This window comes from Bubalus kerabau, chromosome X (genome assembly GCF_029407905.1).
Source record: "Bubalus kerabau isolate K-KA32 ecotype Philippines breed swamp buffalo chromosome X, PCC_UOA_SB_1v2, whole genome shotgun sequence".
NCBI lineage: Eukaryota > Metazoa > Chordata > Mammalia > Artiodactyla > Bovidae > Bubalus > Bubalus kerabau.
The window spans coordinates 8,186,933-8,296,438 of record NC_073647.1 but is presented as its reverse complement, the minus strand read 5'-3'; the positions used below and the strand labels follow the sequence as shown (position 1 = coordinate 8,296,438).

General features: G+C 41.7%; 2 protein-coding genes across 5 annotated transcripts; both read right to left on the bottom strand.

Moving 5' to 3' along the window:
- Positions 1 to 9,558: 9,558 nt before the first annotated feature.
- On the bottom strand, positions 9,559 to 82,507 carry LOC129638957 (fibrous sheath-interacting protein 2-like). 4 transcript variants are annotated; one of them, XM_055563735.1, is made up of 21 exons: positions 82,339 to 82,507; positions 81,836 to 81,961; positions 79,863 to 80,024; positions 79,077 to 79,166; positions 78,734 to 78,873; positions 77,516 to 77,657; positions 72,930 to 73,040; positions 72,368 to 72,515; positions 51,481 to 51,549; positions 47,397 to 47,497; positions 45,356 to 45,401; positions 44,178 to 44,263; positions 42,392 to 42,452; positions 37,792 to 37,828; positions 33,061 to 33,094; positions 20,328 to 20,816; positions 17,783 to 17,883; positions 16,325 to 16,371; positions 14,205 to 14,248; positions 12,081 to 12,147; positions 9,559 to 9,767 (listed from the first exon to the last, which is right to left on the bottom strand). In XM_055563735.1, exons 1-21 carry the CDS (start codon positions 82,435 to 82,437, stop codon positions 9,730 to 9,732), a joined length of 2,238 nt encoding a protein of 745 aa, XP_055419710.1. In that variant the 5' UTR covers positions 82,438 to 82,507; the 3' UTR covers positions 9,559 to 9,729. The 4 variants fall into 4 exon arrangements, with proteins under 4 accessions (XP_055419710.1, XP_055419713.1, XP_055419711.1 ...); XM_055563738.1 differs by lacking the exon at positions 20,328 to 20,816; XM_055563736.1 differs by lacking the exon at positions 51,481 to 51,549.
- Positions 69,470 to 70,025, bottom strand: LOC129638958 (adenosine 5'-monophosphoramidase HINT1). Its single transcript, XM_055563739.1, has one exon. It carries the CDS (start codon positions 69,997 to 69,999, stop codon positions 69,619 to 69,621), a length of 381 nt encoding a protein of 126 aa, XP_055419714.1. The 5' UTR covers positions 70,000 to 70,025; the 3' UTR covers positions 69,470 to 69,618.
- Positions 82,508 to 109,506: the final 26,999 nt, after the last annotated feature.

The following is a 109,506-nucleotide window of genomic DNA, read 5'->3' as shown; positions in this document are numbered from 1 at the left end:
CCTCCCTCTGGGTCGTCCCAAACTGGAGTTTATTTTTTAATTTAAGGATAATTGCTTTACAGAATTCTGTTTTCTGTCAAACATCAGCATGAATCAGCCATAGGTGTACATATGTTCCCTCCCTCTTGAGCCTCCCATCTCCCTCTCCATCCCAACCCTCTAGGTTGATACAGAGCCCCTGTTGGAGTTCCCTGAGACATAACAGTAAATTCCCATTGGCTATCTATTTTCCATATGTTATTGAAAGTTTCCATGTTACTCTCCGTACATCTCACCCTCTCCTCCCCTCTCGCTGTGTCCATAGCCTGTTTTCTATGTTTCTCCATGTCTGCCTTGCAAATTCGTCAGTACCATCTTTCTAGATTTCGTATATATGTGTTAGTATACGATATTTATCTTGAGATTAACCATTTTAAAGGGGATATTCAGTGCAGTTGGGTACATTGACAGTGTTATAAAACCACCAACCCTATCTAGTTCCAATATATTTTCATCACCCCAAAATGAAACCCTGTATACCCTTGAAGCAGCTCCTCCCCATCCCCTCCTCCTCTTTGTCCCTGGCAACTACCAGTCTGCTTTCAGTTCCTGTAGATTTACCTATTCTGGGCATTTCATGTAAGTGGAATTGTACATGTGGCCTTTTGTGTTTGGGGCCTTTCACTTAGTATAATAGTTTTGAGGTGCATCCATATTGTATCAGTGAAAATGTTACGCAATCGTGTTCAACTCTTTGTGATCCCATGGACTGTAGCCTTCCAGGCTCTTCTGTCCATGGAATTCTCCAGGCAAGAATATCGGAGTGGGTAGCCATTCCCTTCTCCAGACACCTCATTCGTTTTTGTGGATAATGTCCCATTGTATAGATATTCCATGTTTTGTTTGCCACTCCTGAATGGATAGACATGTGGGTTGTTTCCACCTTTTGGCTAGCCAGGTATACCAACCTGCTTCTGTGCTTAGTCTGCTTTTCGAGTAGCTGCTCTTGGTGAGGTGGGAACACTTTGTCAGCTCCATTGCATATCTGTCTGGTCTGCTGGGTAGTTCTTTCTCATTTTGAGATTTCTTTTTATTTATTTATTTTATTCTACTTATTTATTTAATCAATCCTTTATGAATTTGATAGGAACAGTCCACAAAACCTTAATACCTCTGCTGAATTATTAAAATGGAATTTCTGACACTGTAAAGCAGAGGACTAGAGCTTTAATAGTGAATGTGCTAAGTTAAATCAACTGGTGTGTTTGTATGGGTCCTAGATGAGATGTGCACCTAGACTGGTGGTTGGGATGTCCATGAAGGAGAGTGGGGAGGGAGCTGGCGGAGATTGGGAAAGCCGTCAGACTATGACGTATGTCTAACTTGTGGAGAAGAAAGGGAGGGAAAGAAGGAAGTTACATAGGAAAAGTCTTAAGACTGCAGTGGAGTTCTAAGACTATTTCAGCAAGACCAGTGGTGAGCCCTTGATCAAGAGTCACCTGTCAGAGGAGTCCCAGGAGATGAGCCTTGGTAAACAGGCGTCCTTGCTGCTGGACTTCCGTCAGCCATCGTGACCACTCTGCTCGTGTCCATCATGCCAGTTGTGTAGTAACTAACGAAGGCCCCTGCACCTGGCTGAGTCGTTGTGTCTGCCTGGTGGTTCAGTGCCTCTTCCATAAGAGATGTTTTCTGGTGGTGGTTAACATATGATGCAGAAATCTTCACACTTTGCATGCTCCCATGTGTCAGTCCACGGCCTTTGCATCAGATCGCCTTGTCTCTGATCTTCCAGCCCTTTTCCTTCCAGGCTTCCAATTGGATGGTCAAGCCATTGGCCACTTCCTAGAGTCTTATGTATTCAATAAACGGTCTCACTTTGGGCCACTTTTTCCACACCAAGTCAAGTGCCCTGCTTGTTCCATCCACTGGAAAAATGTTCCTTCTCCCCCGTGAATGTATCTGCTGTTATATAGATACCACCCATCTTCGTTTTGTACTTAGATATTGAGTGCTGACCCATCTGTAAACCAGGCTCAAGCTGTTTCCTCCTTCAGCTGGTCATACAGGAATCCCCATATGGCCATAGGTGCAGAGTTACCATAGAGCCTACCACTGTCTGCATCATTCAGGTGTTTAAAAGCAGTGCTGATCTACTGCATCTCCATGGAATATGTATTTGATTTATGTATCAATTAGGGTTTTTCCAGAGAAACAGGGTATACATATATGAATGTGTGTGTGTGTGTGTGTGTGTGTGTGTGTGTGTGTATATATATATATATATATATACACATACACCATATATATCTTGCATCCAGTATTCAAATGTCTGGCTATTCTTGCCCCAGTGTACATACAGCGTTAGTGCTGGGAGAAGCATTACATGGCATTGTCCTTCCTTCTAGGGGCCCAGCTACTTCTTCTAGATCTGAGGATGGGCTGATGTCTGGAAATTGAGCAAGTAATTTGGACTTTTTATTGGGGAGAACCTCCCTCGGCCCCCTGTTTCTCCACTTTTGCCTTTTTCAGCTTGTAGATCTTGAGTGATAACCCTTGGTGGCTCTCTGTATTGCTTCTAGGGACACCATGGTCCGTTTGCGCTATTTCCATGAGTCCATGTGGGTGAAGCCCGCTTGGTTGCCCTTCTGACCTTGAGGTTCACTTTAGTATTTGTGTCTTCCTGGCTTCTGGGGATAAGCACCACTCAGTTCAGTTCAATTACTCAGTCATGTCCGACTCTTTGCAACCCCGTGGACTGAAGCACACCAGGCTTCCCTATCACCAACTGGAGCTTGCTCAAACTCATGTCCATGGAGTCAGTGATGCCATCCAACCATCTCATCCTCTGTTGCCCCCTTCTCTTCCTGCCATCAATCTTTCCCAGCGTCAAGGGGCTTTTCTAATGAGTCAGCTCTTTGCATCAGGTGGCCACAGTGTTGGAGCCTCAGCTTCAGCATCAGTCCTTCCAGTACTATTCAGAATTGATTTCCTTTAGGATTGACTGGTTTGATCTCCTTGCAGTCCAGGGGACTCTCAAGAGTCTTCACCACCACAGTTCAAAAGTATCAATTCTTCGGCACTTCCTAGGTTTTTATTACTGTGGGGCCCCAGCTCTGTGATGATCTCTTACTGCCATCCCTGGCCTGCAGAGGAGGCCACCTCTGAACCTAATGAGCCTCTGAGTGGGATATCCTCTGGACCCTGCTATGGAATACTACCCTCTGGTGAGGTTTCTTACCTCATGCAATCTCTCCAGGATACCTACTCCCCTTGGCCTCGTCATTCCTTCCTTGGTCCTTTGCCAGGACAGCTCAGGTGTTTCTACTTTGCCTGGTGGTGGCCAGCACTTTCTCCAGTCCTCTGTGAGCCACCTCAGTGGAAGCTGCTCACCCCCTGCAGTTCTTGCCTGGGGGTTAAATTCTGTATGTATGTGTGTGCATGTGTTCAGTCGCTACAGTCGTGTCTGAGTCTGCAACCCTATAGACTGTAGCCCACCAGGCTCCTCTGACAGTGGACTTCTCCAGGCAAGAATACTGGAGCGGGTTGCTGTGCCCTCCTCCAGGGGATCTTCCCCACCCAGGGATTGAACCTGCATCTCCTATGCCTCCTGCATTGCAGCCGGATTCTTGTACCACTGAGCCACTTGGGAAGCCCTCTAAATCCTATATGCTGAGTTCTAAGTCTGAATTCCTGCTTTTCTGATTCTTGATACAGCACCCTTGAAAACCAAACCCAGTGTTCCCATGGCTCCTGCCAGTTAATTCTTGCAGCTTTTTGGTAGGCCCAGCACTTCCCTAGCCAGGTAATGCTGGAATTTAATCCTAGATAGCAGTTTGGTAACCAGGAAAGAGGCTGGACACAGCTCCTGGGTCGGGGAGGAGGCGGGGGGGGGGGGGTCCGGCGGGGCACTGCGTGTCTGGTGAGGGGAGCAGCCTCTAGCATCTTCCAGCACAGGGTGTGCAAGCCCTTGTTTGGAAAGAATGGCCCCCTTTGCATACTGAGAGCTGGGTAGGGGTGTCTCCAGAGCCACCACCTTCAGGAAAGTCTAACCAGATGTTCCTATCCCACGTTTCAGGGTCCCAAGGATTTTCCAACCATATGAAGTCATGTGGCCCTGACTGCAGCAAAGCCGACCTGCCATATGTTAGATATTGAGTATTTAATCTCCCTGGAGTTATGCAACTCTTATGGCTTCTTTGTTGCTCTGCTGCATCCACTCCTCCACTGCAGGAACTGAGGGGCTCTTGGGAAGCTCGCTGGAGGCCCTCTGGCTCTCACACATACTCTTTACTTAACGGTCATCCATTTCTCATTACCCTGCTGCAGGGCATCAGTATACTTAACAGTATCCAGCCATTTCCACTGTCTTTGTAGGCCTTCCTTATTCCTCCATTTTCAAAAGTCTGAATCACCACATCTGGCAGCCTGTTTTCTCAGTTTTCCCACATCATCTCCAGAGAAATCTGTAGCAGTTGGGTCCTCAAGGCCTAGGACTATCCGTGCCCCACATCCCCTCAGGACAGTGTCCATTCTGCCCACCAGGCAGTGACTGAAGCAGTCCCAGGCCCCATCTTACACAGCCTGTTCTCTTGGACCACTGATGGCACCATCTGTGATAATTCGGGTTCTCTGAGAAGCAGGGGCCAAGGTGGGATCAAACACATAAGAGATTTATCAGGGTAAAGGCCTATGAGGGAGAGTGGGGAGGGAGTCAGGGGAGAGCTGTGGGACTAGATGCGGGTCTCTAACCCCGGTGGAGAGAGGGAAGGAAGGAAGGGTGGAGAGGAAAATTCTTAACCAGGTGGTGCAATTCTAAGGACATTTTGCGAAGCAAATGCGTCTTTCAGGACAGGCAGTCCACCATGGGCCCTGAGCATCTGCACATTCTTGCTGAGGTTCTTGAAAGCACAGTTTACCTGCTTCTTGATGCTGAACCATTTCTGTGTAGGGCAAAGTGACCATAGTATGACTACTGTTTAACCACTCGCTTCCCAGGGGAAGGAGCACTGGTTTGTTTGTTCATTGCTCAGAAGGTCCTGGGCCCTTGACCCTGGGTTCCTCGGCAGTGATGCAACCCGCCACATAGGTAGCATGTCTCTGAGCCCATTGCATTGCCCTTGGGGGACTGGCAGAACTCCACTGATACCCATGCTGTTTGCTGATAAAGTATTACTATCTTGTTCTGCCCCATGAAGTCTGTCTACTTTGCATCTGTAATGTGGGATCAGGTCGACCTGCCATCCTTTGTGAGGATGGGCTTCTTCCCTGACAGCATCCCTGCCCAGTCACCTGTGGGGGAAGTCCTGTGTCTTGCAGGAATAACCAATCTTAGCATCTCTGCTACACTCTGCCATTGGCCGAGAGTAGCCCATGAGAAATTTGGCCTTGGTGAAAATGCAGCGGTGATGGAAAGTGCAGCAGCACTGCATTTCAGAGCTCAATAGCTGTGGCAGTCAGTCACTTATGCTCCCTGGAGTCAGAGATCTGAGAGGGGCAAATACACCCTGCACTACGCCCAGCTGAGAACAGCCAGCTAGCTATTGGTTTTACTTGATCTTTGGCAACAACGAATGCTTACTGGTTTCTTTCATGGGTTCACTTCACAGAAGAGTTGCAATTCATTGGTGGACAAACTCGCAGTGACCTCAAAGCTGAACAGCCAGTGAATAAAGTGCTCATTAAGAACAATTTTTACTTCTTGGCATATCAGTATTTCTTTCATGTGGCCTGATTAACACCCTAGTCTGTCTCTTTCCTTCCTCTAACCTACTGGAATGTGTACCTCATAAGTATCTATCTTGGCCGTTTATGGACTCAGTGAACCCTAAATTGGAAGTGATCCTTATCTAGTACAGATGTTCTGTAAACAGGTTTTAAAGCTTTTTGAAAGGAGTAGCCTGGTCATTGTCTAAATGGTAGTCCAGTGAAGTATAAAGTGCTGTGCACTATGCTGTTGAGACCAAACAATAGTCAAACATTTGCTGATATCTTTCATCTGAAAAGTTAAGCTTAGAAGACATGTTTGGGTGTGACTATTTGCACTGAAAGGATTTAACCTAGTATCTTTCCTTTACTAAATAGGTGGCCCGTGATTTCTGCAAGTGTTACTGGGAACTCCATCATAAAATGAATGATAAGAACAGATCAGTTTTTCCAGTTGGAAATAATAATTATATCTGTGATAAGCATTTGTTATTCTTTAAGTATGGGCTTCCCTGGTGGCTCAGTGGTACAGAGTCCGCCTGCAGTGTACGAGGTGCAAGTTTGATCCCTGTATCAGGAAGATGCCCTGGATGAGGGCATGGAAACCCACTCCTGTATTCTTGCCTAGAGAATTCCATGGACAGAGGAGCCTAGCAGGCTACAGTCCATTGGGTTGTAAAGAGTTGGACACAAATGAAGCAACTTAGCATGCATGCAAACTAAGTATGACCAATAGCGTGTCATCAAAGACACATTGGTCCCTAGATGAATCATTAAAAATACTGAAATTATGTGCTGGGTCCTAAAAAGGGGCAAAACCATATGACACAAGTTACTCTAAAATATATGCTTGTCACCTAGCTATATAGCTATTGTATATTTGATGCCAATATACTTTCTATAATGAACATCAGTCAAAAATTTGGTTACCTTTTGTCAGCTTAGAATTTAGAAGAGCACCTTGGGGTTGACTGAAGATGACCTACTATCTTTACAGAAGTTGTTCGAAAAAATCTGAACTAATGCTTTGTTTTTCTACGCCTCATAAGAAACTCAGGCATTTGGTATTATCCACCTTAGGCTAGGTTTAGAATTGGCATAAGAACTGATGTTGGAGATGGTTGTGATGATGTTTCCTCAAGAGAAAGGCATTTGTTAGCAAGCAGCTAACAGCAGCCAAAAAAAAAAAAAAGTCCTTCATGATTATTTAGATCTCTTAAGTTCCTTGAATTTTTATTAGTATATTATATGGTTGCCAAATCATAAAGTATACTGTGTAATTGTTATCAGTGTGACATCTTTTTTTTTTTCCTCTAGCCTTCCCTGGTGGTTGTGGGAAACCCCGGGGTCTCCTTGGGTCTGTGGCCGCATTCTGGCCCTTCCGGTTCATGTCCTGCTTGCTTGGCAGGCCCGGTTGGGCCCCTTGGAACACGTCCACAGCACGAGGGGAGGGGAGGGGCACTGACGCCTCCCCTCCCAGCGCCCCTGTGTGGGGAGGCCCGAACAGGGCCTTATTCTGTGCTCACATCTTATCTGTGTGCTGGTTTTACTTATTTCATATCTGCATTTCTTTGTGTGTATATTTTCACTAGCATTCTTTCCTGATAATACACCACACCAGTGTCCCACTAGGATTGTTTTAATTTGTCTTCATAATTAATAGTAATGCTATGTACATTTTCATATAGTCTTTTACATTTGTTTTCACTTTATATTATTCCCTTGGACCAAATTTACCTAAATGCAGTTACCAGGTCCAAAAGTACAGCTGGAACCATAACCCATCTTATTGTTAGACTGCTTTTCAGAAAGATCAGATTTGTGGGATTGCCACCACTGTAGAGTTGAAATGTAATTCCCCACATCTGGGCAACACTGGATTTTTATCATTTTATTCCTGTTTTCTTCTCTGAAAGGTATATTGTGATACATTTGCGTTATTCTAATTTGCATTTTATTTCATGGCATTGTTACTTTTAGTGCTTTCGTTTTTAAAAAATATTTAAATGGTTCTCTCTCTAAGGACTGTAGTTACCAGCTCATACATTCTTAATGTATTTTGGCCAGCAGACTTGGAAGAGCTATGGTAAGCACCTTTCCTCCCATTCTGGCGCTCACCTTTTGACATTTAATTCATTAGACAAAAGAGCATTTGAAAAAATGACTGACTTTGAGACTACGAATGCAGTGATATTAGGACATAGTAGCCGTCAGATAGCGTGCACGCATTCTCTCCTTCCATTCTCACCTCCCTCTTCCTCTCTGTTTTCTGCCTTTTTTGAGGGAGGATATTAGACTTCTTGCTAAAGTCATATGAAAATACACTTGTTATCCAAAGCCTATCTCTGAGAAGGATACTGGTCCCATTGGTAATAGAGATTGCTTTGGGAGAGGTGAACCAGGCCAACAGCTGGGAGAGGAGAGGGAAACTTTTCACTGTAGCTTTCATACCTTTTGATTTCCAAACTGGATTGCTATTACTTTAAAAAAGTTTTATTTTTTGGTATTACTTTTTAATAAAAACAAAGGCTTATGTAATATCAGTGCTTGCCATTATTGTAGATCTTTCAAAGCTAACTTTAAACTTATGCTGCTGCGTGCGATGAACTTCAGTATGTAAGGGCAGAAATGAGATGAAGGCAGTGCAATTTAGGTATATGTGATATTTGGGCAGAACTGCCTGCCATTCTATTTACTAAACGTCACTTAACATTTCTGGACTATAGGTACAGCATAAAGGAAATTTACTTTCATAGAAATAGTTCCCTTGGGCATTAGTATAAGGCTGAGACCTTCCACTGACCTAAATTCCTGGATAAAGCTGGGGTATGAGAATGACTAGTGAGTGATCATCTTCATGTGTTGCTGTCTCCTGGAAGCCGTTTCTAGCCAAGCACTGCTTGAGGCCAGCTGGCAGATGCAGGTTCCAATTTTCTGTTTGTGATTCCCTGACTTTGGTGTTCTCCATGGGGCTTATCCTTTCTCCATCAATTGAGTTTTGACAAGTGCAGCGGCACAAATATGGCTGGAAACCATGAGCTCCTCTCTGGCCACACTGGTGGTTCATGTCTCTTAAAGGGACCAAGAGGATGCCTGGAGGCTTCAAAGCCCCCCTGAGGAGTTAGATCTCTACACGTCTTTGTTTGAGGATAGACTTTGGAAATGAACTTTCAGGGAATCCTTCAACCTAATTGGAATTGGCTGCTGTCCCTGAGGCCTTGTACCGATTAGACTAGTGCTGTCTGATAAGGCAACCACTAGCTACATGTGGCTATTTAAACTGAAATAAAATGGAAAGACTGGGTTCCTCAGTCACGCTAGTGACAATAGCCACGTGGGGCTGGTGCCTCCTGTACCAAACTGAGCAGATACAGACCATTTCCATCATCGTAGAATGTCCTATGGGCCAGAGCTAAATTGTTCAGGCGTGGCGGCAGTGTATGCAGGTGTGTGACCTGAGGGGATAGCCTTCCCGGTGCCGTCAAGGCCTCCCTAATCCGAACGGTCCTTTGAGGATTGTCTGAATTCCAGTTCCTCCAGCAAATGTATCCTGACCACTCCAGCCCACAGCGATGACTCCCTTCTTTGAACACCTAGGGTGCCTGAAAGATGTGATGACACGTTGTTTTACTGGTATCACACGTTTGCTTTGAAGTTAGTTCTCATCTTCCCGGCAAGGCTGCAGGGCCCTCAAGAGCAGAGCTTCAACCCCACACTGCCTGCTAGATGGATCTCTATGTGACACAGAGCTGCTCTTTTCATCCCAAAATGCTTGTCAGAAGCATTTATCAAAACCCTCCTTTTCTCCAACTGCCTGTTTATGCTTTCTTTGCTCTTATTTTCAATATAAGAATCAGTGTGTAGGACACAATGTCAGCTTTAACAACCGTTTATTTTTTGAGGAAGGTCAACATGCTTACTGTTATTGGGTATTACAGTCTCAGTTTCTGTTTTGGTGAGGGGGTGAGGGTGAGGAAGGTTTCGGAACACTGGTGTTAGATTCTTGAAAACACTTGGGAGGAAGTTGATGATATCTTCCTCATCATTTCAGACCCATCTAGAGGAAGTATGGGGCTTTTCAAAGTCTGTGAACAACCAAAAGAGAAATGTGATCAGTTACCAGGCTTTCCAATTGCTGTCAGGCCCCGGGGAGTGATCATTTAGGATTCAGAAATAAGTAGTTATATCATAGCTTTTGTTTTTAAAAGTGCTTTCACAAAGAGTATTTTGCTCCTTCTGACAGCCTTGGGAAGAAAGCAGGAGAAACCCAGTGAAGTCAGATGCCTTGGCTAAGGTCACATGGGTAGCCTGATGAGCTAATTCCACACAAGAAGGTAACTTTCAACTCTCAACAGTACCGGTGTCCATTTCAAAATGTCCAGGCAAAAGCAGCTGCGCACTACAAAAGGCTAGCATTTCTCTCAGTCTGGGAACATTTTCAGTTGTCTGACCTCAAGTGATCTGTTTGTTGTGTGAGCTATACAGGACTTGTGTGGCCAATAAAAGTCTCCATTTGGACTCATTGTTCTATACCACTTGTCTTGTGCAAAGGGCTCTTAAAGCGTCTAATAGTTTATGTTAACAAAATGATTGTTGTATCTGTAAGGACAGAAATGAGCATTTACCTTTGTTGCTGATGAACTGTGACAAGATGTCATAAAAAGACACAGGGCAGTAAAGAACATACCTTCTTATTTCTAGTAAAAGACAGGGTTCTCCTAGACCTCTTGCAAATCCTCAGCTTTTCTCATTAGCAATATAACCTTAGGAACCTCAAGGATCTATGATTAAAACTAAGGTAGCAGATAGCAAATTTAACCGCAAATAAAGTGGGGGGTGGGAATAGTTTAGCTCTTCAGATCAATAATGCAGTACTGGAATGTGCTGATAGCTCAAACAAAATAAGAACAACCAAGAAATTAATAAGGAAAAAGCCAAAATTTGCAAAGGCAAAGGTAAAGGCTTGAATGGAGAGATCTCTTCTGAAAAAGTAAGACAAAGACAGTTACAGAATTCAAGCATATACTGCAAGGCCACATTCTGAAAATCTTGAGGGGAAAAATAAAGCTTTGTTTTTGCAATTTGCGGGTCTTGTTAAAAATGTAGATGCCTGGCCACCATTTCCAGGTCTCCTTCAAGACACCCTGCTGCTGCTTTGATCTGCTTTGTGGGCAGCACCATGGACTTCACTTGGTTGGTACTGGTCACTCTCAAGAGAGAAATGTACCTGGGTGTTTATGGCCATGACACATGCCAAGGGCTAGGGAATGACACGTCGTACCATGAACTGATTTTGATTCCCCCAAAATCCTATTCGTGAAAAATAAGCTGTAATGAGCCTGTGTTGGTCCAGAAGTCCCCTCTTTTGGGGTGGGTTTTCCTAAGCAGGTATCATTGTAATTTCAAATTCAATGTAAATTCTCCTCTGTGGGGAGCTTTACTACTTTGAGCACCTTAGCACAGGGTGAGCCATTTCTGCATTTCTTCCTCCAAAAGCCCTTATCAGAGCAAAAATAGGTTATCTGAACTGCTTCTCAGTGAACTCCTCTAATGTGTGGAATGTAGGGGTTGGGAGGAGGCGTCCCCATCAAACTGAAGTCACAGAAGAATGGGATTTTACTCTTTGACTGGACATGCTACTTGGAAACCTAGATGGGATCTTTTCTACTTATCACTAAACTCTGCAGGAAGTTCCTGGTCACCGCTTAGTTCTGAGATGTGACCCCTGTTTGGCAGGAAAAAGAATATGGGAGAGAGCCTCAAGACCTGTGATGTTAGAGCCCTGGCTCAGCCACCTGCTGGCTGTGCCACCTCAGGCAGGTCATTTGCCTCCATTTTCTCCTCTCTGAGAGAGAGCTTCAAGACTTGCAAGGAAGCATGGTATGATAAGCTTTAGTGACTGTTACCTTGTCGATATAATGGAAATGATGCTTCACAGGGTGGATGTGAGAAAAGCACTTAGCAGAATGCCTGGTACATGGCCGGTCCCTAATAAATGTTACTCCCATGACCAGGAACTGCCTGCAGGTTTAAGTCAGAGAACTGCATAATAACCTGCAAATTGCAATCTACATACATACTAAGGGAGAAGGAAATGGCCACCCACTCCAGTATCCTTGCCTGGAGAATCCCATGGACAAAGGAGCCTGGAGGGCTACAGTCCATGGAGTCGCAAAGAGTCAGACACAACTGAGCGACTCACATACACACACACACACACACACACACACATACATACTAAGTCATATTATCTCATCCTCATATTGGTGGTGGGTGGGTGTGCTGCAAGGCAAGGCCCATTCAATGTGATGGGCAAGGGGGGGTGAATGATCAAAACTCCTCTATGTTCAAAATGACATAATTGAGAGCTTCATTCTAAAATGATAAATTTGTTGTACCTGAAGTGCCATCGTTTGAGGAATATTGGCTGGTCCGGTCACTTCTGCATTGATAGAGGGTGAGAAACTGCCAAGACAAAGGTGAAATACTAGCTTAAGCCTCTGCCCTTTGATGGACAGCGAACACTAGAAACCCTGAAGGGAGCACAACCATGGTGGCATCATACATAGTAATCTCAGGGCCCCTCAGTCTCAAAGAATTATCTTCTGGGACTTTGGTTATTCCTAGGCATGACTTCTCATAATTCTTGCTAATTAGGACACCCAGGATTGGCGCCAGACTCAGACAAGGGCTGCCCCTGGCGGATAATTTCAAGGGCTCACGTGTCCCAGGTCACAGAACAATGTCAGCCATGCTGCCCTTCCCCTCCGGGAACTTGGAACAAATAAAACATTTTCGATCCTTCTCTGAGCAAAGCTAATGATAGTGGAGGTCTTAAGGGAAGGAGGAGGCAAGGGGAGGTCCATTTTACTACCCCAATCTTCTTTGAAATAATTCTTAACCATTGTGAGGTCTGGAGCAAGAAAGTGGTAGTGTGAGGTTGCAGCAGCCTGGAGGGGGCAGGGCGGAGATGGTGGCTCAGGTGCTGGCTTTGCTCTGTGGACCTTCCTCACCCCCTGGAATGCAGAAGCAGCAGGGTCCCAGAAGGGCCTGCAGTAGGCTGGGGGAGGTGGCTGGGCTAGGTGTGCCATGGTGAGGGCGGTTAAAAAGGATGGGGCAAATCAATGAAGGCAAGATGAGAGAAGCATGAGAGATGAGAGAACTCTCCACACCAACACCTACCATTGGTATGGAGAGCAGAGTATTATGGTGAAATTTTGGATTTGAGGCAGTTTATGGATTAAGATATGGAGGATAGGATATATAAAGGGATAAACTGGGACAGAACAATCTAAGGGACTGGTTCTCAACGTTGGCTGCACAACACAACCATCTGGAGAAATATTACAAATAGGCATGCTTGGACCCCGCCCCAAATGAACAGGAATCCTTGAGGCTGGGGCAAGCATTGTTCTCTTTTCTAAGTTGCCTAGGTGACTCTAGCATGAAGTCAGGTTGAGAATTCCCTATCTAAAGGAAGGAGGGGAAGGGGCAGATGCTACTAAATGGCCAGACACAAGTCCGCTAACTCAGTGGTTCTCAACACTGCCTGTTCGTCAGCATCACCCAGGGCCCAGGCTGCAACCCAGACCAACTGAATCCGAATCTCTGGGGATGGAACGCTGGGCGTCCGTTGTTAAAGTTGATTCCAGGCTGCAGCCAGGGTTGAGAACCTCTGCTCTGTGTAACAGTTCCCACACAGGGCTGTCCATCAGCTTCATGGGGGTAGGAGTTGAGGCCCTCCTGACGTGGTTGAAATTTGACTCTGATGGTGCTAAGGCAGTTATTCTGACAAGACAAGCCCTTGCTGTCATGAAGCTTATACTCAAGTGAATCCTGTGCCAGAGGATGAGGGCAGGAATATTTGACAGCTTTGTTTACTTCTGAATCTCTAGCCCTTGGCACATAGTAGGCACTTGATAAATGTTGAATAAATGACTAAATGGTGACCTAAGTGGTGTGAAGAAAATAACGCAGGATAAGGGGGATGGTTTGTGTTTATGTGTGTGTACACGCATGCTGGGGGATGGTTAAAGTGAACCAAGAGTAAAGCAAAAGTAATACAAAACAGAGAGGAGGATCTAGGAGGAGCTGTAGTTTCAGTCTCCTCAGAGACTTCCTAAGAGGGCTTTAGGTGGAGGGAATTTCTTGGGATCACACTAAGGAGTGGGCCAGATTTTTGGAAAGCTGCCTAGGAAGGGTACCCTGCAAAGCAGATGGAGCCAGCGTTCACTTCCCTCAGCCAGCGCCCCTTCCTCTTCGAAGCATCTGTTCCCTCGCTGCCCCCACCGGGCCCTCCAGTTCCAGGGCCTCACTCCTTGCGTGCCATTGTTCTCAGGTGCTAAGGGGCTTACCCTATGCGCTTAACTCGGGGACAATAACTTCAACCAGAGGTTGGTCCCAACTGGGAGTGCTTCCTGAGGCAACCTCAAGGCATGCCACACCCTTACTTTAAGGCACTCCCTCATTTTTGTCAGGGTTCCACTGGCTCACAATGAGGGGACCCAGTGAAAAATATTTACCTCAAGACTGCTCAAATTCTCCAGACATGGACATTCAAGACTTTCTGTGATCAAAACACAATATTGGAAAATAGTTATTTCTGAGACATATACACATTTTAGCACAAAAATAACCTCAATAATTTCATCAGAGAATCGCAGAAACTAGGCAAGCAGAAGAAACCAAAAGAGGTGAGATCCTCAAATTCAGGGCACAGGTTGTGGGGAAGATGCCTCTAACATGCCAAACTCATCCCATCTAGGGTCCGTTGCACTTACTGAACTCTGTGTGTGGGACCCTCTGCTTCCAGATCTTCTTGTGGTCACTTCCGTCTCATTATTAAGATCTGATGTTTCTAGACTTCTTGGACCAAACTAATCTAGCCAGTCATTCTATATCACTTGGGCTCTTCTTTATTTTTTTTTTTTTCATATTCATTCATGAATTTCACAAATACGTACTGAGTATCTACTCTGTGCTTCTTTTGTAGACATGTGGGGATACAGTGAACAGAGAAAAATCCCTGCCCTCATGGAACTAACATTCTAGGGAAGGGAGAGAGTCAATAAACAATTTTTTAAAAAAAGCTTTCAGATGGTACAAATGCTAGGGATAAAATTAAAGCAGGGAGTGCTGGGGTGGCATTGGGGTTTCAGTTTTAAAGAAAAGTGTTCAGGGAATTTTTGACTTCGAATATAATATTTCAGCAAAGATCTGAAGAAGATAAATGTTCATGTGGCGGGAGTGGAGGGATTAAGAGGGATCATAAAGAGAGGTGGTCAAGACAGGTCACCAGGAGGGGAGAATGGAATCCAGACCATGTGTGGCCTTGTAAGCCATTGTAAAGACCCCGGCCTTTATCCTGGGTGAAATGGGAAGTACTTATTCCTATCTAGAATTATTGTGTTTATGTGCTGTACTCAGTCACTCAGTCCTGGCCAACTCTTCACCACCCCAGAGGAAGCCCTATTGTGTTGATATCCCCTTCCCAATTAGAAGGAGGTGAAGACTTTGTCTCTCATTCGCAGCTCTATCTCCACAACTTAGAACAGTGTCCAGCCCGAAGAAAGTGCCCAGTGACTCTGTTGAATGTGAATGAATGCATGAACTGGACAGGTGCAATATTAAATATTACCACAGGATACCTATATCTAAGCGTGACTCACTGCAGTGAAGTTGAAGAAAACAATGACATTGAGTTCAGATTTAGGAGACGTGGGATCTATATTCTGACTGACAGTATGACCTTGGACAAGTCACTTCCCTACCCTGAACCTCAGTCTCTTCAGCTGTAAAATAAGGTTATACCAGCTACTTTCTGGCTCTGACAGCCTATGATTCCATAATACAGGAAACACGCCAGTGACGTATCATCCTCTGACGATGACCTATTTATGGGATTCTGGCAACTTACCTCCATTCTATGATTCATCTTTTAATAAATGTTATTCCCACTCTCAAATGGAGAGGATATATTTCTTGAGTAACTTCTTGAGTGGGTGCAGGCTTGAAACAACCAAGGCCAACTCCAGCTCTGTAGTTGGAGTTTTCAGGCCATCTTTACCGTAAACATGATACCCCTACCTCAGTGCTGTCCCACTGTTAGAGCCACATTGATCCTTTGAGCTTTAAAAGAATAGAGGACCAAACCCAACTCATAAATAAGGAGTCAGTTTTAACAGAGACAGAATTAAAGTGGGGTGCACCCTAGCCAGGATTTAATGCAAGCAAATAAACGTAGGTTTCATTTTTAGCTTTAAAAGCTTTTAAATATATTTTACTGGGGCTGACCTAGTTATACAAAGCAAGCATACCTACTTAAAGAGATGATTAAACCCTAGTAGCATGGGCTGTAGTCTACATATAGATGTGATAAACCTTTATTTCCTGGATATTTCCCACAGGATCATGGTAACTGTAAACTTATAGTCACACTACATACTTTTCGCCACAATTATTAATGGAATCTTACTAGTGTTTCAGAAAAAGCAAACTAGTTCATCACACTAGCTGGTTAACTGACTCAGTATTCTTCCAATTTAGATCAGCCTACTGGAAAACTCAGTATTCATCAATGTGATGAACAAACTCTCTTTTTAAATACAATCTAATTTAAAGTAAGAAAAGAAATCAATCCAACCTTCTGTAACCGTGGCACTTGGATCTGTGGAACTCTCATCATCAAAACTAAAGAAAAGATACAAGACATTTCATTTTCTTTGTATTTTATATGAAGGAATGAATAATTATTAATGAATAATAATGACTGTTAAAGAACCATCTGTCCAAGTCTTTATTTATATAGATGCAAACCTGGCGTGGTATGTCTGTGAGTTCTCAAAATAAAAATGACAGCTACATTGACTTTGGTTTTATATGTTCCCACTTGTGTTATGCAATGATACCAATAGTTGAGATTTGCCTGCAATACTAATTATGTATGTTAAGACAAGCGTGAGTGGAGATAAAGCCAGTGGTGGGCCAGGAGTGGATGTCCTAAAATGGCATCGGGTCAAAAAGAAACCTTGATTTCATGGTGCCAGGTGGAAAAGGATATAGTTGGGACAGGGTGGATTTTCTTCCTTATGCCCTATTTCTCCCATGATACAAAGTGCTACTGTTCCGAACTTATGGTTACCAGCGGGGAGGGTGGGGTGAAGGGGTGGTTAGGGAGTTTGGGATGAACATGCACACACTGCTGTATTTAAAACGGATAACCAACAAGGAAGTACTGTATAGCACAGGGAACTCTGCCCAATGTTATGTGGCAGCCTGGATGGGAAGGGAGTTTGGGGGAGAATGGATACATGTATATGTATGGCTGAATCCCTTTGCTGTCTACCTGAAACTCTTACAACATTGTTCATTGGTGATACCCCAATATAAAATAAAAAGTTTTAAAAACCAAAAACAGAGTGCTACTGTTCCCAGTTTGTGAATATTCTTATGGACACAAGGGCAATTTTAGACATGTTTTGGCTATTCTAGAAAAACTATTAAGACTTCAGTGTACTTTGTTCCTCCCTGTCCCTATAGATACCACATGGTCCAGCCTTTCTCTTATAGTCTTTTCTGACCGGATGGTCTTATCTAAATCTTATCCATCATTTAAAGCCCAATTCCAACTCTAATGCCTTTGAGAATTCTTCCCTGAGTGCTCTAATTTACATTGCCCCTCTGTGTCCTTGGGATTCTTCTGACAGGGCCACCCTGCTGAGCATTTAGGTACATACATGAACTAAGTGGGAACTCCTTTAGGTGAGCCGTTAGTGTGGGGACTGTTGACTCAGAGCCTGTCTCCCAGATTCAAGAACCTAACACATTAAAGACTCAAAGTAACTATACTATAGACCACTATACTAGAAAGCAGATCCCAGGAGAAGAAAGTAGAGACCAGATAAATAGGAATAGGAGAAAAGATGTGAAGGGAGGGCCCAGGAAGTAAACACAGAGGGGAGTTAGGGGAAGGAGTGAGGGGAGATTGAAGGGCTAAACTGGCTTCCTCACAGGTGTACCTGAGAGGCCCATTCTTCCCATCAACGTAATCTTCATTTCAGATTTCTATTTCCTTAGCCAACTAGTATTACTTTGACTGTACCTAGAAAATGAAGCCAGATCTTCTTCATCATTTAAAGATACACTCATCATTCTATGGATGAAGTCATGTGTTGGTTCGGTGCTAGGTCTCATTTCTGTTTCCTGGAAAAATACAAGTAAGACACAAAAGAGTGTGTATAATAAATAAAATATACCACAACATTTCCTTAGTTATCTATATAGCCAGCATTTCTGACCAGGCACACTTTGTTTGCTCATGAGATTTCACATGGCTTTCCAGTAAATAAACAGATCCCAATACACAGAGTTTGTGCAAGGCTATTGACCTGATGATGAGCTCCTGAACTGGCCAGAGTCATATCCCTGTGTTTTGTTTTCTCTGGTTCATTGCTGCTTCTGAGTTAATTGGAAAGAAGTGAAAGTGAAAGTTGCTCAGTCATGTATGACTCTTTGCAACTCCGTAGACTGTAGTCGATGGAATTCTCCAGGCCAGAATACTGGAGTGGGTAGCCTTTCCTTTCTCCAGAGGATCTTCCCAACCCAGGGATTGAAGCCAGGTTTCCTTCAAATGGATAATCCATGGGATTGTTTTACTAGGAAATTCTAAATCATGTGTAATCCCCATACATATGAGTAAGGTACGATTTTTGGGGTAGGGCTAACCCAAGAGGTCAGTGAGGCCCAGATCACCACTAGAAGGGTACAGAACCAGGGATAAGAGCTAGAGTTTATGGGCTGTTAACAGGGGGAATATTCAACATATTCAACTAGCAAGCTGGATAAGTAATTTTTAAGAAGATAGTTGGTTAAATAACTTTCCCCAATGTCACATAGCTACTAAGTGACAAAGCCAGAATTCAAACCCAGATAGGCTGAATTTGCATGAATGTTTTTACTCCCCTTCAAGTCCATCTTCTGGTCCTGCCCACTGGAATGGAGTTGGTACACACAAAACTTCCAATGAATATTTACAGGTCAGTGTACCAAAACCCCCCACAACCTATCATTTTAAATAATTAGCTTGTGTTTCTCCTAACCAGTTTCTATTTTCTGTTTTTCTTGTCCTTCTAAATAGCCTAGGACTCTTTCCATGATATGTTTTTCTTCAATTGAGGCTCCTGGCTGCCGGGAGCCAGCGTGAGGAACTCTGCCCGTGGCAAAGGTCATGAGGAAGGAGGCTTGGCATAGGCAAAGGCGGGATCGAGCCTCAGGAGTCCCCCTGGAAATTCTCGAGCATCTACCCCCATAACCAGAGTCTGCCTACTTTACTGCTTTGTGCTCTCACCTACACCTCTGACTTTACGGGGGGCTGTCCCCCACCACCACCTCTCTCTGAAAAAGAGTTAACTTACAGCTCCAGCTAATAAAGTTCCTGGGCGTGACAAGAATGTTTCAACCTACAGACTCCTTTGGAAGTCCTCTAGCCTGCCTGAACAGATTCTTCCGGCCACGTGTGATTGTCCATAGCCTCCCAACCGTGAGAGGCGTGAGATGTTCTAAACTGTCTAAATACAGATTCCTTGGAGCAGTTAAAAGATTGATTAGAAATTGTATTGGTGAAGGGTTTTTCACTTGTTGGGCCAATGTTTGCTGCTAAGTTTCCATATCCCTTACCTTCTGTGTCCCTGGGAGTGTATTGATTAATATAATTGGTGTATAGGAATGTAAGTAGTAGCTTTAATGTTTGTAACCTTGGACCCTTGAGTTAATTCTTTTCTTGTTATAGCCCACCACACCTTTGCCCTATAGGAATGCAACTTTATCTAATGCTTTTGGAGGGTGGTGCCTGACTTTAGAATAATCACCTTTAGAGAAAAATGAGTTTTCTGAAGAAAGGATCTTAAAATGTTAACAGGCCTCCTGGCCAGAAGATGATGTACATCACCTACACTTTTGCATATGATAAGTTTGCAGGAAGAAAGCCTGGCTTACTGCATGACTCTACCCCTTCCCCCATTATCCTCTATGCACAACTTAAGGTATAAAAACTACTCTGGAAAATAAAGTGTGGGCCTTGTTCACCGAAGCTTGGTCTCCCCATGTCGTTCTTTCTCTCACCTTCTGGCTGAATTCCCATCTGTAGCGTGGAGGCTCGTCAAGCCTACTAATTTTGCCTGGGCTTCTAAGATCTGACCAGGGAGGCCTTAGTGTCTCCTCTCCTTCGGGAGAATGGGAGGACGCCTGCGGCCTACGTAGGTGACGCAAATTCCTTGTCTTGGAATTTTATTAGCTTTCCATGTAAACCAACTTATTCAGCCTCTTTTCTTCGCTGAATTTTCTCACTGATTCTTTCTCACTATCCTTATTTAACCACTCTTTATATCTTTAATTCTATTGTATCCTGATCACCGAAGCCATCTCCCCTTCCAATTCCCTGGACCCACCAGGGCTGGACCCCGGCACCTGGCTTCATCTGTTAATCATTTCCCTTTTGTTGTAAATATCATCAGAGCTGGGAGAGACTACTTGGGATCCAGGTGATGCCCTTATCTTCCTACCCAATGTGTATTACTTGGACTAAGTTTGTGAAACTCTCTACCCTTTCTAGAGACACCTGGTCACTGATAGTTACATTTCTCACTTACGCTCAGTTGTGTCTTTTTCTCCCAAGGCGAGTTTGTGACAGTCAAGCATTTTGAGGTAGTTACATCAATGTTAGAATCAGTTATTAGTGTCTGTTCAGATTCCGTCTGTTTTGCTGGTGACACTTCAGTCATTATAGTTACTCTGGATTTGGGCTGACATTTTCCTACTGACAAAAATTTTTTCAGACTGCATTTGCTAACTGGTGGCTTAGGGTGAGCCACTGTGCTGGTAGTGAGCTTCATGTCTTCTTTTACTTGATCTTCAAGTGGGCTTTCTAGAAATTCTTCTTCTTCTTTTACAACCTCTTGTAAAACAACTTCATCTTCATCAGAATCTAAGCTTTCTTCTTTATTTTCTAAATTTTCTTGAATTATTGACCGAATGATTAACCGAATGATAAGATCTTTTTTGCTTTGAACATCTTTTAAAAGCTCCACTTTGGTGATGTCGGGCTTTATTAAGCTCTGAAATGAATTTCTACTAGAAGTCTGGAATTAAAGAGACAGTGAATGTTAAAAAACAATCAACTCAGTCATTTTTGCTGTGGTTCTACTGTATTGAATAGTAAGGCAACTTTCACATGGTTTCTATTTCAATTTAGTAAAATTACTTATCTTTAAGTGCCTTTTACTTATATATTAGTCATATGTTTAAAGGAAAAAATAAATGAAAATCACAAGCAATATTTCCTCTTTTCGATAGTTCTTTTTTGCATTCAAGATTAACAGTCCAGTTCAAAGAAGAGACCCTAAGGTTCCTCCTTTTGCTTCAAAGTTTACATTTTACTCATCAAGAAATGCAAAATGCATACTTTAAGTACACTGTTTTCATCATTTGCTTTGCAAGTCTTTTAACAGATTTAGACACGATAACATGTTTTTCTGAACTTCTTACTAGGGAACTAATACACCAATCTAAATAAAGAAATTTTCATGGAAAAGACAAAGTGTTGGCTGACCGGGATTTTTAAAACTGATGAATAATGGCAAAATTGTGAAGGACTTTGAATGTTCACTCCTCACCCCTCCAACACCCTAATCCTTGGAACATATTTTCCAAAGGAAGCTTCAAAGAGTAAATTTTCATTCTCCTCACCTCCCTAGTCAAATGTTACTTTCCATTTTGCAATGTTAAAGCCAGATTAAGGAAGAGACCATTACAGTTAAACAAATAACTTTTCCCATTTCTGTAGCCTTTTGATGATGCCACAGAACTTTTAAGTTAATTTGAGTTATCAATCCTAGATCCCTCTGTAACACTGCAAACCAGATTTTCAGATAAATGCTGCCTTAAAGGAATATCCTTTGTGCAAAACAAAATCTGAGTTAACAACTGGTTTGAGGGGCTCATAGTGAAGCACTCTTTGATTTTCACCCTCTTCCGCTTCTTTGAAAGACATGGGGTGCTCTAGTGCTGCCTGTGCAGAGTCACTGGATTTCTGAGATGAAATTTGTAAGACAGTGCCTTCTGGGAGAGAGTAGTCTCCTTTCACAGCTTGATCAAAATGGCTGAAGGCTTGGGCTTCACTTCTAGGAGATGATGGTTTAAACTCGGATTCGAGCCCTTCCATTGGCTCTATGGTTTTAGTTGAATCTCCGGTAGAGTATCTGACATATGAAGGTACATCTAAGGAAGTCTTGTCCTTTATTTTCATATCTTCCTCTGAATAAGACAACAAGCTGGAGACTTGTGGAGGATCATCCCAGCAGCTAATTCCCTTTGACTTTGAAGTGGACATTTCTGGTCCAGTTGTAAATCGGGAGCAATTAACACTGTAGACATTTTTAGCTCCTTGGAGCAGATTTTCCTTTGCATGGCTTTTGATCATCAACTCATAGAAATAAGTGCACTGGTTTATCAGTGTGCTGATGATCTGACTTGCTACAATGTTTTCTTCAAATATGCTAGTTGAAGATGGTTCCTTGTGCATTTTTGTCTAGTTTGTTCTTAATTATACTAAGCATGTCAGTAACAGTATTAACAGCATAAGTAAGCAATTCTGAATGGAAAAAAATAAAGCTGTTGAAGGCGTTGTTTATGTTTTCCTGGGAAATCATACTACTTGGTTTAGATTCATCAGGAAACGTAGTCAGTGTTTGTAACTTGGGAAATGTTGTTTTCATTGGTGGTTTCTGTTGCACAGCAAAAAAGTTTTCAATAGGTGTTCTCACAATTTCAGAAAAAGCATATGTAGAGACATGTTTGAACTGTAGGTCTGCAAATGACTCTAAGGTGTTCAGAACCCCTTCCAAGATCTCTTGAGTGATTTGGTGGCCAGCGATCCCCAGTGTTTTGTCTTTCAACTTTGTGTTGTAAGTTGGTACATCGTTAAGATTGTTCATGAGGAACCACATTTTCTTCTAGCAGCAGTTTCTTTCTTGCTTTGTAGTGTTTCTTTACTATCCGTTGTGAACATCTGAGTCAAGAAGCACAACTCTAATTTTTCAAATAGTTTTTTAATGATTTCCTGGCCAAATATATTAATTTGTGCTTGAGAATCCTCAACTCTAGAAGCAGCTCTTTTAAAATGATGGTGACTGCTTTCACATGGCTCAAGAAGTGACAAACCTAAAAGTGAAATGGAGTTTTAATTCTTTTGCTTTTGTTGAAATTTCATTCAAAACAGCCTCGGCTATCATTGGTAGCTTATATTTTTCGTTATCCATGTTGCTTGATTCTGTTTGCCATTTGTCAAACATTTGTTTAAAAATATCTTCTTTGGGAAAGAGTTTGTCTAGTTGTGAAGAAACATTCTCCAAGGAGAAATGGGCTTCTGGATTTGCAGCAGAGGTTGTACTAAAATACCCCCCGTGGAAGTTTGAGATCATCTGAATGTGAGCCTTTTATTGGATTGGCCAAATTATTCTTCATAGCATGTAGTCCTTGCAAAACTGCACTCACTATTCCACTTGCTCTCTCAATTTGATCAGAAAGTAAAGTGTTTACATTTGCCACTGCTCTGTTTTGCCTCACCTCTTCAAATTCATTCACAGTTGTTTGCAGAATATTACGTAGTATATCCCTGGCATACATTTTTAGCTCTGCAGTGGGGAGTTTTGCTCTCAGTGAGGGACTTTTGGCCTCCCCTATTGACAGTAGGTGTGGGAGCCCAATGGAAGTCTTGGACCAGCTACCTTTTAGGGTCTTTTCTCTAGGACCTAACTTGGTTTTGCTTTGGGCTTTAGCTCCACTAGGTCTGAGCTGTGGTTTTGTTCCAAATTTAGACAAAGAGTTAACTTTTGATTTTGTTTTAAAATTTGTCTTAACACTTGCCCTAGGGCTGCCCTTGGGGCTAGCTTTAGAATTACATGGCCTCAGAATTTCATCAGATTGACCTTTAGGGGACGAATTCTCTTCTAGATTCAGCAAAGCAAAATCTGTGATCTTTTTGAGAACCTTTTGAACCAAGTGTTTACCCAGTCGCAATGGAGAAAATTGCAATAAGGTGTTTTCCAATGAACTGACACTTCCAATGCCTGTGTAAGGATAAACTTGTGGTATCACAGGTTTAGGGGGAACACTGCTTTTTTCTGCTTGTTTCAGTTCTCTAAAGCATGATGGATTCATCAGTAATCCATCACTGCCAGAGGCTTCCATTTCTCCTCTGGTCTCACTGTTTTCATATAACGAGGTCATAATTACTGAGAACAGTTTTGTGTAAGCACTTTCAACTGTGTCATTTACAACACTGCTTATATGTGACTGTAAGGCTTTTTTTCATGCTGATGTTTTAATTTTAGAATCAGATGTAAAGTGGGGGAGTTCATTGAATGGAGAACAATGTTCTGTGTTTTCCAATACCCTTTGATATGCCTTCTTTAAAATTTCCTTAACTACACTTAACAAAGAATTTGTTTTTTCCTGTCCAGATTCTCCATTTCTAAATATTTCTTCCAATGTCCTTCTCTGGTTTTCCACTTCTTGTGTTTTTTGGTTTTCACCTGACTATTTTGAAAAGAGAGACAGTTTGGTGTTGTCTTCCATTTTTCTTTGACCTGGCACTATTTCATTTTGTACAGCTAGTTGGGTAAAAAGATCAGGGTCCTGCTTTGAGTAAAAGCCACTTGCCTTCAAAGATACTTTATTACATAAACTCTTTAAGATGTTGTTGACAGTTTCACTTGCAATGATGTTTTCTTGAAATGAAGTATTGTTTGATATGTATACATCTTTTGGATTTCTAGGTCTTTGTCATTTTTTATAAGCGTCAAAATGGTACTGGCGATGAGGTCAGCATATTCCTTAAGACTAGCTTGTGATATATGAATTGCAGGTCTATGGTTTTCTCTGTAATTAGCTAATGTGTAATTTGTGACTTCTTGATGGACAATGGTTCCAGCTGTTGATATTTTCGGGACAGTCACATCTAATGGCGTTTGGTTTGATTCAAGAAACACACTGTCATTTTGTTTACAATTTGTAAATTCTGAGCCAACATCCGGTTTTTCTCTAGTCTCAGGATCAAGAATAAGTAGCAAATCTATTCTTTCTGTGGCAAAAGATTTTAATCTATTCAAAATAGTTTTAGTAATAAAGTAACAGTAAGCATTTTCCTTACATGGATCAGGAGTAGGTTTCTTAGCATCTTGTTTCTTAAGTACAGTTGTCTGATTATCATCAGAAAGAGCTGATTTCAGCTGAATATCTCTTACCTTTCTTGCAAGAGGAAATCTCTCCCTTTTCCTTTCATTCACTGAATCTATAACAGGAGGTTGCTTACGCTTTGCCCTTTCATTCACTTAGTCTGTAACAAGAGGTTGTTGACGCTCTGCCCTTCCATTCACTGAGTCTTTAATGGGAGATTGTTGATGCTCTGCTTTGGAAAATGCATCAGAAAATGCTGTAGACAATCTTGGAGAAATGGAATCATTTGCACTGATGCGAACCATGATAGCAGAAGTGAGATTTTAAAGAACAATATCCACCATATCATTGGAAATCATAGCAACGCGCTCCTTAGGAACTAAAAGTGTAAGAATAGCCTTATTTGTATACCTAGGGTCCCTTTCAGAGTTTGTTTCTAAATGTCTCCCACTTACATTACATTTAAGAGTGGATACAGCAAGTGGGAGATTATTCTCATCTATTGTTTCCTCACAGATATCAATTAAGATACCTTCAATGGTATCTAGTACTTGAAATTGAAGTTCTTTTACGATAATCACTTTTATTGAATAGCTTTTCAATAATATCTTCTGGTGCAACTGGATCAGTCTCTCTGTCAAATACATTTTTTTCATATTTGCCTTTAGTAGACACAGTATCTAGCACTGTGCTAACAACCTGACTTGGAATACTTTCAAAGGCCACAACACTCTGAGTTAAGAATGGACTTCTTATGTCTTGATCTAATTTATGTTTGATTCCTTGTAAAATTTGTCTAGCCACTTCTGTTGCATACATATTTAATTTAGAGGCACTCAGTTGACATATCGAGGCGGTCTTTCCGGATTTACTGTGATCCATTGAGCAACAAGAAAATTGGTCTTCAGAATATGAATCTTTGGTGGATAACCATGGTTGTTGTAAAGCAATCTCATCCTGCTGTGAAGGTAAAGCCACAGGAACTGTGAAAATGATGTGAGGACAAAAGAGAGCCTTTACTGTGGAAGTAGCAAATGCTTCTAAATTTGTTAATATTGACTGTATAATATCTTCAACTACATTTATTTTGGTCAGTTTACCAATATTGAAAGTGGACTGAAATGTGCGTGGATTTCTATCCAGTATGGTAGAATAAACAGGGGACTTTCCTCCATGGGTAGGTTTAGGAAAAGAGATTATCTGCTGGAAAGGTGATAGTATTATTATACCTATTTTCACTTTCATTTCTATCTGTCATGGCAGCAGAATAAAGTTTTTGAAATATGGTTCTAACGACACCATCTGCAACAATGGTTACATCTGCTTCAGATACTAAAGGGCCCACTGTTTTCTCCAGGGACTGAACAGATGTTTGAGCAAATGGTTCATCTTCAGCATGAGGAATGTCACATAAATGGGACTGGGGAAGAGTAAACACCTTTAATTGACCAATTAAATCATTGTGAAAAATTTCATTCAAAGTATTTCTTACAATGGGCACAACTGGGGACTTTTTTGGCTCTTTGAGTTCCACTTCAAAAGTTTTTAGTGTTTTTTTCTAGTTCCTGTTGCTTAAGAGAATCGGATTTAGTTTCATCTTCTGCTGGTCTTTCCTCCCCAGCACTTTCTTTCTCTGTATCTGCAGGATCTTCTAGATATGAATCTGGGTCAGCTCCTCCAGGAAGAAAATTTCCATAGATTGGCCTATATCTGTAATTTTCAATGCCTCTCTCTTCTGGTTCAGGTTCGTTAAACATATCTGGAGACACTGCATCTAAAATGAAATTGACTAAACTCTTAAGTATTTGTTTCTCTTGTAGTGGCTTACTTATACATGTTTCCAAATCTGGCAAGTTCATGTTTAATTCAGTTTGAAGAGCTTTCAAAATAGTACTTGACACTTTCTTTGCATGCCTGTATAAAGTCGACTGCAATCGTTTTTCATGTGTGTTACCACAAATGTTGGTATTTTCACTTTCACAGTATGTCTTGTTCTTTTTATATCCACAGATTATAGCACCAAGATTTTCCAAATTTCTATTGGCAAACCCTTCCAACTTAGCAAAAACCATTTCAAAGATGTCCGAGGCCAAGGTTTTCAGTTTATTCAGATGCTTTTCTTTTCTGGTTCCTATTTTGGGGGCAGTAGTTTTCCCCTTGTTAGTTATCTCTTGGCTACCTGTAGTTTTCCCCTTGTTAGTTATCTCTTGGCTACCTGGCCAGGTCACATTGGATGCTATGCTTGAGATTATGTCATAGCATCTGCTCATTTCCTCAAGAAGCAAAGCAAATGACAGGCTGTCAGTGTCAATACGCTCTGAGATAGCTTTAAATTCTGAATTTTTGAAAATGCCATCTGTCTCAACACCACATAGTTTTCAAACAATACCTTCTAGAATTGTACGAGAAATGAGCTTAATACTGGACTGCAGTGTACTGGTTGTTCTCAAATTCTTATTGATCCCCTCTGTATTTTGCTCATCAGATAGGGGAGCATGTGGGTGGTCTCCAGTGAGCTTGCATAACATACCATACAAGGCATCTCCAATTCTACCTAACACTTGAAATCTAGTACATTGGTGAACTTCCTTCTGCATGCGAGGGCAATGAGAAGGCAAAAGTTTTTGTTGATCAATGCCATCAGTCCCATGTGAGATTTTAGACCTTAGCTTATCTGAAGGGAGTAAAATATTACTTTTATCTGTGTTTCCACTTAACACCTCACAAATGCAAGTAGCTAATGAACTTGTCATAATGTCATTATTTAGCTTTGTGACAACAGAGTCTAATTCATTTTCGGCGTCAGCAAAAAATCCTGTATCTCTAAAGTTCTTGGGAGGGCTATTCTTCCTAACATTTAGATTTTTCTTATTGTGTCGTAGTTCTTTCTGGATAGCACCCAAAACAATTTTTACCACTTTAGTTGTGAAAGTACTAAGGTGAGATCGAAATGAAGATTTCTTGTCAGGAGCAGGCTTTGAATGGGCAGCATGGCTTTCTGGTTTGAAGCAGGTTTGTAATTTTGGACAAATAAATGAGTTCAACTTCTTAAAAATTGTGCTAATGGTTTTATCATTAAGGTTATCTACAGATTCTGATGTTGAGCCACTTGTTCCAGATTCTACCCAGGAAAGTTTTGTAGGGTCCACGCTAAGTGCAGATAAAATTTTCATCTTCCTTTTACTGTCAAACCATATTTGTAATAACTCTTTGTTTGGTACATCAGCATTATCTAGAGGAGTTTGATGTACTGATGAAGAATGTTCGATAATATGACAAGAAGTTACGTGAAGTATTTTTAATATAGCATCTACAGTATCTTGAGATACCGTATGGATTTCTGACACAGAGGACATCTGGTCCATCCATTCTTGATGTGATGGATCCTGTGGTTCTCTTGAGGTAAGAAGTGAAGCCTCTCTACCATCTTCATAATCTGAGCGATCAGATGGCCCAGAAGATAGATCTTTGAGCATCTTTGCTAAAATACTCCTAATTATATATCTTCTGAGGCTTTTTGTATTTGATATGTTTCATCTTGACTGAAAAGCAAAATGTCTTTATTCCAACTTGGCTTGTCCTTTAAAGGGTCCTTATTAAAAGCTGGAAAGTCAGTATTTAATCCCTGATCGTGAAATGCTCCTTTGCGTCCATAAGCAGGCTTTGTAGGTAAGTTCATATTTCTTCTGCGTTTAAAATCATTGTTTTCTCCAGTTAACCAGTAGTCAGGAACCTGTTCTTGTAATTTTGCTTTTTCGTCTTTGACAGATGAAATCAATACATTTTCTACAATTCTGTCTCTTTCTTCATTTTTGTCTTCAGAATAAAGGGCCACACCAGGAACATTAACAGGTGGAAACAGGCTCCCATACCTAGGAGCACTAGCTACTCCAGTCCTGGTGAGTCTGTTCCTTTCTTCAGTGCCAGAGGGACTGCTTATTCTGGAGTGTCTGCTCTTTCGGACATCTGTTTTCACTGGTTTCTGATGCAGCTGAGCCAAGAGAGCATCAAGTAGCTGTAGGATGATCACTGTTTCTTCAGTTGCAACTAGCCTTTCGTTATGAAGTCCAACTTGTATATAACCTAGTATAGTGCTGACTGCTTCCTTTATATAACCAACCAGAGAGGACTTGGAACAAATAGTTGAGACTAAATTTTGTATTTCTTCTTTGCAATCAAACTGGGAGCATCGGTCTTAGCACTGGATTTCCGTTTGCTGGCTCTTTGAAGGAACGTATACGTTGGGTCTTCTCTGTGTTGCTGATAAGCTGGGTCAGTAGTGATTTTAAGATGAGCCAATTCACTTTGCTTAGCAGATGCAAGGACCGTCAGCTTTTCTAAAATCACACGAACCATGTCCTCTGCAACATCATTCATGTTCTCCAAAGCATAAGGCAGTGAAACTTCTGAAGTTTTTTCTTTTGGAGAAATAAAATGTTCTCCACTGACTTAATCTGATTTAAAGTGAACTGATACATTTCCTGGTGAAAATTCCTCAGTACATGTTTTCTTAACTGCAGACTGTAACTTCCCAAGCACATTTTCCATAATTTCAGCAGCTGCTGAGGAAATATCAACATTGGAGAGCAAGTCTCCTTTGTCAGTGTCAGTTTGGGCAGGCAAAGGTTCGGTCGTAACAGAGGAAAGGGTGGGGATGGTCTGGGTTAGTTCAGACACCATTTCCTGAAAAACGTTTCTTAAAATCAACTCAGCTTCCTCTTTTAGATGATGTTTAAAGTTAACATAAACATTATTTAACTCCTGCATCTCATTGATAGCTTTTGCTTTTTCATCTGAAGACAGTGGGCATTCTAGGCTATCTGTTTCATCTTTACATTTCCTAGTGCCTGTTTCAATCCGTACAACAAGGTGACTATCGGATTTACAGGTTTTAAGGTTGGCGGATTCAGATATCTCATTATATTCAGGTTTGGGGGCTTTAGGTTTGTCTTCCAAGTGTTCTTTCCTGTGATATGTTGTTTCTACATCTGTTCTTTCTTTACGGGCAAGAGATGATTTTGATGGGGCCACTGGCTGCTCTATTGACCTGTCAGCTGCCTCTGTACAGGGCTCCGCCTGAACCATCTTACTTGTTTCATACAGAAATGTCTCACAGCATGAGCTGCAGCAACTCGCACTATCAGAAGAGAGGGTGGAGTTATCAGGCATTGGGCATGTAATATTTTGCAATCTTTCTTCATATTTTGTGATGGCTGGGTATAATACACTGGTCACTGCAGCCACGACCCAGGTCATGACATTTTGAATTATACTGTTCAGTTCTTCAGAAGTTACCTGGAAGGGAGGTGAGTGGGGATAGAAGGGAAATCATGGATAAATTACTCGTTTTAGGGACAGCAACTAACTTTTAATTCCTTATATCAAACAATGCATAGTTAGAATCCAGCCATGGTGTATAAGGAGAACATAGGAAATCTATTTAGAACACCAGATTAATTTCAAGTTGGTTTATTCTCTATGGCTGTGATCTATTTTTTGAATGAGATTTCCTTTGATTCAAAATCTCTTGGACGCTATACTTGTGCTCCTAAATGTATACTTGTATCATCCCCTAGATTGCCTAATTGTTGAATATTTATTGTGCAGTGTAGCACCCTTAAAGCTGTCTGTCCATTTTATCTTTATTTCAAAAATCTGAACGTATGCCTAGCATATACTTGAGCTCACTGTTGGTGAAATTTAAATGTTAATAAAGTAGTACACCCATTGAAAAATAAAGCAGAAAAAAAAAACAAAACAAAAAAATCCCTTGGAACTATATAATAGTTTATTACTGAGGGTAAATGGCTTCTTGGTTAGAAAAGATAGCCAAGCTCATAGAAAACAAATTCTCTAGCAAGAGGTAAGACTATGTTATGATCCAAGCGATACCTAAAAAAACCAGATTGCCTCTAACAAACTATTTCATGAAACAAATCTGCAGTTCAAACATGTATGTGCCTTTGTGGACAGAGTCTCCTTTTAGGCATCTGTTTAGCTAGGAGATGAGGGTGAAAAATAAAGCCTCACTGTGGAGAGGTCAGCCTGTGGGCTCCCTGGCTGGTCTGTTGCTGCCTTTCTCGGTCAATTGACTGTGTTGATTTGCATATGCAAATCACCACAGCTACTTGTTTACGTTTAATCAATGGGCAACAATTAGCACTGATGATTTAAGGGAAATGAACAGGCTTAGGTCCAATAAAAGATTATCAGTGCAAACTGTCTTAGATTGGGAGGCAGAGGTCAGCTCAAGAAACAAATACATTAATTTCAGAAGGAAAAAAGGCTGAGCCCGAACTTGGCTCAAACAGCCAGAAGGTGGAGCACTTGAGGGAAGCTGGGGTCTCTTTCAGTAAGTGCTGAAGTAGAAACCCAGGGCCTGGACTTGAACAGCCATTTCCTCATGTTTAATTGTGTTTATTGTTACAGCTTAGACAGGGGACCAGGGGCAGATGACAAGTGCACCTGCCAGACTCTATAACTGTTTGTGTACGTTTACTTATTGCAGATATATTTGGGGGTCATAAAAATCCTTTTGCCTATAATAAAATAGCATTCTTTTTAAAGTTGTTACTATCCTCAAGACAGCCAGACCAAGCATGTGTACCTTCCACAGGAACTGTTTCTCAACGCTGTGGCTACAAGCCAGTGGCAGCAAAGGCTGGATGCCTGGCATTTTAGCTGTGCATTGTTTGATATCCTGGCATTTGGGCACCGGATTCCCTATCATGTGGTTGTTAATTCACAATTATCTCTGAAGTTAGCCTCAGATTGTTCAAGGTTAGGCCAACATTCAGAGAAAAGTTAACACCTTGCTGAATGTAGCATATTCTCTCCTGACCAGTTAGAGAAGGTTTGGAGGACACCTCCAGGAAAAGTCGTGTTATTAGAATCCTTCCCAAATCTCTTAATGTATGTTTTATTGTGATAAAATGCACATAACATAAAATTGACCGTTTTAAATTGTACAGTTGAGCAGCATTAAGCACATTCACAGTGTTATGCAAACATTACTACTATCTAGTTCTTGTAAAGCACTTTTTTTCACCTACCGTGCAGACCAGAAAATGGCTACTGAGTTTGAAGAACATATTAATAATTTGAAATGACAGCATACGGTTGAAAAACACTTGTTTTACATAAACATGACCTAAATCAGACACTTCTAAGAATCACATTTAAACATTAATAAATAAGCTACTCACCTTCTTGGTCTAAATTGATTGAAATCTGTTCCAATACATATGAGCTAAGCATTTCAATACATATTATTTTCTTGTTACCAGAGATAATGTACAGTAAGTAGATCTACATTATTACTCTTAGGGTAGCTGAGAAGCATGTCCAACTTTGACATATAAAATTGGGGCATTTGTCAAGTTTTTAATGAAGTGAAATGTGATAAGTAGAATCTGATTTTTAGCTCATTTTCACTATACTAGTAAACCAAGAAATATCTTCCTGGTGCCAGTATGTCTCAGCCTTTGTGTTTGTTGGACGGTCTATGAAACTCTCACGTACGTGTGAAAAAGTATGTGAATGTGCTACTCCCCTGAACCCCTTTCTAGTTCATGTTTCTTCTAGCCCCAAAGTTGGGGCTTATCAGACTTACCTTATGCTCTTCACCTGGTCCAAGTTGCAGCTCTCTTGAGACCCCCTTCTTCTGATGGAGTAGCCATCCTAAGATTCTTCTTACTCCCAGGAGAATTACAAGATAGATCTAGGCATCTTGGTTCACTTACCTGAGGGGCAGGGTGCTCAGCCCTTCAGCCAGATCTGCAAGGGTCTGCAAAGGCATTTCCTGTAATGCCTTCCCATTATGGAGTGAGTGTGTGGTATTGGATGTTTTCTTTGTGATGATTAAACCTCCCAAAGCTCCCCCAATCTACCCTCCTGAGGACCCGGGGCAAAATGGTGGTAACAGTAACTTTGTACCCCGCATAGCAATAACTCTTTGAACAATAATTTCGGACCTTGGCAAAATTCAAGATTAACAGAGAGTGAAAGTCAAGGAAGAGAAAAAGGCAAAGAGGAAAACGGACTAAAATCAATAGATGATTTTGCTGGTAGTCTGATTCACAGATTTTTCTCTAATAACATATCGGAAAATATCCTTAATTGCTCTATAGTGAATTTCATCATACATACTTTCTCTTGACAGCGATTTGGATGGTAGTCTTGTCTGAAAAAGTAAAAAGAGATTGATTTTATTACTCATGGTTAATCATTTATGTAACTTTCCTCCAAATTCCTAATCATTGAATCAGATTACCTGTTTTGTGCTTGGGAGTTTTGTTTTCTCCCCAGCAATTCACAAAGAAGAATAAGCTTTATTTTTTTATCTAATCTCCCCATTTATCCTCTTATTTAGATATTGGCCCCTGGGCATAGGACATGCTCTATTACCCAGAAGAATTATTACGCAGAATAATTGCGGCATAAACAGTAGAATAATAGGTGCTGTATAAACTAACACTTGATGTTGCCACTCTTGACCCACCTTAGCCATGTTTGTTCTGTAGTGAGTTGAGAAGAGCATGGGGTTGGAAAGACAAGGGATGGGCTAGTTCTTTCCACTTGACCTGCCTGATCAGAGCTTTCTGATAATTCACTTTCTACTCACCCCCTCAAAATTCCTAATCTCCTCTCCTCACCCTGCAGTAGAAGATCTATGTATGATTACTGACAAGGACATTAAAATAATGGGTTTCGGATGACCTGCAAAGCCAAATTAGATGGAGCCCCTTTCTAGGTATCACAATATTCTCTTCTATGCTCTAATCAGGATTATTTATTCTGATCTACTACATGGAACCAAAATTATATTTTATTAAATTGTAGCAAGAGAACAACAAAATCATGTAGATTATAGGATAACACAAAGTTAAAAAAAAAAAAAACAAAGCCTAAGTCTGATTTACTTTCATATTTTACTGCCTCCATGGACCCCTTGCCATAACCTCTTGACCCTCTTAAAGGAAACATGGTGCTCTATTTTCATTTTTACTTGGCCTGCCCTTATGTTATCAAATTTACTTTTTTCTACCAAGGCCTAACAATCCAATATTGAGACATACAGTCAGACTGTGAAATGACAACTTTAACACTAGTAGGAAAAGGTCTCAGCTAGGGTTAGGCAGCAATAGCCCATCCTAGGATTAATACCTTTTTGCAATATGGAACCTAGAACATGAATGCTCACCATCAGTGACATAGTTCCTATCCTTTGGCTTCACTAATTTTTCTGAGACCCAGTTTCTCAGGCCATCTCCAGCACAATTTCCTCTTTGTAGATCCTCTGCAATCTAACGCACCCAGATTCTTTTTTTCCTGCTCTCCCTAACCTCATACCATAGGCAGCAAGTGGAGTCCTATGTATGTTTCTACCTGTCTCCAGACTTTCTGTCCCAAAGGCATACTTTAAGATAAAAGGAAACAGCAAAGACCTAAGAACAAAACTAACCATATAGATTTAAAAAACCTTATATAAGACCACTAGCAACTAGTTGTAATATTGGATACAAATCTGCAGTTTGCCGCGAATTATCAGTTTCTCATTGGAGTCAATTGAGCAGAAACACGCAAATAAACTCACTGTTATGTGGGAAAGTTCCACCACAATTCTAGGAGTGCCATGATATTACATCTACTTTTCTCTAGTCTTCAGTGTTTTTCCCTGATAGGTTGATACTACTAAAGTGTCAAAGGTTTAGGTTCGTTTGTACTGCCAACTCTACTTCTTAAAGAGGGCAGTGATATTAATGACACTTAGTTTAGAAGCCCCAAACATAAGGCCCAGTTTTTCACAGTTTAATTTTCCATGTTATAAAACTATAAACATAACCTTTCTGTTCCTAACCTTTTCCGCCATACAACCTTACTTTAGTCCAGAAAATAACTGGCCAACCACCCCTTGAAGATTAATGTAACAAGACTACATTTTAGTCCGTCTGCCTAATCCTTCTGAATATCTAAGTTTTAATCTAATTGTAATTGGTGAGCCTCTATTGGTACCTCAGGCCCCTAGCTTGGGATGATGCCTGATACCTCCTGATCATACATACGTGTGGTCCATTCTATCACCAAATCTGTTGAATTATTACTACTGTTTACCCCCCATCACTATCTTATCACATTGGCATCCTCTTGTCCTGATTTTTTTGGTTCCTAATTCTATTTTATTAAGCTCACCTGACTGCCTCTTGAGAAACCTGTATGCAGGTCAGGAAGCAACAGTTAGACCTGGACATGGAACAGCAGACTGGTTCCAAATAGGAAGAGGAATATATCAAGGCTGTATATTGTCACCCTGCTTATTTAACTTATATTCAGAGTACATCATGCAAAATGCTGGGCTGGATGAAGCACAAGATGGAATCAAGATTGCCGGGAGAAATATCAATAACCTCAGATATGCAGACGACACCACCCTTATGGCAGAAAGTGAAGAAGAACTAAAGAGCCTCTTGATGAAAGTGAAAGAGGAGAGTGAAAAAATTGGGTTAAACCTCAACATTCAGAAAACTAAGATCATGGCATCCAGTCCCATCACTTCATGGCAAATAGATGGGGAAAACAGTGGAAACAATGGCAGACTTTATTTTTGGGGGCTCCAAAATGACTGCAGATGGTGGCTGCAGCCATGAAATTAAAAGACACTTGCTCCTTGGAGGGAAAGTAATGACCAACCTAGACAGCATATTCAAAAGCAGAGATATTACTTTGCCAAAAAAGGCCCGTCTAGTCAAGGCTATGGTTTTTCCAGTGGTCATGTATGGATGTGAGAGTTGGACTATAAAGAAAGCTGAGTGCCGAAGAATTGATGCTTTTGAACTGTGGCGTTGGAGAAGACTCTTGAGAGTCCCTTGGGCTGCAAGGAGATCCAACCAGTCCGTCCTAAAGGAGATCAGTCCTGGGTGTTCATTGGAAGGACTGATGTTGAAGCTGAAACTCCAGTACTTTGGCCACCTGATGCGAGGAGCTGACTCATTTGAAAAGCCCCTGATGTTGGGAAAGATTGAGGGCAGGAGGAGAAGGGGATGACAGAGGCTGAGATGGTTAGATGGCATCAACGACTCGATGGACATGGGTTGGGTGGACTCCGGGAGTTGGTGGTGGACAGGGAGGCCTGGCGTGCTGCAATTCATGGGGTCGCAAAGAGTCAGACACGACTGAGCGACTGAACTGAACTGAACTGAAGTTTACTGTGTATGTCTTTATGTTAGCATTAGAAAAAACAGAGAACTAAGGAGGTGGAGGAAGAGAAGAGAGATGAGGTATGTGATGGAATAGACATAATGCACCCACACTTGAGTCTCAGGGAGCAAGGAGCTGCAACAGATCAAGAGGACTAAGCCAGAGGCCTTGAACCTGTGTTCTTTCCTGTAAGGTAAAGAGGTGTGGCATGGGTGCAATGGGCAGAGCCATACCAGATGGTATTCTAGCTGTGTTTTCTTGTGTTCTGGCTTGGAATTGTCCTGCTGCTGCTGCTGCTAAGTTGCCTCAGTCGTGTCCGACTCTGTGCGACCCCACAGACGGCAGCCCACCAGGCTCCCCCATCCCTGGGATTCTCCAGGCAAGAATACTGGAGTGGGTTGCCATTTCCTTCTCCAATGCATGAAAGTGAAAAGTGAAAGTGAAGTCGCTCAGTCATGTCCGACTCTTCGAGACCCCATGGACTGCAGCCTACCAGGCTCCTCTGTCCATGGGATTTGCCAGGCAAGAGTACTGGAGTGGGGTGCCATTGCCTTCTCCATTGTGTTCTGGCTTGGAATTGTCCTAGGCTCAGATAAAGGTGTCTTAACTTGTGTATTTGTGAGGAATGAGATAGCAGCTCTGGGTCATGTGCATAGCTCTTCATCTTAGCTGATTTTTATAATAAAGGGCTATCCAGAACATTTGCTGTTGAAAAGACTGAAGTGATTCTGTAGTTCTGTAGTCTAGGATGATAGTGGGGACAGGAAGAAGAGGCAGGCAGGAATTAACACTCTATAATGCACACATTCTCTCACCTTTATTTCTTGAAACTACCTTGATACTGAGCTAGTCAGTTTCTTTCCTTCAGCATCCTTGTACCCCATGAGCCCTCTGTAAATGAAACTGACTGCAATTACTCCTACCTCAAAATCCTTTTCTAAGAAGCCTGGTCTGAACATCAACACCATTTACCATCATACACTACTTCCCTTTACCTAACCAATTCATCAAAGTTTGGGATTTATAAAAATTATCCTGAACCTAATTTGGTTTGTTGAGGGTTTATAAAAGATGATAGGTATGTACGTTCCATCAGGAGGCATTTTATATGCATGAATTATTATTCAAGTTTGAGGGGAACAGGACATCAGCAGAATGGGTGGCCATCAATGTTTGAGAGCTGAAAGGCCCCAGGCCAAAAGAAAACTTCTCCACTGGCCTTTATTTTAGATCATGAGAGATTGACTTACTTTGGATGAAAATGCAAATATCCTCAGGGAGTAACAGATTACGTCATTAATACTATACGGTAAACTAATTTATCATCATTTGAAAACCAATAACCTCAAATGGTACAAGTAATGCATTTTTGAGTGGGGACGGGGGAAAAGAACAGATCTAGATCCTAGAAGGAGTAATGCTACGTGAAAGGGGAGTCAAAGTATTGCCTATGAGGAGAGCCCAGGACTAAAGTGAGATCAGAAGAGGAACTGGAAGAGCATGAATGATTAACTTTGCCTACTTTACAATTTTAGCTTAGTCCTGAGAGGTTGCAAAAGGTGAGACTTTTACTACAGACAAGTAAAACTACAAGAGTAGAGGATTCAAGCAGCACTCTTGTGTAATTATTTAAATATTAATTTAAAATAACACATTCCTTTATTAGCTTTCTTAGATACTTACCTAATGGGTGAGTCGTGAATGAAGGAGACTCCGGGAGCTGCAGATGAATTTTTAGAGAGAAAAAGAAAATCACTATTTGTTGGTATCCTTCACAGGCTACTTATAAAATTGTAATTAAGGCTGTGGTTTTTCCAGTGGTCATGTATGGATGTGACAGTTGGACTGTGAAGAAAGCTGAGTGCCAAAGAATTGATGGTTTTGAACTGTGGTGTTGGAGAAGACTCTTGAGAGTCCCTTGGACTGCAAGGAGATCCAACCAGACCATCCTGAAGGAGATCAGCCCTGGGATTTCTTTGGAAGGAATGATGCTAAAGCTGAAATTCCAGTACTTTGGCCACCTCATGTGAAGAGTTGACTCATTGGAAAAGACTCTGATGCTGGGAGGGATTGGGGGCAGGAGGAGAAGGGGACGACAGAGGATGAGATGGCTGGATGGCATCACTGACTCGATGGACGTGAGTCTGAGTGAACTCCGGGAGTTGGTGGTGGACAGGGAGGCCTGGCGTGCTGCAATTCATGGGGTCGCAAAGAGTTGAACACGACTGAGCGACTGAACTGAACTGAACTGAATAGGTCTTTTTAAAAAAAAAAAAAAAAAAAAAAAACTTTTATTTATTTATTTGGCTGTGCTGGGTCTTAGTTGCAGCCTCAGGATCTTCCATCTTCGTTGTGGCATATGGGACTTTTTTACATTTTGTTTTTTTTTTGTTTTTTTTTTTTTTACTTTTTTACTGTGTTACAGCATGTGGGATCTCCTTCCTTGATCAGGGATTGAACCTGGACCTCCTGCATTAGGAGCTCGGAGTCTTACCCACTGGACCTCCAGGGAAGTCCCTTAATAGGTCTTTCATTTCCTGCTGTCAACACTCTTTTTAAATCCTCCAGGGACTACCAGACAGGCATCAAGTACCTTAAGATTTGGGGTGACTGCCTACCTCATCAGCCTCATCTGTGGTCACCATTCTACATATATTCTCTGCTCCAGAAGTACTGAACAACACACAGTTCCTCTGCCTTCACTATTTCCCTTGTAACTCAGGTCCCTTTTTAAAACTTTCCATCCTTTAGGACTCATTCAGCTTGTGTCACCTCCTTCAGAGAGCCTTCCTTTATATCTGCCCAGATAGACAGGCGTTCTCTGTCAAGCTCCTGAAGCGCCCTATACATCCCTCTGTTATAGGACTTACTATGCTGTATTGTACTAGTTTACAGTGCCTGGCATATAGTAAGCACTCAAGAACATTTACTTGTTCAATTAATTCTTTAATATACGTGTTGGCTCAATGTTCATTCATTAGTCTTCCTGTCATTAATCTCTTCCCACTTAAATACTAACATGCTTTGTATGCCGTCTAGCAAAGTTCGCAAGTGGATTTTAGTAACTATTTCTGGATAATGATACTAAAGCAAGTCTTCATGTAGAATATGTCCATAGGAATACTGGGATGGTGTATGTCAGTTATGCACGTGTGTGCGTGCTAAGTCGCTTCAGTCATGTCCAACTCTGTGCAACCCTATGGACTGTAGCCCACCAGGCTCCTCTGTCCATGGGATTCTCCAGGCAAGAATACTGGAGTAGGTTGCCATGCCCTTCTCCAGGGGGTCTTCCCAATTCAAGGACTGAACCTGTGTCCCCTGCATTGCAGGCTGATTCTTTACCTCTGAGCCATTGAGGAAGGCCATCAGTCATGCATATACATGACTAAACAGTCTTAGACAAACAGAATACTTTGAATAATAAAAAGTAATGTTACCAATTAAAAGTCAGTTCATAGTCAGGGTGAATAGCTATTGTTCTCCCAATAAATATAACATGTATTTTGAATAATCAATGAATTCCAATGATCTGCATCAAAGTTAACTTCAATTCTGTGTACTTTCTTAAGTGTCTTTGTGTGTGAGTGTATGTTTGAGTGTGTACAGTTTTGAAAGGAAGGAGCTGGAATTAATAGTGCACATACCTGAAAAAATAAGTGTGAAGATAATACTGTTGTGGTGTTTTTAAAATACGTCTACAAATTCTCTGATAATACTCTCTCCAAGTGGTGGAGGCTAATTCTTTTCCCCCTTGAGTGCGGGTTGTACTTAGAGACTTGCTTCCAATGAATAGAGTGGAAGTGATGAGTGGAAGTGAGAGTGTGCTGAGACTAGGCTATAAAATATAGTGTGGCTTCTGCCCCTCTCTCTTGGACCACCCACTCTGGGAGAAGCCAGATGCCATATCATGAGGATATTCAGAGATGTACGCAGATGCCCACATGGTGAGGAACTGAGACCTCCCGCCAACAGCCATGTGAGTAAGCCACCTTGGAAGTGACTTCTTCAGTCCCAATCAAGACTTTAGATGACTGAAGCAGCCCTGGATGACATCTTGACTGTAACCTCATGAGAGCCCCTGAATCAGAACCATCCAGCTAAGTTGTTTCTGTATTCCTAACCACAGAAACTGTGAGATAATGTTTTTTTAAGCTGCCAGGTTTTAGGGTGATTTGTTATTCAGCAAATAGTAGACCAAAAAATTAGAAAAGACATATAACAGTTGAATAATATAATCAATAAGTAGAATTTAAAATTCATTTAGAGCCTTACAGCCTTTAAATAGAGAATATATATTTTTTGTATATCTATGGAATACTTTCAAAATATCAATCACATATTTGGCCACAAAGAAAATGTCAACAACTTCAATGTGTTGAATATTTACAGGCTACATTCTCTGAATCTAACTTTAAAAATGTGACTGAAAATATGAATTTCTTGATAATTAAGAAACATACTTAAGGATAACTCTTAGATCAAAGATGGAATAAAGAGGAGAAAGTATAACCTACCTTAAAAAGAACAGGTATATCAAACCTATGGGAACGGCTTTCATTATTTCCCATAGGTTTTGACATAAGGCGTTCCTTTCATTTCTTCTCCCATGCATCCCAGACCAATACCTATAACTGCCTCCTTGACTGCTCCACTTAGATGTCCCATTTGGATGCCCTCAGGCACCTCAAACTCAATATATTCAAAGCTGAACTAAATATTTGTCTTCCAAACTTGTTCGTCTTTCTGTATTGCCTATCTATTGAATGGCACCACAATCCATTAAGTTGCCTGTACTAGAAATATGGGCGTTGTCTTCAATTCATTCTTCTCCCACATTCAATCAGTAGCCAGATCTCATCCATTTGCCTTTCTTAGTCTGAGTCAAATCTGTGCCCAGCTCTTCATCTTTACTGCCACTGACTTTGTTCAGGACTCATTTCTAGCTTTGACTATTATAATAGCCTCTTAATTGTAATAAGGGGCAGTGTGGTATTGTGGTTAGGATTGGTTGAGTAAGATAGACCTGGCTTTTAAAACCTTGGCTTTGCCACATGTTATGTGAAATCTTGGGCATGATAATTTACAACTCTGAGACTTAGTTTATTCATGTGTAAAATGGTAGGTAAAACAGTTTTGTTGTTCAGAGGGTTAAATGAGAGAATACGGTTTAGCGTAGAACCTGCACATAGTGAGTGCTCAATATGCTATTATTTTTATTGTCTCATTGTCTCAAGTCTCCTCACCTCTAATTCTGCTTTCCTTTTTTAGAAAAGGCAAATTCTTTCTTTCTTTTTTGGGTCATTTTTTGAAGTATAATTAATTTACAATGTTGTGTTAGTCTCAGGTGTACAACAAAATAATTCAGTTCTATATATATTATATATTATATATATATATATATACATACACATCCCTTTTCAGATTCTTTTCCATTATAGGTTATTACAAGATATTGAATATAGTTCCCCATGCTATGCAGTAGGTCCTTGTTGTATATCTACTTCATATATAGTAGTGTGTACCTGTTAATCCCAAACTCCTAATTTACTCATCCCCCCAAGCCCACTTTCCCCTTTGGTAACCAGAAGTTCCTTTTCTATCTCTGTGGGTAGAAAAGGCAAATTCTGACCATATTAGGTTCCTGTCAATATTCTTCAATAGTTGTACTTTGATAATAGGATAAAAGGTAGATCTCCTGGCACAGCTTACCAGAATCTTAATGATCAACCGATATCTACCAGTCAAGCTTCATCTTCTGTAATTCTCTGACTTGAACTTTTACCTAAAACAATTCTGAAAAAAAATCTGCATTTCCACAAACCCACTAGGCTCTAATGTATATATCTTGGTAAATGTATTCCTTTCTCCTGGAAGTTCTCTTTCCATTAGTCTGCTTAGAAAATTCTTTCTCTTTTTTTTTTTCTTATAAATTTATTTTAATTGGAGGCTAATTACTTTACAATATTGTATTGGTTTTGCCATACATCAACATCTCGTCCTTCATGTCTGAGCTCGTGTGGCATCTTCTGTAGAAGCTTCCTTGTCTCCCCTATGCTTCCAGTGGACTTTGTATTTGCCTCCTTTATTGCACTTATTATATTATGTTGTGATTACTGGCATGACTGTTTTATACCACACTGTAAAATCCAGGGTAGGAACCATGGCTTCTCTACTTTGTTCAATAATTAGTATAGTGCATGGCGTGTAGCAAAAGCTTAGTAAATGTTAGTTGAATGTATTAATGCATTGCATGATTTCCTTAACAGCTGTTGATAATGTTTACCTGGCTCATAGTTTAAGCTTGATTTCTTGGCCTTTTCCCCATTCAAATCAGCACGTGTCACCTATACATGCCACAAGAAAAATGAAAACAAAAAAAATCCTTAAAGGAGTTTTCAAAGAATTTGAGCATCACCTATGTCTCACAGAAATTTAATAAAATGATTTTAGAAATCTATTTATCATAAATATTTATGTTTTATTTGGTTTCCATTTCTTACATAATTCAAAGGCTTACAGAGTTCCTAGTATGCTAAAATTAATTAACTGAAGAGTGCACTGACCAGCATGGAAGGTAATCAGTTGAATAGCTAAAAACAATATGTGTGGGTTTTAAAGAAAGTTAAGCACAGGGGGAATGCTGTGAGGGAGCTGGAAGGCAGAGAGCAGTTTTTCTGCATATGTGCGATGGGGCTCTCTCAGTTGGCCAGGAGCTCCACCTGCTTAGGTAATCATACAGGAAGAGAAATCCAGCAGAGTAGACTTTGCTTTTTCCTAGGCCTGAGAACTGAACACAAGCCACCAGAAGTACATTTCATGACACTGATGGGATGGGTGAAGTAAGCTGGAAAATAGTATTGGATTTTGTTGGATAAAAGTGGTCGTACTATTTCTCAAACCGAATTAGGTATTTGTGACAATTTGACTTACTCATATTGTCCAGTGTATTTTAAAGCCTTAAAAAACAGATGGTCTAAATTTGTTTATTGCTTATTTTTTGGATAACATATGTATTGATAGTATTAAGTTTCCCATCTATACTACACTCAGAAAATACTTTTTTTTCTGACTGTATAGTGAGGCATGGAGAAGGAAATGGCAACCCACTCCAGTATTCTTGCCTAGAGAATCCTGTATACAGAGGAGCCTGGTGGGCTGCTGTCCATAGGGTCGCATAGAGTCGGACACGACTGAAGCGACTTAGCATACATGCATAGTGAGGCAAGTGAAGAAAGTTATTAACTCCTGATGTGCAACTCATATATTGTCTTAAGGTAGTTAAGATTCTTTCTTCAGATACTGAGAATACAGATTATGCATTCAACATAGGATATAGGAAAATGTGTTAACTTTTTAGAACAGGTGAGTCATTTAATACAGTGCTAATGGAGCCAAGGATGTGGGTTTGAGTCTGAAAGTGAATGACCAATTGGTGACCCACAGAGATGACAGATGCTGTGACCAGAGGCTGTACCCTAAATGTTTGTTGTCAATTTCCCACCATCGACTGAGTGATCACTGACCACAAAGGCGAGAGGGTGAGGCTGTATGGCTGTTTCTGTACAACCCATCAGCATGAGAAGAGAAATGATTCACGAAAGTCCAGTATGTTGCTTCCTGTGTGAATGGACTTGAAGCTCATCTTTTAAGAAGCCTACATACCTAAGAGCTAAGTGAGAACACTCACATTGTTTCTGGTAATTTCTATTAAGAATTGAGACAAGTATTCAAATTTTGGGTCTATTTAACACATTTAAAATCTCAGGCTCACCTGAGATTTTTCTTCTGTTAGCTTACTAGTTGTTATTGATACTCCCTACACTTAGAGTATGGCAACACTAACACAACAGATAGCCATAAGCATTGGAAGTCTGAAGTAACAGGATTATTACTGTGGATTCGCATTTCAATTTTTTTAAATAAAATCTTACTATAAGATGCCTAATTTCAGGGAATAAGACTGTTCTGAATTGTCATTTAATGAATGAAATTGTGTTATGTCGGTCTTGATCCTCATTTTATACTTCATTGTTTCTGTGTGTATGTGGGACAAAAGAAAAGTTACTTGCCTGTTGTTTTGAAGTATCCTGTAGACAGTATCTACAGATACTTGGTGTTTTCGCAGAAACACCTGGACTCTGAAGTGTAGTAATTTCTAGGGAAAAGAAGAGGTAACTTTAAATATGAAAAAATCATATAGTTCTCCTTGCTGGGCTGCCATAAAGTCTAAGATTACCATAATCGAGAATGTATGTATTTATGGACATTAAGGCAGTATCTCCGAGTATAAGATCCCCTTTTGTGAAGTCCCCTGCTTACCAGCTTCCAGGGGCCACTGCTGCCATTAGGGACAAGCCTGAACTCCCTGGCTCTAAGTTACTTCGCCAGCTAAACTTCTCACCACTCCCCTGCCCTAGAGCAAACTGCTCTGCACTTCATTCAGTAAGCAAAGGGGAACCACAGAGGACTTTTGGGTAGAGGCATTATATGTTCAAACCTGTATTTCAGGAAGGTTACATTCACAGCAAAATGTAGGACAGATCAACAAGAAAAAGAAATTGGAGACTAATTATTACAGTGCTTAATGGCACAGGAAGCATGAATGGAAAGGAAGGGAGTTATGAGAGAATTTAAGGAGGCAGACTGGACTGGAGCAAATAGCAAAGAGTCAAAAATGACTCAGGTTTTGTGCCTGAATAAAGTTAGGAGGAACAGAGCGCTGGTTTGGGGATGAATATGGTTTTGCGCATGTTGGATCTGAGGTACTCATGGGCCGCCCAGGTGAAGATGTCCCAGCGCTCTTGGTAAGTGTGGAGGTTACGCGTGGGAATCTTTTATGGAGACGAACAGAGACTTAGCTAATCTCTAGTCCAGCCCTGGGAGATGGGAAACAGGATGGATTTTTATGTCTGGGGAGAAAAGATGGTAAAAGAGACCTTCCTGGGGAGACATCTCTTCACTGGGACTCTCTAATGGCCGCATTGTCAGGAACTTACAGAGGCAGTCACAGCAGAAACTCTAACTTCCTCACACCTTGTCGATTCCAGAAGGCCTATTCTCCCAGCAATCACTTAAAAATGTGATGCTTATATTTACAACCATGAATAATTCTTCTGTCTTCCTTTATCAAATTAATCATGGATTGTATAATCAGAGAAAAAAAGCATAACTTGGAAGACTATATGACACAATGAATTATTTAACCAAAAGATATCAGAGCAATTATAAATATTGTTCCTTTTCTTACCTCCATCATTTGAAGGATATGATGTCCTAATGGTTTCTCTATCTTTCTGTATGGTTTAACATTCAAGAAAAAAATTAATTAGTAATTCTTCTTCTAAAAGACACTTTTGCTGATTCTAAAGCAATCAGAATAATACAGTATCTTATCTCCCCCTTCCCCTCATCTCTACCTCTCTACTACGTGCTGGTCTCAATGCTAATACATATTATTAACCTCTTACTGGATATCTTTTACAGGTACCTCACTTTATAACTAGTTTAAAATGAAGCGTATATTGTACCCAGGTACGCTATCTTTTCCTGTCTTTTCAAACTTGCTACTTGTCTGTCTTCCACATTTTGGTTATAGGTATAATAATCCTATAACCAATAATAATCATCCAGTGCTCCATTCCAGAAAGCATAGAATTGTTCTGTTTATTTCAGATAAGGCTAGTTTAATCCAGTCTAATGTTTATTGAGTACACTGCCTGGAACTAAGATACATAATTCCTGACCTCAAGAAGTTTATCACCCAGTAGAAAAGACAGACAAATATGATGGAGGATAATGAGCTCTGAGATAGAAGTAGGCCTCAGCACTATGAGAGCATACCAGACCTGCACACAAAAATTAAATCATCACCATCGTTGTCATCTCCTTTTCTCTAGGTCCACACATCTGTTGAGTCACCAAATCCTGACATACTCTGACTCTGAAATATCTTAAATCTGTGGCCTCTGGTTCACCCTCATTGTCACAGCCTTAGTTCAGGCCTTTATCATTTTTATCTGGACTATCCCAGTAGACTCAAAACGATCTTGCCTCTAATCTCCTCTATGTAGCTATCTCACACTGCAACTAGAGTATCTTTTAAAACCCAAATCACGACCCAGAGGGATGGAATGGGGAGGGAGGAGGGAGGAGGGTTCAGGATGGGGAACACATGTATACCTGTGGCAGATTCATTTTGATATTTGGCAAATCTAATACAGTTATGTAAAGTTTAAAAATAAAATAAAATTAAAAAAAAAAAAAAAAAAAAAAAAAACCCAAATCATTTGTATCTCACATCCTACTAAAAAACCGGCAATGGTTTTCTACTACTGAGAGAATGAATTCATACTTCAGCAAGGGATACAAAGTTCTGGCTTCAACCTACCATTTCAGTCTCTTCTGTCCCACTGCTCTGGTTTTGCTGGCTTGAGCTTTCATGCTTTCACTTAACACTGTAAGCCTGTCTGCAATACTGCCTCACTACATCCTCACATCTAACTCATCTGAAAACTTCCCACTCATGTTTCAAGACCTAATTCAATGAAAGTGAAGTCGCTGAGTCGTGTCCGACTCTTTGCAATCCCATGGACTGTAGTCTACCAGGCTTCTCTGTCCATGGGATTTTCCAGGCAAGAGTACTGGAGTGGGTTGCCATTTCCTTCTCCAGGGGACCTTCCTGACCCAGGGATTGAACCCAGGTCTCCTGCATTGCAGGTAGATGTCTGCTTTACCCTCTGAGCCACCAGGGAATACTACAATTCAATGAAGCCCTCCTTTTATAAAGCTTTTTTCGATTTCTCTAGGCAGGGCTATTTCTCCACACTTTCTGTGCTTCATATTTTATGCAAAGCAAAAATCTCCTCTCATTTGACTGTAAGGACTTTTGTTTATGTGTCTGATCCCTGGACAGTGCATCCCCAAGAGCAGTTATGTCTTTTCTATCTTTGTAGCCTATGTCACCTACTTCCCCCCTTTCCCCTTCCTTCTACCTTTCCCTACTTTCTACTAGGACCTGGCCCACAGCAGGTTGCCAATAAACATTAGCTAGCGTCATCATCATCATCATCATCAAATATTTGTTAGTTTCTGCTCAACTACATGGTACATTTAGCATGAAGCTGACTCAGAACCTTCTCTACCAGGAAGACTGTTCAGATCTGTGTAGAACTCCATTATTTCTAACCAATCAGTGCCATGCCCAGTGAATGGGGATATCCCCTAGAAAGAAAAATTAACCTGATAAATGAGAGGCCAATACAAAGCACCTGAGACATACAGCTCTCTACCTTTTGTTCTGTTGTGTTACTCTTTACATCATGTGGAGAATGCAACAAGGTTGATCTTCTTTCGGGAGTCTTTACAGAACTATACAAATGCTGGGATGGTCCTATAGGCAAATGAAAGAGAAATCATTTAATTTTTAAATTTGATTGAACTGTAATTGAAGTACAATAAACTGAACATATTTAAAATGTACCATTTGGCTTTGGCATATATATATATATATGTACATATATAAACCCTTGAAACCATCACCACCATCAAGGTAAACATTTACATCATCCCCAAAAGTTTCCTTGTGCCCCCTTATAGTTCATCCCTCTCTCCTCTCCTATCTCCCAGGCAATCACTGATCTGCTTTACTATAAATTAGTTTGCATTCTCTAGAGTTTGCTATAAATGGAATCAAACAGGGGTTGTACCACCCTTTTTCTGTTGGGGGAGGGTGGTGATCTGGCTTCCTTCATTCAGCATATTTTGATGGTCATCAATATTGTTGCCTATATTAATACTTTATTCCTTTTTATTTCTGAGTAGTATCCCATGGTATGGATACACTAGTTTATCCATTTGCCTGCTGAAGGGCATTTAGGTTGTTTCCAATTTGACTATAATGCTGCTATGGACATTGATGTACAAGTCTTCATCTGAACATATATTTTCATATCTTGTGGGCACCTACCTAGGAGTGAAATGACTGAATCACATGGCAGATGTAGTTTAACTTGAGCTGCCAAAATTTTTTCCACAGTGGTTGTACCATTTTACATTCCCACCTGCATTGTCAGACAGTTCTAGTTGCTTCAAGTCCTTGCAAATACTTGGTATGGTCAGTTACTTCAATTCTACTAGACATTCTACTGGGTGTGTAGTGGTATCTCATTGTGGTTTGATTTCTTTTTCCCTAAGGAATAAAGATATTAAGCAGTGTTTTGTGTGCTTATTTGCCATCTGTGTATCTTCAGTAAAATGTTTGTTCATGCCTTTTGCCCAAGTTTATTACGTTCTCACATTACATATACTATGTTTTTCTATATTTTACACTTTTTTTACAGTGATCATGCCTTCTAGATGTAGGTCTGGAGACCACCTTTTGTTGGACTCACTTTTGGGGCTTGAGAAATGAGAAACAGCCATTATGCAACAGGGCTATTTTTTAAATTTTATATTACTTTTTCATTTTTGACTAAGTATAAGATCGCTACCCTCATCTTTCATAGGCTTTCACTTGCCTGGGGGTGGAGCTAGGGAAGGAAGGAGAGGTTAGAATTTTTAACAGGACAAATGCCATGATGAACACCCAGGTAATAATATTCAATATCTGTCATCCCCCAAAATGATGACACAACCAAGACATTATGCCTTGCAAGCCATGCAGTTGTCTCAAGAATTTCGTTAAATTTTATCTTCCTTTTTGTGTAGAAACATCCTGGAACGCTTGAGAAAATTCATAGTGTCCTGGAGATACCCTTAGCTTACCAAATACAGAGTTATCTGGGCTCAGGAAGAAAAAGGATATGACTTTAGGAAAGTTAGGGGGAAAATGTCCACTCCTTTAGCAGCTCAGAGATGGTGGGAAAATGGGAAGGTGGTGAGAGTGACTGGAGACCAAAGAAATCAGACAGGGCTTCACATTTTGCTTACTTTGGGCCTTGGTGCTTCAGATAACTGAGGTTAACAGAGAGAAAAGAAGAACTATTGCTCAGCTCTCTGTTTAAGACTCTAGAAAGAGATTTCCTTGGCTACCCCTACTCTGACTCTTCCTCCTCACTGGGGTCATGGACCCCAAACTTTGTAATACAGTGTGGTCAGGCAGAGCAAGGCTCTCGCCGAGGTTTTGCTTTCTTTTTCTTCCAGTTTTAAAACATTTCAGCTTTACTGACTTATATATAATCAGTTCAGTTCAGTTCAGTTGCTCAGTTGTGTCCGACTCTTTGCGACCCCATGAATCGCAGCACGCCAGGCCTCCCTGTCCATCACCAACTCCCGGAGTTCACTCAGACTCATGTCCATTGAGTCAGTGATGCCATCCAGCCATCTCATCCTCTGTCGTCCCCTTCTCCTCCTGCCCCCAATCCCTCCCAGCATCAGAGTCTTTTCCAATGAGTCAACTCTTCGCATGAGGTGGCCAAAGTACTGGAGTTTCAGCTTCAGCATCATTCCCTCCAAAGAAATCCCAGGGCTGATCTCCTTCAGAATGGACTGGTTGGATCTCCTTGCAGGCCAAGGGACTCTCAAGAGTCTTCTCCAACACCACGGTTCAAAAGCATCAATTCTTCGGTGCTCAGCTTTCTTCAGAGTCCAACTCTCACATCTATACACGACCACTGGAAAAACCATAGCCTTGACTAGACAGACCTTTGTTGGCAAAGTAATATCTCTGCTTTTGAATATGCTATCTAGGTTGGTCATAACTTTTCTTCCAAGGAGTAAGCGTCTTTCAATTTCATGGCTGCAGTCACCATCTGCAGTGATTTTGGAGCCCCCCAAAATAAAGTCTGACACTGTTTCCCCATCTATTTCCCATGAAGTGATGGGACCAGATGCCATGATCTTCGTTTTCTGAATGTTGAACTTTAAGCCAACTTTTTCACTCTCCTCTTTCACTTTCATCAAGAGGCTTTTGAGTTCCTCTTCACTTTCTGCCATAAGGGTGGTGTCATCTGCAGATCTGAGGTTATTGATATTTCTCCCAGCAATCTTGATTCCAGTTTGTGCTTCTTCCAGCCCAGCATTTCTCATGATGTACTCTGCATATAAGTTAAATAAGCAGGGTGACAATATACAGCCTTGAGGTAGTCCTTTTGCTATTTGGAACCAGTCTGTTGTTCCATGTCCAGTTCTAACTGTTGCTTCCTGATCTGCATATAGGTTTCTCAAGAGGCAGGTCAGGTGGTCTGGTATTCCCATCTCTTGAAGAATTTTCCACAGTTTATTGTGATCCACACAGTCAAAGGCTTTGGCATAGTCAATAAAGCAGAAATAGATGTTTTTCTGGAACTCTCTTGCTTTTTTGATGATCCAGAGGATGTTGGCAATTTGATCTCTGGTTCCTCTGCCTTTTCTAAATCCAGCTTGAACATCTGGAAGTTCACAGTTCACGTATTGCTGAAGCCTGGCTTGGAGACTTTTGAGCATTACTTTACTAGCGTGTGAGATGAGTGCAATTGTGCGGTAGTTTGAGCATTCTTTGGCATTGCCTTTCTTTAGGACTTATATAATAGACACATAAAATTGTAAGATAGCTAAAGTGTACACTGTGGTGATTTGATAAATATGTATACTGTGAAAGGATTTCTCCCCGCTTCCATTTAGTTAATTAACATCCATCACCTCACATATTTATCATGTTGTTCTTAGCAAATTTCAATTATACAATACAGTGTTTTCAACGATAGTCACCATGTTATACATCAGATCCTCAGACCTTATTAATCTTACAGCTGAACATGTGTACCGTTTGACCAACCTCTCCCTATTTCCCCTTAAGGTTTTGCTTTCTTAAGCCACTCTTGGTTCCCATGTGGTATACACATGGCCCAGGAAGGGCTGAGGGTCTAGCTGGGAAGCTCGTCAAGGGGAGTCACTGGGCTGGGGGTAAGAGGGCTCCTCCCAGAGTGTTATGGAGCAGGCAGTCAGGACTCAGGTGGCGTGGGAAATCCAGAGGGTTCTACTAAGCCCAGCGAGACCAGACCATGAGTCATTGCAGTGATGGCCAATTTAACTGTGAATGATGACAGGCCAAGCACTATATCAGTGGAGATAAGGGTATGTCTCTGAAGACCAGAGGAGGCAGAGGACAAATAGTCATCCGAGCACCCTTACTTTATTCTGCCTCCATGGGGCTATGGAAGCCAGTGTTCCCCAAAAGTCAATGTGCGTGTCATGCACTGGGGTCTTGTGAAAATGCAGGTTCTGATTCAGTACTGGGGCAGTGCCTGAGACTGTGCTTTTATAATAAGTGCCTCAGTGGCCCATACTGCTGACACGTAGAGGAGTAAGAACATAAGTCACACCTCTTGCCCCAGACAACACCTTTGGGAAAGAAGCACAAATGACTATTTTAGTATTTCTAATTATTTCCATTACTTTTTTGTCCTTGGTGTGACTTCTGGTGACCGGCAGTGACACTCATTTTCTTGATCTTTGGATAAGAAGCTTAAAATAATAAAAAAAAAAAATTAATAGTGGTGATGACAAAGATATTCAAGATAGATTCTATTTATCCTTTTATGCCCACTAGGGGGAGAACCATATCCTAATCTGTATATGGGGAGAAACTGGAGAGGGGACGTAGTAGGTCTCAGGGGGAGGCAAATTTGTACCCCAGAGGACAATGGAATTGGGACATGTCTGGAGACATTTGTGGTTGTTACAAATCAGGGAGAGGGATTTCTCCTGGCATCTAGTGGATAGGGGCCACGTATGATGCTACACATACTACAATGCACGGGATGGTTCCCATAATAAGCAATTATCCAGTGCAACATGCCAAGTGGCAAGGTTAAGAAACCTTAGGATAGATGTGATGGGGAGGCAGGACAATCACTTTTATAATATTATCTTGTATAGTTAAAGCTCTACTGCGCGGGGGGGCAGAACTGTCTTCTGGCAAAAGGGAAAAAACTCCACCCCTCTGTCCTGCTCAAGAAGAACATGGCTTTTTCTTTGTGTGGGGATGCAGACCAGCATAATACCTGTGCTAGAGACCCTGGAGGCCATGTGCTGGAGACCCCACAATGGCCATGACAATTCTTGGTTGTGCCTCAAAAATCTGGCTGAGGCAACCATACATATATACACCTGATTTGTGAAAAAGGTGACTGCCGTTCCTGTTTCTAATCATTTAGAAATAGACAAAAGGATTCTAAACTATATGTGTGCTAACTGGGTTTTCATTAGAGTTATGTATATTCCTTGGTGTTGACATGATAGAACATGATGTCTTTGTTACAGTGATAAGTCAATTTCATATGTGAAATAGACATCTTCATTCTCCTGTCACCTCTGTAATACTGTGAACATCAAGTTCTTTTATGTTTTCTTTTTCAAAAAGCATTTGAGGTGGGCACTGTTTAAGATGCCTACCTGAAACTTTCCTCCTACTGGAAGGGGAAGTTAACAGTTGAAGATGGAGGGAGAAAGCTGGCTGCTAAAGTGATGTACTGTCTCAGAGGCAGAAGGTTACACCCTCATCTCACTGAACTGAACTGTGAGCTTTTGTTACTGACTCTTCCTTCACAAACTTTTCGTTCCTTCCTCCCTCTCACATTGTGTTTACTGACTGGTCCTTTTTAAAAGTTCTCTTGAACCCATTCTCTTGCTCATTTCTTTAAAAGTGAAGTCTTTTCTGCTTTCCTTTAAAACTTCTTTTTATCTGGTTCTTTTCCCTTCTTTCTCTTTTGTCCCCCCTCACACATCTTGTCTCCTGTCCTCTCTTTTCTTCCTTTTTACTATTTAGCAACCCACTTTTAAAAAGTTTTTCATTCCTTCTCTTTCCAACTCTCTACCTTTCATGTATTGACTTTTCACTGGTTTCTCCTTTTCCACATCAGTTCTATGTGTATATGTGTATGCAGGGATGTATGTATGTATGTTTCTACCTATCATCTATCTACCTATCTGCAGTACCTACCTATCCCTCTACCTACCTAGCCATCTATCCATCTATATTGTATTCTTTTTTAAAAAACTGACTTCTACTTTTTAAACCCATCTCCCTCCATCACACACAATTGCACTTGGCTTTATTGGTTCTCCCCCTCATTCTCACATTGTCTTTTTCTGCTATTTCTCACTTTCCCCTACTGACTCATCACTTAGAAACCTCTTTTCTTTCTTCATTATTTCTTACTTCTGTTCCATCATCCTTTCTTCCTATCTTCCTTCCTTCCTTCTTTATCTTTGCCCTTCCCACCCTCCTGTCTTCCTTCCTCCCATCCTCCTTTTACTCTCTTTCTGCTGGCTCCCCTTTTATTTTTTCCTTCCTGCTCTAACTCTCTCATTCTCTTTTTCATGCATTCCTTCTTACTGGCTTCCACTTCTAAAATTATATACCTACCTACCTACTTACCTATCATCTGTATAACTGCCTACCTACCTATTCAGCTCTCAACCATTTATCTTTGTCTTTATTTTTGTCTTTGCTTTCCTGACTCCTACTTTTACGATCTGTCCCCCACCACACAACTGTTTTAGGTTTTTTGTAGGAAAATGGTTCCTACATTTTCACTCTTACATTCTCTTCCCTTCTTTAGCTTACTTCCCTACTGACTCATCTTTTATTTTTAAATTTTTATGTATTTTTGGTTGCACTGGGTCTTTGTTCCTGCTTGCAGGCTTTCTCTAGTTGCAGCAAACAGGGCCTACTCTCTAGTTGCGGTGGGCAGGCTTCTCATTGCAGAGCCAGACTCTAGGGCGTGAGAGCTTCAATAATTGCAGCTCACAGGTTCTAGAGTGTGGGCTCAGTAGTTGTGGCACATGAGCTTGGTTGCTCCACGGCATGTGGGATCTTCCTGGACCAGGGATCGAACCTGTGTCCCCTGTACTGGCAGGTGGATTCTTATCCACCGAGCCACCACGCAAGTTCCACCCTTTGTAAACTTATTGCCTGCTTGCCTTCCTCCTTCCCTCCCTATCTCCCCTACTTCCTGCCTTCCTGACCTCCTTCTTCCTTTCCTTCCTTCTCCTTTACTTCCTTCCCCCTCTCTTCCTCTTATATCCATTTTTTTGGGTTTCCTCTTTTAAACCTGTTTCTCTTCATCTTTTTAATATTGACTTTTAAAAACTAGATCTTCCACATAAAAATCCTGTCTACTTACCCATCTATCCATCAACCTACCAAACTACCTAGCTGTTCTGCATTCATCTTTATTTGTTTTTAACTGAGTTCCTCTTTTTTAGAGCTTTCTTTCCTCACTCCCTACAGCCTCCCTTTCTTCTTCCCTCCTTCCTGCCTCCTCTCACTTTCTCCTCTTTCTCTGTATTCTCCTCACTCCATTCCTTCCGTGGTCTCTGTCTCTCTTCTTTCCCCGCCTGCATGCATGTCTTCCCCCTCCCCTCCCTCGCTTCCTCCCTTCCGCCATCCCTTCCTCCCCTCTTACTGTCCACTGCCCCTTCGCCCTTTCCTCATGTCTTTCTTCCTTGCCCCTGCCTCCTCCTTTCCTTTCTCCATCCATCCACCCACGCTCGCTCTCTCATCCTCTTTCATTTGCTTCTCTCTCCTTCTGTCCATTCCTGTCTCCTTCCTCTCCCCCCCCCCACTTTCTCTCTCATTTCCTTCTTTCTTCCCTTCCTCCTTCCTTCCATTCTTCTTTTGCTTTGTTTATACTACTCCTTTTGCAAAACATTTTCTTTGTTTCCTTCTCCCTTTCTTTATACATTTTGCTATTATCTTTACTACTGCTTTCTCCTTTAAAAATCTGTTCTTTCTACCTATCTACCTACCTAGCTGGCTGGCTCTATATCCAGCTGTCAATCACTCTTAAATTGGCTCCTACTTTTAAAACTTTTTGGCCCGTGAGACATTCTTCCTTTCTTTCTGTGTCTGACTCTCCTTTTTTCTTTCCTTTCTGTCTCCCATTCTCGTATTTTTCTCGATTTTACATTTTGTTATAATTTTATTCCATTTGAAACCTCTCCTCTTTTTTGCTTTCATATGTCTTCCTTTCTTCCTTCGTTCTTTCCTTCTCTTACTCGATTTCTGTTCATCATTTTTTTGTTCCCTTTCTGTATTTCTTTCTTCTCTGTTAGCCTCCCTGCCTTCCTGTTTCCCTTTCCTACTTTACCCTATCCTATCCTGTCCTTTCCATCTTCCCTTTTTCTTTTATTCTCTGTGTACTGGCCCCTTTGAAAAATATTTTTTAACTTCTTTCCCTTTCTCTTTTTCTATCTTTTATGTACTGACTTTTATTTATTTATTTTAATATAAATTTATTTATTTTAATTGGAGGATAATTACTTAACAATATTGTATTGGTTTTGCCATACATCAACATGAATCTGCCACGGGTGTACACGTGTTCCCCATCCTGAACCCCCCTCCCACCTCCCTCCCAGTACCATCCCTCTGGGTCATCCCAGTGCACCAGCCCCGAGCATCCTGTATCATGCATCAAACCTGGACTGGCGATTCATCTCACATATGATATTATACATGTTTCAATGCCATTCTCCCAAATCATCCCACCCTCGCCCTCTCCCACAGAGTCCAAAAGACTGTTCTATACGTCTGTGTCTCTTTTGCTGTCTCGCATACAGGGTTATCGTTACCATCTTTCTAAATTCCATATATATGCATGAGTATACTATATTGGTGTTTTTCTTTCTGGCTTACTTTACTCTGTATAATAGGCTCCAGTTTCATCCACCTCATTAGAATTGATTCAAATGTATTCTTTTTAGTGGCTGAGTGATACTCCATTGTGTATATGTATGTACTGACTTCTTACTGACTTTTAGAAACTTGGTTCTCTTTTTAAAAATAAGACCTACCCATCCATCCAACCGTCAATCATCTATCACTCACCTATCTATGGTTCTATCTATTTATATTTTATATACTTTCCTACTTATCAACCTACTCTCCTGTCAATTCATCCATGAATCTTATATCACTGAAATATTTTAACTGGCTTCTTTTTAGATTTCTTTCCCCACTGTCCACAACTGTGCTTAATTTTTTTATTAATGCATCCTTTTCAAGCCCTTCACACTCTGTTTCATTTCTTTTATATTTTACACTTTCTACAGGCTCATCATTTTAAACTTCTCTTTCCTCCCACTTCCTCCTTTCGATCTTGCCTCTTCTTTTTGTCCTTCTTTAAAAGCTTCTTTCCGTCCCTTCTAGCTCTGTGTCATTCATTGTCCTTTTCTCTTTGTCTTTCCTCCTCTCTTTTTCTCTCTCCCTTCTGTCATCCCTTTTCTCTCCTCTTTGCTTCTTCCATTCCTTCCCTACTTCCCTCTTTCCACTCTTCTTCCATTCTTTTCGCATTGTCTCCTATTTTTAAAGATTTTTCTTTTCATCACTATTTCTTTTTAGTGTGAAATTAATTTTATTATTATTAAAATATTTGTGTATTTGGTTGGGTCTTAGTTATGGTATGTGGAATCTAGTTCCCTGACCAGGAATCAAACCCAGGCCCCCTGCGTTGGCAGTGCAGAGTCTTAGCCATTGGACCACCAGGGAATCCCTCTTCTTCCTTCTTAAGCTTTTATACTGGCTTCTTTTTAAACTTCTCTTTCTCCCCGCCCCCCGCCCCCCATTCCGCTCTCCTTTCTTTACACTGTCTTAACTGGATTGTCCTTTTAAAGTTCTACCTACCTAGAGGGATGGAACCCAGGCTCCCTGCATTGGGAGCTCAGAGTCTTAGCCACTGGACCACTAGGGAAGCCCCTCCTCTCTCTTTCCTTCCTGTCCCTCCTCCCTTTCCTCGTGTCTTATTCCTTCCTCCTACCTCCTTTCATCATCCACCCTACCACCCTTCTCCCCTCTTGTCTTCCTTCATTTGTATTCCCTCCTTCTCCTTTCCTTCCTCCCCACTCCTTTCTTCTATTACTACTCCTAAAACTTTTTTCTTTCCTTCCCTCTCTCTTTCTTTATACAGTCTTCTCCTTACAACTGCCTTCTCCTGTAAAAACTTTTTTCTACCTAAATTTCCTACCTATCTAGCTGGCTATCCACATAGGTATCAATCATTTAGCTTTATGTTACGTTTATTGTCTTCTACTTTTAACTATTTGCACATCACACAGTTGTACTTGGTTTTCCTACTTATCCTCCATCACACTCTCACATTCCTTCTCCTTCTGTATGCCATTCTTTTCCTTGACTCATCCTTTATAGAATTTGATTCTTCCTTTCTTCTTTTACTGTCTTCTTTGAAAAAACCTTTTTCTTCTCTCATTTTCTGTATTCTTTGTCCTGTCTTACTACTACTGGTTTCTCCTTTATGAATATCTATTATCAACCTGTCATCTATCAATGTATCATTATTTTACCATTTTAAACTGATTTCTTTCAGATCTCTCTCTCTCCATGCCTTCAATTATACTTAATTTTATCAACATCTCTTTTTAATCTCCTCAGCATCTCTCACTCACATTTTGGTTTTTATTTCATATTTTTTCCTAGCCTCATCCCTTTTAAAAAAATTTTATGTATTGGAGTAGGGTTGATTTACAATGTTGTGTTAGTGTCAAGTGAATAGCAAAGTGAATCAGTTATACATACATATATCCACTCTTTTTGTGTGTGAAATTTGAACAAAGTCTATATTTAATAACTGTATCACATGTTAATTTTCTGGGGTTTTTTTCTTTTACAACATAGTATTTCTTTATATTCTCAGAATTGAACTAGAAGTTTCAAGCCTCATTCAAATTTTTAAAAAGTCACTAAGGTTATAAACTTTCTAGACTTTTAGCAGGAATAACAGACGCAAAATACATGGAACTATATCAGACTTCTGAGTGAATGTATAAATTAGAAATCTAGCATTCTATTCATACTGAGTCAAACAAGTGGAATGCCATAAATGTCATAAATTTTTTAGCTAGGCAAAAATTCATAAGCTTTCTAAAAAATATATATATATATATAATCCATACTATCTATCTATCTATATATATATATACATGTATACAAAAGCTTTTCTACTATACTTGATAAAGGCTTGAGAAAGAACGTCAAAAATAAAAAAGAGAAATTGGAAAACATAAACTAAATGACATGGGAGCACTAAACATGAAATTAAAAAAGTGAAACAAATTAGATAAAAGTAAAAAATCATCATATAGTCCAGTTGCTTTTAAACATAGCTGCTCATTAGAAACACATCTGGAGCTCTGGAGAAAAAAAGCAATACCTGGGCATTTGTATTTTTCAAAAAATTCCAAGATTAATTCTGATATGCATCTGGATTTTAAAAAGTGATTACAGGTTTTTCTATTAAATAGTAGTTTTAGTGATGTAGAACTTTATTATTTTCTGTTGACCAATCATGATACAATGGTATTAAGTGAATAACAGTTAGGTAACCAAGAAGCACAAGCTGGAATCAAGATTGCTGGGAGAATATCAATAACTTCTGATATGCAGATGACACCACCCTTATGGCAGAAAGTGAAGAGGAACTCAAAAGCCTCTTGATGAAAGTGAAAGAGGAGAGTGAAAAAGTTGGCTTAAAGCTCAACATTCAGAAAACTAAGATCATGGAATCTTGTCCCATCAATTCATGGGAAATAGATGGGGAAACAGTGGAAACAGTGTCAGACTTTATTTTGGGGGGCTCCAAAATCACTGCAGATGGTTATTGTAGCCACGAAATTAAAAGATGCTTACTCCTTGGAAGGAAAGTTATGACCAACCTAGATAGCATATTCAAAAGCAGAGATATTACTTTGCCAACAAAGGTCCGTCTAGTCAAGGCTATGGTTTTTCCAGTGGTCATGTATGGATGTGAGAGTTGGACTCTGAAGAAAGCTGAGCACCAAAGAATTGATGCTTTTGAATTGTGGTGTTGGAGAAGACTCTTGAGAGTCCCTTGGACTGCAAGGAGATCCAACCAGTCCATCCTAAAGGAGATCGGTCCTGGGTGTTCACTGGAAGGACTGATGCTGAGGCTGAAACTCCAATACTTTGGCCACCTCATGCGAAGAGTTGACTCATTGGAAAACACCCTGATTCTGGGAGGGATTGGGGGCAGGAGGAGAAGGGGACGGCAGAGGATGAGATGGCTGGATGGCATCACCGATTCGATGCACACGAGTTTGGTTGAACTCCGGGAGTTGGTGATGGACAGTTAGGCCTGGCATGCTGTGATTCATGGGGTTGCAAAGAGTTGGACATGACTCAGCGACTGAACTGAATTGAACTAAACCACAATAGTAAAAGATGTTCATCAGTTTTCACAATCAATAGTCAGACAAAAAATAAAAGATAATTACGATTGCAAGCCATAATGGAAACATGATTATCCTAACAATATAAAGCAATTACATACAATTTGGGGGGTTAAGTAGAGTGATATGGTAAGTGGAAGTGCATATATGCACGTGTTCTCATCCACCCAGCCAGTCTATGTCTTTTGTTTGGTGTACTTAATCCATTTACATTTAAGTTAATTATCAGTATATATGATACTATTGCCATTTCCTTAATTTTTTGGGGTTTATTTCGTGTAGGTCTTTTCCTTCTTGTGTGTTTCCTGCCTAGAGAAGTTCCTTTCGCATTTGTTGTAAAGCTGGTTTTATGGTGCTGAATTCTCTTAACTTTGCTTGTCTGGATAGCTTATGATTTCTCCATCAAATCTGAAGGAGAGTCTTGCTGGGTAGAGTTTTGGTTGTAGGTTCTTCCGTTTCATCACTTTAATATCATGCTGTTTCCTTCTGGCTTGTCGAGTTTCTGTTGAGAAATCAGCTGATAACTTTATGGGAGCTCCCTTGTATGTTATTTGTCGTTTTCCCCTTGTTGCTTTTAATATTTTATCTGTCTTTAATTTTTGTCAGTTTCATTATTATATGTCCTGGTGTGTTCCTCCTTGGGTTTATCCTGCCTGGGACTCTGTGTGCTTCCTGGACTTGGTTGACTATTTCCTTTCTCACGTTTGAGGAGCTTTCAGCTATTATCTCTTCAAATATTTTCTCAGGTCCTTTCAGTCTGTCTTCTTCTGGGAACCCTATAATGTGAATGTTGGTGTGTTTAATGTTGTTCCAGAGGTCTCTTAGGCTGTCTTCATTTTTTTTTTTTTTTGTTTTGTTTGTTTGTTTGTTTGTTTTCATTCTTTTTTCTATATTCTGTTTTTCAGCAGTGATTTCCACCATTCTGTCTTCCAGGTTACTTATCCATTCTGCCTCAATTATTCTGTTACTGATTGCTTCTAGTGTATTGTTCATCTGGTTTTATGTTCTTTAGTTCTTCTATGTCTTCGGTAAACATTTCTTGCATCTTCTCCATTCTTTTTCTGAGATCCTGGATCATCTTCGCTATCATTAGTCTGAATCCTTTATGTGGGAGGTTGCCTATCTCCACTTCAGGTTTTCTCTTGTCCCTTCATCTGGGACATAACTCTCTGCATTTTCATTTTGATTAACTTTCTGTGATGTGGTTTTCATTCTGGCAGCTGCAGGATTGTTCTCTTCTTGCTTCTTCTGTCTTCTGGTGGATGAGGCTAGGGGAGTTGTGTAAGTTTCCTGATGGGAGGGACTGGCAGTGGGGAAAACTGGGTCTTGCTCTGGTGGGCAGGGCCATGTTCAGTAAAGTTTTAATCCAATTATCTGCTGATGGATGGAGTTGCACTCCCTCCCTTCCTAGGGGTTCCCAGGTGGCCCTAGTGGTAAAGAACCTGCCTGCCAATGCAGGAGACATAAGAGATACAGGTTCAGTCCCTGGGTCAGGAAGAGCCCCTAGAGGAGAGCATGGCAACCCACTTCAGTATTCTTGCCTAGAGAATCCCATGGACAGAGGAGTCTGGTAGGCTACAATCCATAGGGTCTCAAAGAGTTGGACACGACTGAAGTGACTTAGCATGCAAGACCCAGGCCCGGGGTCTACAGGCTCTATGGTAGGGTTAATGGCCACTTGCAAGAAGACTTACGCCAAGGGGCACCTTCCAGGACTGCTGCTGCTAGTACAGCAGTGAATCACTGCGACCCATGCCTCCACAGGAGACTCTCAATACTAGCAGGTAGGTCTGGTTCAGTCTCCTGTGGGATCACTGTTCCTTTCTCCTGGGTCTTGGCGTGTGCAAGATTTTGTTCATGTCCTCCTAGAGTGGAGTCTCTGTTTCCCCCAGTCCTGTGGAAGTACTGCAATCAAATCCCACTGGCCTTCAAGGTTAGATTCCCTGGGGAGTCTCAGTCCCTTTGTGGGATCCCCAGGCTAGGAAGCCTGATGTGGGGCTCAGAACCTTCACAACAGTGGGAGAACTCCTTTGGTATTATTGTTCTCCAGTTTGTGGGCTGCCCACTTGTCGGGTATGGGATTTGATTTTATCGTGATTGCACCCCTCCTACCATGTCATTGCAGTTTCTTCTTGTCTTTGGAAGTAGGGTATCTTTTTTTGATGGGTTCCAGCATCCTCCTGTCAATGTCTGTTCAACAGCGAGTTGTGATTTTGGTGCTCTTGCAGGAGGAGATGAGCGCATGTCCTCTACTCTGCCATCTTGAACTGGAAGCTCCCTCATCCTTTCAAAAGTCTTACTTTTCTTTTCTCCCTCTTTCCCTCCATTCTCTTTACTTCCATTATATTTTATTCTGTCATTCTTGTTCTATGCATTCTTTATTGGTTCCTCCTTTTAGAACTTATTTTTTTTCTCTCAAATTTTTTGTAATGATATTTCTTATTTTCTTTTTTAAACAACTTCTTTGTCTCTCTTCCCCTTTCTTTTCTTCTCTCTCTTCGAAAAAAAAGTATGTATTTATTTTTGGTTGTGCTGGGTCTTCACTGCTGTGTGGGCCTTTCTCTAGTTGTGGCAGGTGACGGCTACTCTCTAGTTGTGGTGTGCAGGCTTCTCACTGTGGTGGCTTCTCTTATTGTGGAGCATGAGCTCTTGGGCACGCGGGCTTCAGCAGCTGCAGCTCATGGGCTCTAGATCACAGGCTCAGTATTTGTGGCAAATAGGCTTAGTTGCTCCATAGCATGTTGGATCCTCCCAGATCAGGGGTTGAACCCATGTATCACTCTCATCTCACACTCACATTTTTTCTCTTTTGATTTTACTCTTTTTCCTAGGGACTCCATAACCTCTGTTTCTTTCCTGCCTCAGTCTTCTTTTTATCTGTCCCCTTCCCTTCTTTGATTCTTTCTTTCCTCCCCACTCTCTTGCTCCCTTCATATTTCCTTTCTTCTCTCGTTTCTTTCTTATTCAATAATGTTGTTTTCCCATCCTCTCCCTCAGTGCTTCACCCTCTACCTTTCTTAATTCCTTCTTTCCTCTTTCCTCCTTCTTTCCTTTCCTCCTCTGTCTCTAACTTTTCCCCTTCCATTCTCCTTTTATTCTCTTTTAGTGTCCTCTTTTTAAATCATTCTTTCCATCCATTTCTAAGTTTTTCTTTCTTTTTTATTGGCTTCTGCCTATGAGTGTCCTTTCTATATGTGTGCATGTTTGGATGAATCTATCTCTGTCTTTTCTTTCTTCGATCATATATTTGTCTTCCTTTGCACATACCTACATGCCTAGCTGTCTATCTGGCTATCAATCATCTATGTATGTTTACTGTCCTTTACTGACTTGTACTTTTAAAATCTCTCCCATACCACACACAATTGTACTTGATATTCTTACTCACACAGTCTCTTTTTTAAGACTTTGCATATATTATGACAGTCATTAGTGACACAAGTTGTAAAATATTTTTCCATACTTTTGAGCTTTGCATGTGATGATTCTTCATCAGTCACTGTGGATAAATTATGTGAGTTTTGTTTTTGTGTGTTTTTTTTAACATGCATTCAACTAGATATGATTCAGAATAGATGAATACTCCCTTTGCTTAATTACAGTTAGCTAAAAAATTGCCTGACAGCCCACCAAACAGGATTTGCTTTAAGACCAACCCACAGAGTCAACTGGAGACTGAGTGCACTGGGACCTGCTGGGTCAGCCGTAGTAGTGTTTAGCTAATTGTATAGAGCATTAACCCCTGGAAAAGCGAATGGCAACCCACTCCAGTATTCTTACTTGGAGAATCCCATGGACAGAGGAACCTGGTCAGCTACAGTCCATGGGGCTGCAAAGAGTCAGACATGACTGAGTGACTAAGCATACATCCTAGCGCATAAAGAAGAAAGTCCTGGTTGGAGACACGAGGCCTGCGGCACCAGCTGTGGACCCTCCGTGATGTGACTACACAGCTCCATCTGCAAATGTCTGTGGGGTGACCACTGAGGGGGCACACAGCTGTAGGCAGGCATTCTTGGGGCTGCATACATTGGCACAGTGGTGGGGTGGGTGGGTGGGTGGTGACAGGAGTTGGGGAGTGGGCAGTTAGCAGGGTACTGTTTGGAAGGTAGGATGTGCTCCAGGATATATGTTGAGGGAAGAGGCTGGAGCTGCTGCTGTATAGCCCATGGCGAAACCAGCCAGATAACCAATTCCTTTGGAATCTGCATGGGGAACCCCACAAGAACCCAGGCTATAAACAGGATTGGTGACTTCAGGCCCCTGGGCTGGCAGTTGGGCTTGGCAAGGGCCTGCCATGGAGGCCTGCTCCCATGAGAGGCTGAGTCACAAGGCCTGTGCCCTGCCTTGCCTGGGCTCCCCGCCCACTCTTTCTTTCTTTTTCTTGCAGTCTCATCTCTAAACCTTTGCTTTTATCCCTCCTCTCCCTCCCTCCCCACTTATACTTTTAAATTTTTAATTATTTATGCTTTATTGCATATAGTTGTTAACAATGTTAACAATGTTGTGTTAGTTTTAGGTGTACAGTAAAGTGATTCAGTTTCTATGAATCACACTTTTCAGATTCTTTTCTTATATGTTATCACAAAATATTGAGTATAGTTCTCTGTGCTATACAGTAGGTCCTTGTTGGTTATCTATTTTAATTTCTTATACTTTTTAAGTGACTCCCCTTAAAATTTTTTCTTCTGTCGTCTGCACTTCTTTTATACTGCCATTCTTATTGGCTTCTATTTTTAAAATCTGTTTCTTATCTAGCTATCCAATCTTCCTATCTATTTTAATGTATTTTTAGATCTGTCCATGACTTTATTTTCTCACTAGTTTCTCCTTTTCAGCATTCTCTTGCTGCCTCTCACGATCACACTATGTTAGCCTTTTTCCCAGAGATTCTTCCCTTATAAACTTTCTTTCCTGCCCCTTTCTTCCTTTTATTCACCCCTCCCTCCTTCCATTCCTACCTCTCCCCCTTTCTTCTCTCTTTTTATATCCATACACCTACATACATACATAAATACCTACTTACCTAGCTATCTATCCAGCTATTAATGATCTATGTTCATTGTACTCTTTCTGTACTGACTTCTACCTTTTAGAACTCTCTCCCACCCTGCACAGTTATACTTAATTTTCTTACTGTATCTTCCTCTCTCATTCTCCCCTCTTATTCATGCAATTGTCTTCTGAAACATCCTCTCTAAACTGATTTTCTTCCTCCCTCCCTGCTTCCCCTCCCTGCCTTCCTTATTTCCTTCCCTCCCTCTCTCCCTTCTTCCATTTTTTAAAATAATGTTTTGACTTATTTATTTGGCTGCACTGGATCTTAGTTGTGGCATGTGGGATCTAGTTCCTTGACCAGGGATCAGACCCAGGAGTGCAGAGCCTTAGCCACTGGACCACCAGGAAAGTCCCTCTTCTTCCTTCTTACGTTTTTACTGGCTCCTTTTTAAACTTCTCTTTCTCCCCGCCCGCCCCCTTCTCTCCTTCCTTTGTACTGTCTTTACTGGACTGTCCTTTTAAAGTTCCACCTACCTAAACCTGTGCACTTATCTTCCTTGCTATGTACCTATCAATCATCTTCATTTTACTGTATTTTTATTGACTTAAAAAATCTGTCATTCTCCCCTTTCCCAACTGTACCCGAGTCTCTTCCTTTTAAACCTCTTCTTTCCTAATTCCTAATTCCTTTCTTTCCACTATTCCTGGCTGTGTCTCTCTAGCTCTCCCTTTCACTGTGTCTCTGTTCTTTGCTGGCTGCCTGCATCCCTCCTTTCCTTTGTCTCCCTCCCTGACCATACATCCTTCCCTTACCCCTTCTTCTCGCCTTCCTCCCTCCCTCTCTTCCTTCTGCTTTTCCTGTTGAGTTTTCTGACTTGCTTTTTTAATTTTAAGAATGTCTATTAATAATCTCTGTATATACATTTTTTTTTATTTTCTTTTGTGACTGACTTCTTTTTAAATTCCCCTTCCCCACCTAGTGTGCTAAGTTTCTCACTGGGTCCTCTTTTTCAATCTCCTCTCCCTATTTCAATCATTCTTTTGTTCTCTTTGTCTCCTTTATTCTTTTAACTTACTCCTAGCATCTTAACTTCTTTATTTTCTTTTGTCCCCTCCTTTCTTTCTTTCTTCTTTTTTTTTTATTTCCCGTGTCTCTTTCTCATTCCCTTTCTTTCCCACTCTGTATTTGTTTCCTTTGCCTCCATGTATGGATGCTTTCTTTTCTTTTCCCTTGATTTTACTGTATTTTCACAGGGACCTGGTTTTACACTTTTTTGTTTTCTTCTCATCTTTCTCTTTTCAACACTATCTTTCTCTATTATTTTTTTTTTACTTGGCTTCTTTTAAAATTATACTCTATTTTCTATCTGTTTATCTATCTTTTACTGTCTTCTTCAACAACTTCTCTTTAAATCTCCCATCCCCAAAGTCCTACTTGAGTTTCTTACTGACTCCATCTTTTCAAGCTTCTCTCACTTTCAAACTCTTTCTCCTACCAATTCATTCTATTTCAAGTTGCCTGCCTGCTCTCCTTCCCTCCATCCCATCTTCCCACCTTCTTTTACTGTTTTTCTTCCTGCCTGCTGCGTTTCATTTTTTGCTCAATTTTTCTTATGCTTTTTTTATACCTTTTTTTTTTTTTTTTTACTGGTACTTCCTATTTATAGTCTGTTCTGTCCCTCTGACTGCCTGCTACCAAACTATAAATCATCTATTTTTTAATCTATATATTAGGGTCTTTAAAAAATTATTCCTTCTCATCTTTGAATCTCTTTCACTTGTACAGACCATTGTACTTGATTGTTTTTCTTACTGGCTACTCCTTTTCAAACACTTTCATGCTCATCTTTAATCTCTTACCTTTTCCTTTTTGAATGACTTGTCCTTTTCTTATTTTCCTCTCATTCATCCTCTTTTCCTTCCTTTTTCCATCCTTTCCTCCCCCTCCCTTTCCTTCCTTCCTTTCCTCCTCTCTCCCTCCATTCCTTCTTTCCTTTCTGTGTATCTATTGCTCCCTTTTTTCACTGTGTCTTTCTTCTCTTTTCCTGTCTTCATTCCCTCCCTCCCCCTTCTCTATATATCTTGATGGCTTTCTCTCACTCTCTCTGGCTTTTCTGTCTTCTTTGCCTGCTGCCTGCAAGCCCTTGTTCCCCCTCCTTCCCTCTCCTTCCTCTTTGCTTTTCCCCACTGCTTCTCTCCTCCTCTTTCTTCCTATATTCCTCTCAATTTCCCTCCACCCTCTTTTCCTTTGTCCTTCATTACTTTTCTCCTTCTTATCTTTCTCCCTCTAACAGCCTGTTCCCTCTGTCATAGCAGCCTCTCTACTCCTTCCCTTCCTTCCTCTCCTCTCAGTGTCTCCAGTGTTTAAACACTCTTCTTTACTTCTTCTTGCTTTTCTTTTCTGTATTGTCTTTTTTTATTGGCTTCTTTTTACAGTCCTACCTATACCTATGTGTTTATCTAGGTATCAAATCATCTATCTTCATTTTACTGTATTTTTTATTGGTTTTTACACTTTAGCTGTACCTCAGCAACACACCACATAGAATTTTATTTGATTTTCTTACTGGCTTCATTTACAAAACCGTTCTTTCTTCTCTTTTCCCCCTAAACGTTCCTTCTATTCTTTTTGCACTGTGGCTCAGATCATGAACTCCTTACTGCCAAATTCAGACTTAAATTGAAGATACTGGAGAAAACCACTAGACCATTCCGGTATAACCTAAATCAAATCACTTACGATTATACAGTGGCAGTGAGAAATAGATTTAAGGGACTAGATCTGATAGACAGAGTGCCTGATGAACTATAGACGGAGGTTCATGACATTGTACAGGAGGCAGTGATCAAGACCATCCCCAAGAAAAAGAATGCCAAAAAGCAAAATGGCTGTCTGAGGAGGCCTTACAAATAGCTATGAAAAGAAGAGAAGCCAAAAGAAAAGGAGGAAAGGAAAGACATACCCATTTGAATGCAGAGTTCCAAAGAATAGCAAGGAGAGATAAGCAAGCCTTCTTTAGTGATCAGTGCTAAGAAATAGAGGAAAACAATAGAATGGGGAAGACTAGAGATCTCTTCAAGAAAATAAGAGATACCAAGGGAACATTTCATGCAAAGATGGGCTCAATAAAGGACAGAAATGGTATGGACCTAACAGAAGCAGAAGGTATTAAGAAGAGGTGGCAAGACACAGAACTGTACAAAAAAGATCTTCATGACCCAGATAACGATGATACTGTGATTGCTCACCTAGAGCCAGACATCCTGGAGTGCAAAGTCAAGTGGCCTTAGGATGCATTACTACGAACAAAGCTAGTGGAGGTGATGGAATTCCAGCTGAGCTATTTCAAATCCTACAAGATGATGCTGTGAAAGTGCTGCACTTAATATGCCAGCAAATTTGGAAAACTCAGCAGTGGCCACAGGACTGGAGAAGGTCTGTTTTCATTCCAATCCCAAAGAAAGGTAATGCCAAAGAATGCCCAAACTGCTGCACAATTGCACTCATCTCACACACTAGCAAAGTGATGCTCAAAATTCTCCAAGCCAGGCTTCAGCAATATGTGAACCGTGAACTTCCTGATGTTCAAGCTGGTTTTAGAAAAGGCAGAGGAACCAGAGATCAAATTGCCAACATCTGCTGGATCATCAAAAAAGCAAGAGAGTTCAAGAAAAATATCTATTTCTGCTTTATTGACTATGCCAAAGCCTTTGACTGTGTGGATCACAATAAACTGTGGAAAATTCTGAAAGAGATGGGAATACAAGACCACGTGACCTGCATCTTGAGAAATCTGTATGCAGGTCCGGAAGCAACAGTTAGAACTGGACATGGAACAACAGACTGGTTCCAAATAGGAAAAGGAGTTCGTCAAGGCTGTATATTGTCACCCTGCTTATTTAACTTATATGCAGAGTACATCATGAGAAACGCTGGGTTGGATGAAGCACAAGCTGGAATCAAGATTGCCAGGGGAAATATCAATAACCTCAGAGATGCAGATGACACAACCCTTATGGCAGAAAGTGAAGAAGAACTAAAGAGCCTCTTGATGAAAGTGAAAGAGGAGTGTGAACAGTTGGCTTAAAGCTCAACATTCAGAAAACTAAGATCATGGCATCTGGTCCCATCACTTCATGGGAAATAGATGGGGAAACAGTGGAAACTGTCAGACTTTATTTTTCTGGGCTCCAAAATCACTGTAGATGGTGATGGCAGCCATGAAATTAAAAGACTCTTACTCCTTGGAAGGAAAGTTATGACCAACCTAGACAGCGTATTAAAAAGCAGAGACATGACTTTGCCAACAAAGGTCCATCTAGTCAAGGCTATGGTTTTTCCAGTGGTCATGTATGGATGTGAGAGTTGGATTATAAAGAAAGCTGAGAACCCAAGAGTTGATGCTTTTGAACTGTGGTGTTGGAGAAGACTCTTGAGAGTCCCTTGGACTGCAAGGAGATCCAACCTGTCCATCCTAAAGGAAATCAGTCCTGGGTATTCATTGGAGGAACTGATGTTGAAGCTGAAACTCCAATACTTTGGCCACCTGATGAGAAGAGCTGACTCATTTCAAAAGACCCTGATGCTGGGAAAGATTGAAGGCAGGAGCAGAAGGGGACAACAGAGGATGAGATGGTTGGATGGTATCACCGACTCAATGGAGATGAGTTGGAGTAGACTCCGGGAGTTGGTGATGGACAGGGAGGCCTGGTGTGCTGCAGTCCATGGGGTCACAAAGAGCTGGACACAACTGAGCGACTGAACTGAACTGAACTAAAGCCACCAGGGAAGCCCCCTCGGAAGTCTCCTTTTTAAAGTTAATTTTTTTTTATTTTATTTTTAAACTTTACATAACTGTATTAGATTTGCGGAAGTCTCCTTTTTAAACAGCCCTCTTCCCCAAATTGTACTTGGATTTTTTACTTACTCTTTCTTTTCAAGCCTCTTATACAATCACATTCCCTCTTTTTATTTTACTTTTTCCTACTGTCCCATCCTTTAAACACTTACCTTCTTTTTCTTTGTTTTCTGATTTAATTCTCTTTGTCTTTTACTTGCTGCCTTTCATCCTTTTGCTTTACATTTTTTGTCTTCCCTCCTCCCTCCTTCACCCTCCCCCGGCACTTGCCCCATCCCTCTCGCTCCTTTTAAACTCACTTTTTTTTTTTTTTTTTTCCAGGCCATGCAACAATGTCTTTTATTACGTATGGGTTTTTTAAATCATTTTTGCAATACCTCCATACACAGGCCAAAAAAAAAAAATTATTTAGCATATTGGAACTTGCAAACCTGATCATAGAAAAGGCAAAATTATCCCTACGGCACACTTAACCAGGAGGCCAGTTCATCTGCCGACCTCCAAGAACATGGAGATGAACATGATAGACAGACTGGCCCCCATCTGAACCTTCATTCACCACCATTCGATAGCCCTTCTTCAGGCCCAGATCAGCAGCACATTTCTTGCCAACAATCATCAAATGCCCAAGAAGACTTTCATCATCATCTTCTGCTGCAGAAATCTGGGATATATATTTCTTGGGTATCACCAGAAAATGTGTTGGTGCTTGAGGGGAAATGTCATGGAAAGCAAGACACTGGTCATCCTCATAAATGATTTTGGCTGGGATTTCCTTGCGAATGATCTTCCCGAAGATCGTGTCGCCGCCAGGCCGGGCGACCTGAGCCTTGGCGATCTCATCTGCCATCTCTGCCTGACTCCCGTGCGTCAGGCCGGGGAGAAGGTCGGGAGGAGGGAGGAGCCGGGGGCGCGGGCCGAGGGCGGGAGCGAGCGGACAAGCTTGCGCAGGGACTTAAACTCACTTTTAAGGGCTCCTCTTCTGAAACGTTTCTTTCTTTCTTTTTTTTTTTCTCATCTGCTGTCTTGTTTTGTACTTTCATTTATTTCTGGGTTACTCTTTTAAAAAGTATTCACTTATTTGGCTGTAGCAGGTCTTAGTTGTAGCGTGTGGTGTCTCTGGTCTTTGTTGGGCGTGTGAGATCTTTAGTTGTGCTATGCAAACTCTTACTTGTGGCATGTGCATCTACTTCCCTGACCAGGGACTGAACCGGGCCCCTTGTATTTGAAGCACAGAATCCTAACCACTGGACCACCAGGAAAGCCCTCTGGATTATTCTTTTAAAAGTTGGTTCTACCTATCTATTATCTATCATGTTTATTTTACAGGTTTTTTTAATTCCTCTGACTCCTTTTGAAGTCTCTCTCTCACACAGTCACATTCTCTTTTCATTTTATTTTTTCCTGTAACTTATTCATTAAAAATTTTTTCTTTCCTTCCTTCCTTTTCTCCTTTATTCCCATTTTTAATAGCTCCTTTCATGCCTTTTCTTTTGCTTTCTCTTTTCTTTGTCCGCCTGCATGCCTGCCTTCTTCCCTTTCTTTCTTCCTATTTTATTCTCTTTTTACAGGCTTCTCTTTTCAAACTGTCTGCTTTCCTTCTCCCTTTCTCTCTTCCTTCCTTCTATTTTTTTTTGTCCTGCCTTTTCTACTGGCTCCTATTTTATAAACTCATCCTATTTACCTCTTTTCTATATTTCTTTCCTCTCTCTTTCTCTGTCCCTTCTCTCTTTCTTCCATGGTCTCTCTCTCTATGTTCCTGTACTGCTTTTCTTACTGGCTACTGGCTCTTCCTTTTTGAAGTATGTGCATATTTTCTGCCTTCCATCTATCCATCTTCCCTCCCTTCTACCTTCCCCTCCCCCCTTATTTAATGCTAGTCTTCTGTAACTTTTGAAATCCTTCTCTTTCCTTATTGTACTATACTTTTTCTCTCCCTTTTGCTCTGTGTCTCTGTTTCTCCTCTTTTCATTTCCTACTTTGCCTTTTTTATCTTTTCATTTTTTGTTTTATTTTATTTTACTGACTTTTTAACGTCCTCCTTTTTAATATTAATATTTTCCTTTTCTCCTATTCTCCCTCTCCTACTGGATCCTTTTATTCCATTCAGTCTGTCTTCAATGTACTGCTTTTTCATATTGGCATCTCCTTTTTAAGTCTCTCTTTCTTTTACTAACTTCTCATTTTTTCCCCTATTACTCCCTGCCCAAATTGTATTAGATTTTCCTACTGGCTTCTTTTCAAATTTTTTTTCTCACATTCTCACTCTAACATTCTTTTTTTTTTTTTTGCTTTTTTCTATTCACACATCCTTTTTAAACTTCTTTATTCTCTCTCTTCCTCCTACTCCTTTGTTTCTCTATTTTTGTCTCTATGTCTTTTTCTTGCTCCCTTTCTTTCATTCTTTGTCTTCTTTGTTTGCTTTTCTTCCTCATACTCCTTGTCTTTTTTTCTTGTTTCTTTGCCTTTGTCTCCTTCCACTCCCTCATGGTGTGTGTGTGTGTGTGTGTGTGTGTGTGTGTGTGTACACACGCACACGTGCATGTATATTTTCTTACTAGGTTCTTCTGCTTAATATTCTTCTTTTTCATTCATTCACTTTCCTCCTCTTTATATCTCCATTTCATTCTTTCTTTTTGTATCATATTTTCTCCTTTTCAACCTTTTTGTTCTTTCTATTTCTATTTCTTGTTTAGGATATTTTAAATGTCTCTTCTTTTTTTCTACTTAATTTTTTTTCTCTTTCTCTTTCTAGCTTACTGTTTTGTATACTCTTTTCTTAGTGGACCTCAGTTAAAATTTTCCTTCTATTTTTCATTCATTGTCTCCCTCTTTGTTTCAGTCTGTTTTGGAGGTAATGTTTTGTCTTACTGGCTCATTTTCTCTATCTATATATAACTGTCTCTTTCCCTTTTTGTTGTTGTTCTGTCTCCTCTACTGGCTCCTTTTTAAACTCCTAGTAAAGGCAGTCTTGTCTGCTGAGCCACTTTACAGAAGTGTGTAATTTGTTATAATGTCTGTAACATAACAGTATTGTGTGAATGTGTGGGGGTGTCTGTGCATTCTCTACAACTTGACCTGTAACTGGGAAGTGCCTGTAAGTGTGAGCTTCTAGAATTTCTCTTTGCAAGGGCTTTGTCACCTCACTATATTAGCACATAGAGGGCTTTTTTTTTACAAAGCCACTGATAATAAATATTTATGCATATTCTACTTACCTTTGTCTTTCATTGTTTCTCTCTCACCTTCTGTTTCATCTTGACTTCTGTTTGCAAATACATTTTCTTCTGATCCTTCTCTCTGAAGGTAATTCCTTTGCATTTTTTGTAAATAATAAGTGATTTTTTTCTCGAGTTGTGCTTGTTTCTAAATATTAAAAAATATATATTCAATGTTTAAAATTGAATATCAACTTGCCACTGGAAATGTATAACAGATACTTCAAATATGATGGTACATTTTAAGGAAGCCCTCTTTCTTGAGATTTCTAAAATCAGAGTACAGAGCTAGGAAGGTAATAAGGGTAAGTTTCCTTTTGCTGTCCAGCTTGAAGAATGTATTTTAATAACTAGGTCCAACTGAACTCATTGCCTACTTTCGGGAGACTGGTCCCATTTTAGACCAGCCCTTAAAGTCCAGGTTCAGACCAGACTGGCTCTTTCCATCAATAGCTATCCTTGTGAATTTAAGTCACTTTTGAAAATCCACACTTTAAAATATCAACATTAGCAAAACCCTTTCCTCAAAATAGCCCAAGTTATTGTTCAAAGGTCACTCTACCTTACGGTGAGCATCTTCTTTGACTTTTTTACGTTGTTCTTCAAATCTCAATTCTCTGTTTACTTCTTCTCCAATCTTTGACAGCAGTAACATTTCTTTGGTTTTCCATTCCTAAAGAGCACAATGTCATAGTAGTCAGCAGGGCTTCTCTTTTATAATCTTTTTTTTCTTTTTTTTTTTTTTTTTTTTTTTTTTTGGTCAATAAGCAAATTAGAGCAAATTGGGGCTCAGAGGATAAAGCGTCTGACTGCAATGCAGGAGACCCAGGTTGGATCCCTGGGTTGGGAAGATCCCCTGGAGAAGGAAATGGCAACCCACTCCAGTATTCTTGCCTGGAGAATCCCATGGACAGAGGAGTCTGGTGGGCTACAGTCCACGGGGTCGCAAAGAGTTGGACACGACTGAGCGACTTCACACACACAAGGCCCTTATAGGAACTTGGACAACCATAATGAAAATCTTACATTGGCTTTAGAATGGGCTTATGCTTCAAAGGTAGATCTAAAAAGATGCTGGAAAGGTGATCTTCTCTTATAGATTTGAGGAATTATTATATGTAATATGTTGCCCTTAAATGTATTCTGACAGAGAGCCTGAACAAATAGCCTTGTCTGGGCATTGCGGGAGGAGCTACCCCACGCCCCCATGCCCGAGGCCAGGGGCGGCGAGGAGAGGAGTTACCCTGCGTCCAAGGTCAGAGGCGGCAGCCAAGAGGAGATACCCCATGCCCCAAGCCCAAGGCCAGGGGCGACGGGCGGGAGGAGGCCAGGGGCGATGGGCGGGAGGAGCCACCCCACGCCCCTAAGCCCGAGGCCAGGGGCGGTGGCCGGGAGGACCAACCCCACGTCCAAGGAGACTTGGCTGCGCGGGCGCAAGAGGGCCTAGAGGAGCTATCCCACATTGAAGGTCAGGAAGGTCGGCGGTGAGGAGATACCCCTCGTCCAAGTTAAGGAGCAATGGCTATGCTTTGCTGGAGCAGCCGTAAAGAGATACCCCACGCCCAAGGTAAGAGAAACCCAAGTAAGAAGGTAGGTGTTGCAAGAGGGCATCAGAGGACAAACACACTGAAACCATACTCACAGAAAACTAGTCAATCTAATCACACTAGGACCACAGCCTTGTCTAACTCAATGAAACTAAGCCATGCCCGTGGGGCAACCCAAGACGGGCAGGTCATGGTGGAGAGATTTGACAGAATGTGGTCCACTGGAGAAGGGAATGGCAAACCACTTCAGTATTCTTGCCTTGAGAACCCCATGAACAGTATGAAAAGGCAAAATAATAGGATACTGAAAGAGAAACTCCCCAGGTCAGTAGGTGCCCAATATGCTACTGGAGATCAGTGGAGAAATAACTCCAGACAGAATGAAGGGATGGAGCAAAAGCAAAAACAATACCCAGCTGTGGATGTGACTGGTGATAGAAGCAAGGTCCGATGCTGTAATGAGGAATATTGCATAGGAACCTGGAATGTCAGGTCCATGAATCAAGACAAATTGGAAGTGGTCAAACAAGAGATGGCAAGAGTGAATGTCGATATTCTAGGAATCAGCAAACTGAAATGGACTGGAATGGGTGAATTTAACTCAGATGACCATTATAGCTACTACTGCGGGCAGGAATCCCTCAGAAGAAATGGAGTGGCCATCATGGTCAACAAAAGAGTCTGAAATGCAGTACTTGGATGCAATCTCAAAAACGACAGAATTATCTCTATTCGTTTCCAAGGCAAACCATTCAGTATCACAGTAATCCAAGTCTATGCCCCAACCAGTAACGCTGAAGAAGCTGAAGTTGAATGGTTCTATGAAGACCTACAAGACCTTTTAGAGCTAACACCCAAAAAAGATGTCCTTTTCATTATAGGGGACTGGAATGCAAAAGTAGGAAGTCAAGAAAAACCTGGAGTAACAGGCAAATTTGGCCTTGGAATACGGAATGAAGCAGGTCAAAGACTAACAGAGTTTTGCCAAGAAAATGCGCTGGTCATAACAAACACCCTCTTCCAACAACACAAGAGAAGACTCTACACATGGACATCACCAGATGGTCAACACCGAAACCAGATTGATTATATTCTTTGCAGCCAAAGATGGAGAAGCTCTATACAGTCAGCAAAAACAAGACCAGGAGCTGACTGTGGCTCAGACCATGAACTCCTTATTGCCAAATTCAGACTTAAATTGAAGAAAGTAGGGAAAACCACTAGACCATTCAGGTATGACCTAAATCAAATCCCTTATGATTATACAGTGGAAGGGAGAAATAGATTTAAGGGCCTAGATCTGATAGATAGAGTGCCTGATGAACTATGGAGTGAGGTTTGTGACATCGTACAGGAGACAGGGATCAAGACTATCCCCATGGAAAAGAAATGCAAAAAAGCAAAATGGCTGTCTGGGGAGGCCTTACAAATACCTGTGAAAAGAAGAGAAGCGAAAAGCAAAGGAGAAAAGGAAAGATATAAACATCTGAATGCAGAGTTCCAAAGAATAGCAAGAAGAGATAAGAAAGCCTTCTTCAGCGATCAATGCAAAGAAATAGAGGAAAACAACAGAATGGGAAAGACTAGGGATCTCTTCAAGAAAATCAGAGATACCAAAGGAACATTTCATGCAAAGATGAGCTCGATAAAGGACAGAAATGGTATGGACCTAACAGAAGCAGAAGATATTAAGAAGAGATGGCAAGAATACACAGAAGAACTGTACAAAAAAGATCTTCATGACCCAGATAATCACGATGGTGTGATCACTGACCTAGAGCCAGACATCCTGGAATGTGAAGTCAAGTGGGCCTCAGAGAGCATCACTTCGAACAAAGCTAGTGGAGGTGATGGAATTCCAGTTGAGCTATTCCAAATCCTGAAAGATGATGCTGTGGAAGTGCTGTGCTCAATATGCCAGCAAATTTGGAAAACTCAGCAGTGGCCACAGGACTGGAAAAGGTCAGTTTTCATTCCAATCCCAAAGAAAGGCAATGCCAAAGAATGCTCAAACTACCGCACAATTGCACTCATCTCACACGCTAGTAAAGTAATGCTCAAAATTCTCCAAGCCAGGCTTCAGCAATATGTGAACCGTGAACTTCCTGATGTTCAAGCTGGTTTTAGAAAAGGCAGAGGAACCAGAGATCAAATTGCCAGCATCCGCTGGATCATGGAAAAAGCAAGAGAGTTCCAGAAAAACATCTATTTCTGCTTTATTGACTATGCCAAAGCCTTTGACTGTGTGGATCACAATAAACTGTGGAAAATTCTTCAAGAGATGGGAATACCAGACCACCTGATCTGCCTCTTGAGAAACCTATATGCAGGTCAGGAAGCAACAGTTAGAACTGGACATGGAACAACAGACTGGTTCCAAATAGGAAAAGGAGTTCGTCAAGGCTGTATATTGTCACCCTGTTTATTTAACTTATATGCAGAGTACATCATGAGAAATGCTGGACTGGAAGAAACACAAACTGGAATCAAGATTGCCGGGAGAAATATCAATAACCTCCGATATGCAGATGACACCACCCTTAGGGCAGAAAGTGAAGAGGAACTCAAAAGCCTCTTGATGACAGTGAAAGTGGAGAGGGAAAAAGTTGGCTTAAAGCTCAACATTCAGAAAACAAAGATCATGGCATCCGGTCCCACCACTTCATGGGAAATAGATGGGGAAACAGTGGAAACAGTGTCAGGCTTTATTTTTCTGGGCTCCAAAATCACTACAGATGGTGACTGCAGCCATGAAATTAAAAGACGCTTACTCCTTGGAAGGAAAGTTATGACCAACCTAGATAGCATATTCAAAAGCAGAGACATTACTTTGCCAACAAAGGTTCGTCTAGTCAAGGCTATGGTTTCTCCTGTGGTCATGTATGGATGTGAGAGTTGGACTGTGAAGAAGGCTGAGCGCCCAAGAATTGATTCTTTTGAACTGTGGTGTTGGAGAAGACTCTTGAGAGTCCCTTGGACTGCAAGGAGATCCAAGCAGTCCATTCTGAAGGAGATCAGCCCTGGGATTTCTTTGGAAGGAATGATGCTAAAGCTGAAACTCCAGTACTTTGGCCACCTGATGCGAAGAGTTGACTCATTGGAAAATATTCTGATGCTGGGAGGGATTGGGGGCAGGAGGAGAAGGGTACGACAGAGGATGAGATGGCTGGATGGCATCACTGACTCGATAGACGTGAGTCTGGGTTAACTCCGGGAGTTGGTGATGGACAGGGAGGCCTGGCGTGCTGTGATTCATGGGGTCGCAAAGAGTCGGACACGACTGAGGGACTGATCTGATCTGATCTGATTTTTCACTAGTTAAATTCTAAAACTTTAAGAGCAGATGAAGTGTGTCTATCCTATGATGGGTATGTAATTTGTGGTATCAGTCTCACTACGTTAAGTAAAAGCTTGTCTGTTATAATGGTGATACAAGATTAATAGCAGTTTATCATTTTAAAATAATGAATTTTTTAAGCAGTGGTTTATTTCTTAGACCTGAAATAACTTCAGGTAATATGGTGGGACTGCTAAAAATGTTTATAAATAAAGTAATCACACATAATTTCCCCATCAATATTTATAATTTGGTGTTTCTCACTTCTTCAATTTGTCTCCAGAGACTAAGTTTTCTTCTAACGTGGTCCCGATGTCGTCTTTCTTCTTCCTTTATCCGGAGTACGTTCTGCTTTTCTGCCGTGTGTTCAAGCTTGTTTAATTCCAAGCTAGTCATATCTAAATTTCTAAGTAAAAGTGAAAATTTAAGGGAAGATGAACTGGGTGTTTCCCTTATGCTGGTATTATCTACTCTGATATTCCCAAACCACCTTCTGGGTTGCTTTTTATTTCTTAAACTACAGGAATGTAGAGTTCTTTAAGCTAACCTGATCCACCAACTCACCATGATGTACTCATCAGACTGTTACTGTGGTTGGGACAATGGCAAAATGTAGAACAGACTGATTTAAAGCATTTTATACAGAGATTAGTCATAATTCAGGAGCTCTGTAACATGAGTTTCCAAAGACGGCTGAAGTCAACTTAAGGACTGACTTCAAAAAACAAGTATATTTGAATTTTCCTTAAAAAAATAAGTGGCTATTGGCCTCTCTGTCATTGTCAAGTCCTTGAACAATCTCTCATGTGTAGACAGGCCTGAAGACTGCCAGTCTGCCACTTTGGTGAATCAGTATATATTCTGGCATATCATGACATGAATCCATAGAATATAAGAGGTAGGTGATGGGGAACTGGCCCTCACCCCTGATAAAGGAAAAAGAGAAGGAACTATAACTCATCCATTTGCCTCCTGGGGCATGGGCTCAGCTGCTGAATCATAAGATTGAATGTGTGTGAGTAATAGCTAAATGAACATACACGGTTGGTTGGGGGGTAACACCTGTTTATATTAACATCAGATGAAGTTATAGCAACTCTCCCTGCTTTATCCGGCAGTAATTTCCTTAAACTTAAGTTTGAAATGTGCTAATGACACCTTTCCCTCTACTACTATGAACTTGGGTTTCCCAAGCTCAGGGAGCTGTACTTCGGAATTGTTCTTCAAATATCAGTTTGTCTTACCTCTTGGGTTCCTCATGACTCCATTTTCTCAGGAAGAAACTCTTTCCTAGCTATGGTATCAAAGTTTCCAATCCCTGCTATCTCTTAATCTCCTTTCTTTTCAGTCCACATTGAAGACTATAGGAAGTTAAATTGTCTAATACTTTTTAAATTCTGCTTTCAATTATTTCTAGTACTTTTACAGTTTTCTGGAGTCCACAATACGTCCACAAAAAATATGCATTAACTTTGGTCATACCTTTGCTTTATCAACAGCTCTTGGTCTGGAGTTGTTTGTTTATTTTCTTGTAACAGCCAACCTTGGAACTGTGTACTGCCATGACTGTCACAGGCTGTCTTGGTTTTATACAATTTATTTACTTGTTTTTCAATCATTTCCTGGGAGGGAAAAAAAGAATTGCAGTGTTTATATTGGCCAGAAATAACCTCGTCCTTTGATATGACTTCTCATGTTTTGGGCTTGGTAAACGTCCTGTAGTTTACAAATGGTTAATTAACCTGCATTTAAGTCTTTCTTCCACAACCTACATAAAAACTTTCTTACAGGCCTCAAATAAAACAAATTCAAGTATTTAACTTACTTGTTCCCTTACATAGTTTCTTTCAGAGTCTAATTTCAAACTGGTGAGATACTGCCTGTACTTATTCAATTCCTTCAAGGTGCATACAACCTATAAAAACAAATATATAAATAGAAAGTTGTAACAATCATGAAACTTTCCAGAGAAAAGAGTCATAAGAACGTTCATTTTAGAAACAATTTTGGGATCAAGGCTAGTGATAGCACATTTTGGCAATAGTTTAGAAGGCAATATCTCTCTACAGTGGCTGTATCACCAGGAAATGTCTACCTAAATAATATTATTTCAATAATATGGTTCACACAAAATAAATGTTATTAAAGTTCAGTATAATAAGGATGTTTAACTTTCAGAAGAATTTATTCTATCAAGCTGTATTCTGTTAGGTTTCCATTTTGTCTCTAGTCTTCTCAAAGGGTATTGGAAGTATCCCTTGATGGGTATACAGTGCCATTAATACTTTTAGAGCCAAAGGAAAGGCACTAATAATACAGCTGAGAGACAATGCATAAATAAATGTGTATGCATATGTCTTTACATATTCAAATCATTTGGCGTTTATCTTTTGCTTTTATCAAAGAAAAATGATCAAGTGGGAACAATTTTATTTAGAAACAGCCACCTGATTTCTCTTTACTCAAATATTGAGTAATTCATTGAGTTTTCTGTCAGGTATTCTTTATTGCTCAATTGAAAGTTGACACAGGTTCCCAGTGAAGTACAGAAGCAAGCTTACATCAAGACCATGGGTTTATGCTGGTTAACTGGAAGCAAACTTCAACCCACCTTATTATTGCTGGTGATATAGCCGCCTTTCTTTAATCTCCTCAAGATATCTTTTCGCCTATAGTATGATTTTAAATGTGGATCGTGCAGGCTTTTATAGCCAGTTTCCAGCAGCCGACAGTAAGGATCAGACAGGTTAAAGTCATAAGAAGGTTTATAAAGCTGCAAACACATAGATTGAAAAGTGTTACATATGTAAAATGAATGAAATCACACTTTTAAACCTCAATTTGTTAAGGTGATTAGGCTGTTCATTGAAAATAAAACGTGCAAGAAGAATCTGAAGTGAGAGAATACTGACAATGGGCTGATCTGAAAAGAAGACAGTAGAATACTGTAAGTTTCCTTCCACTTGCATTTAAATCAATATAAAAGACCTTTAAATTCCGTTTCCATGGTATTCTGCTAAAGTGATTGTAGTTCACAAAGCAGCAAGGTCAGGTGAAGAAGCATGGCCTAAGAAATTGGGAGACTGTGGTTCTAGTCTAAACTCTGCTACCATCTACCTGTCATAGCTTCACCTTACAAGGTGGTCAAGGGTGCTGCTGCTGCTGCTAAGTCGCTTCAGTCATGTCCGATTCTGTGCGACCCCATAGACGGCAGCCCACCAGGCTCCCCCGTCCCTGGGATTTTCCAGGCAAGAACACTGGAGTGGCTTGCCATTTCCTTCTCCAGTGCATGAAAGTGAAAAGTGAAAGGGAAGTCGCTCAGTCGTGTCCAACTCTTAGCGACCGCATGGACTGCAGCCTTCTAGTCTCCTCTGTCCATGGGATTTTCCAGGCAAGAGTACTGGAGTGGGGTGCCATTGCCTTCTCCAAGTCAAGGGTAGAGTTTAAAAAAAAAAAAAAAAACAACTAAATGTGCAAAATATAGTGTTACTTCCTTGAGGAGATATTGCTAAAAGATAAAGAAGGATCCCACTGAGTTAGTGGTTAGGGTAGTTGAATATAGTACCTGATCATAATTAAATACATGTGTTTGGGGGGAATCAATATAATACAGTGTAGAGCGATCAGTGTAAGTATGGGGGAAAAAATCAGGAAATAAGTAGCTAACAAGTGAATAAAAGAGTAACACAATGTAAATATGGGAAATAGAAGATAGTGGAACAAGAAACCAATGAAGAGGGCTACATTTACAAACTCAAAAGGAGTGTTATCACTTTTTAGTCAAATAGGCTTTGAGTGTGTTTTAGGAATGATAATTAGTGGGAAGGGGTAGAATGTATTGGTTTTGAAAAGAGAAATTATATTGCTTTCCAGCAATAAAACTTAAAAAAATCATATATATTTGACAAGTATCAGAAATACCAGGGAGCCCCCTATGCATCCTTGATGACACCCTAGAGAGGAGAATGGTAAGGAAATAAGTAAAATCAGGAAATAAGTAGAAATAATGTGATGAAAGCACACACTCAGAGTTCCAAACCTCCTTCAGGCTTGGCCTAAAGCTAAGGACAGGGTGGGGAGTGTTAGGCAGAGGACTTAAACAGTGTGTGCAGCACTCTGAACCAGAAAAACAGTACTTTGGTGCTGAGTGAGAGAATGCAGATCAAGGGCAATGTAAATTCTAAGGAAAGATGAAACCGTTGGGGTTTGGCTTCATATAGTAGCTCTTGAAAGATGGCTCAAATTGAAGATCAGGAAGGAGAGGAGAGCATGCCAGGTTTCAGGACCCAGATGGACAAAGGCACAGAAGTAGAAATTATCATACCATGTGTGGACAGGGAGAAAAGACCCCGACCTTTCAGAGCTGAGGTCTGGGTCAGAGATAAGGCTGAATTGGGTGGCGGAGGCCTATCACGAAGCCTTCTATCATTAAGTTCAGACACGGAATACTTCAACTCATTTTAACTTCACTTGGTGTGTGAAACTGAAGTTGACTCAAAGCAAAATAATAGCAGTGTTTCAAGTTTAATAGCAAGCAGAAAACAGTCAAGAAAATCACTTAAGCACCATTAAAAGTTAGTTTACCTTTTCACTTAAATTTGTAGTATAGAAAACATTATTACTTCCAGGAACAACTGGAAGCTTGACCCCCAGAGGAAGATCCAACAGATTAGTGGCTCCGATCTCTGGGATGGGGTCTTTTTGTGAGCCCTGTCAGATATAAGTAGAAACCTTATTTTTGTTTCTAGTACTATTATTTTAGTTTAGACTAATCTACTTAAACTAATACCTCCAAATAAACCAAAGACACACACTCAGGGTTGAAAGAAACCGCCCTGTTGATAACCTGAAGGCCTCCCAGTTTACCCCTGTTACCAACCCAATCTCTGAGCTCCATTCAAAGCTAATCTCGACCAGAGGGAGCTCTAGTCACTGCAGAGGGTCTGGGAGCCAGAAACCCAGCTTCAAGGACCCACACGCCTCTGCTGAGTCCTCCCCCATAGTTTTTCGTCTGCCCGCCCTCCTTCCCTCCCAAGACCCAGCCCTGGAGCCAGAAAGAGGAGGATGACCGACTGGCCCCCACTCACGGAGCCACACTGCTCCCTGTTGGCAGTTCGGCTTCTGGCGGCCGCCTTAGAGGCAGCGGCCTGAGCAGCCTTGTAGCAGTTATTGAGGTACCGGTCCATGGCCACCCATCAGCCCCCAGGGGGCCGGGGCCTGGGGGTGCCACAAGCCGTCTCGGTTTCTTCTCTTCGTGCACACCTTTCCCTCTCTACGCCCGCAGCTAGCCTGGGCAACCCAGACAGTGGTCACGAGGGTAACGGCTCCTCCAGGCCACGCCCCTCACAGTGCTGGGTTCCAGGCTGCCGCGCTGACGTCCTAAAAGGGCGCCTCCCCAAAGCGTGTCGCCCTCAAGTGAGGGGATGGGGCGTTGTGACCTCACTAGCTGCCACCCGGGGCCTCCGGCGCATGCGCAGAGCCCAAGCCTCAAGGGCCAAGCGAGATGGAGAAGTGGTCCAAAAGACTTGGTGTAGGAGGACCACAGTTGACATTACCTTTCAACCTGAAACCAATAGCCCTAATTTAAATTAAGCCAGAAATGTATCAGTGTTTGTCAGTGTATTGTTCTTGTTTATTCCTTAAATCGTGTCCGACTCTTTTGAGCCCACCAGGCTCCTCTGTCCGTCGGATTTCCCAGGCAGGAATACTGGCGTGGGTTGCCACTTCCTTCTCCAGGGGATCTTCCCGACTCAGGGATCGAACTCACATCTCCTGCATTGGCAGGCGGATTCTTTACCACTGAGCCACTAGGAAAGCCCTTGTCTCTGGATAGCTGCCTGTAATTCTTCTAATTCTTCCCGACGCCCAAAGAGCTATGATTCTGTTCAACACATGTGCCTCTGAGTAATTGTATAGTTTGCACTAAGACCAGAGGACTGGCTTTATACATCTGCCCACTTTATCGATCCCGTGACCGACCACGTCCACTAGGCATATCCTTCCCCTAGTCTCATTTAGAACATACTGGTTTTTCCAGGACTCAATGCTTTCTTTCCTGTCTTGGGCTCTTCATCTCTCTATGCTCCTTGTCCTTCCTTTCTCATTCTTCTATTTCTATCTTATAGTTTCTACCTTATCAGCACTTCCCAGGTGGCGCTAGTGGTCAAGAACCCACCTGCCAATACAGGATACATACCCCAGGAGGCGCTAGTGGTATAGAACCCACCTGCCAATACAGGATACATACCCCAGGTGGTGCTAGTGGTAAAGAACCCGCCTGCCAATATAGGAGACAGGAGGTGTGGGTTCGATCCTGGGTGGGGAAGATGCCCTGGAGGAGGGAATGGCAACCCATTCCAGTATTCTTGCCTGGAAAATCCCATGGACAGAGGAGCCTGGCAGGCTACAGTCCATGGGGTTGCAAAGAGTCAGACAGGACTGAAGCGACTTAGCACGTAGGCACCTTACATTAGCTTAGCCAACATTTATTGAGTGCCTGCTCTGCCAGACACTGTGCTGGGTGCTGAGGATACAACAGTGAGTAGAGCATAGTTCTTGCTGTCCAGGAACTCACTAGACAGTCAATATCTTAATAGCTGAGACTGCACTTGGTTTGTCGGGAATCTGCACTTTTGTCTCCATGTTTTTTCATGAATCTTTTTATTGTGCTAAAAATGCATAACATAAAATTTACCATCTTAACCATTTTTAAATGTACAGTTCAATAATGTTACATATATTCAAATCGTTATGTAACAGATCTCCAGAATTCTTTCATTTTCCAAAACTGAGTCTGTACCCATTAAACAATTCTCCTTTCTTCCCTTGTCCCAGTTCCTGGCGAACTACCATTTTGCTTTCTGTTTCTAGGAATTGGACTACTACAGATACCTTATATAAGTGATATAAGTGAAATCAAGGAATATTTGTCTTTTGTGATTGGCTTATTTCACTTAGCATAATAACTTCAAAGTTCATACATGTAGAAGCATGTGGTATGATTTCTTCCCTTTTAAAAGGTGAATAATAGTCTGTTAAATGTATCTATCTCTATCACATTTTCTTTATCCATTCAACCATTAGTGGACATTTAGCTTGCTTCCACTTCTTCAGTTCATTTCAGTCGCTCAGTCGTGTTTGACTCTTTGTGACCCCATGGACTGCAGCACACCAGGCTTCCCTGTCCATCACCAACTCCCAGAGCTCAAACTCATGTCCATCGAGTCAGTGATGACATCCAACCATCTCAACTTCTGTCATCCCCTTCTCCTCCTGCCCCCAATCCCTCCCAGCATCGGGGTCTTTTCAAATGAGTCAGCTCTTCTCATTAGGCGTTTCAGCTTCAGCATCAGTCTTTCCAATGAATATTCAGGACTGATCTCATCTTGGATGGACTGGTTTGATCTCCTCGCAGTCCAAGGGACTCTCAAGAGTCTTCTCCAACACCAAAGTTCAGAAGCATCAATTCTCAAGCACACAGCTTTCTTTATAGTCCAACTCTCATATCCATACATGACTACTGGAAAAACCATAGCTTTGACTAGATGGACCTTTGTTGGCAAAGTATTGTCTCTTCTTTTTAATATGCTGTCTAGGTTGGTCATAGCTTTTCTTCCAAGAGTAAGAGTCTTTTAATTTTATGGCTGCAGTCACCATCTGCAGTGATTTTGGAGCCCGAGAAAATAAAGTCTGACACTGTTTCCACTGTTTCTCCATCTATTTTCCATGAAGTGATGGGACCAGATGCCATGATCTTAGTTTTTTGAATGTTGTGTTTCAAGCCAGCTTTTTCACTTTCTTTTTTCACTTTCATCAAGAGGCTCTTCAGTTCCTGTTCAATTTCTGCCATAAGGGTGCTGCCATCTGCATATCTGAGGTTATTGATATTTCTCCTGGAAATCTTGATTCCAGCTTGTGTTTCATCCAGCCCGGCATTTCACATAATGTACTCTGCATATAAGTTAAATAAGCAGGGTGACAATATACAGCCTTGACGTACTCCTTTCCTGATTTGGAACCAGTCTGTTGTTCCATGTCCAGTTCTAACTGTTGCTTCCTGACCTGCGTACAGATTTCTCAGGAGGCAGGTAAGGTGGTCTGGTATTCCCATCTCTTTCAGAATTTTCCACCCTTTGTTGTGATCCACACAGTCAAAGGCTTTGACATAGTCAATAAAGCAGAAGTAGATATTTTTCTGGAACTCTCTTGCTTTTTCTATGACCCGCTGGATGTTGGTAATTTGATCTCTGGTTCCTCTGCCTTTTCTAATCCAGCTTGAACATCTGGAAGTTCTCAGTTCACATACTGTTTTGCTTTTTAATGTTTCTTTTAAAAAAAATAATTTTTTTTAATTGGAGGCTAATTACTTTACAATATTGTAGTGGTTTTTGCCATACATTGACATGAATCAGCCATGGGTGTACACGTGTTCCTCGTTCTGAACCCCCACCCACCTCCCTCTCTATCCCATCCCTCAGGGTCATCCCAGTACACTGGCCCTGAGCACCCTGTCTCATGCATAGAACCTGGACTGGCGATCTATTTCACATATGGTAATATACATATTTCAATGTTATTCTCTCAAATCATCCCACCCCCGCCTTCTCCCACAAAGTGCAAAAGTCTGTTTTTTACATCTGTGTCTCTTTTGCTGTCTCACACATAGGGTCATTGTTACCATCTTTCTAAATTCCATATACATGCGTTAATATACTATATTGGTGTTTTTCTTTCTGACTTACTTCACTCTGTATAACAGGCTCCAGTTTCATCCACCTCATTAGAACTGATTCAAATACACTCATTTTAATAGCTGAGTAATATTCCATTGTGTATATATGCCACAGCTTTCTTATCTATTCGTCTGCTGATGGATATCTAGGTTGCTTCCATGTCCTAGCTGCGATGAACATTGGGGTACACGTCGGTTCATGTAATGTTGAAGCCCGGCTTGGAGAATTTTGAGCATTACTTTACTAGTGTGTGAGATGAGTACAATTGTGTGGTACTTTGAACATTCTTTGGCATTGCCTTTCTTTGGGATTGGAATGAAAACTGACCTTTTCCAGTCCTGTGGCCACTGCTGAGTTTTCCAGATTTGGTGGCATATTGGGTGCAGCACTTTCACAGCATCATCTTTTAGGACTTGAAATAGCTCAGCTGGAATTCCATCACCTCCACTAGCTTTGTTTGTAGTGATGCTTCGTAAGGCCCACTTGACTTTGGACTCCAGGATGTCTGGCTCTAGGTGAGTGATCACACCATTGTGGTTATCTGGGTCATGAAGATCATTTTTGTACAGTTCTTCTGTGTATTCTGGCCACCTCTTCTTAATATCTTCTGCTTCTGTTAGGTCCATACCGTTTCTGTCCTTTATTATGTCCATCTTTGCATGAAATGTTCCCTTGGTATCTCTAATTTTCTTGAAGAGATCTCTAGTCTTTCCCAGTCTATTGTTTTCCTCTATTTCTTTGCATTGATCACTTAGAAAGGCTTTCTTTTCTCTCCTTGCTATTCGTTGGAACTCTGCCTTCAGATGGGTATAACTTTCCTTTTCTGCTTTGCCTTTTGCTTCTCTTCTTTTCTCAGCTATTTGCAAGGCCTCCTCAGACAACCTATTGTGAATAGTACTCCTATGAACATGGATGTGCAAATGTCTCTTTGAGATCCTATTTCAAAAAATTTTGGATATATACCTAGAAGTGGGATTGCTGGATCATATGGTGATTGTATTTTAAATTTCTTGAGGATCTTTACTGTTTTCCATGGGGGTTATTCTATTTTACCATCCCCCCCCAACAGTACACAAGAGTTTCAATTTCTCCACGTTGTTGCCAACACTTGTTATTTCCTTCCTTCCTTCCTTTTTCTCTTCTTTTTTCCCTCCTTCCCTCCCTCCTTTTCTCTCTCTCTTTCCTTCTAATACTAGCTCTCCTAATGGATGTGGGGGTGCTATCTTATTGTACTTTTGATTTGCATTTCTCTGATGATTAGTGATGTTAAGCATCTTTTCAAGTGCCTTTCGGCCACTTCTTGGCTCCATGGTTTTGGTCTACCTCTTTGTTATTTCTTGATCATTTAGTAACAATATCTGCCACTTATTGAGAATTCATTCATTTTAGATTCTTTGCTAAACCTTGCCTCGTTTAATCCTCACAACAACCTTGTCTATATTTACTCTGTCTCTGTAGATGAAGACATTTTTTTCTCAATGACTGTGGTTAATATGTGGTGGAGCTGAGATTTGAATCCAAGTTAAATGAGCCCAAAAGCTATACTCTTAATCGATACATTGTATGTGTTCTTGTTTTATTTTCACATATATGACTACAACTCCTGCATTTAAAACTCTAGCCTGGTTATATACATTACTGCCAGCCAAACATGTCTATATGGATGTCTGACAAACAACTGAAACTGACATACTCAAAACTCAACTCAGCCTCCCCTCACTAAAAAGAACTAAAAAAGGCCTTATCATTCTTCCTATAGTTCCTGCCTCAGCGACTGGTACCAGTTCTACTGAAGCCAGACCCCAGACAATGCTCCTAGATGCCTCCCTTTCCTCCACGACCTTGACATTCAATCCATCCTTAAGCCCTAGTGCATTTACCTCCTAAGGAAGAAAGAATGAAAACAAAGCATAAAACGTTTTTGTGCCTCGGTCCCTGTCTACCTCTACAAGACTCTATTGCAATACTACCTCTCAAACCTGACCTTACAGAAATATAGAACAGCACACAACCAGCCGGTTTGTGACTCTGTGCCTCTGCCTTGCATGAATATGCCCTGTCTTTGCCTGTCTAATTCTGGGGCCTCAACTGGAATGACCTGTATAATTGGGCTCTCACTCCACGAGTTTTTTAATCCTCTAGGAGCTAAGGCTATGCTGCTTCACATGGTGGTCTTAGGTTCCCCAGCAGTAAGAAAGGGCAAACCCCAATGTACAACTAGTTTCAAGATTTCAAGATTTTGCTTTCATCATCTCGGCCAAAGCATGTCACACAGTCAAGCCCGTGGTCAATATAGCAGAGGATTAACCATTGTTGGTGATTAATATGACAGTATAGCACTGTCCTCTCTCTGGTACTTGTGATTTGTGTTCCTCCTACGTGCAAAATATACTTACCTTTCCTAAGACCTCAGATATTTCATCCAATTATAGCCTCAGCTCAATGTCCAGAATTTTGTCATCTACAGTCACACCCAGAGGTAGCTTCTCATAAAACATTTTGCATTTGTTATCTACTGCCACATAACAAGTTACCCCTATACTTTAGATCAGATCAGATGAGTCTCTCAGTCATGTCCGACTCTTTGCGACCCCATGAATGGCAGCACGCCAGGCCTCCCTTTCCATCGCCATCTCCCAGAGTTCACTGAGACTCATGTCCATCGAGTCAGTGATGCCACCCAGCCATCTCATCCTCTGTCGTCCCCTTCTCCTCCTGCCCCCAATCCCTCCCAGCATCAGAGTCTTTTCCAATGAGTCAACTCTTCGCATCAGGTGGCCAAAGTACTGGAGTTTCAGCCTCAGCATCAGTCCTTCCAAAGAAATCCCAGGATTGATCTCCTTTAGGATGGACTGGTTGGATCTCCTCGCAGGCCAAGGGACTCTCAAGAGTCTTCTCCAACACCACAGTTCAAAAGCATCAATTCTTCGGTGCTCAGCCTTCTTCAGAGTCCAACTCTCACATCCATACATGACCACTGGAAAAACCATAGCCTTGACTAGACGAACCTTTGTTGACAAAGTAATGTCTCTGCTTTTGAATATGCTATCTAGGTTGGTCATAACTTTCCTTCCAAGGAGTAAGCGTCTTTTAATTTCATGGCTGCAGTCACCATCTGTAGTGATTTTGGAGCCCAGAAAAATAAAGCCTGACACTGTTTCCACTGTTTCCCCATCTATTTCCCATGAAGTGGTGGGACCGGATGTCATGATCTTCGTTTTCTGAATGTTGAGTTTTAAGCCAACTTTTTCCCTCTCCACTTTCACTGTCATCAAGAGGCTTTTGAGTTCCTCTTCACTTTCTGCCCTAAGGGTGGTGTCATCTGCATATCAGAGGTTATTGATATTTCTCCCGGCAATCTTGATTCCAGCTTGTGATTCATCCAGTCCAGCGTTTCTCATGATGTACTCTGCATATAAGTTAAATAAACAGGGTGACAATATACAGCCTTGACGAACTCCTTTTCCTATTTGGAACCAGTCTGTTGTTCCATGTCCAGTTCTAACTGTTGCTTCCTGACCTGCATACAAATTTCTCAAGAGGCAGATCAGGTGGTCTGGTATTCCCATCTCTTGAAGAATTTTCCACAGTTTATTGTGATCCACACAGTCAAAGGCTTTGGCATAGTCAATAAAGCAGAAATAGATGTTTTTCTGGAACTCTCTTGCTTTTACCATGATCCAGTGGATGCTGGCAATTTGATCTCTGGTTCCTCTGCCTTTTCTAAAACCAGCTTGAACATCAGGAAGTTCACGGTTCACATATTGCTGAAGCCTGGCTTGGAGAATTTTGAGCATTACTTTACTAGCGTGTGAGATGAGTGCAATTGTGCGGTAGTTTGAGCATTCTTTGGCATTGCCTTTCTTTGGGATTGGAATGAAAACTGACCTTTTCCAGTCCTGTGGCCACTGCTGAGTTTTCCAAATTTGCTGGCATATTGAGTGCAGCACTTTCACAGCATCATCTTTCAGGATTTGGAATAGCTCAACTGGAATTCCATCACCTCCACTAGCTTTGTTCGTAGCGATGCTTTCTAAGGCCCACTTGACTTCACATTCCAGGATGTCTGGCTCTAGGTCAGTGATCACACCATCGTGATTATCTGGGTCATGAAGATCTTTTTTGTACAGTTCTTCTGTGTATTCTTGCTTCTTAATATCTTCTGCTTCTGTTAGGTCCATACCATTTCTGTCCTTTATCGAGCTCATCTTTGCATGAAATGTTCCTTTGGTATCTCTGATTTTCTTGAAGAGATCCCTAGTCTTTCCCATTCTGTTGTTTTCCTCTATTTCTTTGCATTGATCGCTGAAGAAGGCTTTCTTATCTCTTCTTGCTATTCTTTGGAACTCTGCATTCAGATGTTTATATCTTTCCTTTTCTCCTTTGCTTTTCGCTTCTCTTCTTTTCACAGGTATTTGTAAGGCCTCCCCAGACAGCCATTTTGCTTTTTTGCATTTCTTTTCCATGGGGATGGTCTTGATGCCTGTCTCCTGTACAATGTCACCAACCTCACTCCATAGTTCATCAGGCACTCTATCTATCAGATCTAGGCCCTTAAATCAATTTCTCCCTTCCACTGTATAATCATAAGGGATTTGATTTAGGTCATACCTGAATGGTCTAGTGGTTTTCCCTACTTTCTTCAATTTAAGTCTGAATTTGGCAATAAGGAGTTCATGGTCTGAGCCACAGTCAGCTCCTGGTCTTGTTTTTGCTGACTGTATAGAGCTTCTCCATCTTTGGCTACAAAGAATATAATCAATCTGGTTTCCGTGTTGGCCATCTGGTGATGTCCATGTATAGAGTCTTCTCTTGTGTTGTTGTAAGAGAGTGTTTTACCCCTATACTTAGTGGCTTAAAACAATGCAAAATAATTTATTACCTTCTTGGCTTCCCTTTCAGACAGGGCATCAGAGGGTATAGTTTGTCTCTGTTCCATGATGTCTGGGGCTTCAGTTGGAAGACCCTTTCAGTGAAGGCCAGCGTCATCTTAAGGCTCTGTTTACTCACATGTGTGGCTTGTAGCTGTTGGCTAGGAGCCTGTCTGTGGTTGTCAGCTAGAACAGCCACACTAATCTCTCCGTATTGACTAGGCTTCCTCACAACACAGCACTGCATTTCCAGGGCAAGGGGAGAGAGAGAGCGAGAGCAAGAGCAAGAGCATGTGAGAGAGGGGGCCAGGCAAAAGCTGTTACCTTTCGTGACCCAGCTTCAGAAGTCATACGGCATCACTTTCACCACATTTTATTTGGCTGAGGCAGTTACAAAAGTCCACCCAAGCTCAAAGGCAAGGAACATGGATGCCACCATCTTGAAGAGACTTGTCAATGTCACATTGTGAGAACAGCATATAGGATCATCTATATATTAATGTGCCCATATTTGGAAAAATGCAATCTGCCACACAAGTTATCTAGTACTGCCCTCCAACCACAATGGTGATATGGGGACAAGATAACTACAGTAAACACTCCCACTTGAAAAGAGAGGTACAAAGGAGTCATTGACCCATAGCAACCATAGAACCACCTGGATATGTGCTGCCAGGTCCCCCTTTCCTTGGAGCAGAGAAATCCTTGACTCAATCCTCATTCTATTCCCTGGGAGTGGCTTCCTAGTTTACTGTTATTCATTGTTCTTATTTTCATCTTCTGGGCTCTTGACATGGCCCCATGGGTCATACTTTTATTTTTAAAAAAAGGCCTATGTTTGCAGCTTAGTGGCTTTCTCAGCCTGCTCCCTCCCTACGCACAGAAAGTTGGGGGCCCAGTTGGAATTTGCAAATGGAGCAATCTCAAGCCTTCTTAGATCTATTTGAAGGGGTTTTGCTAGTTCAGTTCTCTTAAAAATATGGGTTCAGCATTTGAGTCATTTCTAGTGAGGTGGTGAACCTAGAGCCTGTTATACAGAGTGAAGTACGTCAGAAGGGGGAAAACAAATATTGTGTATTAACACATATGTATGGAATCTAGGGAAATGGTACTGATGAACCTATTTGCAGGGCAGGAATAGAGATGCAGACATAGAGAACAGACTTGTGGGCACAGCAGGGGAAGAAGAGGGTGGGATGAATGGAGACAGTAGCATGGAAACATATACATTGAAACTGAAAGTGAAAGTGAAGTTGCTCAGTCATGTCCGAGTCTTTGGGACCCCATGGACCCCATGGTCCAACTCTTTGGAACCCCTGCCAGACTCCTCTGTCCATGGATTTCTCCAGGCCAGAGTACTGGAGTGGGTAGTGGTTCCCTTCTCCAGGGGACCTTCCCAACTCAGGGACTGAACCCAGGTCTCCTGCTTTGCAGCCAGATTCATTACCAGGGAAACCAGGTATCTGAGCTACCAGGGAAACCCTAGCATATACATTACCATGTGAGCACATGCACACACATACTTTTTTAATTATTATATTGTAGTATATTTGTACAGAACTTAGAGTGACTTTTAAAATTTATTTAATTGGATAATTGCTTTGCAATGTTGTATTAGTTTCTGCCGTACAACAACATGAATCAGCCATGAGTATACATATGTCCCCTCCCTCTTACCGTCCCCCGTCCCACCCCTGTAGGTTGTCACAGAGCACCGGGCTGAGCTCCCTGGGTTATATAGCAACTTCAGTTGGGGGCGCAGTAAGAGGGAGGGGACATATAGAACATTTATAGATTCAAAGGAATAAAGTATGGGGTTCATATGAATCTGAGTCCGTAGAATGCAAGTTATACCCACAACATTTTTTGAGATGGGCTTCTTTCTACTTTGGATAGCATGTCAAGGGCTGGGGACAATGCCTTTTTTCTTTTTAAATTGAAGCGTAGTTGATTTGCAGTGTTTCATTAGTTTCAGGTGTACAGCATAGTGATTCAATATGTTTACAGATTATACTCCATTTAAAATTATTATAAAATATTGGCTATATCCCCTGTGCTGTACAATATATTCTTGTAGATTATTTTATGCATAATACTTTATACCTCTGTATTGCCCCTCTTCTCTTCCCTCTCCCCACTGGTAACCACTAGTTTGTTATCTATATCTGTAAGTCTGTTTCTGTTTTGTTAATATTAGTAATTTGTTTTATTTGTTAGATTCCACGTATAAGTGATAACATATGTATTTGTCTTTCTGTATTTGACTTAAGATTCAGTGAGAATAATACCCTCTGGGTCCATCCATGCTGTTGCAAATGGAAAAATCTCATTCTATTTTTATGACTAATATGCCATTGCATCTTCTTTATCTGTTCATCTGTTGAATGGGCACTTAGATTGCTTCCATATAAGTGCTGCTATGAGCATTGAAGTGCATGTATCTTACTGAATTAGCATTTTTTTTTATTTATTTTTGGCTCTGCTGGGTTGCTACTCAAGCTTTTCTCTAGTTGTAGGGGAGGTGGGGGTTGCTCTCTAGTTGTGATGTGCAGGCTTCTCATTGTGGTGGCTTTTCTTGTTGTGGAGCATAGGCTCTAGGGTGTGTGGGCTATAGTAGTTGTGTTATGAGGGCTCAGTAGTTGTGGCTCCCCGGCTCTAGAGCACAGGCTCAATAGCTGTGGTGCAGGGGCTTAGTTGCCCTGCAGCATGTGGGATCTTCCTGGATCAGGGACTGAACTCTTGTCTCCTGATTGGCAATCAGATTCTTTATCACTGAGCCACCAGGGAAGCCCTGAAACAGTGTTTTTTACTTCATTGGATATGTAGCCATGAGTGGAATTGCTGGATCACATGGTATTTCTATATTCAGGCTTTTTAAGAACCTCCATACTGTTTTCCATAGTAGCTACACCAATTTACATTCCTACCGACAATGTACTAGGGTTCCCTTTTCTCCACATCCTTGTTAACATTGGTCATCTGTAGTCTTTTTTGATGATAACTATTCTGACAGGTGTGAGGTGATATCTCATTGTGCTTTTGACTCGCATTTCTCTGATGATTAGCTGTGTTGAGCATCTTTTCATTTGCCTGTTGGCCATCTGAATGTCTTCTTTGGAAAAAAGTCTATTCAGTTCTGCCCACTTTTAAATTGGATTTTTTTTTATGTTGATTTGATGTTGATTTTGATGTTGATGTTGATGTATGAGCTGTTTATATATTTTGGATAGTAACCCCTTAACAGTCATATCGTTTGTAAGCATATTCTCACATTCAGTGTATTATCTTTCCATTTTGCTGATGGTTTCCTTTACTGCATAAAGCTTTTAAGTTTAATTAGGTCCCAATTGTTTATTTTTGCTTTTGTTTCTTTTCTCTTAGGAGACAGATCCAAAAAACATACAGGTATGATTTATGTCAGTGTTCTGCCTATATACAATGCCTTTTTTTCCCTATTTGAAAAGGTCTCTTAAGCACCAACTTATATCTTTCTGGGGTCTTCACAAAGGATCTTACGTTACACTCTTAATCTTTGCTGGCTCGGAAAACTAGAAATGCAAAAGTTTTATTTTCTGACCCAGAGAATCCTGGCTCTTCTATATTTCCTCTAAAATTCCATTTGCAAATGCTGCTCGGCTCACCTCTCTCTTTGTGTACATTATCACATGCGGCTAAATGTTAAATGGCACTATCAGCATTCTGCTTGACTGGACGTTCTCCTTAGGTAGATACACAAGTTCATTAGGTACATATTTTCCATCTTCTGTTTACTGCAGATGACAGTTTTGCCAATTGTTTTTTACGTATATGACACGAGATGTCATTTTCTAACCTTCTATTACAGTTTCCTCACTACTCTTAGAGATTCTACTTTGTTCACCCATTTCCCAACCTTTACTAACATTTTCCTAGCTGTTTTTCTAGCCTCTCCCCACAACTCAGTCCCAAAGTTAATACACCTGTTTTAGCTTTTTCCTTTCTTCTTTTCTTTTTTTGCAAAAGCACATTATTTTTAAGTACCAGTTTCAGTGGTCTAAGATGGCTCTACTCGTGTATCTGGGGCCTTGGCTCTGAAGGTTGAAATAGCTGGACTGTCTTGGCCCTTCTCTCCACATGCCCTCTTATTCTCTCTCAGGATTCAGTCAGGGGAGTGGCAGGGCCACTATATGTATAATGAAATAATATTGGACCTTACACAACTTTCAAAGAGTTGGAGAGAAAGAAGATCTGAGAAACTGTCACTAAGTATCTATGCTGAAGTGCTGGCTAGAGTGGACAAATAGGAGATTACAGGGCCATCTGAGAAGCTAAGCATGTTTAGTCAGTGAAGTGAAACAGTGAAGGGGGAATTAGTGGAGACAGGAAAGCTGGGCCTCAGTATTACTCTTTTTGTGGCTTCACAGCTAAAAATATGTTGGGGGTCCTGGTTAACAAACAAAAACCTGGTGGAACCTAAAAGTAAATCAAGATGGAATCCTAAAATCATGTGCAGGTAACCCAAAGAGAGGCAAAAAAAAAAAAAAAAAAAGAGAGAGAGAGAAAGAAATGAAGTAACAAGAAACAGAGCCTTAAAATACATGAAGCAGAAACTTATAGACAGGAGAAAAACAATAGATAGATTATTCCCTGGTGGATCAGTGGTAAAGAATATGCTTTCCAATGCAAGAGATGCAGGTTCAATCCCTGGGTCAGGAAGATCCCCTGGAGAAGGAAATGGCAACTCACTCCAGTATTTTTGCCTGGGCAATCCCATGGACAGAGGATCCTGGCAGGTTACAGTCCATGGAGTTGCAAAATAGTCAGACACGACTGAGTGACTAAACAACAACAACGTGGAAATAGCTCAACACTCCTGTCTCAGTAACTGATGATCAAATAGACAGAGAACCAGTAAAGGACCTAGGAGACCTGAACTGAACTGTCAACAAGCACATCCCAAGTGACATTTATACCACACTTCACCCAACAACCCCAAACACACATTCTTTTCAAGTGCCAAGACAGACAGAACATATTCTGGGCCATAAAACAAGTCTTAAGTTCAAAAGCGTTTAAATGATGAAAGTATAGTCTTTGATAATGTTTTTGGTTAAACTGTATTCTCCCAAGACATATATTGTAGTCATACCTTAGAATGTGACAGAATTTGGAAATAGGATCATTGCAGATGTAATTAGTTAAGATGAGGTCATCCTGGAGTCCGGTGCCCTTAATCAAATATGACTGGTGTCCCTCTAAGGAGACACATGAAGGTAGAATGCCATGTGACAACAGAGGCTGAGACTGAAGTGCTGCAGCTGCAAACCAAGGAATGTCAAGGATTAGTAGCAATCACCAGGAGCTAGGAGGAAGAAAGGAAGCATTTTCCCCTATAAGTTTTACAAGGAGCATGGCCCTGCTGGCACCTTGATTTCAGGCTTCAAGCCTCCAGAACTGTGATATGATAAATTTCTGTTATTTTAAACCACCCAGTTTTTGGTACATTGTTATGGCAGCCCTGGGGACCTAATACAGACCATAATAGAAATAAGCTAGGAATCAGTAACAGAGATGAAGATTTGCACTTCTGGAAAGGTGGAACTGGTATACTTTTCCCTATTCTTCCCACTAAGTGTAGTTAAAAACCATGTACATTGCATATAAAAACAAAAACAAACAAACAAAAAAAAACACAGGACGACTCTAAATGATCTTCTCTGAAATAGAAGAGAAAGACCTGCTGGAGACCTTAAAACCTGAGATGAATTTCCTGGGTTTCTCTTCATATGTCCCAGACTGAAGACTGGAGAAACTAACAACCCAGAAAAGCCAATGAGTGCAAACAAAGAGTCTCAAGAAAATCCTGCTCTCTTCAGCCAAAGACCAGGAAGGGGACAGCCTAGCGAGACAGAAAACTTTTAGACAACTGTGTAACATGCGAACACTGCAGACAAAAGCTCTGGTTCCATCCCTACCCACGGCAGATAAGGCTGAGTAGAACACCTTGCAACCCCACCTTGACAGACTGTAATATGGTGTCCCAGCTGTTGCTGCTGGGGTAATGTCAGAGAAGCTGACTCAGGAGCTGGGACTGTTAGACTCACTGGGCAGTAACAATCTCCTTTCCCTCTACCTCTTAACCTCTCTACCTCCACACAGAAAGTGTAGACTTCCACCACCACTTAGCAGTAACGAGGTACCTTTACTATTTTCTGCTAGAGTGGTGGCAAGGTAGCCTAGTGGACATTAGAACACCCCCCTCCACCCAACCCTAATATGAATGAGGCAGCACCCCCTCCCCCATTCCCGTGCTAGAGCAGTGTCAGGGGAGGCCTCCTAAAGCAAAATTTATAAACAAGATCCAGGCCTTATAATACTTAAAATATCCAGGTTTAAACAGCAAGTTTCTCATCATCCTGAGAACCAGGAAAATCACAACTTGAATATGACGGCAACAGTCAGATGAATCAGATGTCAGAATTATCTAACAAGGATTTTAAAGCATTCATTAAAAAATGCTTCAATAAGCAATTACATACTTTCTTGAAATAAAAAATAGAAAAATCTCAGCAAAGAAATAGAAGCTTAAAAAAGGACTAAGTGGAAATTATAGTACTGACTGAAAATATGATAACAGGAAATTAAAAAAACCCCACTCATTGGATGGGCTCAATAGCAGAGTAAAAAAGACAAAGGATAAACTCAGTGAGTTTAAAGAGAGATTAATAGAATTCGCCCAATCTGAACCATAGAGAGAAAAGAAATTAGAAGACTTAGAACTTCAGAAAGGAAAGAAGAACATCAAAATGGGTAAAAATAGGGACAAGAATAATGGACTATCTTATTTTTGTGTGTGTTTCTTAAATCATATTTTATGGTTAAAGCAAAAATTATAACACCATCTGATGTGGTGTTTGTATATGTAAAGGAAATATTTAAGACAATTATATTTTAAAAATGGGCAGTGTAAAGGGATATAAATGGAAGTAAGTTTCCTATGTGTCACTCAAAGTAGACTTTGGTAAGTTACCTATGTATATTGCAGTTCCTAGAGCAATCATTAAAAAAAATTATTCAAAATGCTTTTAAAAACATGATACATAAATCAAGATGGATTCCTGAAAATTTTCAAGTAACCCACAAGAAGGCAATAAAAGAGTAACGAGAAACAGAGGAAATGAACAGAAAACAAATAAAAAATAGCAGACTTAAAACCTAACCTAGCAGTGATTACCTTAAATGTAAATAATCTAAACACAGTAATTAGTGAAAAAAAGTCTCTTCAATAGATGGTGTTAAGAAAACCAGACAGCTGTAAAAAATGAAACTAGACCACTTTCTACATCATTACACAAAAATAAACTCAAAATGAATTAAAGATTTAAATGTAACACCTGAAACCATAAAATTCTTAGAGAAAAACACAGGCAGTGTAGTATGCCCTTTGACACTGGTCTTAGCAATATTTCTTTGGAAATGTCTCGTCAGGCAAGGGAAATAAAAAGCAAAAATAAACAAATGGATTACATTTTAAAAAGCTTTTTCATAGTGAAGCAAACCATCAACAAAATGAATAGGCAACCTCTTGAATGGGGGAAGATATTTGCAAGTGAAATACCTGATAAGAGGTTGGTATCCAAAATATGTAAAGAATCACACAACTCAATATTTTAAAAACCCAGTCATATTAAAAAAAATGGGCAGAGGACCCGAATACACATTTTCCTGAGAAAGACAGAGAGCCAAAAGACACACGAAAAGATGCTCAACATCGGTAATCGTCAAGGAAATGCAAATCAAAACCACAATGAGTTATCATCTCACACCCGTCAGAGTGACTGTCACCACGATAACAAGATCAAGTGTTCGAGAGGGTGTGCAGAAAAGGAGACCTTCATGCACTGTTGGAGGAAATGTAAAATTGGTACAGCCACTATGAAAAACAATTAGGAGGTTTCCTCAGAAAATTAAAACTGGAACTACCATGTGTGTGTGCTAAGTTTCAGTCATGTCCGACTCTTTGCGACCCCATGGACTGGAGCCCACCAGGCTCCTCTGTCCATGGAGATTCTCCAGGCAAGAATTCTGGAGTGGGTTGCCATGCCCTCCCCCAGGTGATCTTCCCAACCCAGGGCTCGAATCCAGGTCTCCCGCATTGCAGGTGAATTCTTTACTGTCTGAGCTACCAGGGAAGCCCACAATGGAGTATTACTCAACCATAAAAAAGAATGAAATCTTGCCATCTGTGACAATATGCATGGACCTAGAAGGTGTTGTACAAATTGAAATGTTAGAGAAAGCTAAATACTGTGTGATATATATATATATAGTGTGAAGTCTATAAAATGAAACAAATGAACAAATGAAACAAAACAGAAACAGACTCATAGATAGCAGAGAACAAACTAGTGGTCTCCTGAGGGGAGGGGAGTAGGAGGTTGGGTGAAATAGGTTAATGGGATTAAGAGGCACAAACTTCCAATCGTGAAATAATCACAGGGATGTAATATACAGCACAATAATATTGCAATAAGTTTGTATGGTGAGAGATGGTTACTAGAATTATTGTGGTAATCAATTTTTAATGTATATAATGTTGAATCACTATGTGGTACACCTGAAACTAATATATCAACTATACTTTGGTAAAAAAAGAAAACTAAAAAAAAAACCCCAAACCTATTAAAAGACAGAGATTAGCAGAGTGGATTAAAAATATTCTCCAACTATGTATGTCTATAAGAGACGCACTCACTTCATATATAATGACATACGTAAGTTGAATGTAATACAATGGAACAAAGCATTCGAAGCAAATATTAATTTTAAAAGAAAGCAAGACCAACCGTATTTATATCAGATGTAGTAGACTTTACTTGGTAGACACAAAGAGGCACATTACATAATGCTAAAAGGATCAATCCACCAGGAAACCAAATGATTCTAAAATATACATGCCCCAAAACACACAGCCTCTAAGTACATGAAACAAAAATGATATAGAGAATGTAAAATATGACAAATCCACAGTTATAATGTGGGACTTACTAAATGCCTATCAACAGGAGATTCAGTAAATAAAAACTATGCTACACTCACGCTTATGCAGTAACTTAAGTGAAAGACTTGGAGCTACGTATTAACAACGTGTACTTTAAAAACATAATATTGAGCAAAACCCAGTAAGCTGCAGAATGATAGAATTTATTTGAAGTTTGAACCATGTTTATGGGTAACCGTTTATGTAGTAGTAGCAGTATAAAATCCTGCATGAAAGAGAAAAACATTTAGGATAGTAGTACCCCTGTGGGGAAAGGGAGGTGAATGAGACCATGAAAGAATATGAAAGAGACTTTGACTTCATATTTCATATTTTATTTCTTAAAACCAAGTCTGACTCTTCTTTTACCCCTTCCTTTCCTTCGCTTCCCATCTCTTCTATAAATATTTAGTCCTAAAGTCAATAGATGGGACAGAGCAAGATAGCTGTCCAAGCAGAGGAGTGGTGCTGGGTCGGGCTGCTCAGTTGTGGTAAGGGGGAAAACCACAGATGAAGGCAGCCTGGGGTGGAGTCAGAGCCTGAGAAGGATGTTTTTCTATGGGGGTTGATATGGAGAAGGAATCGGCAACCCACTCCAGTATTCTTGCCTAGAATAGATGCCTCCATAGATGGAGGAGCCTGGCGGGCCACAGTCCACGGGGTCAAAAAGAGTTGGACATGACTGAGCGACTTCACTTACTTTCTTTGATTTGGTGTAAAGAATCAGAATCCAGGACTGAGCGACTTCACTTACTTTCTTTGATTTGGTGTAAAGAATCAGAATCCAGGAGGAGAGAGGAAGGCATTACATTTATGAGCAGATTACGAGCAGCTCAGTGTGGAGTGTCAGAGCCCAAGCAGGTCAATGAGGGTATTTTCATGGAAGGGTGGTCTAGCATGGGGATTGAGGGCATGAGTAGGAAGGAGGATTAGCAATGTGTGGGACAGCATGGAGTATCAGAGTCTGTATTAGTTTTCTTGGGCTGCTGTAACAAAGCATCACAAACTGGATGGTTTAAAACTACAGAAATGTGCTGTCTCAGAGTCTTGGGGGCTACAAGCCTAAAAGCTTGGTGTTTGTGAGGCCATGGTCCCTCTGAAATCTGTAGAGGAATTCTTCTTGGGCTCTTCCTGGCTTCTGATGTTTATAGCAGTCTTTGGTATTCCCTGACTTGCAGCAGCACAGCTCCAGTCTCTGCTTTCATTGTCACGTGGAGTTCTGGTGTGTAGTACCAGGGCTCTTCACGTGTTTGTCTTCTAATAGAAAAGACACCAGTCATAGCAGATTAGGGGCTGTAGCAAAGTATAGAAAAGACACCAGTCATAGCAGATTAGGGGCTGTAACAAAGTATTTGGAGAAGGCAATGGCACCCCACTCCAGTACTCCTGCCTGGAAAATCCCATGGACAGAAGAGCTTGGTGGGCTGCAGTCCATGGGGTCGCAAAGAGTCGGACACGACTGGGCGACTTCACTTTTACTTTTCCCTTTCATGCATTGGAGAAGGAAATGGTAACCCACTCCAGTCTTCTTGTCTGGAGAATCCCAGGGATGGCGGAGCCTGGTGGGCTGCCATCTATGGGGTCACACAGAGTTGGACACGACTGAAACGACTTAGCAGCAGCAGCAGCAACAAAGTATTACAAACTGGATGGTTTAAAACCACAGAAATGTGCTGTCTCAGAGTCTTGGGGGCTACAAGCCTAAAAGCTTGGTGTTCCTGGGGCCATGGTCCCACAGTTCAGTTCGGTTCAGTCGCTCAGTCGTGTCCGACTCTTTGTGACCCCATGAATGGCAGCACGCCAGGCCTCCCTGTCCATCACCAACTCCCAGAGGCACTCAAACGCACGTCCATCAAGTTGCTGATGCCATCCAGCCATCTCATCCTCTGTCGTCCCCTTCTCCTCCTGCCCCCAGTCCCTCCCAGCATCAGAGTCTTTTCCAATGAGTCAACTCTTCGCATGAGGCGGCCAAAGTACTGGAGTTTCAGCTTTAGCATCATTCCTTCCAAAGAAATCCCAGGGCTGATCTCCTTCAGGATGGACTGGTTGGATCTCCTTGCAGACTCTCAAGAGACTCTCCAGAGTCTCTCACGAGTCCTCCTGAGAGGGACTCTCAAGAGTCCTCTCCAACACCACAGTTCAAAAGCATCAATTCTTTGGCGCTCAGCTTTCTTCCCAGTCCAACTCTCACATCCACACATGACCACTGGGAAAACCATAGCCCTGACTAGATGGACCTTTTTGGGCAAAGTAATGTCTCTGCTTTTGAATATGCTATCTAGGTTGGTCATAACTTTCCTTCCAAGGAGTAAGCATCTTTTAATTTCATGGCTGCAATCACCATCTGCAGTGATTTTGGAGCCCCCCAAAATAAAGTCTGACACTGTTTCCACTGTTTCCCCATCTATTTCCCATGAAGGGATGCCAAAACTAAGACCAGATGCCATGATCTTCGTTTTCTGAATGTTGAGCTTTAAACCAACTTTTTCACTCTCCTCTTTCACTTTCATCAAGAGGCTTTTGAGTTCCTCTTCACTTTCTGCCCTAAGGGTGGTGTCATCTGCATATCGGAGGTTATTGATATTTCTCCCGGCAATCTTGATTCCAGCTTGTGCTCCTTCCAGCCCAGCATTTCTCATGATGTACTCTGCATATAAGTTAAATAAGCAGGATGACAGTATACAGCCTTGACGTACTCCTTTTCCTATTTGGAACCAATCTGTTGTTCCATGTCCAGTTCTAACTGTTGCTTCCTGACCTGCATGTAGGTTTCTCAAGAGGCAGGTCTGGTGGTCTGGTATTCCCATCTCTTGAAGAATTTTCCACAGTTTATTGTGACCCACACAGTCAAAGGCTTTGGCATAGTCAATAAAGCAGAAATAGATGTTTTTCTGGAACTCTCTTGCTTTTTCCATGATCCAGAGGATGTTGGCAATTTGATCTCTGGTTCCTCTGCCTTTTCTAAAACCAGCTTGAACATCTGGAAGTTCACAGTTCGCGTATTGCTGAAGCCTGGCTTCGAGAATTTTGAGCATTACTTTACTAGTGTGTGAGGTGAGTGCAATTGTGCGGTAGTTTGAGCATTCTTTGGCATTGCCTTTATTAGGAATTGGAATGAAAACTGACCTTTTCCAGTCCTGTGGCCACTGCTGAGTTTTCCAAATTTGCTGGCATATTGAGTGCAGCACTTTCACAGCATCATCTTTGAAGATTTGAGATAGCTCAACTGGAATTCCATCACCTCCTCTAGCTTTGTTCACAGTGGGCTTTCTAAGGCCCACTTGACTTCACCTTCCACGATGTCTGGCTCTAGGTCAGTGATCACACCATCCTGATTATCTGGGTCGTGAAGATCTTTTATGTATCGTTCTTCTGTGTATTCTTGCCACCTCTTCTTGATATCTTCTGCTTCTGTTAAGTCCATACCATTTCTGTCCTTTATCGAGCCCATCTTCGCATGAAATGTCCCCTTGGTGTCTCTAATTTTCTTGAAGAGATCTCTAGTCTTTCCCATTCTGTTGTTATTTTAACTAATTATATCTGGAATGACTCTGTTTCCACATAAGGTCACATCCTGAGACACTGGGGGTGAAGACTTCAATATATCCTTTCCTGGGGACACAATCCAACTGGTAACAATCTGCCCTTTGCCTCCCCCCTAAAATTCATGTCTTCTCCACATGAAAAATACATTTATCACATTCTAATCGCCCCCCAAGTCTTAACGCATTTTAGGATCAACTCAAGTCCAAAATCACATCTAAATATCATCTAAATGAGGTATGGGTCGATCCTGGGGTAAAGTTTCTCTCCAGCTGTGAATCTGTGAAACCTAGAAAACAGTTACCTGCTTTCAAGAAATAACAGTGGGACAGGCATAGGACAAACATTTCCATTCCAAAACGGGGAAACTGGGAGGAAAAAAAGCTGTTGCTGCTTTAAAACAGTTTGTAACACAACAGGGCAAATCCCATTAGGAATAACGGGTTTAGAATAATTCTCTGTGGCTCTATCCACTGGCCCACCTCAGCTCTAGGTGGCAGCCCACCATCTGGAAAGAAGAGGTGGCCAGGCCCCCTGGCTCTCGGGGGTGTCCCCAAGCCCTGCGTGGAGGTTCTGCCCCTCAGACCCGAGCAGCTATGCTGCCCTCTGCTGCTGAGGACTTAGCCCCGCCCTCTGTAACCGGGAGGAAGCCCTGCCCTCAGGAAAGGAGGAAGTCTGAACCTTGAGCCCTGTGCAGAGACTCCAACCGCTGGACCCAGGAGAGAGCCCCACTCTCTGGAACCCAGAACATGGACAGTCCCTGGTGGCCACCTGCCTCCATCATGGGCAGGAGGCCTGCCCTCTGCAACCGAAGGAGCAGCTCTGCCTTCAGAGAAACAGGAGGCAGCCTGGCCCTCTGCACCCTGGGTGGTAACTTTGCCCTCTGATCTTTGTGCAGTGACCCCACTGTCTGATCTCTGGGCAGTGACACATCCTCTGATCTTTAGACAGAGATCCCACAATATCAGGCCTGGACAGTGACCCCACCCTCTGATCATTAGGCAGTGACCTCGCCCTCTGATCATTAGGCAGTGACCTCGCCCTCTGTTCTCTTTGGAGTGACCACACTCTCAGGCCCGGACTGTGGCCTCACCTTTTGATCTCTGGGCAATGACCCTACCCTCTGATCTTTGGGCAGTGACTACCCTCTCAGGCCTGGGCAGTGACCCCAACTCTGATTATTGGGCAGTGGCACCACACTTCAGGCCTGGGGAGTGATACTACCCTGTTATCTCTGGACAGTGACCTCACCTTCTGATATCTGGGCAGTGACCTTGCCCTCTGTTCTCTTTGGAGTGACCACACTCTCAGGCCTGGACTGTGGCCTCACCCTTTGATCCCTGGGCAATGACCCCACCCTCTGATCTGTGTATAGTGACCCTGCCCTCTCAGGCCTGGACAGTGACCATACCCTCTGATCTCTGGGCACTGACCCCACCCTCTGATCTCTGGACAGTGACCACATCCTTTCAGGCCTGGACCAGCCCCACTATAGGGTTCAGGAGTGACCCGAACTCTCAGGCTTGGACCATGAACCCACTCTCTGATCTGTGTGCAGTAACCCCACCTTCTCAGGCCTGCCCAGTGACCTCACCCTCTCTCTCTCTCTGGTTAGTTACACCTCCCCTTTGGCCTGGAGACTGATCACACCCTCTGATCTTTGGGAAGTGACCTTTCCCTCTCATATGAAGGCACTGACCTTCCCCACCCTCTGATCTCAGGGCGATGACCTCAGCCTCTGATCTCTGAGCAGTGACCCCACCCTCTGATCTCTGGGCAGTGACCCTACCCTCTGATCTCTGGTTAGTGATCCCACCATCTGATCTCTGGGCAATGACCTCAGCCTCTGATCTGAGCATTGACCCCACCCTCTGATCTAAGGATACTGACCCAACCCTCTGATCCCTGGGTAGTGACATCACCCTCTGATCTCTGTGCAGTGACCCTGTCCTCTCAGACATAGACAGTGACCCCAGCCTCTGATCTCTAGGCAGTGACCTCACCCTGTCAAGCTGGACATGACTTCACCCTGTGATCTCTGGGCACTGACCTCAATCTCTCAGTCCTGGAAGTGACCCCACAGCCTCAGACCTGTGCACTTGACCTCATCTTCTGATCTGTGTGCAGAGATAACACTCTCTGATCTCTGGACAGTGACCCTGCCCTCTCTGACCTGGACACTCACCCCACCTTCTGATCTCTGGGCAGAGATCCCACCCTCTGATCTCTGCACAGTGACCCCACCCTCTCAGACCTGGACAGTGACCTCATACTGTGATCTCTGGACAGTGACCCTCCCTCTGATCTCTGGGGAAAGATCCCACCCTCTGATCTCTGCGCAGTGACCCTACCCTCTGATCTGTGAACAGTGACATCACCTCCTAATCTCTGGACAGTGACTCTGCCCTCTGATCTCTGGGGAGATCCCACCTCTGATCTCTGGGCATGAACCCATGCTCTGATCTCTGGGTACTGACATCACTCTCTGAACTCTGGGCAGTGACTCCACCCTCTGAACTGTGGGCAATGACCTCAGCCTCTGATCTCTGAGCATTGACCGCTCCCTCTGATTTAAGGATAGTGACATCACCCTCTGATCCCTTGGTAGTGACATCACCCTCTGATCTCTGGACAGTGATCTCATCCTCTGATCTCTGGGCAGTTACCTCACCCTATGATTTCTGGGCAGTGACCCCACCCTCTGGTCTCTGGGCAGTGACACCCCACTTTGATCTCTGGGCACTGACCCCACACTCTCATCTCTGGAGGTGACCTCATACTCAGAACTCTGAGTAGTGACCCCACTCCCTAGTCTCTGGCCAGTGACCTCACCCTCTCAGACATGGACAGTAGCCTTACCCTCCGATGTTTTAACAGTGATCCCATACTCTCAGGACAAGACAGTGACCCAACCCTCTGATCCCTGGATAGTGACATCACACTCTGATCTCTGTGCAGTGACCACACCCTCTCAGACATGGACAGTGACCCCAGTCTCTGATCTCTGAGCAGTGACCCCACCCTCTGATCTAAGCATAGTGATCTCACCCTGTGATCTCTGGATAGTATATCACCCTCTGATCTCTTGATATTGACCCGACCTTCTGATCTCTGGGCAATGACCTCAACCTCTGATCTCTGGGCAGTTACCACACTCTCTCAAGGCTGGACATGACTTCACCCTGTGATATCTGGGCACTGACCTCAGTTTCTCAGTCATGGAATTGACCCCACCCTCTCAGGCCTGTGCAGTGACCTCACCCTCTGGTCTCTGGGCAGTGACCCTACTGGCTGATCTCTGGGCACTGACCCTACCCTCTGATCTAAGGATAGTGACGTCACCCTCTGATCTCTGGACAGTGACCTCATACTCTGATCTCTGGACAGTTACCTCACCCTCTCAAGGCTGGACATGACCTCACCCTGTGATCTCTGGGCATTGACCTCAGTCTCTCAGTCTGGAAGTGACCTCACCACCTCAGACCTGTGCAGTTGACCTCACCTTCTGATCTGTGTGTAGAGAACCCGCCCTCTGATCTCTGGACAGTGACCCTGCCATCGCAGATCTGGGCACTGACCCCACCTTCTGATCTCTGGGCAGAGATACCATCCTCTGATCTCTGGACAGTGACCCTAAACTCTCAGACCTGGACAGTGACCTCATACTCTGATATCTGGACAGTGACCCTCCCTCTGATCTCTGGGGAAAGAGCCTACCCTTTGATCTCTGGGCAGTAACCCCACCCTCTCAAGTCTGTGCAGTGACCTCACCCTGTGACTTTGGCTAGCAACCCCTCCCCCCCCACTGACCACACCCTCTAATATCAAGGCACTGACCTTACCCTCTGATCTCTTCGAAGTGACCCCACCCTCTGATCTCTGGGCAGTGACCTCACCCTCTGATCTCTGTGCACTGACCCCTCTCTGATCTCTGGGCAGAGATCCCACCCTCTGATCTCTGGATATTGACATCACCGACTGATCTCCAGGTAGTGACTCCACCATCTCAGGCCTGGACAATGACCCCACCTACTCAAGCCAGGGAAGTGACCCCATCTCTGAAATCTCATTAGTGACCGCACCCTCTCAGGACTGGAGAGTGACCATACCCTCTGATGACTGGACCGTGACCCCACCTTCTGATCTCTGGGCAGTGACCCTACCCTCTGATCTCTGGTCAGTTATCCCATACTCTAATCTCCGGGCAGTGACGACCCTCTGATCTCTGGGCAGAGATCCCACCCTCTGATCTCTAGACAGTGACCCCACCCTCTCAGGCCTGGACACTGTCCTCACCCTCTGATGTTTTAGCAGTGATTCCCATAATCTCAGGACTAGACAGTCACCCCATCCTTTGATCTCTGGGCAGAGACTGATCTCTGGGCAGTGACCCCTCCCTCTAGACCTGCAGAGTGACCCCACTCTCTGATGTCTGGACAGTGACCACACCCTCTCAGGCCTGTGCAGTGACCACACCCTCTGACTTCTGGGCAGGAATCCCACCCTCTGGTATCTGGGCAGTGACCCTACCCTCTGATCTCTAGGCAATGACCCTACTCTGTTATCTCTGGGCAGTGACCCTACCCACTGATCTCTGGGCACTAATCCTACCCTCTGATCTATGAACAGTGACCTCACCTTCTGATCTCTGGACAGTGACTGTACCCTCTGATCTCCGGGCAGATCCCACCTCTGATCTCTCAGCAGTGAACCCATGCTCTGATCTCTGGGTACTGACATCACCTTCTGATATCTGGGCAGTGACCTCACCCTCTGAACTCTGTGCAATGACCTCAGCCTCTGATCTCTGAGCACTGACCTACCCTCTGATCTCTTGATAGTGACATCACTCTGATCTCTTGGTAGTTGCCGGAGTCCAGCTCCAGCAGCCAGGGATTCAACCTGAAGGGATGAGTGGTGTCGGCAAGAAACTGAGGCAGCCTCTCATTTTTCTTGGACTGCCTGCTTATTTCAAGCTTATGATTCCATTTTATACTTTTACAAAAGCATTAGGTCAGAGGTTTGATATTTTTAGTTCCCATTGACCCAGATTTATTTTTCTCCAAAAATCATTGTTGCTCAACATCACTCATTATCAGAGAAATGCAAATCAAAACCACTGTGAGGTACCATTTCACACCAGTCAGAATGGCTGTGATCCAAAAGTCTACAAGTAATAATTGCTGGAGAGCGTGTGGAGAAAAGGGAACCCTCTTACACTGTTGGTGGGAATGCAAACTAGTACAGCCACTATGGAGAACAGGGTGGAGATTCCTTAAAAAACTGGAAATAGAACTGCCTTATGATCCAGCAATCCCACTGCTGGGCATACACACTGAGGAAACCCGAAGGGAAAGAGACACGTGTACCCCAATGTTCATCGCAGCACTGTTTATAATAGCCAGGACATGGAAGCAACCTAGATGCCCATCAGCAGATGAATGGGTAAGAAAGCTGTGGTACATATACACAATGGAGTATTACTCAGCCATTAAAAAGAATACATTTGAATCAGTTCTAATGAGGTGGATGAAACTGGAGCCTATTATACAGAGTGAAGTAAGCCAGAAAGAAAAACACCAATACCGTATACTAACACATATATATGGAATTTAGAAAGATGGTAACAATAACTCTGTGTACGAGACAGCAAAAGAGACCCTGATGTATAGAACAGTCTTATGGACTCTGTGAGAGAGGGAGAGGGTGGGAAGATTTGGGAGAATGGCATTGAAACATGTAAAATATCATGTATGAAACGAGTCGCCAGTCCAGGTTCGATGCACGATACTGGATGCTTGGGGCTGGTGCACTGGGACGACCCAGAGGGATGGAATGGGGAGGGAGGACGGAGGAGGGTTCAGGATGGGGAACACATGTATACCTGTGGCGGATTCATTTTGATATTTGGCAAAACTAATACAGTTATGTAAAGATTAAAAATAAAATAAAATTTAAAAAAAAAGCTAAAAAAAAAAAATCATTGTTGTCCCTCAAAAGGAATTCCTTCCTCAGAGATTTGCTTATCTACTTTTTCTCATGTGTCCTTGTGAATACACTGTAACTCATGCTAATGTCTGGGCTGCATAC

Coding starts and splice junctions, on each gene's coding strand:
- LOC129638957 (XM_055563735.1), bottom strand. CDS start 82,437: ATGGACCGGTACCTCAATAACTGCTACAAGGCTGCTCAGGCCGCTGCC. Junction 73,041..77,515: donor TCTGGAGACAAATTGAAGAA/GTGAGAAACACC, acceptor TGTGCTCTTTAG/GAATGGAAAACCAAAGAAAT. Junction 9,768..12,080: donor CTCAAACGATGGCACTTCAG/GTACAACAAATT, acceptor GGTTGTTCACAG/ACTTTGAAAAGCCCCATACT.
- LOC129638958 (XM_055563739.1), bottom strand. CDS start 69,999: ATGGCAGATGAGATCGCCAAGGCTCAGGTCGCCCGGCCTGGCGGCGAC.